The following is a 114,454-nucleotide window of genomic DNA, read 5'->3' as shown; positions in this document are numbered from 1 at the left end:
CTCAAAGGGTGAGATTAGAAAAAAAATAGAATCGATGAACAATCATAACACAAGAGGAAGGACAGTCTAAAAGATGACAGGAAGATTAAATTTTTAGCATCATTACTAAAAACTTGTCCTTGCTATTCTCAGCCTGAGTAGCCTGAGTGCTTAAGAATTTTTACATTTGTCATGTAAATCATGAATCATGTAAGTTCTATACGATTTATTTCTGTCTGCGTATGTGTGTCCGGTGTTAGTGTTGTAGGTAGGATAGCCTGAATAAAACTCATTATTACTGCATCCTACCTAAAATCAACAGCACACACACACACACACACACACACACACACACACACACACACACACACACAATGACAGGAAATAATAGCAGAAAGGAGTGTCTCAATCCACCAGGTCATTCAACATGCAACTCTGATAACTGGAATATTCCTGTTTGTCAGGGAGGATCAGGACATCCCAATGCACGGATACACCACACACACACAAACTGTTGTCTTTTTACCTGCTCTGTCAGTGCACATGCACAAACATGCCTAAGTATGATGAACTAGTTCATTTTCGCAGGAAAATCATTCACATTAATGCTGCATCGCACCCACACACTGAGGAGAGGGAAGACGAGCTGTTGGAGGATCTGCTGGAACAATAGGGCTCCACAGGCTGTCCTCTTATCAGTCTGAGGCCTTATCGAGGGCTGTCTCTGTTAGTCTAACCCCCCCTGCACCCCCGGCTCTGCCGGACCCCCTTATCATCTGCGCCTGACGTCAGGGCTCCTGGGCGGAATGCTGGAGACGGACCCTGATAGTGCCGCCACACAGCCGGACTGTGGGAAAAGCCGTGGAGACCCAAACACGGACCAAACAGCCAAGCACTATAACCACTTACAACTGTCCCTCCATAGAGCCACACAGAACCAAAGCAGACCCTAAAATGACCCAAACAGAATCAATATACAGACCTCATATAGAACCTCCTAGACAGAGGACCCAAAAGGAATCAAAAGAGAACCTCTTGCATTGACAGAAAAAGGGACCGTTACAGTTTTCATTCATCAAGGTACAAGCAATGGCACAACAATGGTTTTCTGGTATTGTTTAAAAAAAGAACAATCAAATAAAAAGGCAGGAAGTGTGGAGTCGATACAACTTTAAAAATATATATTATTTAAATGAATATGACACAATTATGATCCATAACTAAATCTCCTGAAGATGTACCTTTAATGGTAGCACCAGTGACTAGTACCTTTTTCTGAGTGTCTGAGTGTACACACAGAGACCTTTAATAGAAAACAAACAGAACCCTAATTGAACACAAACAGAATCTTTTACACAGTAACCAGAATAAACCCCAACAGAACCTCCTACAAAGAGACCATAAGTAGAACACAAACAGAAACTCCAATGCACAGAACACAACTGGAACACAGGCAGAATTTCCAGCACACTAAAACAGATCATCTTATACACAGAATCCAAATAGAACCCAAAAATGATATTTTATATACAGGACCTGCGGCACAAGAACCCAAATACAATCAAGCAGAACCTTCTATACACAGAACCTGAATATAACACAAATAGCAGCCAAACTGTAGAACCCAAACAAAATCTCCTATGCACAGAGCCCAAATAGAACCCAAACAGAGCATAAACACAAAACCCAAACAGAACATCCTACATAGAACTCAAACAAAATCTCCTACACACAAAACCAAAATACAAACCAAACAGAACCTTCTACACAAATGAAGCAAAACCTGCTACACACAGAACCTATATACAACCCAAACCAAACCTCCTACATGCAAAACTCAAATACAACCCAAACACAACTTCCAGTACACCATATGAAAATGTCCTGTCACCAAAATTATGACTTTTTGTTTTTCATGTTATTATTCACCTTTTAAACATTAAACATATTTCAACATTTAAACATATTAAATGTTGAAAATGAGAAACTGTTTTTTGAAATATATGCTCATTTCAGATTTGAATTTGACACATGTAAGAAACGTTGGGACAGTATCAACAAATGACTGGTAAAGTTGTGTACTGCTAAAAACCTGGTGGAACATCACACAACTAATTAAATTAATTGGCAACAGATCAGTAACATGACTGGGTCTAAAGAGTCTCTTAAAAGTGAAGATGAGGAGGAGTTCACCACTCTATGAAAGACTGCATGGGCAGATAGTGCAACAATTCAAGAATGATGCTTCTCAAAGTAAAATAGTCAAGAATTTGGGAATACGGTTCTGTAGTGTAGGAACACATCATCACTGCATCCAGAAATGTAAGTCAAATTACCATGCAAAGAAGTTCCTGTTCACAGCCAAAATAAATGCCTGCAAATTCCAAGAGCCCTATAAACATCTCAGAATATCTGTTCAACAAATTTTAGATATTATTCACTTTAGGCATTTTATGAAGCTAAAGAAACAACAGATTTCTCAAAATGTAGTGGAGTAAAAAGTCAGACATTTGACTTTGAAATGTAGTGGAGTGAAAATAGTCACCCAAAATGGAAATGCTTCAGTAAAGTACAGATACACAAAAAAACTATTTAAGTACAGTAACAAATTACATTTACTTAGTTACTGTCCACCACTGCATTAAAGACATATCTTGGGAACTGCATGCTGGAGACTTTCATTTTTTCCAAGAAGTGTACCATTGTGCTATTTCAGTGAGGGCTCCAGTGAGATCATATCTCTTTCATAAGCTTTAATCCAGTCTTGAACTGCACTGTCTTTTTGGAAACTTTGTGTCATTAATTCATAATGACAAATTCAACATGGTATGTCTTCTGTGATTATTTATCCATTTCTTTGTGTTGAGTTATTTTTATTGTTAGTGTGGCCGTATTGGCTATCTGGACACCAAGATCCAGACCCCCTGTAGTTTTACCAGGATTTCTTTTTTCAAGTTTCTGCATTCATGAGATTAAATGAGACAGTGCATTTATGATAATACAGTAGTCTAATAAGGGGTGCAGCCACAGTGTCATAGACTTACCCAAATAATATAAATATACAGCAACTTCCACAATTATTGACACCCCTCATTAAGATGTGTTAAAAGCCTTAAAATAAATTCAATTTTTATTTCAGAAGCATAATCTCACACTGAAAATTGTAAAATAATGTAACCTTTAACTCAAGTGAATTTAAAAAAAATCATTATTTTTCATAAAATCACCTGTTCCACAATTATTGGCACCCCTAACAATTCCTAGAAAATAAATGTAATTGAAGCATTTCTGTCATTTCTACTGTAGTTTATAAAGTTGATCAGAGTATCTAGGAACCTTTAATTAGTAATGCATCACTTCCTGCTTCCCTGGGGAATAAATATGACATGACACAGAGGCCTATTTCTCTTATCCACTCTTCAACATGGGAAAGACAAAAGAACACACCATTCAAGTAAGGCAGATGTGTGTAGACCTTCATAATTCAGGCAATGGCTACAAGAAGATAGCCACTCACCTACACCTGCCCATATCTACAGTCAGAGGAATCATCAAGAAGTTAAAAACAACTGGAACAGTGGCAAGCAAGCCTGAACGAGGACACAAGTTTATCTTGCCACCGCGCACAGTGAGGAGGATGGTAAGAGAAGTAAAAAGTTCGCCAAAGCTCACTGTTAGAGAATTGCATCAAAGAGTAGCATCTTGGGATCACAAAGTCTCCATAACAACCGTCAGGCGCTATTTACATGCCAACAAGCTGTTTGAGAGGCATGCACAGAAAAAGCCTTTTCTCACTTACAAGTATAACCGTAAATGTCTGGAGTTCGCTAAGCGGTGCTGGGACTTCAACTGGGACCGTGTGCTTTGGTCAGACAAGACCAAGATAGAGCTTTTTGGCAACAAACACTCTAAGTGGGTCTGGTGTAACTTAAAAGATGAGTATGCAGAAAAGCACCTCATGCCCACTGTGAAGTATGGGGGAGGATCGGTGATGCTGTGGCCCTGTTTCTCTTCCACAGACCCCGGGAACCTTGTTAGAGTGTATGGCATCATGAACTCTTTGACATATCAGGACATTTTAAATCAAAATCTGGTGGCCTCTGCCGAAAGCTGAAGATGGTTCGTCACTGGGTCTTTCAGTAAGATAATGACCCTAAACATGTGGCCAAATCTACACAAAAATGGTTCACCAGACACAAAATCAAGCTCCTCCCATGGCCATCTCAGTCCCCAGACCTCAACCCAATTGAAAACCTGTGGGATGAGCAGAAGAGGAGAGTGCATAGGAGAGGACCCAGGACTCTGGACGATTTAGAGAGATTGTGCAAAGAGGAATGGTCGAAGATCCCTCTCTCGGTATTCTCCCATCTTGTGAAATGTTATAGGAGAAGATTAAGTGCTGTCTTGTTGGGGGGGTTGTACAAAGTATTAACACCAGGGGTGCCAATAATTGTGGAGGGCGCTGTATATTTATTCGTTTTTTTATGATGTGAAATTTGATTTGTTTTCCCTATTTTCCTCAACTCCAAAAATTGCTGCTGTCTGCAACTGTTTCAGTAAACAGCCCCCATCATGTTCCTGTCCTCATAAGTTTCTGAAGGGTTTATGAGATTCAGTGTGGAAAAAAGCATAACTACCCCATGAGCAGTGACACGTTCTTAGGTGACCTCAGAACAGCTGTGGTTCGGCCACAGACTTAATTGCTTCCTCTGTATATCTCTGTAGGAGACGCGACACAGCCCTGAGTATGCCAGAGTAACTTTGACTTTTTGAGATGTTCAGGTATGCAGCATGCATACATAGAATGTAGCTAGTTACGGGTTTACGAGCGCAATTAACACATTAAGATTGTAAAATGCAAACCTTACATTTAATTTTTTTCTTTGGATTGCTCAAAATGTTGCTGGCTAAATCAGCATGCTTTATTCTAGCTCCAGTTGCTGCTCAGTTTAGGCTACAGGCTCTGTCGTTGGCTATATTAGTGATTATATAAATCACTATATTAGAGATTTGCTATATTAGTGATTGCATAATGTTACCTACATATAAAATACTACAACTGGCATGAGAAAAGTTCACCAGCATATTGATAGTATAGTATCTTGTAACATTATTAAGAAATCAGAAGGTCTTGTCTTATTAACTATATGAGTAGCTACCTTTCCAGCTAGCTGGGATTTGATACAGACTTTTATAATGCATGTTTACTGTGTGCTTTTCAGTAATCAGTAATGACAGAAGGACAGAGATGTAAAAGACACAAGCAGAGGGAGAGCGAGAGGGAGAGAGAGAGAGAGAGAGAGAGAGACAGAGAGAGACTGTGAGAGAGAGAGAGAGAGAGAGAGAGAGAGAGAGAAAGAGAGAGAGAGAGAGAGAGAGAGAGAGAGAGAGAGAGAAAGAGAGAGTTAGTTAAATCAGTCATTTAAGAGACATAGAGACTTAGACAAAGAGTTAAAGAAACCCAACAATGTTTAAAAAGTACTAATACACACTTAAATCTTTTCAGCCAAAGGTATTGTACTGATAGATATTTTATTGAATCTCTCATTTTCTTGTAACACTTAATATCAATTAACAAACTAAAAGTAAATTGAACTGAAATATGAATCATATAATAAGGGTGATTGTTGTTACAGATGCCTCATGTTTAACAGTGTAAGCTATAATGCTACAGCATGTATTTCATTCCCACTCCTCCAAAAAACTTTCACCAACACTGAACTCGCACTACCGCAAAGATGAGCCCACTCCCAAGGCATTATGGGGGAATAAGCCACTAGTTGTTTGCTGTAGAAGTGGCATACCAGGGAAAGCAAACTTTGTCGAACTAACAACTCTTAACCTCGCAACTCGGCCTAGTCTGCTTCATGATGAATAATTCTATCACATTTTATAATAATGAAAGCATTATACAGTATAACTTACAAATAATAATAGAGCAGGAATATTTGTGAACTGAAAGATTACAGGCTGTAAATCTTTGGCATGTTGTGTGAAACCAAGGTTGTTTCTCTCAAAAAGTAATACATTTCTGCAGTATGTGTGTGGGTGGGCAGTGGGTTAAGGGTATACGTAGCCTTCCTGGCCATCGTCATGTGGGCAAGTGAGTGTGTTTGTGTTTGTGGTGCCAACAGGTGTCAGATGGCAATGGGCACTCGCACTGGTTTGTGCAGGTGCACAATTCCCATAGTTCCAACAAGGTTCAAGATCTTGATTTGACCAAAATATTTTGCCATTGTTGGATCATATGAATCTCTTGACTCATCAAAACTCCCACGAAATCTCATCTGGAACATCTGATGTTGTTCAGGATGTTAACAGCAAACAATGAACATTTCTGTGGTTTATTACAAATCTCATTTGCATATTGCAGCTTTTTGTCATAACAGCATTGCAAAAGTAAATAATATGATGACTATTGGGAAACAATGATGATACAGTCCTATGTCACTGGGAATGTGCAATGCACTATAGCTATCATACTCTCTTAAAAATAAAGGTGCCAAGTAAGGGTTTTATGGAGCAATGGCATAGAAGAACCACTGGCTCCCAAAAGAACCTTATACTGGATGATTCTTTACAGAATAATTTGTGTAAATGAGATAACATAATGTAAAGGTTCTATGCCACTTAAAGAATTTACCTATAACTGTACCATTTAGGAGCCTTCTATTTTAATTTGCTGTGAAAAGGGGGTGGAGTGGGATGGAGAGGTTTAGAAAACTGACCGTTTTACCACCCAACCCAATCACACACACAGTTGCTCAGTGCATGACCTGTCCAAGGCGTGAGGAGGATGAGGGAGGAGGAGGAGAAACACGGCCTTGAAATGCAGGCAGAGAGAGGGGAGTTATGTCTCCCTCCTTTTCACATCCTTCTTGTTCTCTTTCTTTCTTTTTCTTCTCTCTCTTTCTCTCTCTTTCTCTCTCTGCCTCATTTTTTCATCAGGCACGCACTCCCTAAATTTCTCTCACAGCTGCTGTGGCCTTGAGTGTAAATAATAGTTGAAAAAAATTGTAGAAAGAGAAAAGCACACTAACAGTGAGAGAGATATAGACAGCAAAAAAGAGAGAAAGAGGGAGAAATAGGGGGAAAGAGGGAGACACAAAGAGAAAGAGAAGAGGAAGGGAGAAGTAGGAAGAGAGGCAGGAGGGATTGAGGGAGGGAGGGACTATGTGTCTGAAAGAATGTGTAGCTGTCAAGAAGCTGTTCCTCAGAGAAGGAAATGATAAAGAAGAACAGAAGAATAAAAAACAACTGCTGGTGTTCTTAGAACAGTGGGCTGACCACCCCAAAATCCAAATCTCTTTGAATGTGTTTGGGATTACTTGGATTGCAAGAAGCAGAAAATGCAAGCAACTAAGACTGAACTCTGGAGACTCTGCAGATTTCTTTGAAAAACTGAAAGCAAGTCTCCTGAAAAGAATGCAAGCGGTAATAAAGGCAACAAATGCACAGACTGAATAGATTGATATTATATTTAGGTACAGAGGCTTTATATTTTAAACAATTATTTCTGTAATGTTTTATTTAATTTACATTTTATTGTATTGTATTATTAATTTGTAATATAACTTTGTGATAGTCTTTTCTAAAATTACTCAAATGCTTTCAGTACAAATGCTGTCACATTATTAACATAAAGCCTTACTGTAGAATCTTATCTGAGGACGTAACATTTGTGGCTAAGAAAGTAGCTTTCATCTGCGCTGTGTCAGCATTCCTTCAAAGCAGCCCAAAAAAGTCACCAAAGTCATACAGTTCCTGGCAGTCTCTGTTTACATTCCTCCATGTGAATGAAGGAAAAGGTTAGTAGAGAGTTCCACATTCGTGTTCTACATATGTTTTAAGCTTGTGAGTGCAACATGTTTAATGATTAAGCAGTCATAAATGAGAGTGAAGCACAGCTTGGAGGGCTTCTTAACCCTCTCTTTCTGCTGTTCAGCCATCCCAACATTATAGTAGATGGCCATTAACCCTCCTCCATCTTTCGGTTAAAACAAAAAGGAATGAAACTTTGCTCTCCCTCTCAAAACCTCCAGCAGTGTCCAGATAAGAGTCCATTAGTCTTTATAATTAGTTTGGAATGGTTGGAGCTTGTTGTCTTGTGCGAGTTTAACTCCACCTTGGCTTAGTGCCAGAGAAGTGTAAACGGACAGCATGGAAACACTGAGCAGACACACACGTGTGCATGTGTGTGTGTGTGTGTGTGTGTGTATTTTAGAATTAATCATTATCAATCTACTTAAGTGAATGTACTAACTATTGTGTGTGGCGCTCCAGATCTGCCATGACAATGAAGAGGGCTTGAAGAATTAGGGGGTATCAATGGACTGAAATGAATGAAGAAATGTTATTGGAATGTCATCTGAAACCTGGTAACTTTATAATAGAAGGGAAATGTGCTAAATCTCTGTTTATTTAAAGAAATTTTAAGTCATTCTGTATGAAATATTCATATAATGTACAGCATAGCTAGGTTTTGCAAATGGTACAATAAAATCATATAACAAAAATCAGTATGGTTGCGCATTACAAACAAAATTGTTATCCGATTTATATTGTTCTTCTTCTTCCAGCTTATATTACTGTTATTTTTTGCTGTTTCTTTGCCGGTCAGATGCATGGTTTTCATGTAGCAATGGAATTTTGTGTAATTTATTCCCCATAGGAATGAACGGGGTGAAAGATTTTATGACAATCTACTGCGCTTCTGCTTGACCAAAAGACATTGTTTTGCATATACTGTCTCAGGGCAGGTCCCCAATCTCTAATCCACAGCCATGCTGACCCGCACTCCTCTATGTGTTATATTTTCAGCCCTCATTCCTCCCATAGAGTCCCATTCATTTGTGTCCCCGAAAACACCCTAATCTTTTTTTTCCCCGACAGCCTCCAAAATGCATGTCTTCACTCAAGGCAGATCCCCAAACTCTAATTCACACCCACACTGACCCGCACTCCACTGTGTGTCAGGTTTTCATCCTTTGTTCTTCACATAGACCCATTAATTTTCAACAAAACATAGCTAATATTTGGCAACTCCCTATGAACAACTGCCAACCAGTAATTTAGCAATGGCATGTCAACTGCTTAGCAACATCTTAGCAACCACCTGGGATATCGTACTAACTGCTTTGCAACCATTCTGCATTTTCCTCAGGAATCGCAGGTTTCTAGTACAATTTTTGGTCAGATGAAAGGAGAAAACAAACTTGTGGTGTTCTCAGAACAATGGACTGGCCACCATGGAGCCCAGATCTCAACATAACTGAATGTGTTTGGGATTAATCAGATCGTGAGAAGCTGAAAATGCAAGCAACTTCTGAGACTAAGTAGATATCTTTGAAAAACTGAAAGCAAGTCTCTTGAAAAGAATAGATGCTGTAATAAAGACAAAGGGCAGACACATTAAACACTGCAAAATGTAATATCAGACATAGTTATTGCAGCTTCTGTGTCATTTTCTGTTAAAATGACAATTCTGTTTCCTGCTGTCTAAAAAATAAAAGCCAAAAAAAAAGAAACAAGTATCAACATGAATGAATGAAAGAGAACCATTTGTTGCTGTGTTTGCATACTGTGAAATTAGACCTCTGCATTTAACCCATCTGTGCAGTGAAACCCCCACATACATGCACACTAGTGAACACACACATTTTTCTATGATTTATATCATTCATCATTTGAGCTCAGCCGCTGCCCTTTACTTTGGGTGAATTGATGAATCAATAAACATCATCCACATTTGCTTGCAATAAAATCTCTTTTCATTGCTTTATATTAAAAGTAAAGAATATTCTTGCCTTCTCCTGTGAACTCACTATGTTGGAGATTTTTCTTTGGACAGCAGTCACTTTTTTCACTGAAGCAAAATAACTTATTAGCCATTTTGAATGGAAATTTAACATATGAAGGATGCTCTGAGACTTTTGCAGAGTACTGTACATTTCTTCTTCATGGGTCAAAAAAGCAAGAACTGCATAGTATATGACTGAGCTAATGAGGAAGAGGAGGAGGTGGAGAGCAGCTCAGTGTTTACCTGCCCTGTCAGGACCTGCCTGTGAACCCACTGTGTCCACACAGGCAGGAGATACAATCAGATAGCTCCTGTTCATGTACACACACACACACGCACACACCTGCAAACACCCTTCAGCGTGCAGACGAGTCCTCTATCCTCCTGCTGCAGTGTTGGGAGTTGTAGTGAGCTATGAGGTGTTGTGCTGTTATCTTCTCTGATGCTGAAGTGGCCTAGTGGCTTGCTGGCAAAACAACATTGCTTATCATTTTAAGTAAACATTATGACTTCAAGCACAGCAATCCACGCAGGCCAAGCAAAAAAAGGCAGCCAAGCTATGAAGTTCAGCTATGCTGCTGTGTTATTCAAGACGTCAAAAGAACATACTTTGCAGGAACATGAATGGAGTTTTGATGAAGGAAATTCCTTGTTGGTTTACTCACCCTGTAAAAGAGATTTTCTTGAAAAAAGAGCAGTGCTTAAGGTTCAGCTAACATTTAACATCTCTCTTTGTCTGTAACACACATATGTATACACAGACAACACACAGACATACATGACATGCTCACAAATCTCTGCCCCTCCTAAAATCTTCTCTTAGAACACTCACAGAGACCTAATGCACTAATATTGCAACAACATAAAATAATTACTGCATCGCCATAAATCCAAAAGCGCCACTGCAACTCAAACCCAGTGGGACTTTATGGCCAGAATTTACAGAGGAAAGTGAGTCGAGAGCAAAGTTCAGACATGGGCTATTTTTACTCAAGGCCAAGGGATGTAAGGATGAGCCCTCATGACTATGAAGCTGTCAGAGGAAGGTAAGCTTTTGCTTTGTCTAGGTGCTAATTTCATTTTGTGCATTTCTGCTATAAATTATACTAAATTGTTCCAGGTTTAAGAGTTAAGTTTAACCAATTAAGTTTAGACTCAATTGTTGTAACCCTTTTAACTAGGCAGTGTGCTTAAGGGACATTCTGGCCTAAAACTAGCATGTAATATGTTATTTGTCATGTTGTGAAATATTCTGTTGTGCAGCATTGCATCGCTCAGCGTCATTGTTTTGCTGGAATTTGCGATTATATGTTCTTTTTGTCTCGTCATCAAAGTTCTTCAACTGAACTACAATACCCAGCATGCAGTCAGGAACTCCACTGATGTAGATACTACATTAACCAGCTATTGGGAAACCAAATTAAACAGCCAGTCCTCATGTATTGGCATCAGGTTTTCTAAGATTTCTCCCACCTTTAAGATACATTTCCTAGCCTTTAAACTGAGTAATCTTGCTTGATGGACTACTGTGGCACCACATAGAAAACCAACAGATGTAGGTACGGTTACTTTTTTTTTTTGTTTGTTTTGGTCAAAGTTCCTTTCTTAAAGGGACTCCAATTTTTCAAAATGTTTACATAATTCGGTCATCAAAATGCAAACAAAATCATTCAGAATGGTTTGATCTGAAGTGGTTCATGGTAAAGAGTCATAACAACTCAGATTTCTCTACAGTGGTGGTGATAGGGCATAACATAATCCTGGTAAAAGCTCTAAGGTCTGATTACTTAATTGTTCTATTTATTTATTGATTGATTTGTTATATTGCAGGACTGAAGTCTTAACATCCTCCACAGAAAACAATCAAAAGTTCTGCACGCTATTTCTATTTATTTTTTGAGGTTAATTATTTTTTCTTCCCACAACAGCATATATGAAGTGCCTTGTCCACAGTTAAATTCAACAAACAAAATGTAACTGTGCATTAAAATGTGTAGAAAATCAACAAATTGACAAACTTTGAGTGTTCAAACTTTTGCTCAAATGACTGTATGCACTGTTCGACATTGTGGTCAAAAATAAATGTGCTAGTTTTTGACTCAGTCTCTTTTCAACACTTACATTTATTAAGATTCTTACACTGATGAGCCAAAACATCATAACAATCTGCTTAATATGCTGTTGGTACTCTGCAAGACCTCTGAAGGTGTCCTGTAGTATCTGGCACCTAGATGTCCTGTAAGTTGTAAGGTGAATCCGCTGCAGATTAGCCTTCTCATTCCAGCACATCCCACAGATGCTCAAGTGCACAAAGATGTGGAGAATTTGGAGGACAGAGCAACACCCTGAACTTTTCATCATATTCACCAAACCACTCCTGAACTGTGTACTGTAGCAAGGCCCATTTTCTTACTGCCATTGGGGAATATCTTTGCAACAAAGGGGTGTACCTCATCTGCAACAATGCTTAGGCAGATGGCATGTCAAATTGTTGTCCACAAGAAAACCCAGACCCAGGGTTTACGAGTAGAACGTTGCCCAGATCATCACACACCCTCCACTAGCTTATCTTCCTCCCACACTGCATCCTGGTACCATCACCTCCCCAGGTAAATGATGCATGCTTACCCTGCTGTCCACATGAAGTAAAAGAAAATGGAGCTCATCGGACCAGGTGACCTTCTTCTGTTGCTCCGAGGTCCAGTTCCATTCCAATGTTTACATCAATGGTGGGTGTTTATGACGATGGACAGGAATTAACATGAGAACGATCTCTGGCTACTCAGCCCTATATGCAGCAGTGTGTGATGCATCAAATCGCATAGCCTTCATTGCCCTTGTGAGCCTTGGGCACCCAACACCCAGTTGCCAGTTCATGGTTCATCCCTCTTCAGACCAGTGTCAATGTCAACCAGGCCTTGTCAGATTTGGTCAGGTCTTTGTGCCCAGACCTTGACATGCACCATTGTTACAAGATATTTGCATCATTGGTGAGTTTTCATAATGTTTTGGCTCATCTGTGAATATTTTATGTGTTTGTGTTAAAAAGCTCATTAGCTTAGAATTAATCAGAATTAATTAATTATCAAACTTTTCAAGCCCCCTCATTGTTACTAATAATCCCATCCTTCAGGTCAACTGTAACATTTACACTCATGCTGCTTTCAGTTGAAATGAAACAATTCTCAAAACAAAGATGTTGCATGAAACAACAATTTCATTTATAGCAGAGATGTGTATGTTGCTTGTTTTAAAAAATGTTTAAAAAACATTTCTGGAGAAATACCATTATCACTGGCCCTTAGCCTGCAGACTGTAGACAAGTAGATTTTAAATTTAATTGCTGTTTACATTTGCGTAGACTTAGTGACACTTTCAAGACCATATCAAGATTTACAGTAAATGCAATCGCATTCTCATTTCAATGTATAACTTATTTTGCCACCACTTTTCTGACCACTGCTGTCACCTTCAACTTCCTTTGAACCTCTGTACTCCAACCAGAGCTTTCTCTGTGCAGGGTTCTGCTACATGCATGCTAGATTATACTGCATGCTAGATGGACTTACGTGCTCTTGGCCTATGTGAGGTTTTATATACTTCTCTTTATGGGGCTAGATGTGTTTTTTGAACTCTGCGGCTCTGAACAGAGTCACTGCTTTCTAAAGTCTGAGTCAGCTGCACCTTTTGGAGTTCTGGGGTAAGAGCGTTGTTACAACACTGTGATAAGCAGAGCAAACAGCTGGACACAACCAGCAAATACACACGGATAGAGTCTGATGAAGGATTATAGAGAGCAGGGCTCAAACTCTACTAAACTGTAACATTGTAACTTACTCTCTCTCGCCGTGTGTCTGTGGCTATATGTGTATCATCCTCTAAATATGGACTCTGGTTACAGTGATTTTATTTATATACACAAGCAAACAGTCCACATTTCTTCTTCCATTATTAAATGAATATTTCATTTATGACCTCATACATACCAATGAATAATTGTATTCCTTGATTGTGCCTGGAGCTTGTACTGAAGGGGCATTCCCACCTACAATCTAAATATATAATTTATACGAGTTCTGTAATAGAGTTCTGTAATAATGTTCTGCAATATTCTGCAGTTCATATTACATTCCTCAGCCTTCTTCAGTTTAAAAGAATTCACAATTTCACATCATTTTCAGTTTTTGTTCATGAAGGTTCACTTACCACAATAACCAGCATGCCTAAGACAAATATACATACAACAATAGGACCTTTTCACATTTCTGGGTTCTCACTTCTGTTGGTTTCTTTTAGCAGGTAATTTCGTTTAGTTTTAAGGCATTTTGCAGGGTGGGCAGCTAGTCCAAGGCAGGTGGTGGTAGCTGGGGAATGGGCAGCTGGTCTGAAGTGGGTAGCAGGAGGGCGCAACAGTCAGTCGTCCTTCAGCGTCCGGCCGGACATGTGGGCGATTGTATACTCGGAAAAAAAGCAGGGAATTAGTTTTATTCTATCTGTTTGTGCGTAAAACAGGGGATGTAAACATTTACAGAGTGTGGCTAATGACTCCAGCAGATCTGACTATGACAGCTTAGCTAAAAGGAGAAAACCAGAAGGAGACACAGACACGAGAGCACTCTGAAACAGAGCACTCCACCATCCACAAACCTGAGTGACCGCATGCGAGCAGCAGGACAACAGCACCAGCGTCTCAGTTTACTATAATTCCCTGTGTCCATGGACCCCTGGATCTGCTGCCTTTATCTAAGAGGGAACATAACCTACCAAAAGCTAAACTGAACAAGTGAGTTTTCAGCCTAGTTTTAAAGATTGAGGCTGTGTCTGAGTCCCGAACATTTTTTGGAAGATCATTCCAGAGTTTGGGGGCTTTATAAGAAAAAGCTCTTCCTCCAGCTGCAGCCTTATGAATTCTGGGAACCATTAATAAGCCAGCACTCTGGGATCTGAGTAGTCTGATGGCTCATAATGGGAAATAAGGTCTTGTAAGTACTCAGGAGCGAGCCCATGTTTATATGTCAATAAAATAATTTTATAATCAATACGGAATTTAACAGGCAGCCAATGAAGTGATGATAGCACTGGACTGATATGATCAAATTTTCTAGTTTTAGTGAGGACCCTGGCTGCGGCGTTTTGGACTAGTTGAAGTTTGCTTAAATTCCTGCTCGTACATCCTGACAGTAGTCATTCATGCTCAGTAGAGTCATGCTCAGATGTGGTGTTGTACCCCATCATTTTCTTTGAAATAACTTTTCTAAAGCCCTAGATTCGAGAATCTGTTTATTCAAGAGCATCTACACAGCTCAGAACAGATATTAACAGCCAAGATAAAGAGGAGCATGAAGTCAGCTTCTCGTTCAAATTTCCTTTCCACCTTAAACGATGCAGCAGCCACCTTAAATGGTGCTCAAGTGCCAGAATGTACCTGCAGCACTATTTAAGGTAGAATAGAATATCTGAATAAAAGAAGCTGACATTTAGCGGTTTATGAATTTTGCAAAAGCAGCCTTTACCCATCAAAGCATTGCAACTGCAGATTTAAACTAATTTAAATTAACTAGTTAATAACACTGCAGTCGCAGCTCCCTCTTCATTCCTAGCCATCTCTGTGTCAAACCTGTACTTTATGAGGTTTGCTGTTCTTCCTCACAATCTGTTCATTTTTATGCAAACCAGTACACTTAACTGTAGATATGTCACCATTTTAACTCGTGTGTGCTCGCTTTGTTGCATTTGTTTATGAATATATTTAAGTTTACAAAAAGTCAGACACATACACAGCGACCTCTGCAGATGTTCCTCCCAGAGTTGTTCAATGATTCATCCAATAGCACTGTGACTGGAAATCAGGGAACTACGATCAGGACGGGAGTGTGAGATTGGGCACCACACTGGCAGGCTAACTGGTTGTGTTTTAACCAGCTTCCTGGCTATTTTCTCTCATTAGTCATCAGAGTGTGAAAAGGTTCCACTGGGAATCCCTGTGGTATCCACCAATCCTGACTGTTAGTGTAGCCGCTGATCTATAGGCTAATAAATACAACCAAGCTAGCACTAGCGTAACTCTTACTTCGATTATCAAACAAAATTATTTTCAGCTTTTTGACCAGAGCAGAGATAAAAAAACTAAGGTGAGGTATCTTAATACCCAGGTAGCTACCTTGCAGTGTTTAGCTTAATTATTTCTGTCGTTTGAGAAATCCATTCCTTCTGTTGTAATTATAATCAATGACAGTTACTACAGTTATTAAGCTTCCTAGCAGTAACATTAGCCATCCGCCCTCCTTCTGCTGTTTTTTCACTTTCAAGATAAATCATCAGAAGTTCTTCTAGTCTTTAAACTGGAAAATCTCACTCTAGAAACTATTGTGGTATTGCTGGAGGACATGAGTGGGCATGGTGGGGATGCGATGGTTACATTTTAATTTTGGCTGAAATGTCTGATTACATTTTCTTAAGAACTTCGAAAGAATGAAGGAATGAAAGAACCTTTCATTTTGGATCACTGATGGTATATGCAGTTTTTCTGGGTTTCAGAATAAGGTGTTTACATGGGTAGAATTTTTGATTATTAGGTTTAAAGTACTTCAAATGATGCTAAGATCTGTTTAGTGTTTGAAGTTTACTTTAGTTTTGCATTGGAGCTGCAGGACTAACATAGCTAACAAGTAATGGGAGCTTCAAGCTGCATGTATGTTTCTTCATTGTGTGACTGATAACTGCACTGAGTTGTTAAGTAGCCTGAAATAGACTTTCTTATGTGATGTCCAACACTGTATGATACAGCGTTATCTATCAAAATGTCATGTAGCTTAAGGCAGAATTTTGGCCCAATCCCATTTCACCTCTCGACCCTACCACTTAGCCCTCACCCCTCTGTTTTGCGTGTTCACGACTAGGGGTGGGGTGTCCCGACATAAAAATTGCCAATAGTACGCTGATGTCTTGCTAGCTTGCCAGCTAATTTTACTGTTTCCCATTAAATAGTGTAGCAGTTACATTCTGCTGCCTCAGGCATCAGAACAGCTGCACTATTTAAGGTGGAATGGGAAAATTTGAACAAGAAGCTGGAGAATAGCTGACATAAAATTAGGCATAATAAATACTTGGTGCACCCCCCCCCCCACCCCCCTTTTGTCTTTTCTTTTTGAGGGTTGTCTCTTTTCATAGAGTTAAGATTTCAACCACTACAGCTTGTAACTTAGTTCCAAGGGGCAAGGTGACACTAGAAAACAAGGGGTATGGATAAAAATAGGAAATGAATTTTGGCCTTTGTCTAGGCTTTTGTGCAGTTTTTAGAGTATAGTTTCACACTAGGAAGGACAATTATCCATCCAACTCTTGTCTTCACTGCCTGTTTTTGTCTGGGTATCCTTGTCTGGGTATTCTTCGGTCTGTCTGTCCATGTGCCCATTAATGGTCAGTGGAAGTCTAAGATGATGGCTCCCACTCAAAACTCTGGGCATCCATGTTTATCTGTGTCTAAGACAAGATCGGACAGTATGACCCCAGACACACACAGTGTCTGTCTGTGCATTACCCTCTTTTTTATCTCTTTATCTATTTTTTTATATATATTTACTTTTGGAAGTAACAGTGTTGATGTTACATGTTTTATTCATGAGGAAATAATGTACATTTAATGCATCATTTTTTTCATTGTTTTCTAACTTGCCCACCATCCCTACATTACACTGTGGCAAATAACTTCTAAAATTGTCTCATATCTTGTCTGTTTTTTACTTAACAGTATAACTGTCACCTTGGCTTGTTTTGAATTGGTGCCTCTCCTGATGTCGCAATGTACTTGACATTATCTAAGAGAGTAGTCTAAGCTTTGCCTCAGTGACGTTGGCGTGAAATTATTTTGAAGCTACTTCAAGGTTAAGCTCCTTGTATCTGCTCAGTCAAACTCTGCTATCTAGCTCATAGATGCACTTAATGAGAAAGTAAGGCAGATAGGAATTTTCCACAGCTTTAAAATCTGCATCTTGAACTCTCTGTCTCTATCTCTTTTTCCTATCTATTTCCTATTTTTCCCTTATTTGTCATTTCACAGCAAATCTTTTTCTTGTTTGCCATCTTTCATCCCGTTTCTCCCTCCCAGTGCTGGACCCTTCAGCTCTAGGGGCATAAACTTCTTAGTGTGTCTCTCATATGAGGGCTTTGATCCTCCACTAATAATCCTGCTGTCCTTTACTTTTGATGGCAACACGCTGGGCCTGGTCTCTGATGGAGGGTTTGCAGTAAAAATCCTCATAGAATATTTGGCAACTGGAGCAGCTACATATGCTGCAGCAATGGCCTAGAACAAGGCTGAGCAGTCTGAAAGCTCGGCCTGAAAACAGGAACTGTTACAATATACAGTATGAGAGAAAACATCTTGAAGGCATTAAAGTCCAGAGAGTCAAAAGTTTAAATAGTACCAGGCTAAGGTTTTTAATACTGAACACAATGCATCTTCCCACTTACACACACACTCACTCCCTCTCTCCCCTTTCTTTGTTGCAAATGATGATGCATCCCTTCATCACTTTGTTGAAAGGAAGATTGTGGATTTTACAGATTGTTAGGCTACCTTTACTCAGTGAAACTTTGATGCACCTTTTGTTTAGACACCAACATGACAACTAAATTGCACTAAATTGGGTTTCACAATGTAAACTTTGCAACTAAGGTGCAACAGTTGCAAGCATTACAACTTTTATGAACTAATCAAAACATTGAAAATTCATTATGTAATCAGGTTGAGGTGAGGAATTTTAAATTGAATGTAGTATTTTATGGAGAGTGAATGGAGAGTTTGGAGAACTGGTGTAGTGAGTGGTAATGTGGCTGGATATGAGTGAGGAGACAAAAAGAGAGTTGCTAGAATTGAAAGCATGGATTAAAGTTTCATCAGCAGGCTGTGAAAGAGATGGATGGCTTTTAGCTGCATTGCGCATGTTAAAGAAAGAGGGTTTAACAAGGGAGTAGATATGATAATCAAGTGTAAGTGTAGTTCTAGGCTAACAAGAGATGTGTTACTAATGGAATTGGTTTGAAGATAAACAGAAAAAGTTGAGGCTAAAACAGCACATGATCTGACCAAGCAGGAGTATGTAGGTAATGAATAATAAAGGTCTAAGTACTAGGACCCCTTGAGTAAACGTATAAGTGGAGGAAATGTGTCCAGACAGGGTAACAAATTGCTGATGATTTGTGAGATAAAAATTGAACCAAGAGCAAGAGCTGAACCAACCACACCAAGCTCACTCAATCTTGAAAGAAGGATGAAATGGCTCACGAGGTTAAAGGCAGCAAAAATGTCAAGTAGTCACAGGCAGATTGTTGTGATCTTCCACAATTCTCTGTTTGGCTTATTTGCCAGTTTTTTTCTGTTCCACCTTAAAAGAGCTAGTGTTAGTGACATCGCGACCGGACATGGACAGAGGCTGTCGGGGGATGTGGACAGCCAATTACAAATATATTTTTTTTAAAGATGTAGATTAGCACAGAATGTAGGTTAATGAATCCCTTCCACACAAAACAACAGCTTGTTAACAATCGCTGACTATTTACAACAGGGGTGTTAAAGCAGGGAAAGTGTTCAAATGTGCAGGGTGACAGTCCTGAGAGCCTCTGCCTGAAGCAGTTACATCCTGGTGCCCTTTATTCCACCTTAAATGGTGTTGCAGTTACATTCTGGCCTCAGGTGCTAGAATGTAACTGCTGTGCCATGTAAGGTAGAATGGAAAAATAAGACCAAGAAGCTGGCGAATAAGAAGCTGTGAACAAACACACAACATTGTTACAACATTGTAATGTTGACATACAGTTTTATGTCCACCTGTTGGGAACTTAGCAAAATTCCATGGAGTTCCATGCACAGCATAATGGAATGAGGGTTCTAGGAGGTTGTGACAATGTACTGACACTGCGTTGTCACAGTGATGCCACATAATGTTGTCACAACTTTCTGAGGAATTACATTTCATGGCAGCTGCATTTTAGGCCACTGAAAATGAACCTTTTGCAAAACTCCATCCAGGATGATGATATTCAAAAACATTTAATTCATTTTCAATGCTGTAGACAGGAAAAACTGTTTTGTGCAGAAATGGACATATGTCCATCCAGAAATGGACATATGACATAAGTGTTTACACATATGTGTACAGTAAGTCTGACACTATGCTGCAAAACAGAGGCATCAGAATGCACTACAGATGTCACTTCTACATCTAGCAGTCTCATGACACAGAGCCCAATGTCGACGTCGCTGATTTTGGACAAGGCCTGGTGGGACAAGTTGGCGGGACAACTTCAAAAACTGAGTGACTGTTGCAGAAGAATGGTGAGATTTTTGTCTGTTAAGGACATCGCTGTTGTCATTGAGCAAGCTGCTGACAGCATTTTTTATTGTTTTTATGCAGACGAAGGAAGAAAACCCCTGTTTTAAAAAATACCCATGTGCATGTGGACTAGACCTTAGACTTGTCACTTCCTTTTAAAAACACCCTGCACTAAAAAGTCCCTCTTGATGTCCCACTCATAGCGTTTGATTGACAGTAAGCCAGTGATTGATAGTGAAACTGCAAACAAAATGAGCATTTTCAAATTTGCATTTGAATTTTAATTAAGGCCACAATATGCTGCCATAGCTGCATGTGCCAACATTTGTTCTTTTTTAGTTTGCTGTTATTGTGATCGAGACAGGAGATAAGCGAGACATCGAGTATAAGTTAGCTATAACTGCAAAGGCTGCTTAAACATTTATTTTCAAAGACTTATTGTACACAGTGCAGGTTAAAAAACTCAAAATACATAGTAAAGAGTAGGTAAATAAAATACAAATACATACTTAAAAAAAAGAACAACAATTTATACGAAAAAGATAAAATCGCTGAAAATAGGTTAATAACATCTTGCTGATGACTTGGTAGTGATAATGATACAGTGATATAAAAAATACAAGCTGCTATCTTAACTAGTGCAGTTGTCTGAATGTATTATGTGCAGTGTTGCATGTAACAACTGATTTTGTTTTTGAACTTATAACTGTCAAGTTACACAAATGATGTTGCAGGCAGCTCACAGCATGCAGCTAGTTGCAAAGACATTTCACTGTGTGAAGCTTAAGTTATAGACTGTGCTCTAGAAATTTAAGTATCTGTTTGTGTACATGATGGAACCTGAGGTGACAATGCATGACATTAAGAAAATGTGGGTCTATATCAATTTGATATGTGGGTCTTAAATTGAACCCTTTTCCCCCCTAAATTTTTCCCTGTGATTTGTTCAGGGATGGATCACAGCCACAGATTCCACTAGTAACATTATTTACATAAAAAAATAAAAAAGTAAACAGCAATCTTGAAAATGAATATGATTCCCATATTTTACATTTGTATATGTCCATTTTGAGCCCCACTGCAAATCTGTGTAAAATCTTTGTGTTTGTTTTGATAAGTAAAATAAGCCAACATTGTAACAGTTTGTGCTTTTTGTACAAGGGTTGAATTAAGATTTCTTCTCGTTTTCTTTCAAGCCAAACCAAATCATAATGCAAAATAGGAATAGTCTTTGAAGGGTAAATGCTAACACTACCATTTATAACATCCCATTTGAATGGCAACAACAAAATGCCATAAGTCTATGATAATATATAACTGAAAAGGCCTGAGAACAGACAACATGTCTTTTTTATTATTTCATTCATTTAGTCATTTTTACATATTTAGTGTCTATTTGTTCATGCAATGTTTACATCTGCAGTGGATTGTCAGAAGCATTTGAGCCATCTCAGGCCTTGTGGTCTGAGGCTCTCCTGGCCTGATCAGTAATCTATTACTAGATTTGATGCACATTATGTATGACCAGGACATCATTTGACTTTTCCATTCCATTCCACTCTATACTGACTCCTTTATACAACTGCATACAACGTACATGTATGAATGTTTAAAAAGCTGTAGAACACTTAAGTAGACCTTTATAAAAGAGAAAGGTGGAGTATTATAATCTGTGACAACTTTAGCTGCCAGTGCACTTAAATGAAGTGACATCAGAATAGCCAAAGAAGAGCATGAGGAAGTAAAGAAGGAAGAAAAATAAGTTTGGGGCTGGAGCTGAGGGAGGGGGAGAGAATGGGTGAGCCCAGTTAGGGTGTAGACAAGTTTGGGGGGTTTAAAAGAGAGAGAGTGCGATGCTTCCCAGAGCACTGGGGTCTTGCCAACACAAACCCTGCTCCCCGTGAGCCCCCTCTCCACTGCGGGATGCCTGTCTGACCCGGGGGAGGGACACGCCGGCGCCATGCCGATTCCTTAGACAGCTTATCTCCCCCACAGTGATAATACTGTCAAAATAACAGCCAAGATACATAGCGGTGAGGAACTGGTTAAAACCTGTGTCTAAGTAACAGCCTCTGTCTGGCCACCTCAGATGGCTCTAGTGATCCACAGAGTCTGTCTTTTACTCTGTTTCTCTCCCTCTCAATCTCCATCTCTCTCACAGATTAGTCACTCCTCAGACTTGAGTAATTGCAGGTGCTCTGTGAGTCAGTTTATCACCAGTGCTTTACTGTATACTGGCCATACAGGTGCCACTTACCCAGAACTAACCACAGCAAGCTAGAGATAGAGAAGGAAAGGAGCTCTCCCTAAAACTTAGATTATATTCTTGTGTGGTATCCTGACCTCCTAGGTCATCTGCTCATTAAAACTGGGCGTTAAAAACATGGTCTGTGCTGCCATTTAAGGTTAAGATGACTGAGACTACGAACAAGCACATCCGTTCATCGATGACTTCGTCAGCAGCGACATCTAGAGGCGGTGAAGATGAATAACAAAGGGATTTTCATAGAAGTGTCGAATCCGTTTATTTCAGCGTTTAGTTGCTGATATGTAAAAGACATCGGTGTTTTTGTTCAAATTAGTTCAGGAATTTTACCTCAATGAGTAATTTTTCAACATTTTCTGGGTTTGCTCTTCACAGGAAAAAAAACGAAGACAAAATAAGGCTTTATGGATGAATAAATACAGTGAAGTGAATAAAAACATAAACAAACAAACAAACTAACTAACTAACTAACTAACTAAAAGCTAAATATATTATTTAAACGTCTCAGTCACACACTCGCGCCTCCTTCACTTCAATTTTACTTTCGCCTTTGCCAATGCTTTTTGGCTCCACTGACTACTCGTATCAGCTGAAACTGTTGTCACCTGATGGGAAGCAGTGCATTTCGCAGCGTTTCAGAGGTTTAGTAAAGATTTCTAAATGGTTTGGGGCAAAATGGAGTAACAGAACCCACAATATGTAAGTCTTACATAATATTCATTGCCACTATCACGCCTCTTGTAATGACATTAAACAAATAAACCTAACCTACCTAAGTGTAAGACCACAGTTTCGTCGGTAGTGGTCTAGCGGTATCAAGTTAGCTAGCTAGCTGCTCTGCTGGTGTTAATCTGTAGGTACTTTTCTTTAAGCTGTAAAGCTGTCAGGAGTCGTTGAAGACCTTTGTGTATTCTTCAACTTAAAATAAGATGTGGGCTACACTTGTAGTAAAGCCCAGTAGCAGTAAAGTAGCTAGTTATCTAGTTAAAACGTGAATGCATACTTGTGTTTTGTACTGACTCAGTAGACCGAAGTCCGATTACGGCTCATTCTTATTCTTCTGTGCAGGACGAGTAACAATATAAACTGTTCTGTGGCAAGCCGTTTTTCTAAAAATGATATTTCATATAGAAATTCAAGTTGAACAAGTAATAATGTGAGAGCTGACGTGTTACATGCTGGCATATTTCTTACTTACAAAAGCTGAATTTTGACATGTTAGAATTCTAGTATTTACATCTCACTGGCATCAGGCAGATGTTTAGATTTGACAGATCATTTTAACCAGTATTTAGTGACACGTTTAGTGTATTCCAGAAGAGCTCAATGAGTAACTGGTGCTGGGTTACTGAGCTACATTTTTAAAATATATTTTATTCATTCTTCTGTATTTGTAACCCTATAGAAATGAGTTTTATATGTCTCTGCAATTCTGATTCAGGTAGATTTACTTCCAGTTTCTACAGTTTATGTGGTGGCACAAGCGTCAGCAGATATAGACATAGATCTAATTTATGTTATATTTATCAAAATTAAAGTTCTGATTTCAAGTTTGTGGATTAGAAGATAAAACTGTTTTTCATAACCTGTTTTTCTCTCATTAAAAAAACAAATGTATTTTTCTACTTACAGCAAGCTGCCTTGGGTGTGATTAGTGACTCTGCTTCACCACAATGCCTTTGACAGCATTTGTTGTCAGCGGGGTGCAGAAGCTGGTTCTGTATGAGACAAGGGCCGTACGTACTCTCATATTAATTAATAACTATGCTATGAATGAACAATAGATTTAATAATCTTCATATAGTTATTTTCCACACTTTAACCCAAACTGAGCCTAAGTGAGATTAAATACAACCTCTTTTGACTGTCGTACATTTTCTTTCTGTAGACTGCAATTGTGTGTTTTTGCATTTTGCATTGACTAGTAAGTAGAAGTTAGGGACTTCAGACCCCACTTGTATGCTCTGAATGTCAAAATTGGTTTGGTAAACTTAACTGAACCTTGAAGGCTCATGCTGCAGCCTGGGTAAATCTTTACTTGATGTACCACTAGTCATTTTACATCAAGAACACTGGATGGCAGTCTAGAGCTGCTTCGAGGTTGTGCTGAACATACAGTCCAGTCTTGGTCCCCAAGTATTCTTATAGTTTGGTATTGTGACCATTTGTCTTTGGTCCTCTCTGCGCTTTGTTCCCAAGTGTGGGTGACCATTTTTATTATTATTGCCCTTAGACTAGGGCTGAAAACTGTATCATTTTTATATTGAAATCGCAAAAGTGTGCAGTTTTCAAATTCCAAGAGCTGAATTTTTAACTTCATCCTACATTATTGAGCATTGTCTTAACAAGTGGGGAAAGTTAACATGATCAGAGGTTGTGAACTACCAGTCTGGCACTCTATATTTAGCATTTAAGCCTTAAGCCCCCCAAAAATGCATGCACTGCTCTTTTAAGGTAAAAAATAGGCCTGGACCTTACTTTATACAAAATAATCACATTTAGTGCTGTTCAAAAAAGTTGCAATTACATATATTTCCAAAATCGTTCAGCCCTAGTTGAGACATTTTGTGTCTTGGTGTTGGAGGGAAGCGGACAAAGCAGTACAGTGCTGAGGGAGCATTATTTGACTATTGTGTGAGTTTCAAATGGAGATGTGTTACAGGAAGTGTTTAGTAGGACAGTCTGTGCAGAACATATCAGCCAGTCAGTGCAGTACAATAATACTGTTATTCTCTGTCTTTTTTCAGCAGAACCTCACATTTATACAGAAATGATATAATGATGACAAAAAGGCAGTTTTTCTGGTATTTGACATTCTGTACAGTGGTGATAGGTTCAGTCACAAACACTGTGTTCCATTTTGAGCGTTATTATAGTGTCACCCCAAGCAGGCACACTGAAATCAAACGTGTGACGGCCTTGGTTTGACCAGAGACCCCTTTCGGAAGATTAAGCTGCAAAAAGCACACACTGCTGAACTTCAGTTGTTCTTCATCCATTCACATGTCACAGTCCACTTTTTTCTTCATCAAGCCCCTCATTTTCATAAGGTAACAATTTGATGGAAATAACATGCTTTCCCCTTTTTTCTTCTTAGAGATATTTTCTTGTGGGGAGTAATAATGCTCAAACCAAGCACCGTGTCTTAAAGATTGACCGCACTGAACCGCGGGACCTGGTTGTTATTGATGATAAGGTGAGTTTCTCCATACCAAATTGACTCATTTCTGTTATGTAACAGCACTTTCGAGGAATATTACACAATTACTCACCTCTGTTTTGCAAACACAGCCTAGTAGCTCAGCTGATTAGACACATATACACACAAATGCACTCTAATGCGTTTGGAGTGTTATTTGTGTTAATATGAGTGGGTAGTTGTGTGAGCAGTGGAGTGCTGGTAAAAAATGCATTACTCTGCCCAGCCTGATATTCTGAACTTTCAGCATCTATTGCGTTCATAAGATGGAGTTTCTGTGTACAATTATCACACCACAGTATGTAATCCTACTTGTATCTGTTTATTTTTTCACTGAAATACCTTCTCTCTAATTTCACATCTGCTCTCTAATTATTATAAATAATTGTGTTGAGTGGATGTTGATTTTCTCTGCGCTAGGCTAGCTAGATTTAATACAATAAAAGAATACAGATACAAGTGCATTTTTGTGCACATGTATCATGCAAAATTAAGTTTGATTTGCAGATTTCCACATTGTTTTGCATTATTAGTGCCTGAATATTGAGTCATGGGGCTCATATGTGGCTTATAATTGAGAGATTTGAGCAGTCACATGTATATGTAGCTATTTCCCAGTAAAGATGGAGGTCATGTTCAGTGCAGAGAGACAGGGCACTCATGCTGATAATGGGAATGAGACAGAGAGAAAGTGAGAAGATGTGCCTTTTTGGAATTAGTCATAGAGTTCCTTTGTAACCTGACTGGTGGCTGTGAACTGCCAGTCTTCCTCTCTACATTTAGCATTCAAACTTTAAGCCCTGAAAAATGTATGCACTGGCCTTCTTGAGGAACAGGAGGGCTGGATCTTACTTTATAAAACTATTTGCTTTTAAATTGTATTGTTCAAAAGTTGCAAATAGATATTTTCCCTAAATCATAAAGCCCTACTTGAAACATTCTCAGTCACAGAGTACTTTTCTATTGAGAGCTCTATTGACTTATCAGAATGTTCACATGTAGCTATTTCTTCTGTCTTGTTGTCAAATATTCTTCTGTATTTCTACATGCATGTAGAAATATGTACAGAATAATGAGGACTAAGCATTCAGCGGTTGTTTCAGACCAGTTATAGGATCTATGGCTGGCAAAACATTTGCAGAACTTCAGTATCAAGGTGAACATTATAAACCCTGTTCCATGACATTCTGTTTTAAATGAAGTCCAGACTGGTCTCCTGTCCTTCCGTCCCCTCTTCCCCTCCCCTCCTCAGCTACTAAAATATAGCCTAATTAACAGATTAGCTTGCTTCCTAGCTGTCAATACTTAGTAGCTCACAAGTAACGACTGACATCACTGCCCTCTAAGCGTGCTGTTGCAGAAGTCAGAAGTTAGAGCATTTACTGTCTAAATAATTTTTTTAAAAGCTTTTTTTTTTTATGAATATGTGTTTGCCTCCACCAAGCAGATTAAAACACACCCATTTCACATTGTTTTTGCATTATAAACATTATAAACATGGTTGTAAAATCTAACAATTATGGAAAATTATTGCAGTTACCTTAAATATCACATCAAAATGATTAGGACCAATTTTGTAATAATTATGACAAGCCAAGATTATTTCTCTGTGCTAAATCATCATCTCTTTTTTTGTTGTCTTTGGTGTATTTTAGCATGTATACAGTCAGCAGGAGTTGCGGGAGCTTCTGGGGAGGCTGGATCTGGGAAACCGTACAAAGATTGGACAGAAGGGCTCTTCTGGGCTTTCCAGAGCTGTGTCTGCTTTTGGCATTGTGGGTAAGGTGCTTTTCAAAATATTAAATAATTTAAATACATCATGAGTATGGTCTACCTACAATCCTGTTTAAAAAAAAAAACCAACCAAACAGAAATGCAATGATGTGCAACACGTTTAAACGCTGTATTAAAAGGGGACCCTATTTTAGTGTTTATAATTGTATTTTTGGTGATCTACTAGAATAAATTTCCATGCATCAGTGTTATTTTTCTCAGACTGTACATCTCTGTTCATCCTCTGTCTGAAATACTCTTTTGGAACTCCTGTGACTTTAAGCCCAGCCTCCTGATGATTGGCTCTGATTGGACTGCTCTCCCACTGTTCTGTTTGTCAACAACCACAGTGGTCCCTAAACATAATAGTTGGAAGTGATATATAGAAAACACATCAAATGTTGAAACTGAGAAATGTGTTTTTTTTTGGAAATATATTCCCATTTTCATGTTGATGCCAGCAACACATGAAAATGGCACAGGGCAAAACCTCTTCCTTAAACAACAGTTTGTAAGCATTTGGGAAATGAAGAGACTAGTTCCTGTAGTTTTGAAAGTGAAATGTTTTCCCATTGTTGCTTGATATATAATTTCAGCTACTCACGAGTTTGGGTCTCATTTGTGTGGACTGCAGACAGGGCAGTTTAGAACCCAGACTCTTTTGCTTCAGCTGTTGTAATATGTGCAGATTGTGGTTTGGCATTATCCTGCTGAATTAAGCAAGGCTGTCCCTGAAAAAGACATTTTCTGGATGGCAGCATATATTGTTCTAAAACCTGAATCATCCCGGATGCTGGCTTTTGAACTGTGCACTGATAACAAGCCAGATGGTCCCTCTCCTCTTTAGCCCAGAGGATGTGGTGTCCATGATTTCCAAAAAGATTTTCAGATTTTAATTTGTCAGACCACAGGACACTTTTCCACTTTGCCTCAGTCCATCTTAAAAGAGCTTAGGTGCAGAGGTCAGCATTTCTGGGTTCTGTTTACATAGTTTCTTTTTGGCATGGTCTAGTTTTAACTTACATTTATGAATGCAGCGACAATATGTATTTACAGATAGTTGGTTTTGCAAGTGTTCTTTCGGTCATGAGGTGATTTCCACTACTCAGTGCCACCTGAGGTCCCGAAAATCCCAGCCAGCCAATCCTGGTTTTCAGCGTTCTCGCTTGCATATTGTTTCAGAATTGAGTCAGCCTCTCTGGCATACTGTTTCTTTATACCCAGTCATGTTATTGACCTGTTGCCAGTTGTCCTAATGATTTTTTTTTTTTGTATTTTTGAGTTGCATAACTTTACCAGTGTGAAATATGTAGCTGTTGCATTGAAAATTAAATTACATTGAATATGTGCAAATATTTTTCAGTTTGATATTTTATATGTTGTCTTTTTACTGTTTGAAATGAAATATGTGTAAAATATGTAAATGTATTTTTACACATCGTCCCAACTTTTTTGAAAACAGGGTTATAGATCAGCTTGACCTAAAGTGCTCTGCCTGGTTTCACTGATTTCAGCCAGTGTTTGTTTTGGCTTCCTTGCTTCCATATGTCATGGTGACCTTTGGACCTATGGTGACCCAGATTTTACATAACTAATTTAACTATTAAACTTTAAAGTTTTTGACTCTTCATGACACCTACTAAGCACTAGATGTACTGTCATTTTATTGGCTACAGGCAATTAGAACAATATACTCCCTCTTTCTTATCTACCCTCACTTAACATTTTGTAGACCCCTGATAAATCTTTTGAGTCAGTTTAAATACTGCTTTAAGATGTATTTTGTTTATGCAATTTAGACTATGTCTAGTGCTCTTTCAACCTGTTGTATGTATTGAAAGGGGTTAGTAATTTCATGCATCCATCCTTTCTTCTCATCTCTGATTCATTTGCTTTCTCTTTTGGGTGTGTTTTGGGTGGAAATGTCAGACTGAACTTCGAAGGTCACTGCCAAGCAGACACATATAGATTAGAAATAGGAATGGAGGGAAGTGAAATGATGTTGTGAGGGCAGGGTCTGTGCAGTTTCAAAATGTTTGGGGTCTACTTTTTCCAGCAGTTTCTGAGTCATATTCATGTACTAAGGTAGAATCCACACCTTAGAGTGCGATCCACAAGAAGTGCTGAAGAGTTGCAAATACCAAAAAAATAGGTGGTCTGTGAGGTTGTCTGTCAAGTGCTACCTCTGTGATGTCTAACATGCTTTAGTAGCATGTAGGAATATCCTGTTAATTTCAGTAAATTTCTGCAATAAAATATGATTTGTAATGCATTGTAAGGCAGAATTAAGTTTCACTGGCAAATTTGCAAGATGCTCTACTGTCATGTGCAAAAGCCAGTAAAAACACTGTCAGCCAAATTACGTATTTGTTGATTTTCTTAATGGCCTATTCTCAACAGTGAACAAACTTAAATAAGATATTCAAATTGTAGTGCACAATATCTATTTATTATATGAGTTGCTTAGACATTTTCCAGAAATTTTTTTTATAACTTTTACACAGGTTATGTTATATATTTTATTTTTCTTCCAATATGTTAAATTAATCTAATAAACAGTAACTGTGCCTTAGAGAATGTATGCTTATTTTCACACACACACACACACACACACACACACACACACACACACACACACACACACACACACACACAAAATTTAATAAAACGTAATTTGACTAAGAGTACCCAAACTTTTACATATACAAATAATTTTAGTGGTTGATTATCATCGATAATTTAATTTATATCTTATTTAATTGGCTATATGTGATATGTTGCATACAAATAATTGGATTTGTAGTTTTTTTTTTTTTTTTATAGTATATTTAAATGTGGAACTTCGTTTTCTGTTGTCAGGGAAAAAAAAAATCTATATTGTGACATCACATATTGTGAAAAGTTCTTGATGTTTTGTAATATACATTTTTTGCCATATCACCCATATCTAATATTGAGGGCAAAAACTGCTCCAGTTTTTTGTCAAGTCTTCAGCTATGCAGTCGTGTATGTCGTTGTCACTGTTTTGCAAATATTTTCAATAGGAGTCAAGTCTGAACTGCATTTATACTCAATGATTATGTAGCCATGCTGTTTTAGCACATGCAGAATGGGCCTTGGTGTTGTCATGTGTTAACGTGGAGACTCACACCTGATGGAATTGAACCTTTCAGAAATAAATTAGGAATAAATTAATTGTCGTATAGAGATTTGTGTGTGTGTCCTTATTTATATTTGAAAAATGTTTGTAAAAGCAGAAAAGTTATGTTCAAACCAGAGAGAGCGAGAGAAACAGAGAGACAACATCAGCCGTTTGTGGATCAGCTTGGACACCCCTGTCATCAGGTGTGTGCGCATGTGCATATGATGGCAAAAAAGGTTTTTTAAGGTGGAGTGGAGAATGTGACAACCGTGTGATGCTGTAGGTCTTGACCTACATAGATTGCATTGTTGACTGTTGACACAAAAGATGTTGACTCACAGCCCAAACTATCATGTAGACAAACAGTGCTCCTGTCCTCTGCCTGCCTCACTTCGTAATTAAGCCTTACACAACCATGCTATGACATTGAACGGCTTTTCAGAGGGATTATGCTTAAAATGGTGCACGCATACATGCGTACATAACACAAGTGGAGCCTCTGAGTCTGATGTGTTCCATGAAACACTGCATTGACCTAGTAGTGACGGTCCAACTTCTGAGATTATCCATTTCTCTACAAATGATTTTTTATTTATTTTATATATTTTTGCTTATTGTCATGATGTATTTGGCCTGGAACATGGGGAAATATCTGAGAGCTTTTATTCTTTATTTATCCCATGAGCAGTAAACACTATAATGTGGCACTTTTATTAGTCATGACTAGCAAATCTGTGTCACAGCTTGCAAGTCAGACAGGAAATGAGCCATTGAGCTCTTCCACATGTAATTTAGGAGTGTTGAATAAAATAATGCTTCCTTAGAAAGGTACAGTGGTTGCAGATCTTATCTATTTTGTGTTAGGAGGATGTTTGATTGTGAAAGTAAAAACTGGGCTAGTGCTATAATGTGAAGACCATGTACTATGAGACAGCTAAAATAACATTATGTAAATAATATTCCAGGGTTGCTATTGTTTTGTACAGTCCTGTTTGTTTTTTTAAATAAACTTTAATTTAAATAGTCAAAGTAATGAAAAAAGTCACTGATGGATAATTATTTTTATAGAATGAAACATTAGAATGCTAAACTGGCACGTCTTAATCCACTTGCATTAGTAAAGTGAGGGACATGATCAAATTTTATAAGCCACTGAAGACCGCTTTCTGTTGCTGCATGCACTAAACTGGGCCATGTGGGATTTTTTGCTTGGTACAATCTAATTTATCATACAGCTAATTGGACAGCTAATTAGCCAGTGTATTATTCTTGGTAATACAGTGCCCTCCACAAATATTCACACCCCTATTAAACTTGAGCTACATGTTCTGAGAAAAACATTCTTTATTGCATAGAATTTTGATCTTTCATTCAAAATATTAACTCTAGCTTTTATGTGAAGTACAGTATTTAAAATAAAATAAAAAAAACTTACCATACTATATTTATTTAAAGGCACTTTATCCCCACTGTGAAGTATGGTGGTGTATCTGTGATATTGTTGGGCTGTTTTTCTTCCAAAGTCCCTGGACAACTTGTTAAGATGCATGACATTATGGGCTCCATCAAGTACCAGCAGATATCAATCCTAAACAGGGCCACTACTTGGATCTTCCTAAGAACACCAAAATCAGCGCTAAAATGGTTAATTGACAACAGAATAAAGTCTTTTTTCCAAGGCCATTCCAGTCTCCTGACCTAAACCTCATAACCTAGGGGATGAGCTAAGGGACAGGGTCCACAAACGTGGACCTCAGAATCTGAAGTATTTGGAGAGATTCAGTTTGGAGGAATGGTTTCAGATCCCTTACCATGTGTTCTCCAGTCTCATTAAGCCTTCTAGAGGAAGACCCAGAGCTCTTATCCTTGCCAGGGAGACTGTGCGAAGTATTAAATGAAGTGGAATCAAGAGAAAAATATTTATTTCCTGATGAGATTTATGGTTTTTCTTTCAGTCATTGTATAGTTGACAGTAGCATAGTGCTGGACGATTTTCACAATTAATTTGGTTAATTTGAATAAATGTTTTCACGCAGTGTTAGAAATGTGACAGTCAAAGTTGTACAAGTTTACATTGCTTATACTTTAATTAAAGTATCAACAAAAACTATTTAATTTTTGAAGACATACAAAAAATGCATCTGAAGTAAAATATGCCCCCTCTCACAGGTCTGTGCGCTGACTTCAGCCGTGTGCGTTAGGAAATAAAATACACAAACTATCTTCGCACTCCTCTGTCTAATTATATAGTAACATATTTCTCCGCTTTCTTGCAGGCTTTGTCCGTTTCCTAGAAGGTTACTACATCATTTTGATCACCAAACGTCGCAAAGTGGCAGACATCGGGGGTCACTCCATCTATAAGATAGAAGACACAAATATGATCTACATCCCTAATGACTCGGTGAGAGTTACACATCCAGATGAGGCCAGGTGAGTATGAGCTGGTTAGTTTGAGGATGTAAGGTTACAAGGTTATTTAAGTATTATCTCTCCCCTTCTCTTTCTCTGTGTCTCTTAATCCCTTTTGTCTTGATCGGTTTCACTGTACACTCTGTCTTTGTCTCTTGCTCACACATACACACTCTTTCATCACAAGTATAAGTCACACTAACCTCAAGTGGTAATTTGCACGTTTCTCACTCCCCCATTGTTTGTCACGGTGTATGGACATATTGATTGGTGACCTGATTTTAAGAAGCTGCCGTGGTCCATATGCTTCTTTGTGAGTAGTTCATTGGAGAGGTGGAGCAGAACACAAAGCTGTTCATTATGATCACATAAATGGCCAAAACACCATTGACTCTGACTAATGCTGAAACCATCTTGACTAATGCTGTCATTAAACTGCATAGGTGCACTTCAGTAAGAGGATAGTAATAAACTGAACAGATGATTTAAATTAATAATTGTTAATCATTATACAATGCAGATTGTGCAATAGTCTTGTGGTTTAATTGACACCAGACAAGGATAACTGTTTTATGAGGTTAATTTCACTTGCTTCATGTTTTTTTTCCATTTGAGTCTGTTTTGAATTTAACTGTTAATGTACTTACATTGTTTTATTGGTTAAAAAAACTAAAATATTTTAAAAAAAATTTATATTTAAAAAAATGTTTCTGTACCAAAATAATTAATATTACAAACAGAGATACACAATAGAAACCACAATAGAAACTGTGATTGCATATGTGAAAGCACTATATACAATACCTATACATATATATAGTGTGTATATATATATATATATATATATATATATATATATATATATATATATATATATATGTGTGTGTGTGTGTGTGTGTGTGTGTGTGTGTGTGTGTGTGTGTATATATACAACACAATACCTGTATTGAAGACTGCAGCATTTTTATGAATGGAGCTCATTATGTTCCTATTAAAATCGATTCATATAAAAAATTAGTTGTGAAGCCCCTCATTCGTTTGCCCCTAAAGGATTGTTTGGTTTCTGTGGCTGACACACTATCATTTCTGGCAGTGCTATATGTGTCATATTCTATGTGTATGACAGTATAAGTATCATGGACTGTGAGATTGTACTATGTCTATATGACCTTACTGTTTAAAATATCTTGTTTGTTGTTTGTGCTCTTAATTGAAGTACACTTGACTAAGATACAGTATTATTTATGGGGGAAGTGCAAATCAAACCCCATAGACATGGGTTTCTGTGAGCTTAAAGTGCCAGGGAGCACAGTGTAAAATGTTCAAGATGTCTTTATGATGCTAAATTATATTAAACATCCAGCAGCAGATTGCATATTACAGACATGCATTGTACATGTATATTGTATTCCTACAAGAGCCTACTTAAAAAGAAAATATCCAGGTCCCCTGGGACTTTATAGCATTTGACATTTGTGTTGTTTTTGAACACATCCAAAGAAACAAGAGCAGGCTTCATTTGGAGCTGGAATTTATATTCACATTGTTCTCAAGTGAAAAACTGCTGTTGGTTATCTTGGACACTATAAAAACAGAATTGAATGCGTAAATATTTTGTGGTGTATTAATGAAAGGCATAAACTATTTAATTTTGATGATGTAGGTTCATGTGCTGATGAATATTTCCTTTTAGCATTTTAACCATGTAGCTGTTTTTGTTTTATTCCGTGTCATCACTATGCTAGTTTTTCTCCACGTTAATGTGTTTAACGCTTATTGTGTCTCCACAGATACTTGAGGATGTTCCAAAATGTTGATCTGTCTAGTAATTTCTATTTCAGGTAAGTGCACTGTGGCGTTTGGCATGAAGCATTCAGGATGTCATGTGTCACGCCATGTGTGTATGTGCATGTGCACATGTGTGTATAAGTTTCAGGACGTCTTGTTCAGAACACAGAGTATGATTGAGTCTTAAATTAGCAGCACCTGATGTCGGAGTTATTTTGTCTGTGTAGCTGGATAAAAGCATGGAGTTGATACATATCACTGTTATGACACAGCTGATCCTTGATGATCTTAAGTTACCTTTGTGTCCGGCCTCTGCTCATGTGTACGACTGTGGACGTTTGTCCTTGTATCTGTTTTGTGTGAGTGTGTGCTTTGATTGGAGCACGTGTACTATATTTAAGTGTTGTGTGTTTGCTCACGTGTGTGTCCGTTTTTTTTTTTTCTTCCTTTTTTCTTTCTTTTCAGAGCTGTGCCCAGTGATGCTTAACTGAGGCTACTGTGGTAAAAATGCCAGTGATGGTTAAAACTCATGTACCATTACAAATGACATTCTTTCATTAATTTATTTCATGTGAACACATCAAGACACTACTACTAAATGAACATAATTGAACTTTCAATGTCATGCCAGGTGACAAAAACAAGGTTGTTCTGTAAATGCAGCTGTTGAGCTGCACTGGTTGAACAGCAGATATCGTGCCTATACAAAAAGCCTCCTAAAATAGTACAGGACATCCTCAGATCACAATGTCAGGTTTTCAGATAGAAAAACTGCATCTTGTATCAGGAAAAGCACTGTCTTGTCTCAACTCTCTTAGAAGCCTCTAAGTGCTAAGTGGCTACAAACACCATGGCATTGAAAGATAAGATTCATGTCATGTCATTCTACCATTCCGTTCTTTGTTAGATTAATTACAGTATCGTGACCAAATTAAAGATCAGAGATACTACAACCATGGCTTTCTCTGAACTGCACTATAATTAGTTTACTTTTTTGACAAAGATTAAGTTTCAACTCTGTCACTGTGTTTGCTTCATGTCGGCTTGATCAGTGATGTTTCAGCAGATCTTACAGAGATTTAAAAAAAAAAAGCAGCACTTTATTCTCAGTAACTTTAAGAAATCCAGGAATTCTTAGTCAGTCTGGGATTTGATCCCACAGCTTTCCAGTTGCTCACCTCAGTTACAACTAGGCTACACCTAAAATACCTGCCATGACTAAATTGAACAAGAATTGCTGCAGCCACAATGCAACTCTCCATTGCACTGTTTTAATAGTTGTACTAAAACATCATTCTCGGAGACATGACATGAATATGACAACTAGCTGTAGATGAAGGACACAGATATATATTTTATTTGTTGCAGGTTCAAGGCTGCCCCGATGCGTGTGTGTGTTAGGACTATGATATGTTGTTTGTTAATTGTTTTTGCGACTCCAACCTTCGCAATGCTAATATTACCAATCATATGTTCAGATGAATCCAGGCTTTTATAAATTGCTGTGTTTACTGTTTTCTCTAGTGCTCCCCAAAACCCCATGGTTGCATGCTGCAAAATATATAAAGCAGAAACAATAATTGTCCATATTGTCAGCCTTAATCAGAAACCTGAATTACTTTCTTAATTCTCTGCATAAGTGCACACTGTCCATTGCTAGAATGATATTTGATTCCTCTTTTGGTTTTTAAGCATCACAGTATTTATAGAAAAACTAAAATATTGCAGTAATACTTTTTACTCATATATTATTCAGCTGCAGTACATGTGTGACCGTGTCCCTGCTTTCTCTGCTCTCAACCTCAGAGGATCCTGGCTGGCCAGTGTGTGATGAAATATTCAGCAGATCATAGGATAAGTCCTGAAGATCAAACTGAAATTGAAATGCAAATGTCAGATAGGGCTGTGCAGGAGTTGCCTTTGCTTTTGTGTGTGTTAGCATGTGTTGTTGTGCATCAGTGAGATTGGCTAAATGTCAGGCACATCTGGTTTGTAGCATCGCTTGTTAAATGTGCAATGTCTCATCTCATTGGCATAAAGACACTTGGTGTTTACTGCTACTCCTTTCTTGATTCCCCTCCAAAGATTGGTTTCAGTGAACTATAAAATATAAATACTTAATAATAATTCACTTCTTTATACACTCTTCAATAATAAAGAGTGTTGGGCCAAAATAACTTCATGATGCTTGAAAATATTTTCATGATGCATAATATTTTGTTGTTATGAGAACAATAGTGATACATTACAAAAAATGCTTTCTGAAGTTATATATTCAATGATTTGTTAAAATCACTGTTTACTGTTCAAAACTCTTTAAGAAGGAAAAATGAATAAAACCATCGATATAAATATGTAATGATGGACTGACATCCTGTTAGATGCTTATTACAAAGCAGTTTATGCAAGTTTAACTGTGCTTTCTTTAAAGAGCTCTTTAAATACAAAATGTTCTTGTGCATGTTGCATGCAGTAGCACGTTACTGCCACTCATATGGTGATGGTAATTGTTTTGCTCAGATGTGCTATAACGAAATGCTTCTTCATGCAATAACTTTCAGGCTGAAGTTTTCTTAATCAGACGATCAATAAATCAGTTGGTTGATGACATTGGGTGATGCTAAAGCCCTATAGAATCGGTAGAAGTAAAAATCCTGCCACAAAACAATGGTATTAAATATATTGACTTATAGAACACCATTATGGTGGAAATAACCGAAATTTAAAAAATGCAAACGGGCAAAAATACATCCATGTGTGAGGTAACCAAAGGGTCTGCTTCAGATTGCAGAAGTTTCTTACAAGCCAGTACTCCAAAAGTGGACGCTCAGTAGCGCAGTAAGCTAATAATCACCTAATATGTTTATAAAGTAGTGAAAGTAATCTTAAACGTATAATAACAACAGGATGTCACTATTTTATACATTTGTCATTCTCAAAGATGCAGCTGAATAGGCCTGTGTAATTTTCTTGATATTTTGTCTACCCCAGGCCAAGAATTTCTCATTTGCAAATCAGCCTTAAAAGCACAACAACAAAAACAGCCTGTTTAATTCTGAGGGATAAGGTTTGGAAATGGACATAAAATTAATTGTGTCTGTTTGTGATACATAAAACCATGCAAGTGGTTATAAGTGGCCTATAATAATAATAATAATAATAATAATAATAATAATAAAACACATGTAGGATATGGGCTCTTGATAATTATTCAGAGTACAGGTGGATGTTGAAGATGCAACATTGGCTTACTTATTTTCTGTACACTGTAATGTATGGTTTAAAAAATATATTTAAGATCAGAATATATTTGAAAAGTTCACAGATCAGGGAAAAATTCTGATTCAGTCTGACACTCCTACTTCTGAGCATCCCTATACAGAGCAGCAACATGAAGGTTAAAGCACATCCATACACTCACACATTTTATTTAAAATGTCAGTGGTCTGTAAATTGCTTTTCACCTGACTAAAAAAAACAAATTAATCACAGGTGTCTGCAGACAAATATTGTGCCTTGTGGTTTGTGACCCTTAAAACAGTTTTTTTTTTCTCCTAGCAGTTTTTACTAGCAGTTCTGCTAGTTCCAATTTTATGTTGTGTTCATTGTAAAGTTGTTTACTTGCTAATTTTCAGATGACTGTTCTCTTTTGATCATGTGTCAATATGACCTGTAGTTACAGCTATGACCTGAGCCACTCACTGCAGTATAACCTGACGTTGCTGCGAATCCCTTGTGAACCAGCAGAAGTAGAGGGGCTCCACTCCAGCTGCAGTAAACAGGACAGCTTTGACATTTTTGAGGACGAGGGCCTCCCTACACAAGGTCTGTACCTGTTTCTTTGTTTGTCTGCCTGCGTAGTTATCTGTGTCTTTCTAAGTTTCTGCTTGTGTGTTTGTGCATCCATCCCTCTGTCTTTGTCTTTTACAAGTTCAATTCAAATTCCAATTACGTGCAAATTATCATTGCAAAAAAGTTGAGACTTTATGTGATTCAAAAAAAAGAAAGCAGTGATTTATAAATCTGTGTTTAGGTGAAAACTTCATTCCCCCCCCAATTATATGCTCATTCTGAATTGATGTCTGTACTGTCTTCCAAAAAAGTTGGAACTGGGGTAAGTTAATGCTAGGAATGTTGTCAAAAGGTTAACAAACCGTGTAAGCAGGGGATACAATAATGCTTGGGTATAAAAGTAAATATTCAGGAAAGGTCTTTATGAGCAAGGACGGGTCAAGGCTTGCCACTTTTAAAAAAGTAATACAACAGTTATAGAACAACATTCCTTATCGAGAGATTTCAAGGTCTTTCACCCTCTTCGGTGCATAATATCATTATATTAAAAAAAACATGGGGAATCTTGAGAAAAAAGTCAGGCCAAAAATAACCGAATGTCTGTGATATTTGGTTATCGTTGGTCATTTGTTTGTATGTCTGTCTGGCTTCCTGTCTTGAATTCAGTATAGTAAAGTACAGACTTTAAACTATGGCTGTATTCTAGTCATTTTACTTGACAATTTATATGTACATGTCACTGTACTTGCTATCTGAGAAATTATATATATATATTTGTCAGTAGGCACTGAGTGGTATGAGGTAAACCTAAAAAGCACATAATATAGACATAACTAACTTGGAGTTGCATCAATGTTATAGTGTAAAGTGCACAGTAAGTGTGATTACAGTAGTAGTTATGATACAAGTGAAGAGATGTAGTCTAGCAAAATGAAAACGACAAAAACTTAACATGCTGCTAAAGTCCATATATACCAATTTCACTCTGTTTGACAGAATAGAAATGTGAGGTACAAACATTAATGCACAGATTTTTTTTAAACCGTCTTTGTAAAATAGGCTGTAGAGATACCATAATGTCCTATTGTGAACATCAGTGGCTAGCTTTAGTAAAGCTGCTGTAGCTCAATTTATTTTGAATGAAAAGCTTTATTTGAGCTGTATGTAGAAGCTGTGTTTCACATAGCATGTCTGTTAGATCGAGCATTACACCAAGAGTTACTTAAGCATGTAATTCATTATGGCATCAGACTCAGTATCAGCAGGTACTAAAAACGTACTTGTGCAGTTAAATGTCAATATTCACCAGCATTAGCTTGGTTATTTCAACACCCTTTACAGTAAGAGCAGTCTTTAGACAACAACATCACTCCCCAGAAAATGACAGTTTCTTCACATAGGAGTAAATGACAGGGTAGAACACATCACACAGAGACTGAATTAAGCTGTTTTATGCTTTACACAGTTGTCTTTCATATTCGGACATGATTCGTTTTCCATGGGGAGGTGAGATAATGCCAGTTTACCACAGGATGTGGTGGGGATAGGAAGTCTCAGTGTAGATCATAGAGATAGAAGTGGCAGAAGTAGAATTTGATTTGCGCACCATTTTTACTTTTGTTTTTATTTTAAAACATTTATTTTAAGCTGTTATTTCATTTACCGTAACCATTTACCTTGCTGTCTTGAGTGAACACAGCACGTCATTAGCTTTGCTAGCAGCTTCGGAACTCACATACCAATATCCAACATCATTGCATTTTACATGCATAAACATTAAAATGAAAAATGCATTGACAAAATTATGAAAATTGAAAAATATTAACTAATTTCATCAACACTTGGTGTAAAAGTAGAGGAGGCAGATGATGCGCTGTGGCGACCCCTAAAGGGAGCAGCCGAAAGAAGAAGAAGAAGAACTAATTTCATCAACACAGACATGAGAAAAAAGTCAGACCTGATAATAAAAGAACTTGTGTGCCCACATGACCAACATTTAATACTAATTCAATATCAATCAGATTTAGGTTCCCCGGGGCTTGATAATGAGTTTCCATCTTTTTGTTCATAACAAAAATATGTTGAGAGGACTTTTTATCTGCAACCATGAAATAAATGTTTCTGTATGTTTGTGTTTCAGTGGTCCATGGCTTAAAGAACGAACCCTATGCTAAATATGTATGGAACAGTCGTCTGCTAGAGAGGATTAAGGATACAGTGCATCCAGACTGGCTCATGTACATCATTCACGGGTTCTGCGGACAGTCTAGTATCCTTGTATATGTGTATGTGTGTGTATGTGTGCACACGTGTATGTATTGTAGACATGTGCCAGTAAACTGTGATACTTTTTACATACAGTCATTGCAGTTTAGTCATACGAGTCACAGTTGCGTCAGTATTTGTAGCTCTTTTGAACCTTTGAAGACTTGTTGTCACTAGCACTATCCTTTTTTTTTTTTTACCTTTTTATAAACTATTTTATTTACTTATACACTTTGGGCCGCTTTGGGTCAGTTTTGGACAGAATTTTGTTAGACTGACTTTTGTTAGTCATTTTTGGACTCCCAATCATGGTGATGCTTCAAACAAAATTTACGATGATAAATTATAGATACTACTAGTTCTATGCTTTATTTTACATTGAAGCAGTTTCTTTATCTCGATAAAGGCCTCAGTGCTCTGTGGCAGGGTTCTCAAATTCAGTCCTAGCTGCAAATACTTTTGTATAACATCAGTTTCAGAATAATATTATAAACTGTGATAAACGTTCAAGCAGTTATCATGATAATAGTAATTATCAGCATTTGCATAGCTGTATGCTTCCAGACTTACCTGACCCACCAGTTCTGAACATGTATTAAAGATTTAAATTTTAAAGCATACAGTTGATTTTAGGGCATCACATTTTTTCATGTTTTTTTATGCTTGTTATCCACCAACTCCAGCACAAAAGTCCTTCTTCATAATTATGCCCTCTCTTGCTACTTTCCACCTCCTCATTTGTTTTATTCTGGCTTGTTTATGAACTGTGCCACTGCATTACATCTTTTTCTCTACCAGTCCTTCGTTTGTTTTTGTGCATGACCATCTTCTCAGTCTGTCTGACCCTCCTCCCTCCTACTTCTCTCTTCATCTCTGATGGTCCTGAGGGAGATGTGTTTAGCTCTCATAGACACGTGGGTTACAAAGTGAGCCTTCAAGCCTCAAAAAGCCAGTGTTCTCTTTTTCTCTGTGTGTGTATATAGTTTGTGTATAGGTATGTATTTTGTGTGCTGTTGATGTATAGCAAATTTACTATACATGTTTGCGCTGCATCTGCTACCAGTCAACAGTTTAGACAAACCTACACATAGAAGGGCTTTCATATTTTGAGAAACTTCCCAGCTCTTATTTTGCTACAGTGGTGGTGATAGAAACCATGGGTCATGAAGCAGCACAACTATAGCCATTTTATTTACTATCCAAAACTAACAGTGAACCTATATGTCTACCTACCTAGTGAACCTATATGTACTAAAAAAAAAAATAGTGGTAAATCTGAACAAAGGAACAAAATGTTTTCTTTGGTTTTACCTTAAACCTCTCTGCTCTAAATATGTTTTATTCTTTTTCCTTTGTTAATCAGAATTCAAAACATGATGTGTGGGGCGAGTATAAAGCTGGCTACCCACAGACCCATCTGTTTAGTGTGCTGTAGCGGTAATTATGTTGTCACTCCTCAGCAAGCAATGTCTATAAAACTGTGTGTAAGCTAATCTGCCATAAAAAAGTCACAAACAGCATATCAGTATGGTGACAACAGTGGCAGCAATACAAATATGTATATTGTCTTGCAGTAATTAGATACACTGTTCAGTCTAAGAGTTCATTTAGGTAAAATAAGCAGAATCAAGTGTTATTTCTGATGTGCTGCTTCCTCTTTAATTCAATTCTTAGAGGGAGCAGTGATGTGAATGGGTTTCTGTATTTCTGTGGCCCTCATTTACAAATATTTACATATCATTTCACAGCTCGCTCTCTCTCTCTCTCTCTCTCTCTCTCTCTCTCTCTCTCTCTCTCTCTCTCTCTCTCTCTCTCTCTCTCTCTCTCGTTCACTCGCTCTTTCTTGTTTGTTCTCTCTTGCTTGCTCGCTCGCTCGCTCACGCTCTCATATTTTCATGTGCTTGCCAGACTTATGAGCAGTGAATTGAGAGCTAAAATGAGCATTATGCATTTATTTGCCTTTTGTGCTTTGTACACTCCCTGAGAAGCAAACTTACACTTCAAATCTGCAAAGACTTAAAGCCTCATGTCTACCTGCACTGTTTGGAGCACAGAAGTGTTTGTGATAATACCCATATGAGAGTGGCTGTGTATTTATTTACCCCATTTCCCAAGTTAATGGTTATATATTTTCATGTTATTGTCATGACAAAACCTCTGTTGTTCTCTTGGTATAATTAGTTTTTTTTCCTGAGATAGGAAGCCATCATGCTTAGTTATCTGGAGGCACTGACCACAGTTTATCTGTGTGACTCACGTTTTTTTCCCTTTGTGACAGCTGTGAATGTATTAAATAGCACATATCACTATTGATCATTATATCCTTTTGACATATCAACGGCCCTACTATGATAGACTCTGTCAGAGCAGCCAGCGTCTGAAAATAAAACAAATCCCACAACTCACCCCTGTTCAAGGCAAATGAAGCATTCAGTGTTTAAGAAAATGTTTAATAAAAGCTGCAGCCCCATTTTCTGACAGTAATTACTGGTGTTAAAAAATAGTTTTTTTAAGATCACAACAAAATTATTTAGCTATCTATGACATAGATAGTCTTGAGATCTTGAGAAAACAACTTATCATCGGGAGAAATATGTGAATCCTTTTTTATGGGCTCCTTACAAAGGTGTCAGTGCTCCATACACAAGCATGCATGTGTGAATATGAGCAAACAAATGCGCTTCAGAGATTAGCACGGTTTTTAATGTGTGCATTCTTGTTTTTAATGCATTTGTATTCATGACTTTAGCACCTTGGATTAGAGCCTGTCTCGGCAGGCTAAAGGTGGGCAGTGCATCTCCAGGGATTTTGATGCATGTCTGTGTGTTATTTTTTTGTGATGTATGCACATACACTTGCAACCAGTGTAGAAAATGGCTACTGATTCCTAGAATTCAGCCCATCCTCCTGTAAAAAAATTCAGAGTAACAGGGAAAGGCAAGAATGGGAGAACTAGGTTAAGAGAGAGAGATGTACAGGTTGCACTTCTGAGCAAAGTTAATTTCTGCTGAGTATTGCTGAGTAATTGTTTACAGAGCATCATCCTTCCATTGGGTTTAGGCTTCTCTCCTGTGTGCTCAGGCCAGGGGAATTAGTAGTAGTCACTTATCACCTACTTCTGAATAGAAAATATTTCCAGAAATTTCCTCTTTGAAGGGATGGGAAGGTAGCATTTAACCTCTTAATATACAAAGGGCTGTGCATTAGCCCTTAGAGTTTCCCTGCCATTATAGCTATATAGCTATGAAACTCATGGTAGAAGAGGTGGGCAGTAACCAGTCACATTTACTGAATATGAACTTCAGTAACATTTTGATGGATTTGCTCTGTGCTGTGCTATCAAATGCTATTGCTACTTTTCCGTCTTTTTAAGGAAATCTATGAGAAAAGGAATCTTCAGTTGCATTATAGTCTTTAACATTTAGTTACTAGTTCCTTTTGTTCTTAGTTGGTGATCCAATAAGTCAGACGTTAATAAAACAACTATAACCAAAACACTAAATGTAAGCTATGTTGGAGATATTTAAACGGCTCACTAACAATAAACTAGTTGATAAAAAGCTAAACACGCAGGGGATGTGCCGGGTCGTAACACCACTGTATATCTTTTTCACAAACACCTAATGAGCATCTACTCCCAGCTGAGGACTCTCTCTCTCAGATGCTGACATCTTTTGAGGGAGAAAATGAACTGTTGCTGTAACAGCAACAATGAGTAGAACTTGTACAGCTTACTCAAGGGTTTGTTATTGTCATTATCATTGTTATTGTCAATGCTTTATTGGAAACAGCATTTCCCTGCAAAAAGTACTTCTAGCAGAAAAAATGCGGAAATATTAAAAGGGCCTATTAACCACCTTGTCACAGCAGAGATGAAAGTAGCTGATTTGTGTAGCTTCTCTCACATTTGTTTATATATTGCATTGGTGATCCATGCAACTGGTGGGACCATTCTAAGATTCTCTTAGAAATACAGCAAGAGACTGACTAACACTGACAGAATCCACCAAAACCAACCACATTAAACTCCTTTGTTTAAAAAATGTGAGAAAAAGTAGCTTTTCCATGATATGGGCTATTTAAAATGCCAGATAACTAGCTCCCAAGTGGCACATTGCCAAAGACACTCATAGCAATGTGGTGCTGAGCAATTTGCTGCATATCCACATTGTAGGGGTTGGATAGCAGACATAATGCTCTTCCTTCTGTGGTGTTTTGTGCTGATCTACTCAGGTGTCCATGCAGTCAGGCAGTAGGTCATATAGCCACATGTTGCACTGTACTGTAAGGGATTATGACTAAAGCATTACAAATGTTGGGAGCAGAAGAGACATAATTATTCTACAATTATAAGCACCACATTTATGTTTCAATCGGCTTTATCTGTTATGAACCAAATGTTCTTTTTCTGGAGAGCATTTACAGGTTGTGTTGTTTGATATTGTCAACGTTTGTTGGTGCCCTCCTTCGACAAACTTTCATATTAGCTATCAAATTGGCTCCTTCTAAGTTTTAGTTAGATGCCATTGCAAGCAGTAGTTGCTTAGTGACAGGTCTTCTTGTGCAGAGCGTGAGTCAGCTCCACAAACAGCTGCTTGAAATTCAGCCCTCAAGTGCTTTTTGCCTTGTGCAGACTGGACCAGTGAAGCTTCAATAAAGTGACAACAGCTATTCAAGTAGTGTGGGGTCTGGTCAAGCAAACAGTTCAAATTGTACTCAGAATTTCTGATATTTTCCTACGTATTTTGCATGAGCCTTATAATTCACAGATGTTTGTTTATTTTATAATTGCCTATTTCTGATGAAAGTTTTTATGAAGTGAAGTTGAACATTCTCTTACGTTCTTACGTTCTTTGAGTTTGCAAAGAGCAGAATGGGTAAACTTACAGAATTTAAAACAGATGTAAAAGTGCAGAATTAAACCAATTATAAAGTAATAAATTAAAGTTTATTTTTATTGTGTTCATGCAACAGAACAGGTAGAGAAATTAAATTGTATAGCATAGACCACAATCCAAGAAGATGTGCATGTCCTTAACTCCTTAAATCCCAGAGTTGCTTATCTACGGACGGCCGGTTTATGTCACCCTTATTGCTCGGCGCTCTAGCCGCTTTGCAGGAACACGCTTTCTCAAGAGAGGATCCAACTGTGAGGTGCATTATGTGTCCTGTTGCATTTTGTTAGATCTAACATACAAATAGAACCCCTTTTCTAAAAAAAAAAAAAAAAAGTTGTGATGCTGTACAAAATCTAAATAAAAACACTATGCGATGATGGGCAAATAATTTAAAATGTATATTTAATTTAAAGTAGTACCAAGACAACATATGAAATGTTGAAACTGAGAAATTTTATTGTTTTATGAAAAATATATGCCCATTTTGAATTTCATGCACACACATTCCAGAAAAAAAAACAAAAAAAAACACCTGATGGTTAATTGGAAAAAGGCCAGTAACATGACTGGGTATAAAAAAAAAACATCCCAGAGAGGCTGAGTCTTTCAGAAGTACAGATGAGAAGGGACAAGGCCAGAAAACAGTATTTCACTCAGCTTATTATCAGTGTACAGTTCAAAGCCAGTATTCATAATGGTTTAGGGGTGCATTAGTGCACATGACATGAGTGATGTGCACGTCTGTGAAAGCACCATTAATGCTGAATGATTATATACATGCTTTGGCAGCATGTACTGCCATCCAGATGACATCTTTTTCAGGAAACGTCTTGATTATTTCAGCAACACAATGACAAACCATATTCTGCATGCATTACAGCAGCATGGCTCCTGTCACCCACTGATAACATTTGGCACATTATGAAATGAAAAATATGACAAATGCAACCCTGCGCAGCTAAAATCCTGTATCAAGCTAGAATGGGAAATATTTCACTTTTAAAAGCTACAGCAGTTGGTCTCCTCAGTTCCCAAACATTTACAGAGTGTTGTTAAAAGTATAAGTGATGCAACAAGTTTCAACATTTCATATGTTCTCTGTAGTATTTTTCTTTAAAAATATGGTTTACGTTATTTGCATGTCTTTGCATTCTATTTTTATTTACATTCTGCACTGTGTCCCAACATTTTTGGAAGTAGGGTTATAAATATGTTCATCTCTTTTTGTGCTATGTGTCTGTGTGATGATGTGTTCATATATTGTCTGATTTGAACAAAAGACCAGAAGAATTTTTTTTTTTTTTGCATTAAATATAATTTGGAAGTCACTTAATATTGACCTGCAATGTTTTCAAATGTTTTAAGAAGTTAGTGTATGAACATATCAAATTTGGTATGTCCATCCAGGACAAAGTACTTACCATGTGATTTCCTTGTTATGATATCATAGCACACAACCTTTAGGGCAAAATATTTGATTTGACAAAGTATACCCAAAGTATTGGTGGTGAGCCATTTTCTATTTAGTGATGACTGAAATGCCCAAACCGAAAACCCAGGACACACTTTGTCAAAAATTTAAATGGAAACCCAAGAAAGCTGACAATAAATTTAAAAGTTACTAAGTGCTAATACACAATGATTACAAATGGTTTGTTCAATGTCCCTTATAGAATCTGTGTAGTGGGTCTACATGACTGACATTTTTACTGTTTTCCTGCTGCTGTTCAAACTGTTTGAACGTGTCAGTGCTGACCACTGCAGGACTTCTCACATTCATTAGGATTAGAATTGGTTGTAAAGTATGGGAGGGAAATAGTAAAGTCTTAGAATTTGACACTCATAGGCCTTTTAATATTTTTACCTTTGTCAAATTACATATTTTGTTCATTTTTTTTAAATCAAAAACAATATTCTTTACAGGGAATTTAAAATGTTTAAATTAATCTTACATTTTTAAATGAATCTTTTAAAAAAAGTTTTTTTTTTTTTCAAAAAAATTGATCAAATTCTGCATTAAAATGTGCAGAATTGTGTTTCCTTTAGAGGATATGTGCTTATTTAAATCAACAAAATATCAGTTTACCAGGGACACCCAAACTTTTGCAAATGACTATCTGCCTGTTGTGTGTGTGCTTAAAGGGTGACGTGGCGAACGAAGTGGAGACAGAGCAGATCATTCACGATGCCTCAGTGATGTCTTTCACGGCAGGCAGTTACTCCTCGTACGTGCAGGTGCGAGGCTCTGTACCTCTCTACTGGTCTCAGGACATATCCACCATGATGCCGAAACCGCCAATACGGTGTAAGCCCATGTTTTAAGAAAAATAACTCTTTATTTTTATATTTCATGTGTCATGTTCCTTTTTTAAAGATATGTCACAGGGTAAAATGCTTTTTGACGTAATACCCTAGGTCGGTGCGGTAATAAATCAAAGTTTGATGGTTTCTCTGCTCTAACACATCTACTAAATCTGGTAACTTCCTGCTGAGTTGGTGTGTTTGAGCAGGGAATCACTAAACTGTGCAGGAATCTGACCCTCCAGGATGGGAGTTCCCCATCCCTACCCTATAGAACAGGTGTCACCAACATGGTGCCCGCGGGTGCCAGGTCGCCCGCAAGGACCATATGAGTCGCCCGCAGATCTGTTCTACAAATAGCACAACTCACTAGTGAGCTGAATCTAAAATCTAATTTGATTCTGTTGCTATTCGTTTTAACCACACTTGTGGTGTGATCCGATATATATATATATATATATATATCGTATCGTATCGTAAAATATCTTAAAATTATGTTCATTATACATGAAGTTTAGATAAGAGGTTAACTCTTAGTTTTTGTCTAGAGTAGTTCAAAGGTCAGTATTCTGCGCACAGACAAAACCAGTGATCGCGGAGAGTAAACTACATGGCAGAAAAAAAGAGAAAAAACGTATCACTTTCATAACGAATGGGAGGTAGAGTTAGTCTTTACGACTGTTAAAGAAACCTGCGTGTGTCTCATTTGCGGGGCGGCTGTGGCGATACCAAAGCGACACAATGTCGAGAGACACTTCACTACCTGTCACTAAAGCTACAATGCTATCTATCCACCTGGAAGCGCACTAAGGGCAGAGAAAGTCTGTGAGCTAAAGGCAGCTTTGGTTACACAACAGTCTTTTTTCACGAGGCCGGAAAAAAAAAATCACAAAAAGCAACCGAAGCCTTGTTCAGAGCTCCACATTTTCTGGTCAAGAAGAAGACGGCATTTTCAGATGTAGAAGTCGTCAAAGAAGTAGCATTAATAATTGCTAACACTGTATTGAAAGATGAGAAAAATGGAACCGATCTAATCTCCACTATCTCTGACGTCTAACTGGGGGTGATGACACGTAGTGATGTAAGTGATCATCAGAAAATGTAAAAATGGCTGAGATTAATAGAGATAAAGTGCTGAATATTGATATCTGTTTTCCACCTTGTTGTCATTGTTGATAATTATTGTGAGAAATCATTAATTAATCTGATCAGTGTCTTCACATAGATGAGTATCATTAAACATTATTAATAATATATAACTAAAGGCAAACTGAGCAATTTTTTTTAAGAAGAGCACATCAAACTGGTAGCCCTTCGTATAACTCGGTAACCATAAAGTAGCTCTCAGTTTCAAAAAGGTTGGTGACCCCTGCTATAGAATATGCCCTAATACAGTGGACACTGGCCCTCCTGAAGGTGTACGTTCCTGCAGAGTTTAGATCTAACCTTCTTCTAACACACCGTGCTGTCCTTAGCTAACACTTACGCAGTGTCTGGTCAAGCCAATCAGAGACATTTGAAAAAGTTATTAAGCTGTAATAGCTGTGTCTGGTTGTGGTTGAACCTAGACTCAACAGGAAAGTGTATCTCCAGGACCAGAATTGGTATTCAGTGCAGGAATATTTCTGACATACAGTGTGCATTGCTAGTAATTCTACCGTTTGAACATTAGTTTGTATGAATGCTTTGTACACAAAGCATTGGCACAACTCATAGACTGATAAAATTGGTTTTTCCGTAGTAATATTTTTTACTTCTTCAGACATGCCTTTGTGGCATAGTCACCAGCATCTGCATAAGAAAAGGTTATGTTCCAATGGTTGTGACCATGCTTTGATAAACTTATGCAACATGTAATAAGGAAGCAACAATGTAACATTGTAACTGTACATTGTAAGCAATGTAACTGCTTTACAGCGGTTAAAATGAGATTTTACAGATTTCACTTTTTTCATACTTTAGTGGTTGAGACATAAAGTCTTTCAGAAATTATACAGAGACTTACCAACTCACATTTATTTGCAGTGGTGGTCATAGGAACCAGGGATCATAAATCAAAGTCTCAGGGATCATAAAACAAAGTCTCAGATATCAGACAACTTACTTGTGACCATTTAATGCAATAACATGGCAGGTAAGCTCTTCAGAAGTCTGGTTCCCGTCACCACCACTGTAAAAAAAAAAAAGATATAGACACACACACACACACTAATATATAATATCAAAGTCATTTTCTTTTCATTACAAGCAGTTATGATGACAGCATTTAGAGATAACGTAAGAAAAATTCTTATTCTTGCATCATTTTTTCATTAGTCAGAATATTATTGGTTTGGATGTTTTGGGATTCGGCATCAGTAATCCACTTATTCTTTCTTTTGTTATCGCCATCTTTTCTCGAGAGCAGAGTGACATTTTGTATGCATTTACACACTCATGCACAGCGTGTTTCCTAACCTGCTGCTCTAGCTGCTTGCTTACCAGTGCCTCCTTGCCTCAGGTGACAGCAGAAAGGGACTTATTGTGTATGCAGAAGTTGCTGTACTGCTTCCATTTCTCATTCTCCTCTACTTCTGCACCTTTCCCACCCAGTATGTGTTCTGTCTACTGTCATCATCCAAATGGAGATTGACATGAACATTTTGAACCACTGTCCATGAAAATACTGCAGTTCGGGATCCAGTATATTTGCATCAGAAATATAGTATGTGATCCTGCATTTTGACATGTGCTGTCAGATTACTCCACAACAGGCTGTCTTCATAATCTGTAACTTGAACATGATGCAGATGTGTTCAGAGACTGATGTGGTTAATCTTTGAATGAATACTTTTCTCTTACATAAATAGTTAAAGGCACAAAAATGTCCTATTTAAATGGTTAACTCTTCTTGGATAGCTTATTATGATTATATAGAGTGCTGTTTGTATCAAATGTGCTGTCACAGAGTGGAGTTCACACTTTTCTGTTGAAAAGATTTTGCCAGTACATCTGAAAAAAGCGATTAGTGGGGTGCTGCATAGTAGTGTAGTTTTGCATGTCACAAATGAGCTTAAACCTGTCACAGTCCAACTTTCTATATATATATATATATATATATATATATATATATATATATATATATGCACCAAAAAAATATACTAATGAGAGGATTATGATGGTGGTGACAGGAAACTTGCCTTTAGCCACTTAGCATGTCTGTGTTAACCTAGCTCCCTGCGTTAACATATCTACCAAAAGGCATAGATATAAATGTGCTTGTATTTTGTTAACCCACATATATTTGTAAGTAAATGTAAAACTAGCACACAGCTCAGATGTGACAGGGATGTGATAATGGACTTCACGCTGGCTCATTGAAATTGCACTAATGCAAGTCTTGAGGATAAAGCCTCAACTCTGTGCGGGTAAACATTCCTATTCTCGTTGACACCAGAGGCTAATGTTAGCTTAACGAGACGGCTAAAAAATCATCAATTCTGACTTACTTACGCTGCACTGAGGCAAATGTAGAGAATAGGGACTCAAATCTGAGTGAGTGATTGATGGAGTGGCAGAAAGACACTCTGAAAGTTTTAGTGGGAGGCAGTAATGGTGAGTTGTTTCCAACAATCGATTCTTCCACTTTAGTATGTCGGTGAGTAGGGGTCAACTCTTTACCAATTTCTCCAATAGTCTAAATGAGTCTACTCTTAAAGTCTGATGAGTCAGTTAAATGGAGGTGTGTGTAATACAGGAAAGTTAGTAGGTTAATGTTTTTTCACGTTTTTGTGTTAAATTTGTCCTGACATCATTCATACCGCATATTTCACAAGCTACATTCCAAGCGTTATAGCAAGAGGGTGCTATAGTGAAACCCAACCCTATATAAGCAGTCTTGTATCATATGCGATCATATGCTTGATTATATGTCAACACTCTGCAGGTGCTGTAAGCAGAAACTTTGATTACAAAAATGTAGATACACCCTAACTATGTTTTGTGGAAAACCAACATTTTCTTCATGTTTGCAATAAACAACTGTTAGAAATAGTAAGAAACAAAAACCAGCCTCATTCACCAGCCTCTTGTTAGTATTTTCTGTTCCACCTTAAATGGTGCTGAAGCTTTATCGTGGTGCTTGCACAGCTGCTGCATCGTTTAAGGTGGAGTGGAACATTTGGATAAGCAGCCAACTTTAGGCTTTTGAAAAGAGCTGCTCTAGTGTTTACTTTAAATCTGGTTAACTTGTTCATTTTCAAAGAACTTCAGTGACCGTAATGTTTCCTGTGCAAACTCAAGCTCCTCTCAGGAGCCTGATATACACTATATTTCCAAAAGTATTCGGTTGTCTGCCTTCACATGTATATGAACTTGAGAGACATCCCATTCTTAATCCACAGGGTTTAATATGATGTTGGCCCACCTTTTGGAGCTATAACAGCTTCAGCTTTTCAGGGAAGGCTTTCCACAAGGGTTAGGAGTGTGTTTATGGGAATTTTTTTCTAATTCATCCCAAAGAAGATGTATCGGGTTCAGGTCAGGACCCTGTGCAGGCCAGTCAAGTTCTTCCGCACCAAACACGCTCATCCATGTCTTTTATGGACCTTGCTTTGTGCACTGGTCTGCAGTCATGTTGGAACAGGAAGGGGCCATCCCCAAACTGTTCCCACAAATTTGAGAGCATGAAATTGTCCAAAATCTCTTGGTCTGCTGAAGCATTTAAGAGTTCCTTTCACTGGAACTAAGGGGCTGAGCCGAGCTCCTGAAAAACAACCCCCCACCATAATCCCCCTCCACCAAACTTTACACTTGGCACAATGCAGTAAGACAATTAACGTTCTCCTGGCAACCGCCAAACCCAGAGTCATCCATTGGATTGCCAGATGGGGAAGCATGATTTTCACTCCAGAGAACATGTCTCCACTGCTCTAGAGTCCGGTGGTGGCGCTTTACACCACTGCATTCCACGCTTTGCATTGCGTTGTGATGTAAGACTTGGATGCAGCTGCTCGGCCATGGACACCCATTCCATGAAACTCTCTAGGCACTGTTCTTCAGCTAATCTGAAGGCTACATGAAGTTTGGAAGTCTGTAGCGATCGACTCTGCAGGAAGTTGGCAACCTCTGTGCGCACTATGCGCCTCAGTATCCACTCAACCTGCCATGTCATTTTACATGGCCTACCACTTCATGGCTGAGTTGCTGTCATTCCTAATCGCTTCCACTTTGTTATAATACCACTGACAGTTGACTGGAATTTTTAGTAGCGAGGAAATTTCAAGAGTGAAGCATCCGTACGATGCTAGGAACTCACTGAGCTTCTGAGAGCGACCCATCCTTTCATAGATGTTTGTAGAAGCAGTCTGCATGCCTAGGTGCTTGGATTTATACACCTGTGGCCATGGAAATCATTGGAACACCTGAATTCAATGATTTGGATGGGTGAATACTATTGGCAATATACTGTATGTACTATAGATACTCTATGTAATCAGTGATCTGTACGTAGCTGCTGAAAAGCCTGATACACTATGTTTACGATTGTTAAATCTCTTTTATATGCCTTTAATTTCATCTCTGGTGCTGTCTTGGTGAAAATTAAGTGTAGTCCACTCTATCGATTCTAGGGGCAGGAGTCGAGAGTTGGACACACTAGAAAACCTGGATTTATCATCTCTGGTGGGAGCTTTGTTTCTGCTCTTCCTCGCAGATAGGGTAGTGGGAGGAAGGACCTATTGCATAGTTGATTGGTGATAGGTTAATATTATTTTTTCCCAGGAGAACATGATGATGTAATCAAAACTCAGATGTTGTTCCTTTTGCACAGTTTTGATTTCTAGAACTTGTGATATTTAGCATTAAAAACAACACATACAAACACAAGGGCACACTGGAAGTTACACAAGCTTGTCATCCAGACAGATTTCCATCGATTGTTTGACATGCTGTGAGCTAATAAGGAGCTACTGAAAGAAGATGCTCTTGATTGTTCAGTCCTTACCTGCTTCTGAACAATCACCTCCTCCGCTACCCTCTTCTGAAGAGGTTCACAAATGATTGCTTAGCTTTTTCATGAAGGATTAATCATTGACCAAGTGCTATTGAACAGAATTTGAATGAGCTAGGTATCAGTTCAATGAAACATCTCAATAGAGAGGAAATTTGCGTAAGGAGCATACCTCAAAAGCATGGCCCCCTGACCTAAATTTGTTTTTGTTTTTTGTTTTTTTTTTGAGTGCTCAGCTTCTTGCCTTCTTTTCGAATTCTGTCATTTTATTAATCATTTTGGCTCATGCAGGGTGCACTGAGTAACAGACATTTCTCCCTCAAGACCTTAGTGTTAATATCCTGCTTGCTTTCTCAAGAGCTGTTCCATATTTTATGTTTGTTTGGGCTGAAGGCAGTTGGTAAATTTGTTTGGGCTGAAGGCAGGCTTCCTCCTTACACCTGATTTCAGACAAATAAGGCTGGTCCTCATTAAACAGGCACAACAACATGCCTGTTTTATCATTACTATACACTAGATTTCATATCTGTATCTGCATGCAAAATTATTGGGTAAATTGGCATAGAAATAGAAGTATAATTAGGATCTTTTCAGTCAGTTATGTTACTTATCCTTTATTGGAAAATGCCTCAAAGGTAGGCTTGTCAGTTTTTACATAATCGCCTGATGGCAGTTATTTTATCTGTTTGCAGTTATTTAAACTGACCATCATTATTTTCCTCAGTTGTAGATTTCACAGTCTGTATTTATGTTGCAATAAATTATATTTAGGTGCATCTTATCATTTAGATTCAGGCAAGTCATGTAAATTAAAAAAAATGCTTTAACTGTGCTAAAACAGCTTTAGAGGGCAGTGATGAGCAATGTTTGGCTAATTGAGCTTGTGCAATTTCAGGTGGTGACTAGTATGTGTAGGATTAGAGGAACAAACTGGCTGATTTACATTATATATATTATTATATTATATATTTACATTTTTATTCATTCTGCCATCTATTTTCAAATTTGGATCATTCACATGAAACTGACTCAAAACATGTCCATACATTTTTGAGTATTATAAGCATAAAAAATTCATAAAATTTAGTAGATCGACTGAAGCATTATATGGTACAACGATATTCAAATTGATTTCTGTGATTGTTCTTCAGGTTTGTGTAGCTGCTTTTGTTGTATATGTTTCCTTGATTTGTTTTTCTTTGTAAACTCTAAGGATGTGAAACAAAACAGGGAAATTTTGTGTGACACAAGTAAGTAAAAAAAAAAACAACCTCAATGGCTGACTTTGTATTGCAGTAATAAGATAACATTGCAAAACTCAACAGTATACAGATTGTGAAGAAAAAAAAACTTGAATTTGGTCATTTGAATAGGAATTAAATTGAGTTATTAACTATTTAGTAATTAGATTACCTATTAATTAGTTCGAATTGTTATAGTAATGATTTTTCAATCAGGAATCATTATTCATATATACAAAAAAAGAGTTTTACCCATGTTAACATTTTCAAGTGTGGTCCCAGTATTCTCTTTGTGAGAATTATTTGTTCCATGATCTGAAATGCTGCAGGCTTGTGGAATTGTGAAATTGGTAAAAATCTATTATTTTCCTCTGTTCTTTCACGCTTCCCACTTTTTCTGTTTCAGTGGACCAGGCTGACCCATATGCGCATGTTGCTGCACTTCACTTTGACCAGATGCTGCAGCGGTTTGGCTCTCCAATTATAATCCTCAACCTTGTAAAGGTGGGCAAACCTTTTTTGTTTGTTTTAAACCTGCTTCTTTATATGCTTGTGTTCATACCTGTTTGCATGTGCTTTGTTCTTTCTTTTATGTGAGCTACATGAAGCTGAAGAAAGTTTTTCAATCAAAAATGGTTAAAGATTTTTTTATTGATGGCTTACATAATATGGAATTGATTATCCCCCACTGGTGTAACTGCTGTAGATGCTGTAGAGTGAGTATAATTGAGACAGGTGCTGCTGGACAGACACACATTTGTTTATGGGATCAGCCTTCCAGGCACACAGATATTCACACTTCGGTGTGAAACTGCAGTCTGAATTTGTGGTATCTCACGTTGAAACCCACGAGATGGAGAGAACAGAGGGATAATCACTGCTGTCAACACACACAAGCACTCACACGAGCATTCACAAGCTGGCCATGTGCTGCTGTTGAGTACTCCCTTTTGGTCAGTCTTCTTTTACCTCTGACTGTCTGCATGACTAAAACATAGGGGGGCGGGGTGGGGGGGACATAGAACACAAAGGCTTGTGGCAAAGGCAGGAGATGGAGCATGTGATCCTTCCAACGTGTATGTGAGCAAGTGTGAGTGTATGCAGGTGTATTTCTGTATGTACTGTGCAAAAGTTTTAGTCACCTGAGAAAATTTGATTTAAACAGCGATGTCTCAGGGGGCGATTTCTCAGAGTTAGAAAAATGACAACATTTATATGATCAGAAGCAATTTTAAGTGTCAGTGTCTGTTTAACTGTTTCCAAACTCCTTTTTGTAGCAGCCCAATATTATTTGTTGCTATCATCCAGTACCTTGTCTAATCAGTACCTCATTATGTTACATTAAGTGTGCTGCTTATTGAATTTAACAAATTGCTGTTGTCAGAAGAAAACCTTGTATCTCCAAAATGGAAAATCTATAATAGAAATAGAAAAAACAACGCTTTACTTTTAATGTAATTCAGTGGAAACAGACTTTTTTCCTTTTCATTTTGCATCGTTTCTGTTGGTCCATTCTTCATGAAATTTATACATAATGTAAAGGGCAAGAGGCATTTTCACATTAAGTCAGGATGACCTCTTGTAAGATAATCCTTTATTAGTGCCACAGCGGGGAAATTCACAGTCAAAAACTAATGACAAAAATAGAGATAAAAGGTTTTCTTCTGACAGCAGCGAAATGTATATGATGGTTGGGGCATTGAGGAGAAATCTGCAGCCAAACATTTGTTCTTTAAGCTAGTTCACAACATCTTGCTACTTTACTTTTCGCTCTATTTGTTTATTTGCATTTTAATTATATATTGTAGTTTTATAAGCAAAAAACACTTATTGCCAAGATAAATGATTTTAAATAATGTTCTTAGTCTTGTGCACAGTAATAGATACTTAATTTACACAGAAGCACATGGCTAGACATGTCTTAGTCAGGGTTATGAGGTTTTTGTTTGTGGTTGACAAAATGGTCATGTTTACAAACTCTGTGCGCACTGTGAAGGTTTTAGACTTTTTTTCCTCCTCCTTTTTCATTGATCATAGTTTATTTTACTAGTTAGATCACTCTATTATACATGTTCTTGTGTTTTATCTTTAAACTATATCTATTTGAAGCTAAGCTGCACCATGTCATATTCATTTAAATAAAAAGCTGTTTTTTAATGGTGGTTTACAGAGCATTGAGAATGTTTCGCAGATGTCTACTTCATGCAAGCCAACCACTGCTTTGGGTTTAACCAGTCAGGCAAGAGTAGACTGGTCTTCATCTCAGTTAGCTATTAGGGCTGTATGATTAAGTTGTATTTTTTTATCATTATTGTGATTTTCCACGATATACAGATAGTTAAAATGTCAATGACATAGCAGATCAAATGACCTCATGCATGAAGTGCCAGAAAGATGCCATATCATTGCAGGCACAAACTGGGATTGAACTCAAATATATTAACCATAAGGCTAAAGCTCAAGAACTCTTCTATCTTCTATAAACTTTAGGATTGCTTTCACACTCAGTATTGTGTTTTAAGTGTGTGAGGGAGTAATAACTAAACAAAATAAATACATTTTTAAAATCTGTGCATTTTTAAAATCTAATTCTTGTGTGCCTATATAAAAATAAACTTTGTAGCCATTGTAGAAAAAGATGCTGAGTCAATGCACATAAATGTGCTTGCAGTTCTGATGTAAGTAGCTGCTAGTGTTTCATTTCTTAGTTTGTGGTGACCAGTGGCTATGTTTCTCCTCAGTGACTATGTTTCTCCCCAGTGAATCCCTGATTCCCTTTTAATTTTGAAAAAAATCTTGTTTTGCACTTCACTGTTAACAGTGATGTTTTGAAGGTTATGCATTGTGATTGCATGTCTTTGTAATTATTTTTCATCCTTTAGGTATCAAAGGTATCTGAGCTCTTTGTAAACTTAGGGACCATCAGGAGTGGAGCTAAAGAACAGGAGTGGAGATATGTATATATGCTATATCAAGATAAAAGCAGACAAACAAAGAAATATTCACTTTTTTTTGTTTGTTGTTTTCATAGCTTAGGTAGCTGAAAAAAAAAAAACTAAAAAATATTTAACAGGTCATTCAGAAGGCTCTCATTTTCAGATACACATGTTCTGTTTTATTTTCTTGTCTGCTGATCTGGTCAAATCAGCCCTTCAATATAGTGCTGTTCAACATGATCACATGATGCATTGTTGCCATTTTGTTTGGCTGTTTCATTGCACTTGTTAAGGTGAGCCACTTGTAGATGTTGTGGCTGAGTTTCAAAAGTGCTAAAGCATGCTGTACATTGTGCGGCTCTAATGAAATTTAGTTTCATGTGGCTTTGAAGCAACTAAATTTGCTAGAATGTGTGATTAATTATAAACTCCCATTAAGATAGTAAATCCATTGTGATGTTGTGTGTGTGTGAACATTTGTTTGCATGTTTTAAATCAGTGTTTTGATATCTGTGGAGCACTGGTGATCATCAGAGCCACCTTTTTAATAAAGCATGAATGTGAAGGCAAGGGTAGCTTGGTGAGGAGTTGTGGGCTACTGCAGGAGGCACAGCTAGCTTCAAACAGAATGCAAAGAGTGATTTAGCAGTCTGACAGCACGTGTGCTAGCCTTGAATGCTAGCTGTGTAAGTGCAGGAGGACTCACGTGGATCTCCACAGGTCAGCTTGTAAGGCTAGCAGCTGGAAAGCTGCAAAAAGATCTTTGAGGGAAGCTTGGCATTTTACAACAACTGCTAACTGCGAGTCACATCAAGCACAGAGGGAATGAGCTAGAAGGGACCATCAAATATGACTCATGTTTTGTGAGTTTGAAATAGATTTGCTTCTGCTGCACTACACAGCTGTTTTCCCTTCTGCCATATGGACATAAAGAGGTAATATCAGCAGATCAAAACTAAGAATGTCCATGGGTACTGTAGTACTCTGTCAACCATATGAGGTGCCAGTAGTTAAATAAATCACTATTTGGGTATTTTCATTCATAGCGTTTACTTCTCCTACAGCTCTGCTTAAGCATGAATATTTGAAGCATCTGGAGCTTGTAACAGACAGACAGGTGGCATATTTCTTTACCTTGTATATTTCAGTTTAACAGTGTGTCAGTAAAGCCTAACTTAAAATATTGAAGTAGTCAGTTAGCCTGTTAACTGTCTGCCAAGCTATTCAGGCTAGACCTAGCTTAACAAAATCCTTTCATGATATATATGTAATCCATAACATCAAATATTTAATATTACTTAATGAACATGAAATTTGAAACTACAAACATGCGTGTATTCATAAGATCTTGCTGGTATGGGTTCGTCTTTTTCAATAATGCACACAACATTGACATACCTGCTTGTAGCTCCCCCCTTTATGAGAATCTGCTAAACATAGATTTATAAAGACCTCCAGAGAGCATGATTGTTATTCAAATTGTGAACTAAAAACTAAGCAGTGAAAGCCAAGTATTATTTATGCAGTAATCAAGACAGTCCTATGCCTATACTTAATACTTTTATTTAAACAGAAACGAGAGAAGAGGAAACATGAGAAGATCCTGAGTGAGGAGCTCTACCGAGCCATCATCAACCTCAATCAGTTTCTGTCTCCTGAGCACTGCATTGACTACATCGCCTGGGACATGGCTCGTTACACTAAGAGGTGTGTGTACATGACTCTATTTGGATCTCATGAACATGCATTCAGATCCGAAAGAATGCGTTTATTTATGTATTTATTTATTTATTTTGGGAACAACATAATGCAAAAAACATAATCCATACTAGCCTCTTTAGTGGACCTTATGTTTGAAAGAAAGGAATGAGAAATAAAGTAACAAGAAAACCAGAGTAGGAGTAACTGCATACAGGCCAAAATCTTTGTTTTTGTGTGTTGAAAATGTGAAACTGTTCAAAGCTGTGTTTTTTTGTTTAGTCATACTGGCTAGCATTTTTGAGTTCTGCTCAAAATTATCTAAAATTTTCACTAACAAAACAGTACAGGAAAATTTTGGCAGTGTCATGTTTTAGTAGTGACAAAATGGAGTGTTCAGTCATTTGTTTTAATAAAATAAACATATTTAAGGTATAGGGTCCAAGCCAAAATGTGTTTTGAACTCTGACTTAAACCAGTTCAGTAGAATGATCTAACCCAAGTAACAGGATTCTTATCAAGCCAGTAACTGTAATGTGATTGCAAGAATGTGAACTGTAATATGTTAACCTGATTTGTTACAGCAAAAAAAATATATATATCGCATTAATGTAACACATTAATTTGTACTAATTCTCCCAAACAGTGTCAGTAATATGCAACATTCACCTCTTCTTATACAGTAAACTCTGTAACGTGTTGGACCGGTTAGGGATGATTGCTGAGAATGTAGTGAAGCGGACTGGATTCTACATCAACCGATCCGATTTCCACTGTCACACGTTACGGCCAGATGAAAGGTGAGCACGCATACACTGTACACCTTAACAGACATCTTGTTTTTCTGGAACGTGGGGTTGGTGAAGTTTTAATCAAATTGCAGGTGATGTAAAGTAAAAGAAAGAATAGTGTTTGTTTATTTATCAATCGATAGTGCCTCCTTTTTTCCTCACTGTGGCAGCTGGGCACACGGCCTTTCTTGTGAATGCATAGAGTGCTCCACAGCAGCAAGGCCACAGGTCTCAAAGAGCTTTGAAAGAAATGAATGAAAGAGAATGACAAATAAAAGAGAGCTCTTGGCTTTTGCCTTGCATGAAATTATCATTCCCAGGACAAGGATAGTAAAGGAAAGCAGTCTGAATGATATTGGCCTGTTTAGTTGTTTAAACTGTGGATTAGTTCCATGTAAGGGTGGGTGATATGGCAAAAATGTGCAATGATATTTGAAGACATTTTCATGATAGATGATATGTAGCTTGATATTTAGTTTAGCAAAAGTCAGTGTTGAAATAAACAGAATGCACCAACAAAAAGTGTGCCACATTTAAAAAAAAAAAAAAAAAAAAAAGGCTATGAAAAGCTGGAAGTACATTTTTTGTGTTCAACATTTGCAAAAATCTGCAAACAATTTAAGAAGGAAGAGAATGAAAATCAATTGATAATATAAATTAATAAAATAAGATAATAGCATAATGGACTGACATCCAATTATTAGTTGTGCAATGTAGTAGTAGTATTTGTGGTTCTTGTTGTTGTTGTGTTTGTTTTTGTAGTTGTTGTTTCCAGGTTGGTTTAGTGTTCTACAAGTACGATGATACCCATGATATACTTGGACATATTTTGACAATTTATCACAATAACCATATTTTCATTTTGCCCATTCCTAGTTTTACACACCTCTAGTCAATGCAGCAGTGTTAGCCTTTTTGTTTTTTTTTTTTTTTTTTTTTTCTGTTAGTTTGCATTTCCCATATGGTTCTTTTGTGCGCATCAGGAGTATTTTGGGAAACTGATGAAAGGGCACGTGCAAAAGAAGCCTTTGTCTCTTGCGTTTCTGTTCCCATAAAGAAACAATGAGCTTAAAAGAACAAAAATGAAAGAAGTGCAAATGATTGGAAAAAACTTATTCTACCCTCTGTGTGTAGATGGGGTGATTTAGGAGGACTGGTGGTTGCTCATGGCAGACTACAGGTAAGCTTCTGAAAGAGTACATGTAACCTCTCCTTATTGTAAATATGTGTAGGCATGTACATCAACATGTCTTCATTTTATTAACAGTGGTGGGCTTGAAGTATTTACACTGTATTTCTCCCCATTGAGTGTTTTGTGTTTCCTTTTGCAGACTGGAGTTTTAAGGACTAATTGTGTGGACTGCCTTGACCGCACAAACACTGCTCAATTTATGGTGGGCAAATGTGCCCTGGCATATCAGCTTTATGCTCTCGGGATGATTGATAAGCCAAAACTACAGTTTGACACAGACTGTGTCAGGTACAATCTAAAATCTTAAACCTAATTCGTTTTTCTTATGGTCAAATTTGAAGACGAGCTGTGTACACATAAAAAAAAGAACACCTTATATTTACTCAAAATTAAGGCAACAGATTACACAAAATATCAAGTAAACATTACTTAGGTTGGTTTTGAGTAAATACAACACTTAATTGTAAAAGTAATGCATTGAAGGTGAGAAGAAGTAAATACAAAACATGAAACAATGAAATGTTATTCAATAAATGAATTAATAATTGAGGTCATTTAAAGGCCAGAAAATGAATAATTATCTTTTTGACCGGAAAATTGTTTACAACTCACATGTTGGAAATAAACATGTAATATGTTTCTTATATGATAGTTCTGTGGAATTGAATAAGTTTCAGATAATATCTAGAAAGCTATGAAGTTATTCTAAAACACCTCTAAATTGAAGATGTATAATACTAAGAATTAAGTTATAGTAAAAAAAAAAAAAATGCAGAATGCTTTGTATTTCAAAAGTGCTGATAAGCTACAGCAAAAATTGATGAATAATTTATTCCAAAAACACTTAAATAAAACATTTTAAATACTTTTTCGTGTCTAGTTTATAGAATTTAATTAGTTACATATAAGACACCAAAAATGATTAGAAGTGTGTAATAAAAGTTCTGTGGGGAGCACCAGATTGTTCAGAGGTGGAGTAACCTGAATTTTTCATAGATTTTTGTTTTTAAACTGTGCGCAGGTTGTTTGAGGAGCTGTATGAGGATCATGGGGACACATTGTCTCTGCAATATGGAGGCTCTCAGCTGGTTCACAGAGTGAAAACATACCGCAAGATAGCCCCATGGACACAACACTCCAAAGATATCATGCAGACACTTTCTCGTTACTACAGCAATGCCTTCTCAGGTACCACACAGTAACTCACTAAATTATGTCTACTGTTGTCTATTCATATGCAAACATTCACCTACTTCTAGTTCTGTATCTGTAATAATTTAGTTTGAAATAATCTTAAAATGATGCCATAAGGCTGATGATGTAATACTGCTAAAGCAAGTTCTGCTTTCCTGCATTACAAAATCATTATATACAACACAGCAAGCCTTTGTGCGTTAATGGGAAAAATGACACACTGTGTATGATTTAGAAGCTATGCAGTATATAAATTAGAATGTCAAGCATGTGACATTTTTCCCTTTTACCAAGTAAGCACTGCCTATTGTGAAAATACATCAAAACATATCAGTGAACCAAATGAGGGTTCTAGAGTTTTAGGGAGAGAGTGGCAAGAGTAATCAGTTACTTGCTTTTCATTCTCATTTTTCATCCTTATTAATTATTCATATTGGTTTGTGTTATTCATTGTGGTTATTGTGGAGATTTAATAGAAATGCATACTGTAAATACAGTTAAACCCTTTAAAATGTGGATGTCGACAAAGTTGTTATTTTAGCTAGGGGTGTATTTATTTCTTAATGGGGGTAAACGGTGGGGTAAAAGAATTAAAACCAATTTTATACTTTCAGGCTTTTTTTCTGAGGCTCAAAAGTAATTATGCAGTTGGTTAAAAAGCTGTTCCCAGGCAAGGCTTGTTATTCCCTTATTATTTTACTTAAGTAAGAAGATAAATGGTCTGCGCTTCACAGTACAGATTGAGACTGAGCCAAAAATTACTGTGTAAGCAATTTAAGATTTTTAAGGTAAAGAAATAGAATGCTCTGCAATGGACAAGTCAGTCACCTGACTTCAATATGGTCAATCATGCATTTCGCCTACTGAAGCCAAAACAAGCAGGAACTGAAGACACCTACTGTAATTGCGTGGCAGAGCATTAGTAAAGGAACTCATTGTCTGGTGTTGTCTGTGGGCTCCATTCTCAGGTAAAAGCAAAGAATTCAAGAAATAAAAATGCCAATTTATGATAATCTTAGTTTGTTCATTTACTTTTGATCCCCTAAAAATGAATGATTATGTATGAATTATGTATGCTGGAAGTCATCATTATTTATTTTTAACTCCAATATGCTCTGGTAGACCTAAAATAACAATTACCTTGTCAAAATAATTGATAGTAAATATTTATAGACTTAATTGATGCAAGCAGACTTGCAGCTTTATCCTATATATTTTCTTGCAAGTGTGTTCATGGCATTAAATGTTCCAGTTGGGTCTTTATAGAACCCCAAAATCTGCCACAGCCCTAAATCTGTTGTAAATCTATGCAGTGTCATAACTCAACATTTAGTATATACATATCTGGATCGGTGAAGCATGAAACTGAATTCTCAGCCTTGGCTACATGACACAATTGAGGCTATAATTGTGCCCCATTTTACTGAACTTACTAAATCATTAGTGGGTAATATTCTGCCTAACGTGATTGGCCCTTTACTGCGGCCTCTTGTGGTTATTGTGCATCCTGCTAGTTTCCCATGGCAACAAACCAATGTCTGTCGTCCATGGTAACCCAGCTCTTGGATGCTCTTCTAAAACTTCATATTAAAACTAGCTCTGCCCTCGAGCCCAATCAAGAAAGCAATAAGAGTCTTCACTGTACAGTTTCCAAAGATACAAAGTCATATCTGTCTTCCTGTGCTTTTCTGTGGAGAATTGGAGCTTTGAAGCAAATCTCTTTTGTTATTTCATACCTCATTTTTGGAAGGAAGGACTGCTGCAAACATTTGTTTTCTAGCAATAATTAGTAGACTGGGTGTTGAAAATGTCCCCTTCCCCCTTTCAGTGACTCATTTGTTCCATTTAATGAGATGATGATAGCAGAAGAATATGAGAGAAATGCAGTCTCAAGGGCAGAGCTGAGATGAGTACAATTATTGCCGTTTCGCCTCAAAGTCCCTACAACTGACCTTTATAATATTATCCCTGTGTGTAAGATTTGGATGCTAGAAACGCTGCTTGTGCGTAAATAAATATACTCTAAAAGTCTCAGAAAGTAGTTGTACAGACACATATATGAATACGAAGGTGGATATGGAATTATATGGAATTATCCTCAGAAGATGGGAATTTTTTTCTTCATTCATAAGTACTTTCCATACTCAGAGATTAAATCTTCTGTCTTTGAGGATACTGGGCATAATTAGCACATCTTATGTGAAAAATTAGTACCTATTCTACGAAAGTATGAAGTGACATTACTAGGAACTAATAGAATGGTTCTGTGATATGTAAATAGTGGCTACAGAATATATGGACACCAAAATATGTGGACACCTGACCATCACACAGATATGAGCTTGATAGACATTGCATTCCAAAACCATGGACATTAATATGGAGTTCACAATATTTCGCAATGATAGCACTTACAGTTGACCAGGGCTGAAAGCCCTGCAAGATAGCATGTGTGACTGTAAACCCCAAACTCGACAATTAAGAAGGCTGTCCAGATGCTTTTGGCCGTGTAGTGTAGCTGATATGACTGATTCTGCTTTCGGGGCAGAATTTAAGCAAGTTCATCACACCAAAATTGTCATTTTATTAATACTACCATATTAAATTTGACCTCTATGGTGTTTTTCATGAGTGGTCTCCAGTAACACTTATGCTGTGTAGCTGTGTGTTTTGATTAAAGCTGTTGAGTCAAAGGCAAGTGAGACTTGGTTTAATACAGTATCATTAATTTTATCCATTTAGGAGGCACTGCAATTTAACTGATCTCACAGTAAGATCTTTTTTAAATCCATTACGAATCTGCAGTGTCTGTAAGTCTGAGAAGTAATCATTCCAGAGTATATTACATTTCTGTATTTTGCACCTGGAGCTCCCTCAGTGATGTTAGTCCTGCTGAGATCAACCTTTGATAAAACCTGTTAGACAGCTTTACTTATTTTATTCAACCAGAGGAAAAGGCATGACTTGATGCAGGTCCTTCAAGCTGCAACATTATTTGCGAAGGCCTGTTCAATGAGAAAAAAAAAAGTTTATCATTCTGTTTATGAAGAAAAAAAAAATATAACAGCAGAAGAGCTGATTGAACCTCCCAGGCTACTTGGCCTGTCTTCTGTCACTGTAACCTGGACATCTTCTCCTACTTTACCCCTGTTACTTTTTCTAGCTGTGCTTGTCTGCTAATTCAGCCTTTTTCCCGCCATCCCACTTCACTTTTCTCCTCATAAATGGAAGACACAGTGTTGCCATATTCTCTTGTGACTCAGCTTATTCATATCTATTTATGTGCAGTCTTCGTAATCTAGGACCTTTTAAGGAGCCCACTAGCTATCTAAATCTAGCCACATTAAAAGGTCCAATAATTGTTAAAATTAGCAAGTATTTGAGTTTGCAGAAAAGTCAGAAACATTAAGAAGAAATGGAAATATCTTCCCTGAACAAAGCTTAATAGGCAGTTGCTTTCTCCTTGAGGTTTAATGTTGGCGCTTAGAAGAATGATCTACCACTTTTAGTCCTTTTCATTCTCTGTAATTATGTGATAGAGTGGAGCTGTTTTTGTACGGAGGATGGTAACAAGCAAATGGCTGCCAAAAAAATAGGTTTCCAGTGAAAAAGAGCTTTAATGTTAAACTAAAAGCACTGTGCTAAGTGCAACACATTTGATGCCTTTGCTTTTGATTCCAGTAGCTTACATTTCTATAGCAGACTATCTTTACCCATACGTGGACATTTACAAGGGGGTACAACTCATATCTGTCCGTTTTTTTTATCTATATATATAAAAGCTTATGGATGTGTCATATTTGTACTGCAAGTAATTTCAAATACATGTATACAAGTATTTTATGTAAGTCTTTTGAATTTCAACTTATTTTTATTAATATAGTATTATATCGCACTTCCCCGTTTTCTCTTAAAATGGACTGTTCTCTATTTTGGGGGGGGGTATGAGTATACACATCTGTTAGCTGTTTTTAGCAGTGTTTTATTTACTATTAAAAACAATAATTTAAAATAAATTATTAGCGAAAAACAGATTGGGTGGGTCCCTCTTTGCAACAAAAGCATGTTGTGCCACTGGTTAGGGCAGTTTGTCTGTAGCTCATTCAATGTGATGATTCAGGTAAAACATACAAGGGGCACAGGTAGTACACATTGGCTATGCAGTTCCTCTCATTTCATCTTTCCTCCAAGCATATGCTCTGGGCTTTTAATTTCATGATTTCATTTTAATTTCTCTCTCTCTCTCTCTTTGTATTTCATTTTGGTTAGCTTGAATACAAAGCTATCGGACATATTTATACAATTTCAGAGGCTCTTGTCCTCGTCTTGTATCACCTAAACATGCTATCCTCTGTATCATTATACGCTACTTGTAAGATACACAGTGTAGATTAATAGTAATATCCTATATTTGTCTATTTATCATATTCTCAGGGGATGGGTCTTAAGTCTTTAGTAGAGAATTTCAGTCTTGTTATTAGCTGCACCTGTTTGACTTTATTATGAGGAGAACAACATTACAGTAATTGCAGATGTTTATCTTTCCTAATTTGTGCCTCCAGGTCCTGGTTATGGGGACTCAGGGGAGCTTTTGTCACACATAGCTCAAGGCCCCGAGTAGGTTGAACTTTGTCGCTCTGAGATTATATGCACGTTTTGACACTTTGCATTTTCCAAAAGGATAAGATTGATATGTTGAAGATTATAATGGTATGTTGGCATTTATAACAGATCATTCAATTATTAAACAAAACAGAAACTGACAGTGCCAACGAGAAAAGAAACCAACAAACAAAAAAAGTATTTTTCATTGCGGCGGTGACTACAGTTATCCAGGTCATAATGTAAATTCACTACAGTGTTCTTAATGCAGTGTTCAAACCCCAATAGTGCGCATGAGCATAGTAAAACTGAATGCTTAAGGTTTCCTGCATCAAAGTTGTTTTTCTTTTGCTGAAATTTCACAGATCGAAAGTCTAAAGTCAAGGCAAGTCAGATTCGAGCGTGAGTCTGAGTCAAGTCAGGTCAGCATGCTATCCAAGTGCAACTCAAGTCTGAGTCACTCACTCGAGTCCTGGTCTCTGCTATATATAGTAATTTATAGAGACCAATCTATCAGTTCAAACTGTGGTCTGAACTGTTTAAACCTAAGGCATTAATTGAGGTAGTAATAAGCTAATAATAAATACTGTAAGGTGCACCATATGGACAAAGGTATTGAGACATCTACACATTACACCTACAAGAGCTTTTTTGACTATTGGGAGGTGATTTTCCCAAAGCCTAACCCTTAAATTTGAACTTGTGAGAATAATACTTTTTAAAGATGTTCTTGATTTCTTAAAAGATTTAGATTTATTGTGTTTAATTTGTATTAAAAGAACTTCACAAATGCTGCAACTTTGAGAATGGTCACTTTTAATGGATGATTTTATGTTACATTTTTGAGTTGTGCTTAAAATCTGCTAAATTGTGACCATTGCAACAGTCATTACTGCAAAATTTGGTAAGGTTTTCTGTAGTGATATAATTGTTTTGGTAGTGACAAAATGGAATATTCCATCATATTTTTTAATAAAATAATGATAAATAAAATTCTAAATTTGTTTTGAAATCTGACTTGGAACCAGTTTGGTGGAATGATCTATATCGTATCACTTCAGTGTCATTCAAAATAGTTTTATCAACAATGCACAACAGAGCAGCCCCAAAGTAGTCTGATAAATCTTGCATTTTCATTACTATTTTCCTAATATTTCTTTTCTCATGGATATCCAGGATCACATGGCTTGGATAAGGTCTCATCTGTGCATTTGTGCTCCTCTTCTTCGTCTATTCAATTGTATCACCACACATTCATGTCCAAAGTTAATTTGTGGGCGTGTGCGTGTGTTTGTTGTTCTTGCTTAGACTGTGTGTGTGCACATGTGTTAGCGGCTTTAGTGTTAATACAAATTTCAGCTTTCTTCAATAAATAAGATGCCAGACTTGCCTATAGGGATTTCAGAGAAAGACAGAAAGAGGGAGAGAGAGTAATGTGCTCCCAGACCCCCTCATTTAACTCTTAATTATAGGCTGCAGCAGTTAGTACTGCACGTGGCTCTACAGATATGAGAGAGAGGGGGAGAGAGAGCAAGAGAGACGGCTTGAATGATAAACTGTCATCCATATCCACTGTGGCAGATCCAGACACGTGTTACTGCTCTACCGCCCTTCAAAGTCCTGTTGCCATTCTTGTCTTCTACAGTCTGCAGTCATCTCTGTTTCTCATAGTATTTGTTGTTTTCATCCATTGGAATTCCTTTGGAAGTGGCTTGTATTGCTGCTCCATGTTTCCAATGCATTAACGTTGTTTATTGAACCTGTTTTTTCTTCCTATTTCTGTCTGACAAGTCAACTCACCATGATGGTTGTCTCATTTGTTTTTCTCTTTTTAAGAGGAATGCTTCCCTGGAAAGTCAAATACATATGGTCTAATGAGTGTCGCTTAAAACTTTTTGAAAGACATAAACATCTGTCGTCTTAGTCATTTAACTATAATCAAAGAGGTCATCTTCAAACACCATTTGTCAGTGAACCATTTATTCAAATTCTTTGTTCTCACTCTATCCCATCCACATTCTTTCAGTTCCTTTCAGTTTCCTCAGTTAGTCAGTCAGCTAGTTCTAAACTCTCTAGGTTCATCTCTGTTCCCATGGAAACTACATTACATGTCCTAAACCATGTAGACACCCAAACACTATATTTGCATATATGTACTTGTTGAGCATCTCATTCCGAAAACCATGGGCATTACTATGGAGCTTGTTCACCCTTTGCTATATTAACAGCCCACACATTTAGAAGAAAGCTAGATTTTGAAACATGACTACAGGGATTCGCTTCCATTCAATCATCAGAGCATTTGTAAGGTCAAGCACTGATCATGGACATTGTTTGGTTTGCAGAGTTCCAATGCATTCTAAAGGTGTGATGGGGTTTGAGTTAAGAGCACTGCAGGTCAGTCAAGTTCCTCCACACCAAACTCTGTAGTAAACCATTTCTTTATTGACCTCCTCACTTTGTGCACACAGTCATTGACATACATTAAGATTATCCTTATGTGATGTGGCTCAAGCCATGAAGAACAGCCCCAGACCTTTATTTCTGCTCCACCAAACTTTAAAGTTGGTGCTATGCATTCAAGTAGATAGCATTCTCCTGGCCTTGTCTCTCAGGCTACCAGATGGTGAAATGTAATTTGTCACTCCAGCGAACATACGTCCACTGCTCCAGAGTCCAGTGTCAGTGTGCTTTACACCATTTCTGCCAATACTTGGCATTGCACATGGAGATCTTAGGCGTCTTCAGTTTAGAAATTGGTAGAGAGCATTGCAACCGAGGTTTGATTGTTTTCAAGTTATGTGCTTTAGGGCTTAGCAGTGCCGCTCATGCATGTTCTAGTACTTTGTGGCTGAGCTCTTTTTGCTTTTAGATTTTTCCTCTTCAATAGCTGCACTTAGAGTTGGCCAGGGCAGTTGGCCAGATTTGACAAACTGACTTGGCATTCTCTGGCAGTGCCCGTCCTTCAGAGTTCTTCAGTACAATTAATTCTACGGTCAGTATTTGTTCTAAGGAGATGGCATAGCCTGTTAGCAGTGGGTGGCTGAAATAGCTGAACCCACTGCTTAGACGTTAGTATGGCCACATACTATTTCCTTTTTACCAAATATCTCTCTCTCTCTCTCTCTCTCTCTCTCTCTCTCTCTCTCTCTCTCTCTCTCTCTCTCTCTCTCTCTCTGTCTGTCTCTCTCTTGCTTCCTCTCTCTCTATCAGATGCAGACAGGCAAGATGCCATAAACCTCTTCCTACAGGTGTACCAGCCTTCTGAGTCCAAGCCTCATCTTTGGGAACTGCCTACAGACTTCTATCTCCACCAGAGCAACACCATGGCTCTACCCCAAGAAAGACGCAGGTGTGTGTACATGTATGTATGTGTGTCTGTTCAATTGCATCAGCACACATGCACGAAGTTGATTTGTGTGTGTGTTTGTGTTTGTGTTTGTTCTGGCTTTGGCTGTGTAGACAGACATAGTAAATTTAAGCAGCTATGTACAGAGTAGGAGGCAGGTAGAATGAATGGCTGGAGTAAGGAGGACAGAACTTACAAGGAACATCAGTATCCCAAAACTGTGTTGAAAAGAACAGTTTTAGTATAAAATAAATAGACCATTGGTTTAAATGTTGGTTATAGTGTTATTCTTTCACTACACCTGTGTCCCATTTCATACCCACCTTTTCTGCATTGTACACAACTTTGTGCACATATTTGCAAGAGCAAACATTCTTAGATTTTTCCCCTGCCTCTCCTGTTACTTGATTTTTGTTTTTAATTAATTATTTTTTCATTCCTGGGGCTGTGTGGTGCATATAGAGAGGGGAGGCCCCTGACTTTATGATCTGACCCACTTTCACTTCTCTATACTGGACCATGCTTGGCTGCTTAGGGCACTTTTTTTTGAGAAACTTGCATAATAGAGACTCCAGATTATTCTGTGGCCCAAGAATCAGATTGTTAAAGGCCCGAGTTGATGGGTCAGCTATTATCATGGAAAATGGAACGGATGGAATCTAGCCTATTTTTCTTGGCACAAACCATGCTACGGTAGACATGCAGTGAAATGATTACTCTGAATTCAGGGCAAATTGAATAAAATACATTTTTTTTGTTCAGGTGAAATTACCAGCGACTGAGGAGGGCATTATGCTGGCCTATGTGGGTTATTGGGTACAAGGCTTGTTTCAATGCTGGAAATGCATATGCAGAGAAAACTCAATATTACACTAATATTCCTGTTGTAAATTTTATGTTACGTCTTTGTTCCATCCACACAGTTACACATATTGGTGGTCAGATGGTGTGCTATCCTACCTGCCGTTACCGTATGATGAAGGTATTTATATTTTTGCATAACATTGTTTTTGTGTGTTTACCAGTGGTTTGGGATAGAATAAAAGACTGAGGAGAAAATAACAACAGTGGTGAAAAACAATTCTAAGTATGATCTTGTTAAACTCATCGTTTTTGATAGTTGATTAGTTAAACGGGACTTCCAGCATTTTATTTCAAACACATTGTCTAATTCAGTGATTGACAATGTCAAACTACATCTAAGGCATCAGGCAACACGGGCTTAGGTAGCTTTCAGAAGCATTAATCTCTTCAGATGGCCAATTCCAATCACCACTACCGTGAACAATTCTGACACAGTAAGTTTATCTGGAATAGAGCAATCCATGTAAGACTTCTCTAAATGACTTTGTTTACATCTTAATGTTGTAATTATGCAGACGTTTAGAAAAATCATTGCTTTAACAGCACCGACCATCTAGCCCTTATTCCTCACAAATTGTTAAATGAAGTAAAATGCATGTAGATCACAACACTTAATTCATAGGAACAGGTATTGTGGGGTGTGATAAAGGGCCAATGTACCAAATAATTTTCACATTTTATGTGAAAGATTTCCAAGTAATATGTAGTATTGTTTTGTGATGTCACGAAAACAAATTCATTCATGTGTATTCACTCATTCAGCCTAGACTAGTTTAGCTCTACCCATTCACACTGAAGTTATAAGAAATCCCAGAATAGTTTTTAAATGAAGCATAATATAGGGCATGCAATCAGAATAGAGGTAATTTACATTTATCAGTATCACACTGGAAGCACTGCATTGTGTCACACAGTGTGCAAAAATTCAAAGCCATTGTTTTTAATAAAATGAGCACACGTGGTGACTTCCAGCACTACTCAGGATTTTGCCTTTACTATGTTAAATTAAAGCCATATTAAGACCACAGAAAGCCACAGTAGAAGACAAGGCTTGGAATTTACACACACAAATACATGATAAATGAAGTTGAATTTTAATTTATATGAGCGTGAAAATTAACGTCATTTTTATCGGTACGCTCACTGCAAACCATTGTACATACAGTTAGGCAAAATACTTTGGAAAAAGTAATGATTCCTGTATACAGAATACACTGTCCTAAGTGTATTCAGTAACATAGTCCATCACAATATATAAAATGTGTATGTATATATATATATATATATATATATATATATATATATATATATTTACAGTTACATCTTGGTGTACTTGGGGAAAATTTGAGAGTTTTTGGAACATTTTCTTTCTCTCTCATTGCCTGCTTCAGTGCACTACTGCCCTGAGCAGAAGTCCAGTACAACACTGATGCTAAACTTATCATTCACAAGCATGTCCACTATCAACTACACAGTTTGATCATTCCTCAAATGTGCTGAGTAATGCTGAAGTTAATAACTGGCTTATCACATTGATTTATCAGTCTACTCGGGCTACTTTTTTACAAACTTTAGTGTTTGTGAAAAAAGCTGTTATTTAAGGTCCTCTTCTCAATTCATATTCTGATGTTCCTTAAGGCTTTCATTACTTGGATCAGGTGTGTTTGGTAAGGGTTTGGAACTAAACTTCTCAAGGTAATAGGTCTCCAAGACCAGGATTAATCCTTGATGTAATATATTTATGTGTGTGGTGGGTAACTGTTTATTCACCATGTATAACCCAATCATGAATTCACTTTTCTATGTAGTTCCATGTGAGAAGAACAAGAAGAAGGTTTTGGTGAAACGAGTGAACCGGTATGAGGAGAGCACAGACATGTACACAGAATTCTTCAAGCCCTATGAGCTCACCTCATTTGATGATACGTTCTGTATCGCCATGACCAACTCTGCAAGGTCAGTTCCACTCCATTCCATTAAACTTTTATTCTTGGTCGCCAGCTTCATTTTGTATATATAATTAAAAGTGTAAAAATATTCAGCATTCAAGTCCATCTCTTAAAAGAATTAGATTTAATCAGTATAGTTCTGAAACAGTGAAAACATACATTAAATATTTCATCTGGAATATTATGCATCTTTATTTACTTTAATAGAGATGAGTTTTATGTTTCATCTTACTCGCCTCTTCAGCAATTACCTTCTTCTGATTGTTCCCTTTCTCAATCTCTTTTTTCGTCTTTTTTGTCTCTCTATTCATATGTTTTTGGTAAGAAAGGTATCAGCTAGTTCAGTTTGTATAGGCCTCTTTTTGTAGGTCATTTTGTGACTTTACAACTGTCTGAAAAATACCATATCTAAATCCATAGCTGGGTGCAGGTATTGATTGTTATTGTTAGTTGATTGTTTTTAGTTAAATGTTCTTACTTTTTGTGTGATATTGTTTCAACATTTATTTGCATTATGTATGTTTTGTGAAGTATTTTTTTTATTGTCTTTATTTTAGGGAGTTCATGCCAAAGAGTGTTGGACTTGATCCCAGCCCATTCACAGTGCGCAAGCCAGAAGAGACTGGGAAGTCAGTCTTAGGGTGAGTATGGACTTTACTGCAATGCTAAACAGCTTGTCTACAGCCTTGCAGAAACAGGCTCAGACGTTTCAGTAGAAACATATTTATTAGAAAAACTGGCAGACATTCAGAGTGAAAGCTACATGTCAGATTGGTGTCTATCATGGAAGCTGAAGGATTTAGAACAAATCATTGAATAGAATTGTATGCGTCTGTAATAGGAGCATGAAAAATGTGAAGGGAAAAAAAGAGAGTGTAGAAAGATGTAATCAAGAATTGTTTTGCCTGTTGTTCTGATACCGTGCACAATTACTTGCACTCATACTCATACTAACATCAGATACAATGTAATACAATAGCTGCTATGCTAATGAACAAACGAATCAAGCTGGCAGAGAACAAGGTTCTGCTCACATACAGAAGTGTTGCTGATGTCAAATGAAAATCGAATGGTGATATAAACAGTTGTTTGTTTTGTTTAATAGTTGTGTGCTTCTGTTATAAACAGCATTTTTAATATTATAAAGCAACATTCTAAGAAAGAAGCTATGTTGATAGTCAAAGGTGCCTTTCAATTAATTGCTAAGCCTTTTTGCCCCATTATGTTTGTATTTCCTCTGTTTACCTTTCCTCTGTTTTGGGTTAGACTGTTGGAGTGTTTCTTGCCCTCTTAAATTGTGTCAGTCTGTTAATACATTGTGATACGGGCAATTCTGCCAAAGCTGTACTAACAGAACAAGCATTTCTTCCACTTTAGTTCACATACGCATGAGCTTACTGAACGTAGTGTTTCCTTCCATATGATCAGTCAGTTTCTCTTGACCATTTAACCTTACATTTAGAGCCAGAGTCCCTATTCTGAGGGTTCTTTGAGCTACGAACCTAACCTAGCACCACAGGTGACACAAGAGGGCCTCTGCTATCAGTAGTCAATCCTGTAAGTACTGCTAATGCAATGGCAGCCAAGGAAAACATGAGTGATGTGGCAGCTAAAAAATTAGACTAGATACACAGAGCAGAGCTTACAATGTTTGTGATTGACAGAGATTGATTACAGGCTGCTTATTTGCCATGGCCATGTCATTTTCAGAATTTACAAGTATTACTAAAATGTGTATCAGAACCAAATTTGTGGAATTTACCCAGGTCTGCAGATGTCTATGGGATGCCAGTGAAAGAACTCTTTATTAAACCCATACCTGGTACAGAAGTCATATGTCATTTTTAATTGTGATCTGTTTATAATCAGCATATTGTATTGAGTGCAATGCAGTGTGAGCTGTTTTGTAAAGTAAGTGGTGTAGTAAAGGGCATCCCACCTAATTCATTTGTGTCTTCACCAATTATTAACATTAACATCATTCAGATGACTCCAATAAGGCTGTTAAACCTGAGTGCTGACCAAAACTGGTCTAAATATGAATATTAAGGGCTTTAGAATTAATCATGCAGGCAATCACGTGTTGCCAGGCTTTCATTACCTGCAGTGTGTAAATAATAAAGACTAGGTTGGCATTGAGTCACCTCTCTGAGGAGATTTTGGTTTCATATATGAATACAGTTCTCCTGGTCTGGTGCTGAAATGATATTAATGCTAAGGTTAAAAGAGTAGTACAAGATAGTTTTCATCTTCAATCCACGACCACAGTTATGTAGCCAGTGTTTTGTCCTGATCTAACACACTCATCAGCTTTTTCACAGGATTCAGATACTTTACTAGGGCTGTATAAAGCTGGAGCTGAAAAACCCTGGTGTATTGTATGACAGTGCATAAGTTCTATATATTAAATAAGATTCTTGTTTCTCCCTGCGTTGTTGACAGTCACTTGTGTGCTGTTCAAGCTTCTCTGAAAAACTATCCCAACAAATGTTTTTGCGGAGGTTCTGTAGACCAACTGCAACTCTACATTGATTAAATGTTCAAGTAAAATAAATGAGGTTAAGTATTTTTGGTCCTCTGAGTGGACTCATCCTCCGTTTTTCGACACTGGATAGCAAACAGCATTGTTATAAAATATAGTACAAAATGGGGAAACCAGGCGGAGCAGTGGTTAATTAGATTTAGTTTTAGTTTATGCAGCAGCAGCAGCATCAGGAGGCTCAGTTCATGAGGGTGAGGTTTGCACAGCATTGTACTGCATGAAGCTCAATGGTGGTCAAACCCATCCAGAAGGCTGGTGAGCAGTGAGCACCCGATCAAGGCAGAAGAAGCAACAGCATCATGCGACACAGGGTGGGCTGCTGTTCAACTCGGCAAAGAAAAGAAAAACACAGAGTTAATTCACAGATTGCAGTATTAACAGAGTGTAGCACGGACTCCAGCAGGTCTAGTTATTACAGCCTAACTAAAAGGGAGAAACCAGAAAGGTAACAGAGACATGAGGGCTCCCTGAGGTGTTCAGTGGCCCTCTGCTCACCTGTCAACAAACCTGAGTGAATGTGTGAGAGCATCGGGATGACAGCACCAACACTCCCAGTTTACCATAATACTCTCCCTGAGCCCCCAGATCTGCACCTTTAATCTAACAGGGAAAACTGATTACCGAAGGCTTGACTCAACAAGTAAGTTTTTAGCCTAGACTTGAAGACCGAGGCTGTGTCTTGAGTCCCAAACACTGACTGGAAGATTGTTCCAAAGTTGGGGGGCTTTGTATGTTAAGGTTCTCCCCCCGATGTAACTCTAATTCTAGTACTAATAGTAAGCCAGCAACTTGTGATCTAAGCACCTTGTGATCAAATTTGGCACAAGATAAACTGCAACATTTAAATACGAATTCCGGCCACTTTTCAAAATTTTTGCATATTTAATATGTTGAGCTGTAAACAAAAGTCTTTCACTTTGAAATAGTCCATTGTTTCTGACACAGAGTTCTTTACAGTGGTGGGTATAGGAAGAAGGGCTTGTGATGTCCACAACATTAATGCAGCCATTTTATTTACTTAAAATGACTAGTGAACCTACATATGTCTTCTGAGTTTTTGTAATTATATTATGTTATTTTAATGTTGATGGTAAAATGGAGGAAAATCTGAAAAGTTTTCTTTGAGTATGCCCTGTATCTTTGCACCATGAAGGATTAAAAAAAATACAATGTAGCCTAAAAGTTCAAGTCAAATCTATTGGGGAAAACAATGCCTCAGGCATCAGGCAGCACAGTCATAACCATTTCCTGTAATCATTTTCTGTGATCTGGCTTTTAGAGACATACGACACTTCAGATGTCTGGTTCTGTTTAGCTGTTCAAAGAACTGACATAACTGTTTGTGAATAATTAAACCGAAAGTGTTGTGTTAGCATACAACATAGGCAGCAACAATTGTGGCAGACTGAGGGACTAGTTGTAACATTCGCGAAAAGTCTTTAATGTAAACAAAATTATTTCAACACAAATCTATGTTGTTTGAACCAAATGAGCTTCCCAACTTCAAAATGTAGATACATGTGTCAAAATAAATATGACAGAAGCAGTCTCAAATATGGGCTATATATTTTTGACCACAAAGTACAAGAGCTGGGATTAACACACTTAAACAGAAATTAATTTAATTTACATCACATCTGTAATGCTCTTTTGATGAGTACATTAAAGCTTTCAAAAAATCTGCTGTTTTGAATTCAAATTGGGGATATAGAATTCTCTGATTGTTTCTTTTGCATTAAAACTAACTGTAGAGGGTGATTAAAATAATAGGTGCAACAAGGGGCACTGATTACATCCTAAAAACATTTTCTTTGTATAATAAAAAAATAATTTAAATTATATTATTATATTATATTACTATTATATTATTATTATTATATATTAGTATATTATTATTATATTATATAATTATAATTTATAATAAATAATAGGTGTCAATTCTGCAAATATTACGCAACGCAGCAGTCAAACACATGTTTAAACAAAAGTTACTTTTATGGCACAAAACATGACCTTCAACAGTAGATCTGTCTGAGAATATATTAGAATACTGTGAAAATTTGCAGTGTTGCTGTAGAAATACGAGCACATAACCAAAAGCATGCTCTACTTGAACTACACAAAAAAAATTCATCTTTTTACCCCATGTTAGGTTGTGCCCCATGCCATATATTCTGAAATCAGTGTTTGAACAAGTATTTGCCCAAGATTATCAGAAAGTCTCTTATAAAGCAATGAGTCATGGTTACCTGTAGCTTCATATTTAATTACAACATGAACTGAAACATTTTAATAGTTCAGGAAATGGAGGAAAATTATCAAAAGGAATTGGCCATGTTAAGGCCATGGCAGGACCTGTGGCTTAATTCCACTTCCAATCAGACACTAGCTGTTTTCCAATTTGTCTTTGTGCCATTGAGTGCACTTGTAGAGACGGGGACATTTTAATATGAGTGCGGTGTCATTTATTTTTATGCACTAACAAAAGAGTCTATTATCGATTTTTTTTTTTTCTAATTTAGCCCCAGTTCACCCAGTAAACAAGCAAAGATAATGTTACGCAAAAGGCAAGCAAGCAAAATTTATTTATATAGAGCTTTTTACAACAGGTGTTGTCACAAAGCAGCTTTACAGGACAATCAGTATTACAGAGAGAAGAGAAAAGAAAAGAAAATCCAGGTCCAAGCCCCCATGAGCAAGCCAGCGGCGACGGTGGCAAGGAAAAACTCCCTAAAAGAGGAAGAAACCTTGAGAGGAACCAAGACTCAGAAGGGGAACCCATTCTCCTACGGTCAACACCGGATAGCAAACATTATTAGTATGAAGTATTATAGTAAAGTGGGAAAAGAAAAGATCTGAGGGTGAGGACTGCACAGCGTTGTAAAGCAAGAACCTCATTGGTGGTCAAGCCGGTCCAGAAGGCTGGTGAGCAGCGGCACTCGATCAAGGCAGAAGAGGCAACAGCATCAGATGCACAGGATGGGCAGCTGATCAACTCGGCAGAGAAAGGAAAGAAAAACACAGTCAGTTCTGTGGCTGACCACAGATTACAATATAGCAGTATAGCAGAGCAGCAGAGACTCCAGCAGGTCTAGATCTTGACAGGGAAGACTAATCACCAAAGGCTTGACTATACAAGTAAGTTTTTAACCTAGACTTAAAAACTGAGGCTGTGTCTGATTCCCGAACATTAACAGGAAGATTATTCCAGAGCTGGGGGGCTTTGTATGAGAAGGCTCTCCCCCCTGATGTAACTTTATTAATTCTAGGTACCAGTAGTAAGCCAGCAGCTTGTGATCTAAGTAGGCGTGATGGTTCATAGTAGGAGAGAAGTTCGCTCAGGTACTGAGGGATGACTCCGTTTAGAGCTTTATAGGTCAGTAATAGAATTTTATAATCAATGCGAAATTTAACTGGTAACCAGTGTAGGGTTGATAAAACTGGGCTGATATGGTCGAACTTTCTGGTTCTTTTGAGGACTCTGGCTGCAGCATTCTGGACCAGCTGAAGCTTGTTGAGGCTTTTGCTGGGACATCCCGACAGCAGGGCATTACAGAAATCTAGCCTTGAGGTAATAAATGCATGAACTAATTTTTCTGCGTCTTGTAGAGATAATGCATTTCTTAATTTAGCGATATTGCGGACATGCAGGAAGGCTGTTCTAGTGATATTAGTTATATGTGCATCGAAGGACAGATCAGCATCTATCACGACACCAAGATTTTTAACAGATGAGCTTGATGCAGCTGAGAGATTGTTAAGTGTTAAGTTAGACAGTTTGTTTCTAGCTGCTTTTGGACCTAGGAGGAGGACTTCAGTTTTATGTGAGTTAAGTAGCAGAAAGTTACTTGACATCCAATCTTTTATGTCTTTTATACAGTCCTCAATCTTGCTAAGTTTAATTTTATCATCCGGTTTGCTTGATATATATAACTGAGTGTCATCGCATAGCAGTGGAAATTTATGCCGTGTTTACTGATAATGGTGCCTTATCAATGAATCAGAAATCAGAGATGGCTTTTAGTGACTTTAGAACTAATGAGAGTGAAGCTACACTGTTAGAAATAAAGGTACTGTGCAGGTACATTTTTCGTTAAACAATGTAAGTGTACCCTCAAAGGTACAACAGTGGTTTTAAGGTCCAATTGTGTACTTTAAATTTATGAAAAGTACAAATTCTACCTTTGTACCCTGACTAAAGGTACTAAGATGTATCCTTAAGGCTACCACTTGGCACTCTTTTATTTGACATCAAGTCAAGCAGCCATAGAGTAGGTTTTAGATGTCATTCTTATGCATTATAACTCCCATTTTTCTGCCTTCTCATATCATGATTCTGGAAAGACGAGATGGAGGCACTGAGCTATGATTTTACTTAATTTCCCTGGAGCTTTAAATTCTTCCTCTGCAGCATTTTTGCCACATTCAGCAAGCACAGTAACTGCCTTGTCATGCTTCATGGCTTTACATGTGGTGCCAGCTTTGGCTGCATCAGTCAGACTTCTTTTTCACCTTTTTAAGTTTAATTTTAATTTAATGTTATATGTACTTTCCTCCTTCAATTTTAACACAGACTTAACTGCTTCTTCACTTTGTAAGCAATGGGAGGAGTTTCAGCTCATACCAGTATAAAGTGCTAACTCTGAAGGCAACATTTGGAATGTGTTTGGCACTGATGGCTCCTCCAATCACCAAATGAATTTTTGTCCAGCAACTGTTAAACTGAAATTACGTTGAGATTAGTGTTGTGCCATAGCTTTTTTGTGTCTTTTAGAAATTATGTATTAGGGCATCTGCCTTATTTGCTCAAATGATTTACTCAAAAAGAAAGATTTGTTCCATTTAGAAACTATGGGCCTCACTTACCAACCGTTCTTAAGAAGAAACGTCTTCTTAAAACCCACAGTTTTTACAAAGATTCTGACATTTAACAATGTTTTTTTATTTGGGATTTGTTCTATGCACACTGAAGAACACAAAGGTGTGAACAATTCTGTGGTTTAAGGAATCATGAATCTGGCTTAGACTTTTGCTTCTCAAGAACAAATCTAAGAAAAAAAAAGGAAGGCATTTCTTACACTTTTAGGATGTGCTTTTGATGGGAAGACAGCTTTAACTTAAAAAGAAGGATTAAAGAGTTGATGTGACAGTAAAATGCACAAATGTCAAGAATAGACAAATGAAATACTAATAGATTTAATGTTATACATAGTGTGTTGATGGATTCTGTTAAATATATGTTTCTTGCTTTTTTCTGGCAATAATCTTTCATAATGACCGTTTTTACTGGAAATTAGATTAGCAAAAGAGTGGTGTCTGACTTTTGGACTTTTTACTGTTTCTTTTTATGAATCGTTTATGTTCTATGAACTTTTACTACCAAGTCTATGTCCTACAAAAACACCAGCCAATGTGTGATTTCATACACAAGCTCTCTCAAAACACAGTCGCATAGTCAGTGACCTTCACTGCCAGGAAACCAGTTTTTACACACACAGCAGGCCTTGTACTCATGTTTTGAAGTGTGTGAATATTTAACCTGTGGTACTGCACCTGACTGTTGTTTTTCAGGTGTGAAACAGCAACACATGGCCTGCGCTCATTATTAACTCTAGGTTCACTGACTCAGGAGTGTGTAGGATAGCATGCCAGATTGAGCCACCATGATTGTAAACATGTGGAATCACTGCAGCACTCTGTCTATTTAGTGAACCTCAAGCAGGCCTGTATGTTACCTGAACCATTTCCGTATCTTGACTTTTTGCCAGGTAATGGTAACCCTGGTTTCTGTAAAGGACTACAGGGAAGCATTTCATATCAAAGTTATTTTATGTACACGCAGCATCTTAAGACATAATGGGTCAGCAGTAACAGCCTTGCAATATGTACCGCACACTAAAATAAAGTTGGGCCAAAAAAAAAAACAACATACACTAATTATTTGCAGGTTGGTCTGGACCTGTATTCAATTGACAACAGGATAAAGGCACAATATTTAATTACACATTATGTAATCTTTATTGTGTTTTTGTATACACTTAGTCTGAATTTGATGCTTCCAACGTGTTCCAAAAAAGTGGACAGGGACATGTTTACCACTGTTTTCCATCATCTTGCCTTTAAACAATGCTCAGGAATTGTTTGGCAACTGTGGAGATCAATTGTTGTAGTTATGAAAGTTCTGAACATTTTTCAGACTTTTTTTGTATTATTTTAAATCATTTATTTCATGCAAACCAGTGAGACAGCTGTATTCCCACACATAAACATAACTGACCTTTAAATGGTTGGGTGATGTGATATCCTTCATTAATACACATTTGTTGTGCTTAACCTCAATGAGATTGTAATTTGACATATCATTTGACCAAGACTGTTCAGATTTTTGCATATGATTTTCATTATTCTCTTTAGTCATGCACATGTCTGAAACAGTGCCTTATTAGTGCATTATGAAAGCTTAATTTTAAAAATTATTTTTATTGCATCGTTTAGATAGCAGTATGCATTTGATACTTAGAATTTTAAAAATAGTGCGTTATCCATAGTAGTGTAACAATCAATTAAAATCATTACTGCCATTCAATGTAGTTGAATCGCCACCTTGATGCATTTTTACTTCCCCGATTTTCTTTCCACATTGTGCGTTGCTCTTTTTTTTTCCTCTGCAGTAATAAGTCTAATAAGGAGGAGGCGGTACTGCAACGCAAGACAGCAGCTAGTGCTCCTCCTCCACCCAGTGAAGAACAGATTTCCAGCAGCTCTGAGGATGACTCTGAGGAAGATCGCGAAGATGACGCCACTGCCTCCCAGCGCTCCACACCAATCAAAATCGGCGAGTCAGGCGACAACGTCCGTACACAGGAGGTAGGAACGTACCCTCGTTAGGTAGCCACCACACAAATAAGTGTCAGGCAGCATTACTGAGCTGCCTGCTCAGCTCTCTGTTCGAAATCTATGAGTGACCATTTACACAATTACATGACGCCTTTTATAACTGTTTCCGCTGATGTGATCTGAAGTAAGCTGTGATCAGAGCATCAGTCACCCAATCCTAAACTCTCTAGAAGGTTCATCTCTGTTCCCACGCAACCTCTTTCTCCACCACCCAAGACTAGGAAGTAAGGTTTCTAGCTGTCACAAATATAGAATAGATATCACTTGCACACTTTTCTCTGTGAAACCCAAGCCGATACAAGGGCTAAGGTGATTTAATGAAGTTTAAACATATAAAATACAGGTGTTATGCACAGTAAGGCAAAACAGTTTGAAGGCAAAAAAAAGTGGGGTTCTATCTCTGCGTGTGCCTGAGTAACACTTTAATTATATCATCTGCTAGTTCTGCTACCAATGTATTGATGCCGTAGTCTGGCGTAATCCTACCTACAGACACCTAGACCTACTTGTAGCATAATGATATTGACCAGTTGGGAAAATACTTAATCCAGAATTTATTAATTAATAAAATAACAATTTAATAATATATAAATCTGATCGCCATTTTTGTGATTTATCCAATATTACTCACATGAACAGAGACACAGCTCACACATCACACAAAGATACTGTGACCAAAACGTTCTCTTTCTCCCTCTGTCTCTCTATCTCACTTTCTCTTTGAAGGCGCACATCCCACATGTGTGACTCAAGGTTTTTGTCATGTTGCCATGCCAACAAGGCTGTCTGGTTTTGTTTTCTAAGAGAGACAGCAAGGCAGGAATGGAATGGAAGGAGAAAGAGAAGATATTCAGTGAATGATGCATACACATTTACTGTCTGCCTCTTCTGTTCTGTTCTCTTCTCTTCTCCTCTACTGCTCTTCTCTTCTGTTCTCTTCTCTTCTCCTCTACTGCTCTTCTCTTCTGTTCTCTTCTCCTCTACTGCTCTTCACTTCTGTTCTCTTCTCTTCTCGGCTACCCCTCTTCTCTTTTCTTCTCTTCTGTTCTCTTCTCTTCTCGGCTACCCCTCTTCTCTTCCCAGCTACCCCTCTTCTCTTCTCTTCTTTTCTCTTCTCAGCTACCCCTCTTCTCTTTTCTTCTCTTCTGTTCTCTTCTCTTCTCCTCTACTGCTCTTCTCTTCTCGGCTACCCCTCTTCTCTTTTGTCCTCTTCTCTTCCCAGCTACCCCTCTTCTCTTCTCTTCTGTTCTCTTCTCTTCTCCTCTACTGCTCTTCTCTTCTCGGCTACCCCTCTTCTCTTTTCTTCTCTTCTCTTCCCAGCTACCCCTCTTCTCTTCTCTTCTGTTCTCTTCTCTTCTCCTCTACTGCTCTTCTCTTCTCGGCTACCCCTCTTCTCTTTTCTTCTCTTCTCGGCTACCCCTCTTCTCTTCCCAGCTACCCCTCTTCTCTTCCCAGCTACCCCTCTTCTCTTCTCTTCTCTTCTCTTCTCTTCTCTTCTCTTCTCAGCTACCCCTCTTCTCTTTTCTTCTCTTCTCTTCCCAGCTACCCCTCTTCTCTTCTCTTCTTTTCTCTTCTCAGCTACCCCTCTTCTCTTTTCTTCTCTTCTGTTCTCTTCTCTTCTCCTCTACTGCTCTTCTCTTCTCGGCTACCCCTCTTCTCTTTTCTTCTCTTCTGTTCTCTTCCCAGCTACCCCTCTTCTCTTCCCAGCTACCCCTCTTCTCTTCCCAGCTACCCCTCTTCTCTTCTCTTCTCTTCTCTTCTCAGCTACCCTTCTTCTCTTTTCTCTTCTCTTCTCTTTTCTTCTCTTGCAAACTCTTGTTTGCAAAGATCTTGTCTTCTTTTCTCTTATCTACTCTTTTCTTGTTCTTCGCATCATACAAAAGCAGTCTGGACAATATGGCAATGACATCATTAGTGCACTGTGTGTGTTTATGTGGGCACGTGCAAATGTGTGTAGTTGAATGTGTTTTTCTGTGTTTGCACAGTAGCTGTAGTGTAGTGTAGTGTAGTGTAGTGTAGTGTAGTGTAGTGTGTGTGTGTGTGTGTGTGTGTGTGTGTGTGTGTGTGTGTGTGTGTGTGTGTTGTATGCTTTCCCACGTGCATTTGTTTGTCTGCTGGGCTGAATGCTGGCCCGTGCTGAGCCACAGCTCTTCAGCATCTGTCTGTTTCTGCTAGAGCTGTAGCCTCAGGGCTCGGTTTATACAGAGATGGAGCTGGTGACACACTCATTACCGTCCCTGCGGTGCTGCTGAACCCACTCAACCCCTCTCTCCATGTCCTCACAAACCTATTAGCCCTGCCAAGACAGCTCACCTGCAAGACTTCATCTAGTAAATGCCACGCATGTGAGGTATATTAGGGATTGCCCCCTTAGGGCAAAGGCAGAGGTCATGGGAAAGTGCATGTGCACACATGCTCATGTACACAGTGGCAGACATTTACACAAACGCGCACACACACACCCACTAAAAAAACTTTTAACACTTAAGCTAGTTGGTAATTAGGAGTTAATTGAGGCCAAAGCACTGGTTAGATTGCACAGTGATGATGTAAACAGGATTTCCTTTTGATAGAGAGTTTTCTGTCGATTTCTTTTTGAAAATATGTATAACAAATTATAGAAAAGCATGCATAGAAAACCGAACTTAAGAAAAAATGCTATAAAAATGTTTTTGAGGTTGGATGAGGTGCAAAGGTTGTTTCATCGAAAAAAGTAATATTGTGAAAAGATGGTGAGGGGAAACTGATCAAAAAAATAATGTGAAAAAAATGATGAGGGGGAAACGCTCTCAAATGAGTGTTAATGCAGTAGGAATGAAAGCTGCTTAATAACAAATGTAGCATCAGATCAGAATGATCAGCACTGACAATCTTAGGCCCTCAGTAAGTGGGTGACTCCCTGTACCATTCGGCATCTCGGAACTGTTAGGGATACAGCTAAATACAGTTGACAGAGGGCTGCTGTACCGAGAGTTCATATCCTGTTTGCATCCTGTTTGAACATTTTGTTTGAGCAACCTTGCAGAAATTCACTTCAAATTTGCAAAATGTTTGAATAAAAATCCTGTCAGTGTGTTGCATTGGATGTTTGTGTATAGATACAACCAAATCTCGGTGATTAATTGTTCTTGCTTGCGTTTATTATTATGATTAAAATTAAGTGACCCTGTGAAATTTCACCTCTGCATTTAACCCATCCGTTAAACACCACATACACACACTAGTGAGCACACACACCCAGGGGGCAGTGAGCACACTTGCCTGGAACAGTGGGCAGCCTTATACGCAGCACCTGGGGAGCAGTTGGGGGTTAGGTGTCTTGCTCAAGGACACCTGAGTCACGTACTGACGACTCTGGGGATCGAACCAGTGACCTTCCAATCACAGGACCGGTTCCCTAACCTCTAGCCCTCTAGACTGCCCCCATTTATTCATTGAACATTGCTTTTGAAGTACTGTGCTGCAGTTTATTGTAGTTGTCCTAATCTATCTCCAGGCTACAGGCTATTAGTCAGTCTAATTAGCATCGGTAAGGGAATAAGCATGCTTATTCCAAAATCTTTACTGCTGATTAGCTGTCTAAATGGGCACATCTTGGTACCTTTAGTCAGGGGACATAATTGTACCATTATCTATTGAAATTATATTTTCTAACTCCTCAATATTGACTCCTCGCACCCCATCTTGTCTCCAGGCTTGTATTTTATTGTTTTGATTTAAATTATTAGTTTATGAAAAGGTATAAATATGCACTTGTCCACTGGGAAAAACTTATTTACGGTACACAATTAGACTTTAAAATCATTGTTGTACTTTTGAGAGTACATTTACATTGTTTATTAATTAATTAACGAAAAACATGCCTGCACAGTACTTTTATTTCTAACAGTGTATATACATGCTTTAAATATCAGCACTTTTTCATTTGTCTGCAGTCTTTTGCTTCTAAGTTTAGAGTAACGTTTAGGCTTAAGGTTCAGGAAATGGTCTGATAAATTACACTTGCACTGGCAGCATGCTATATCAATATTATTATTGCATTAAAACCCCAAACCAAGTAAATTGTAAAAGTAAAGAGAGTTATTTTTGGATTTTTGAAGTTCATGAAATGAAAGTGAAGTGACAAATGCTTTTTTACTTGTACATACTCCAACACGGCCCTTATCTATTAGTTTAACTAAGAAATTTGTTTTGAATGGTTAATATTATTAATGTCATTTAGCTTTTAATAAAATCATTGACTCTGCGGGTTTAGCTTTTAGACAAAGTCTGTCAAGTTAGACTGGCAATCTGACAAAGTAATGTAGAGTCCAGAGAAAAGTTTAGACATTCTGGCCTAAAACTAACATTTAATATGTTATTTGTCAAGTTATGTAATATTAGGTCATACAACATTATACTTAGCCTCAATGGTTTGACAGAATTCATGATTGTGTGTCCTTTGTCTATTTTCATCTATTAGTGTTCTCTCACTACTATCCCCAGCATGCATTATGCAAATACATCATCCAACTGCTGGGAATTCCCTTTATGGCAATAAGAAATTCCTTTTTGTTAACATACCTACTGATAATAATAACACATGATATTCAATATATGATAAGACATGATATTGGGCTTCATTGGCAGTAACCCTCCCACCTTCAAGATACATCATCAGAAGGGGGTTTACTTAGTGTTTAAATCTTACTCTAGAGACTAATATGGTACTGTTGTAGTAGGCGAGTAGGCATGTTTACAACAGATGTAGTAATGGTTATATTTTAACGTCATTATTAAAGTCAACATGCAACTAAACAGGTAAATATTTAAGGAAACAAAAGTTCAGTTGAATGCTAGTTGAAGGTTTACAAACCATTAACCGTCCTCATGCAAGGATGTTGTTGCTGTATTTTGACTTGAGACCTATTTGTGAAGCTGATTTAGATTACATTTAATATAATGTATTTTATATCAGTGGTGTTTTTTAGAATGACTCATTTTGTCCTACTTTTAAGGATTGTAGTCATTGTATATGTCTTATCAGTAAGCTCAATGATTTTTGAAGATGATAAAAATTTCCCAAAATAGAATAGAAGCATACCTTACCCTAATCTGAAAAGGTTTTGATTACTTTTCAAACAACAGAAGGCAAAAACAAATGCATTTTAGGTTTAAAATCTGTGTGTTGTTTTTTTACAGTTAGAGCTTCAGGATGAATGCCTTCTTTCCTTTTAGGACATTCCGTGTTAGGGATTTGACAGTGTTGGTTTGTGATCATGGCTTTAATGATGGCTGAAATGAGATGGCAGTGTGTGTACTGCCCACTCATTGACACTGCAGATGCACATGCGTGACCCTTTCAATATAGACCAAGAGACCATGAACTCAGTTAACTCTTTAGCTCCATTCACCACCATTTCTTTGCTTTCTCACTGTGCTGTGCATTTTTTCTTTGTTCTGAGTGATAATAGAGGACAGCTACTGTTTGATGCTGATTGTTGATGTCTTGTCTGGGTGTAATTTTGAGTGTGCACAGACAGACCGAGAGAGGAAGAGAGATCAAAGGCTGATAATGCATCTGCCAAACCTTGGCATCTCCAACACCACCGCTGACGCAAACCAAACCCAATAAAAGCGTCAGACACCATCTCCCATTGAAAGAGCCCTGATTGTTTTTCGCCCTGACCTGTTGCCATGGAGAGCAGGAATATGTGCCACAGTTGCCGTTGCCCAGGTGCCGGGCAGTTATCAAAGCCCTGGCTTGCTAGTGGCCATCTCACCACATTTGCATACACATATATGCACATCAGCTGTGCCCTCTGAGGCTGACAGGAGTCCCCAGGAATTTTGCAGAAAATATTGTGATTAGCTTTTTTAACTTGTTTTTTTTTAATTTGTACTTTATAGAGATTCATATTTTCACTGCTTGGCAGTAATCAAATAAGTGACTTGAGTATTTCCTCAGATTCGCAACAAAATATCCAGCTTTAAAGCAAAAGGAAAAAAACATTTAACTCTTGAGTGTAGGTCAGGTTCAGACTAAATCACAATGACATAAGCCTTTAATGACAATTGACATAAACCTTCATAAACATGTACAAAGGCTTGTTCCAATAAGTGACAGTTGTTTGTCATTTATTTATTTTATTATTTTTTTCAGAACTCAGATTTTTGTTTGTTTTTTAGGGAAAACATACATAAAAAAGACAATCAACAAACATATTATGAAGCCCTTGATAAAAGCAAAGTCTTCACATCTTCAGTTCTATACAACCTTATCCTCAATGTAGATGTACCCTATTCAGTCTAGCTGAAAATAATTCTAAATAAAGGATATCTAAATGGATTGGAGCAAGTGTGTAATTATAAGAGAGTGAGGCAGTGCTGAATTTTTTTTTTCCCAGGTATCAAGCCTGCCAACCATAGTTTGCATTTTCTCTTTGCAATAGGAAAATTGTAGTTGTCAAGCAAAAGATGCAGAGACGGGCTTATTTGGAAATCCATGTCAGTTAATGGAGAGATAATTCCAAAAAAAAAAAACTCCCCAGGACAAAAATATGTACTGTATGACTATGTATATATGTATGTCTCAAAATATATGTACATCAATGTCCATGAGGTATTATTATTACAGAATGTACTGGAAGGGCGGGAAAGCAGTGTTATATAAATTCTATGACACATTTTGGAATATGTGAACTGATGCTTTGGATTATTACAGAGATCAACTACATTTTTTTCATATAACGTCCCAATCTAACTTTGTGACTCTGTGAGAAAGATCTGCTTCCCAGGCTTTCCTATTATGTGTTTTCAAAAGTGAAAGTGAACATGAATATATGAAAACAAAGCCTTTCTGGGGGTTTTACGAATCCATTTTTTCTACTGGATATCTTAACTGTGTGCCCCAAGAAATGTATTTCTCAAGGTAGATCTCAGCGTAAGATAATGGAAACAATAGTTGACAACATCAGTTGTAAAAAGCGCTATACAAATAAATTTGACTTGGAAAAAATTGTATATTATATTGAGAAATTAGATCTTGAAAGCTTAATAAAGAGTCATCACCATTAGTATATTCCAATATAAATATGTCTTTGTGAGCAACCAGTTTATTTATGGTGCCAGTTTAACCATAGACACACAGCCAGCCTTTGACAACTGGTGCTTATTGGAATAAGTCTTTATAATTGTTTATGTAGGTATGTGTTAGCTGTCATGAAAGGCATATGAAATTGTCATGTAGCCTTATAAATTTGACCTACAGTAAAGTGTTACCAAATGCTCTTCACTTTGAATGGAAATTAACAGTAAAAAGCAATTTTTGATTGTCATGAAATTACAATTTTCATGTTCTAAAATTTTTTAAAGTGGAAATACAAGGTTTTGTTAAGACAGCGATGATTTTAGAAATTGTTTGTTCTCTCAGTGCACCCATTACTAGGACATGAAAATATGTAAACAGTATTTCAGGCTGTCACAAAAAAAAATAAGTTGCAAATACTCTCACACTACATTTTGCTGGCAGTCATGTTTTTATTGAATGCCAGGGGTGGAAAAAGTACAGAGGAATTGTAGTCTGAGTATTATGTCTGTATCTTAAATATAGTGAAAAATAAATGATTTGATGCAAATTTGGGAATTAGAGCATCCATTTTTTGTGACAGCGTATCATAATGCTGGGCACAAACGATCAACTTCCACATAACCCAGACTAGCAAATCCATCTCAATGCATTTAAACAAGCCATATGGGGTGCAGTGACTAATAGTCAGTTTTGGTTCTTGCACAAAGATGAATTATATCATAGTTGTGGACAAAAGCATTAAAGTGCATGAGTAAAACATAAAACATCAAACATAATGCTTATTAGAAAATATATTTACTTAAGTCCTTTCTACTGTTGTCGAATGCAACATTACTTGATGCTCTAGGACTGTGACCTTCTACTCCACTCAAAATTCGCTGCTGTATAAACGTCATTGCGCAGTGATGTTTATTGCACATATAAAAATTCAAGCAAGAGGCTCTGTTAACAGTAATAGATGCTGTACCATACTGCAAGTCAGTTCACATACAGCGCTGTGCAAAAAATTTAAAAAGCTGTGAACGTAGTCAGGATTTGTGCAGAAAAAAAAACACTTTTTACAACAAATACAAATAACATTAATATAATACGTAGTACAGATGTCAGTGTCTTTATTTAATCCTTTCCAAAGCTCTTTTTGTGGCAGCCTGTTATTGCCCTAGTGCTGCTGATGGAGTTTAACAAATTCATTCAATAGGTGGTGAGACTGTTGAGAAGAAATCTGGAGCCAAACATTGATCTAGCTCACAAGATGTCAACCACATTTATTTTGGAAAAAAAATCTTGCTACTGTTTATATTTTTTTGCATCTGTTCTAATGATAGATAATGATTTCATTAGCAAAATTACACTTACTGCCGTAATAAATGTGCTTAGTTGACATTTCCACAGTAGAATATCTTAGGGAAGTAAGACTGCTAAATCTTTTGTAACTTGTTATTTGCAAGAACTTATGAGGTAATGTTCTTATATATGTGTTTCAGTTCCAAAATCCGCCTGTATCATTCCTCATACAGTGTTATTCTCCCCCATAATGTCATTCCTTGGGGTCTTATTGTTAACAGCAGACCATAAGTGCCTTAATATCAAGATTAATATCTTTGACTCCATCAGTATGTCTAATTAATGCATCCATCTTTTGTAGATTTCTGCCTTTCTGGAGTAGCATGGCCTCATTTTTCATGTTTAAGATTTTGGAGCCCGGAGCAAAGTGTTAGAATGCGTAGTGTGGGCTCACGTGTTGTGCACACATGCAACCGCATGCGTCTCGTGCTTCATCTGGAAGCCCATATGCTACGATGGATCACCTCGGCAATGGCGTTGAAAGAAAAACTGATAAAATATTTAAACATCAAACTCATTACTTGCCTTATACAGTAATTATACACCCTTTTGGTTCCTTTTCATAGTGCAGGAGTGGATACACACACATTATTGTCCAGTAATGTACGTGTATCTGTTGATACAGACTTGCTTCCAAAATCCTATGTGTTGGTATGTTGAAATATGGATAAGCTCTTGCAGGTGGAGGCTGAAAATGTAACTGCTGCCTTAATGCTTTGTGAGTGCTGGATCAATATGACTTCAGTGAAAGTAAAACAGTTTGTGTTTAGCAGATTGCTACTGTGCATTTCGCTGCCTTCAGAGAAAATACTGAAGTGATAATTGCTCTCCTTCTGCTCAGCTGTGTTGCGTAACATCATCTTCAAGTGCACATGGCAAAGTTCCCCCTTTAGGTTGTGCTTTGTTTTTTATGTATTTTACTATTATGATTCTATTTATGCACATGCAGTACAATTTGCACTTAATTATAGGTCATGCAGTTTCATGAATGAAGTTATAAAAGAAAGTGTTATAGAACTCTTGTTCTTGTGGACCTCTGTGTAAAAGGCAATGCATGAAATGTGTCGTGTGTGGCTTCTTTAGCCCCTGTGTGCATATATACTCACCATCCACTTTATTAGAAATACTTTCATTGGTTACTATTTTGGATAAAACATGTTTTTATAAACAATAACAGCTGACGTAAAATAGAAAACATAACTTTAATTTCTCTAAAGGTGGCATTAATCATAATATAGTAGTGATATGTGAAAAGCTCACTTCCAAAAGTTTATATCATGAACTTATCTTGAAAGCGGTCTATAGTGTGTTTTGGAGCAAAGCCCTTCAGATAAGGACCATTTAGCCCATTTGTTGTCAAGTGACATTTGTCTGTCACTCTCTGCCTCATGGGTGCTCAGTCCAAGTCCTGGAGATCTGCTACCCTGCAGAGTTTAGCTCTAGCTGTAATCTAACAAACCTGGTGCAGGTCAGGAAGGCTTTCTGGAGCATCTTAATATTAAAGCCATGTGTGCAGGGTCTGAACTCTCCAGGGTGGTTGATCTCCAGGACTAGAACTGAGCACCCCTGCTCTACCTCATTTATTCTTGGCCAGTTTCTGTTGCTGTTGACAGTAATGACACAGTAATGACACTAGTCTTACAAGGCCAGATGTAATCTTGTAATGGGAACTTCTGTGAATAACTGTGGGAAATTTGGGGTATGTGTAGGTAGGAATGTAGACTTATTAGGATGGGAACAAATTAAATGTAAAATTTATGGATCAGTGGATGTACTTAAACTTATCACTGAAAACTCTTTTTAAAATAAAAAAAAATCAGTTGAGTAAGTCAACAGTATTTGTTGTGTGTGCGGACAGCACATTGAATGCAGAAATGTTACTTCTTGTGTGTAGAAATGTATTGCTCTGTGATGTGTTTAGTGTTGTGTTGCATGTCATTATATTCAGTATTGTGTGTGCTTGTACTGTGACTGTATGTAGAACATTCTTCTGTCTATTCTTGTTTATCCCTACATGGTCATGTCTGTCACACCTGTCACTTGTCATGTATAGGCTGAGCCTAAACTTGGCATCAGTCCACCTATAAAACTGCATCAGCCCACTGTCTTTCGGGCTGGCAAGGTGTCTGGTACCTGCACAAAATTAATAAACTTCTTTTATAGACATCAGGCTGGTCCCCTGGTACAGGTAGGGTTTGGATTCTTCATGTGAAAGAAAAAAGTTCCATTAGTTAATGGGGACAAGGTACTTACTAGCATGTTTGGCTTGTATTATTATTGTATTCCAGACATTAAATGTGCGTTGACTAGTGGAATTTGGCGCTGGGTTTTTAAAGGTGGCGTACTCCTGTTAGCAGCACAATCCAGCCATAATCCAGCATCAAAAGTTTAACAGGTTGTCTGCAGACTACAGCAGGGGTGTCCAATCTTAATCACAAAGGGCCAGTGTGGCCGCAAGTTTCCATTCCAACAATTAGCTCACATGACTTGTTTCTAGACTGATTAAACAAATGGAATAAGGTGTGTTTCTGCTTATTTGAAATGAAAGCCTGCAGCCACACCAGCCCTTTGCAGATAAGATTGGACACAGCTGCTAATATGATTAACATATTTTATTAATTTACAGTCAAAATTGCAATTTTTTCTCTGCATTTGGCACTTTTGCTGTACTCAAGACTGTCAGGTTTACATTTCCTATGATGTAATGTTTAATACATCATCATTTGGAAAATAGTGTATGTCTATAGTAAAAATTCTAGTGGGATTAATTTTAAATGGAAAGATGAAGTAATGTAATAATTATTAATGTGTTCAGTGATTGCTCAGATTACATGTACCCACATCAGTAAAGATTCTAGCAAATTTCACCTGCTATAAAATGAACTGTAGAAAAAATAGCTTATGGAAATCCCATGCAAGTCATCATGTTAGTAAATATTCCATCATGTCCTGTAGAAAATAGGTTTCAGCATTTTTTAAGAATGGAGGCACATTTACTTGTATTATGTGTGGTGCAGATCAAGGTGAATGCCAAAATTGACAAAGTTTTTTTGCAACAATATTGACTGCTGTAAATACCCAAGCTAACCAAGTCAGCCAAGTGGAGGGTTTGAGTCAACAAGAATCTCTATTATATAAACATTTTACATGCCCTGTGGTAAAATAACATTACCTAACCTCATCGTTTAAATTGAATCCCATTCAAATAATACTTATGTCTCTTTTGTTTGCTAGGCACAGTTTATTTGTCTTTCACCATCTTAAACAACATAAGCTGTTTATTTTGTCCTGGTCGCTGGACCTGACCTACAAGCATGCAATATACCAAGGTCCAAGTATGATACTATCAGCTATGGGCCTGGAATTTACATGATCTTTGGCCTCTGCCCCTCAGGAGCATCAGCAGCAGCCAGCCAGAGAGACATATGGACTGAATCTGTCTGCTTTACCCCGAGATGAGGACTTTTTCATATACCACAGGTCAGTTTGTCTAGAATGCCTTCATTTATACTGATCATGCTTAGCATCAGGTACCACTGATGCTCTTCTTCATAAATTTATATGTCTAAATAATGTAACTTGAAGTTTAATTAAGTTAGCAATCTGATGTATCTTTAAAATATTTTTTATTTATAAGGTTTATAAAACATAAAGGATTTGTATTAATGCCAGGGGGGAGACTTGAATAGTTTTTAGTGTGTCGCAAAACTGGACCTTTATAAGTAGCTCTAATATTTTCTGTACTATTGCCCTAAAAGCTATCTGTCATCTAACATCTTCAAGTAGCATTAAAGAATCAAAAAATATCAATGAAAAAGAATAACAAGGAATGAAAACTTCAGCCTCTGGGTTCTTGTGGAAGGAAGGAAAAGACCTTCGTCTTATTGAGCATCAAATGGCAAAATGGTTCCCAGTCAACTAGAATGCGAATATCATCTCAAAACATCCCTTTTTATTCCCCTCTGGGGTGATGAGGTAATCTCCCCATCCCTTTTACACAATTCCATACCATTTTAGTCCCCACCATATCTAAACCTTACACCTTTTTTGGTAAGCCTTAAAATTAAACGCATATGATGTCTTTTTTAAAAACCCACTCTGGTCTAACTCTTACCAGGCTGCTCCCTGCTTACAGGGCCCTCTTGTGCAACTCTCCATCTACGTTTAAAGTTTACCCCAGCTATAACTTAAACTGTCATCTAGTACAACTTTCTTCTGTGAGTTCATCCCCCGTCAGAAAGTGCAATGCATACAGTCCTTAGTCTGCTCCCCTATATTACCTTTTTAGGAGGGCTCCAAGCTCTCTAGTCAGCCAATGTTTTATTCAGTCTTTTTCATCATGTGCATTAGTCAAGATTTAATATAGTTAACCTCTCTTGGTTGAGTAGGTGAATTAAAACAACACTGAAAGATTTCTTGTACTCTTTGGATCTGACTCCCATTCCTGTGCATCAACACAAAGTATGCCGCTAGAATTGACAGGCCCCATTGAAGTTCATTTAGAGTTTGATAGCAGTACCAAACACTGTCATTGTTCTAGCAGTGAGACTTACTTTACTTACTTTATTATTATAGATGATAAAAATATAGCATTATGCTAACCTTGTTAGAGAGGAGATCAGAATACTCAAAACATCCTACAATTCAGTGGAGCATCTAGAGTGCTGCCCTTTTTCATATCTATCTGTGTTAGCTATTTAGCATTATTACCTGCATGGGAGCTGGGTGCAGTTGAAATAGCATTACATACATCTCTATAAAGGTGGTTCATCCAAAGCATTACTTTACCTGGCTCTCTGAGTGATAGATTTAGCTGCTTGAATTGTTATATACAGTCAGCAATTCAAACAGTTCAGCACTTCCTTTCCATGATGAACATGAGCAATTCTTCCCTTTCACATTATAATTCTCTTCATCTTGAAAAAGCACATCCAGTGTTGATTCTTCTTGTACATCTCTTCTCAGGTTTTTTGTCAGCACAGCATTGTTTTCTCTCCAGAACTAGTATGTGGTGGCGCAAGTTACTTACTAGATTCTCCCATGTTTTCTTGCTTCCATATGAAAGGACGTAGTCTCCATGTACATGTGAGCTCAGCATCCTAGGCTGAGACTAGTCCTAGTTCAACTCCACCCTACTTAAGGACATTTTGCTGTACCTTATCTGTACCTAACGATTGTCTGTAATTCTTGGAAGAAGGCCTGTTCCCACGCTGAAGGTTTTTCTCTTATATACACATGTGCACACATTCACATATGCACAAGTACTGTTATCACAGCTCCTCTTTTAAAATGCAGATGAGACCAGAGCTTTGTTCTTTGGTGGACAGTGCATAATTTGCATAGTGACCTCGTCAATATTGAGGGCATGCTCAAAAGGCATTTAAATACAAAATATTATTTGCAAAAATAATCGTCATGCATTATATATTTTTAAAGCAGATTGATTTTTGAAAACACTATTTCTGTGTGCTTACAGAAAGGAAGCACATGTAGATTAGAACGAACCATTGTCTACAATATTCAAATGGATACTAAACAAAAATGAAAATCCACTGTACCTTGCAAAAGTGCAGAGAGACTGCCCTTTCATTTATTTAATTTCCAAAACAGGCCTTAAGTAGTAGTTATCAATTTTTTCGTGTCAGAAAAAAATCAGAACCTCTAACATGTAGTATAACATGAAATCTGTTGCTATAAAATTGGGACACGCCTTACTTCTGTGCACCCTGCTACTTTAACTCTTCTACCTTTACAATCTAAAAACCTAGAAGCTGTGTCCTCCTAACAAGCAACTACCCAAACTCACCTTAGCCACCTTGAAAATGTCTTTCTCATGCGCATCTAAAAAGGCACCTCACGATTCAATTCAATTACGTTCAGAGGGCTGCGATGCGATTATAAAATGATTATCGATGCATCTTGATGCATCTTTTTTTTTTTTTTTCCTCTACAGGATTTCTTTTTTCTTATTATATGAGGCCTCTGCAGTTTTAAAGCAAAGTATTTGTAATGATCAATACTGAGTACCAATACCTTTTATTAGTAAATCAAATGGTAGTGATGTGGCAAGTGAACTAAAAGGCTTTCATTCACTGCTATTGCTTGGAGCACACGAGACACTGCTGCCACTCATCTGCAATAAAATGCGCTGTTAAGGCGAAATAAGATACTGTGGCAATGGATGTCCACGCAGCATGTTTTATATATATTTATACACTGTTTAAAAAAAATAAAGGGAACACTCAAATAACACATCCTAGATCTGAATGAATGAAATATTCTCATTGAATACTTTGTTCTGTACAAAGTTGAATGTGCTGACAACAAAATCACACAAAAATCATCAATGGAAATCAAATTTATTAACCAATGGAGGCCTGGATTTGGAGTCACACACAAAATTAAAGTGGAAAAACTACAGGCTGATCCAACTTTGATGTCCTTAAAACAAGTTAAAATGAGCCTCAGTATTGTGTGTGGCCTCCATGTGCCTGTATGACCTCCCTACAATGCCTGGGCATGCTCCTGATGAGGTGGCGGATGGTCTCCTGAGGGATCTCCTCCCACACCTGGACTAAAGCATCCGCCAACTCCTGGATAGTCTATGGTGCAACGTGGCGTTGGTGGATGGAGCGAGACATGATGTCCAAGATGTGCTCAATCGGATTCAGGTCTGGGGAACGGGCGGGCCAGTCCATAGCTTCAATGCCTTCATCTTGCAGGAACTGCTGACACACTCCAGCCACATGAGGTCTAGCATTGTCCTGCATTAGGAAGAACCCAGGGCCAACCGCACCGGCATATGGTCTCATAAGGGATCTGAGGATCTCATTAATGGCAGTCAGGCTACCTCTGGCGAGCGCATGGAGGGCTGTGCGGCCCTCCAAAGAAATGCCACCCCACACCATTACTGACCCACAGCCAAACCGGTCATACTGAGAGATGTTGCAGGCAGCAGATCACTTTCCATGGCGTCTCCAGACTCTGTCACGTCTTTCACATGTGCTCAGTATGAACCTGCTTTCATCTGTGAAGAGCACAGGGCGCCAGTGGTCAATTTGCCAATCCTGTTGTTCTCTGACAAATGCCAAGCGTCCTGCATGGTGTTGGGCTGTGTGCACAACCCCCATCTGTGGACGTCAGGCCCTCATACCATCCTCATGGAGTCGGTTTCTAACCGCTTGTGCAGACACATACACAATTGTTGACAGACACAGCAAACCTTCTTGCCACAGCTCACATTGATGTACCATCCTGGATGTGCTGCACTACCTGAGCCACTTGTGTGGGTTGTAGAGTCCGTCTCATGCTACCACGAGTGTGAAAGCACCACCAACATTCAAAAGTGACCAAAACATCAGCCAGAAAGCATAGGTACTGAGAAAGTGGTCTGTGGTCCCCACCTGCAAAACCACTCCTTTATTGAGTGTGTCTTGCTAATTGCCAATAATTTCCACCTGTTGTCTATTCCATTTGCACAACAGCATGTGAAATTGATTGTCAACATGTATGAGGATATTGAGACAGTGGTGAGGTGTGCAGTTGGAGTGACAAATGGTTTCAAGGTGAAGGTAGGGTTACATAAGGGATCAGCTTTGAAGCCCTTCTTGTTTGCAATGGTGATGGACAGGTTGACAGATGAGGTCAGGCAGGAGGCTCCATGGACCATGATGTTTGCAGATGACATTGTAATCTGGGGTGAGAGTAGAGAGCAGGTGGAAGAGAATCTGGAGTGGTGGAGGTTTGCACTGGAGAGGAGAGGAATGAAGGTCAGTAGAGATGAGACGGAATACATGTGTGTGAATGAGAGAGAGGCAGGCGGAAAGGCTAAGATGCAAGGAGTAGAGGTCGTAAAGGTGGATGACTTCAAATATCTTGGGTCAACCATCCAGAGCAATGGACAGTGTAGAAAGGTGAAGAAGAGGGTGCAGGCAGGATGGAGTGGGTGGAGACGGGTGTCAGGGCTAATGTGTGACAGAAGGATAGCAGTAAGAGTGAAAGGGAAGGTTTACAAGACAGTAGTGCGTCCTGCTATGCTGTATGGTTTGGAGACTGTGGCTCTGTCTAAAAGACAGGAGGCTGAGCTGGAGGTGGCGGAGATGAAGATGCTGAGATTTTCGTTGGGAGTGACAAGGCTGGACAAGATTAGAAATGAGCAGATCAGAGGGACAGTGAAGGTGGAGAAGTTTGGAGATAAAGCCAGAGAGGCCAGGTTGAGATGGTTTGGACATGTGTTGAGGAGGAATAGTGGATATATTGGGCAAAGAATGTTGGAGATGGAGCTGGTGGGTAGAAGGAGAAGAGGTAGACCTCAGAGAAGGTTTATGGATGTAGTGAAGGTGGACATGGAGATGGTTGGTGTGAAAGTAGAGGAGGCAATGAAAAGGGCAAGATGGAGGCAGATGATCTGCTGTGGCGACCCCTAAAGGGAGCAGCCAAAAGAAGAAGAAGATGTGAAATTGATTGTCAATCAGTGTTGCTTCCTAAGTGGACAGTTTGATTTCACAGAAGTTTGATTTACTTGGAATTATATTGTGTTGTTTAAGTGTTCCCTTTATCTTTTTTGAGTAGTGTGTGTGTGTATGTATATATATATATATATATATATATATATATATATATATATATATATATATATATATATATATAGAGATAGAGAGAGAGAGAGAGAGAGAGAGAGAGAATTTATTAAGAGTATGTATTACTCTTGTATTATGTAATACTACCTATTCCAGAATGCTACCACATTTTACCTTCCAATTTTTTGTAATGGGAATCGCATTTTAGAATGTCAAGTTATTGGTGATAAGTCCATAGTCACCATACCTCAGAAACCTCAGCCACCTCATATGAACCCAGCAAGCATCTTTTCCAGTTAAAAAAATTACTAGAAATTGATTTTAGACTTTCTAATTAAATAATTATAGATTGGTTATGGAGTAAATTTAAATGATTATAGAATAGGACTGAAAGTGAGTAATAGAAGGAATGGAAAAAAAGAAAGAAAGAAAAAGGATAATGTAAATGACAAAGAATGTGTTGATTATGATTTTATTGTACATTCTGTTATTGCTGTAATATAGTGGGTGGGGTTGTACTGTCAATATACATGCATATAATGACATTACAGTGTATAATGTACAGTTTGTCTTTTTTTCCTTTTTTCTCATTTCTTCCTTTTGTTTATTTCTTTTTCTGTTCGTCTTAATGTATTTTTGCTCTTATTTTCTGGCCGAAGCAGCAGGTGTCTAGTTTTCTGCTTGACTTTCACAGAATGCTCTGATTAGTGTGGTCACAGTCTGCCCTCACTGTCCCTCCCCCAGCCTTCCCTTGAACACATCCTGTGTGTTATCAAAGCCATCAGTGACTGATCACGGCCTGACAACCACCTCCTTTGTGCACACATACACATATATGCAACTTCTCTTGCAGGGTGCAACTGAGTTCACTTCCAGAAGAAGAGTTCATTCTGGAACCTACAGCAACCCCTCATTTCTCTCATAATGCCTTATCCTTTTCACACCTCTACCACTCCAAGAGCCTCTTTGAAGCCACTGGTGGTTCATGACTTTCCTTATCCTGTCACACGTCCCTGAAAAGAGATCATGTAAACCAGAGATTAATCCTGCTGTAAAGCATAATACCATCAGCTATATTCTATACATATATGCTCAAGTAATAACACAGATACATCAGATCAGCTCTTTTCTCATGTGCTCTGCCTGGAGACCTGTGCTGCAGTAAGTCTGTTTGAAAGCTTGTACTTCTGTCACATGTGTGTAAGACTTGCTTCATTTAAGCATTAACAGGACAAAGTGAATAAGAGAAGAAATGGAAAAAAGAAAGGATGAATGATATGAAGAAAGAGGGATAAGGTATATGACAGAGAATTTGTACATTATAATGGTATCTGGTTAGTTCTATTTTTTTTCCTTCATATGCTGTTTGTGTTTCTCTGGCTGTTAGGGAACATTAGTCAGACACATTATTACATGTATTATTAATGTAATTGTCTGCATTCTGTGCATGTGCTACATGTGTGAAATACTGTATGACTTATTTGTTGCTAATTTTAGATCTGCCATTATGTAACAATGTGTGTTTTGTTATGCTGTGTCTGGTCAGGTTTGCCCACCTCGGCCAAAACCAGCACAAAGTAGAGAGAAAAGACCAATCAACGGACCTCCAAAAGACTCTGGAAAATGTGATTAGTCTGTGAGTATCACACACACACACACACATTGTTACTGTCAGAACAAAACCTGGTATCTACAAAATATTAACTCATCAGTAGAAGGAAAAAGCAGGAAGGAATATATATATATATATATATATATATATATATATATAAAACCATGGATCACAAGGGGTCATTAGTACAAACATTCCCATTTTTTTACCATCCTAATCAACCACTGAAGCTGCACGTCTTCTGAGTTTATAAAGTGTTGATAATGGTAAAATAGTGGTCAATTTGAAAAAATAAGTTTTCTTTAGGGACTATTTTGCCTTACTACACCCTGTATGTGCCTTTCTGCCATAATACTTCAAGTCTTTAAGTCAGCATATTCATAGCCATTTCATGCAAGAGAGCTTTTAGAGGCATTAACACTTGAGATGTCTGGTTCCTATCACTGCCAGTGTTTCTCCGCATCAGAACATTCTGAACGACTTGGCATCTTAACCATTTAATTATGCAGAATATTTGCCTGAATTCACCAGGTAATGTAACATGAAAGCTGTTTTGAATCATTTCTATTCATCCATTCACTATTTTCTAATAATGTAAAGGGAAGCAGGCAACAAATGATATAAAAAAGGACAAGAAACGATGTTTGAAAAATATTATTAAAAAACAAAACAACATGGCGACACAAGCTTATAATACAAGGCACCGAGAATATTCACGAATTGCCACTTGTTTTATTGTGCACTCACACGTTTTATTGTGCATACACATTCTTATATAGTAGAATATGCTCAAATACTCTTGTGTTCATGTCACTCTTCTGGATTAAAACTTGAAAAGTGAGTCTCTAACAAAGGCTTTTTAGCTTCATGTTGCTCACCAGCAGATTTTATATGTGAGCTCTGTTAATTAAAATGAAATTTTATGGTCCATGTGAGTGCCTTAGGTCAGTATTTTTTTCATTCCTATTGTTCAGCTAGCACCAGCTACACACACAAAAAGCACCTGCTGGCCTTTTGTTAATACCTCTCTCTCTCTCTCTCTCTCTCTCTCTCTCTCTCTCTCTCTCTCTCTCTCTCTCTCTACTTCTCTACTTCTCTCTACCTCTCTACTTCTCTCTACCTCTATAAATAAAGAAATGCCTTCAAACTTGAAATATGGAATTTGTATTACATATTATACTCTAAACAGTCTCTGTTATTAGTTTGAGGAAAAATGTGTGCGCTAAATGATCTTGCATGTGAAAGGTTGTGTTGGCTCGCCAACTTCAAGCAAAGGTAAACAAGGTGATAGATGACACTGAAATCCCATTATACACATGAATAGGTCACAAAATGGAGGAGTCAAGCGAGAAGGAGAGGGACTTCACAGTTGCAGCCCAGAAGCATATGTGTTGCTTATTGACCGAGCAGAACAGCAGACAAAAACACACCGTCCAAAAACCACCCCATTCTTTAAAGCAGGTTCTGCTCCTCTGCCACCACTTTCTGTTCACGTGCCCTGAGACAAAGCCACTATTTGACGTTTTTGTGATCCTATATTGTGATGTAATGATGTATTACAGTGCCCCACTGAGAACACCTGATGACCTGGATCTGCCTCACATGGCTTAACCTAGCCTTCTAAGGGCTCCTAGGACTGCTTGAATAAGCAGTGCACTGAGCCGTGTTTTTCGTTGAAATGTAAGTAATTTTGGTACCTACTGTAAGCATGTGACAGTCTTAACCCTCAGTCGCACTAGACATTGGCATTTCACATCACCCTGCAAACTGTGTGTGATCGAGTCTGGTCTGGAAGATTGGCAATGAAAAATGTCCCCCATGTTAGTTCACCTACCAAATACAGTAAAAGCACAAAAGTGAACATTATATTAACTACATACCACAACATTGTGCTGCAGAGGTCAACACAGCCAAAGCGGTATCTCTGTTGGTAGAGGGTGCAGATCCACATCATAGATTACCAGAGTTGAACTTGACACACAATTTCACACACGCAGTTCTTTCACCCCAGAAGGCTGCATGTTAAATTTGCTCATCTCTTGATCGATAGCTGCATTACGCGTGTTGGGTTAGCTTTCGATTAGGCATTAGCTTTCATTTGCTAAGTTTACTTTTTAGGTGTACTTGCACAAAATTAACTTTTTCTGTTTCTGATGGCTTTAAATGTGTTATAAAGAGTGCTGCACCATTGTATTCATTTCACAAATGGGATAGTTTGGGGAAAGTATGGCCAAAGTGTAGGCAAAGCCATAAACCTATTATAAGGTGATGTGTTACTGTGATTTTACCACAGTTAAGATACGCATCACTTTTAAAAATGGTGACAAAATATAGTATGGTACTGTACAGAAACATTCAGTAAATAATTTAATGTATTAGTAGTAATTATCTCAGTTAACAATTCTTACTCCAGGCTGTGTAGTTTAAAAGTAGATTGCACAATAATGCAAAATTTATTTTTAGGTGTGTTCAGTAATGTGTGTGTGTGTGTGTATATACCTAATTTAGACTGCATGATTTTTAGCTTAGTTTTAACCTTGGTTGACCCTTTCTGACAAATTTTCACAGTAATCAAAAGAGCTTGATGGTGATCTAGTTGCATGAGAGAGGAAATGAGTCAATCTTTGACTTTCTGAGGTAACACTGATAAACACTCTTTAGGGGTCTAATCTGTGTTTGACTCATTGTCATAGCTGGAAGTAGGAGAAATCTGCATAACAATGAACTGGTCTCCAGTTACTGGCACGTGAGTAGTGTGTGTTTTGGCAGATAAAACTGTTGACCAAGCTGTTGTGTTTGATGTAGATAGAGAAGGCAGGGTGGGTTTTTGATAGACACATTGCATTTATGGGAAGTTGTTTTCTTTCTACATGCTTTCTCTTCTGTAAATGGTCAGGTGAACACTGTATATTCGCTGTATACCTAATATTTGATTCATGTCATTTTTACTGGAAAGCCTGCAGAGTAACTAACATGGCTGTGTAGAATATCAAATAAGAAAATCAAACAGAACGAATGAGTGTTTTTATTGTAAATGTACACACACATAAGTGTGTGTCTGGCTGGATTGATCACAGTTCTCAGTATCTCTCTGGAAGTGGATTATGCTTTTTTACCCCCCATTTCTGAGGACCATGTGCAATAGAGTGTTCAGGAAGCAATGAGAGCACTCAGGTGGTTAGTGAATGAAAGAAAAGGCCTGTTTTTGTGAACTCTCAGAGGGAAGAAGGGGTGGACAGAACTCCATGATAGGCCAAACAGAGTTACACAGGAACAATTCAGAGGCGAGTGCGATTCAGCTCATACATTTATTATTCAGTATACAGACTTCAGACTGAGTTGACAGTTTACTAGTTTCACCTAAAGGGCTGAAAGATAAATAATTTTCATATTGGTATCACAATTTAAAAACATGCAGTTTTCTAAGCATGATAATTGGTAGTTCAGTGTTCAAGCCTCCAATAAAAGTGGATCGCTGAACTTCTAGGCAGAAAATGACCTGGAGCTAAAAAAAAAAATTGTATTTTAATCTCAATAGAAAAAATTGAACCCACACTCACTGGCCATTTTATCAGAAACACATGTCATATACTGTGTAGTGAAAAATTGTTTGACTTTTAATTATTTATATTTTGTATTTTAATGCATATTTAGCACAGTGAATGGTTTAATTATATTTTTGAAGGAGCTATGTGAAAATGTAATTGCCCTTAACATTAATAACTTGTTTCATGATCTTTAGCAGCAATAACTGCTTGCAACATTTCATATAATTTAATATCACCCTTTCACGTTATGGAGGAATTTGAGCCCACATCTCTATTAGGCTTGAGTCAGGACTTTGACAGGACATCTACAAAATATTAATACTGTTCCTTTAGTCATTCAGATACAGATTTGATTTTCTGTTTTGGATCATTGTATTGCTGCTCAACCTATGGACAAATGAATAGGCACTCTCCCCTTCAGAATTCTCTGAACAGAATACAGAACAGAATTCATGGCTTCTTCATTAATAGCAAGTTGTTCAGGTCCTGAGGCAGCAAAACATCTTCACACCTTCCCACTACCACCACCATGTTTGAATGTTGCCATGATGTTCTTATTGTGAAATGCTGAACTTGTTTTACAGCAGATATTGAAAGTTGGAAAGGGTTATGGAAAAAAGTTACATTTCGGGCTGATCTGTCTAAAAAATTCAATTTTTTTGAAAATTGGACACAAGCCTTCAAGTTTCTTTTGGTTAACAGTGTTTTCTATTTTGCTGTTTGTCTATGAATGCTGCTTTTACCTTGCTCTTTCACAGTGTAGAGTCATTTTTTGGTCCACTGCAAACTGGCCTCTTTTTCATCTGGTGGCGCAGGGCAGACTTCATAATTCTGCAGGCAAAGTCTTCCGTGAACAGTCAGGTGTTTACACCCTACAGGTTTTTGGTGATCATTATTGAAGTTCTTTTTTCAAGGTAATTTTTTCTCTCCAGCACATTTGTTCTTTTCAGTTGACTGTTATTGCAGATTGCTAGGCTCTTTTTTCCCCTTGGGGAATTCTAAATTGCTGATTTTATTGGGCCCAGTGGCCTCCTGTGTGTGTGTGTGTGTGGCTGTGCATTGTACATTAAGCATTTGATGCTCATAACACGTTTAATGTTTCGCAGTGGTGGTCTTCAGTACCTCTCTTCCACATCCGTTTATCTATGTGTAATCCGACACACACATGTCAAGACCATAGTTTGGTTTCAGCAGGTGTGCTGAGTTTTTTCCTGCAGTTATGTAACTCCTTGAATACTTTACATTAGCACTTGAAACGTGTCTCTCCTTTTTTCCAGTCTCTCTTGGACTCTTGGATTCATGTCAAGCCATGCTTTATTGGTCCAGAGTGTGCTAGAACAAAAGCATTATGAATTGGAGGTTGAGCTGTGAGCAGTGATTTGCCAGCAGGTTTATGGCCGGTTGGCTTGTTCGGTGTTGGCTTACACCTATTTAGGGGATTTTAAAATGTCACGACTGTGTTGGACATGTGAGAGTCTGTCTCTGTGTGTGTGTGTTTGTGTATCCAGATTCAACTTGGAATTCTTGATGTTTTTAATTACTTTCTTGCAGTACTTTTAATATCTTGAAGAATAAAGAAATGGTTTCGTAAAAAAAATAAACAAAAACAAACACCATTTTCCACTTACCCCAGATGTAGTCCATCAAATGTTTGGTGTCTTAATTTTGCTTCTTTAGTTTAAGGGTAATGTTCAGAGTAATGTTCCTAACAAAGACTTGGTACCAAAGCTTTGCGCAAAGGTTCTGAGCACCTAAGCACATAACTAACCTTTTTTTTGCCAATAAAAACACCATATATAAACACAAAGTAATTCATATTTTCAATAAAGAAGTTGATATCTTGTGTGCTAGATTGATGAACAAAATTGGTTTTAGATTTCTCCTCATTCACATTTATCACCATGCACCTGCAGGCGTGCAAAAAACTGAATGCTGATTTTAAGTGAAAGTTGGGCAGTAGGTTCTCCGACAAGGAACTTGCTTGTCCGAAGTCTGTTCATGTGGTGAGGTAAACAAAACATAGAGGATGTAAAGTGGTTGTTGCAGTCTGCTAGCCAGTCAGTTTGGGCCCATTTTATGGATGTCTTTGAACACAAAGCTGATATAAAATGTGGGTTAATACTGCATGTTGAAGGATCCATGTTCTGTGTTTTTCTTGCATTTATTTTTTTTTAAAGGTCCACCTATAACATTTATGTGGTTTTATTTACAAAAAAATTTAAATTTCAAGGCTTGCACATGCTTTACCTTATACTGATTATATTAATGTTATATATTAATGTTATGTTTTACAAAAAACATCAATTCAGAACAGGCTGTTAAAACTGTACATACATTTTATATCAAAAAAGTGAGGAATATCGTTTTGGCCCTCTAAAATGTACTTTTCCTTTACGCTGTGTTATATTTGTACAATGTTGTTTGGTAAATTTACTTTGATGGACTGTTCACTTCCTTGTGGGAAACTCGTTCTTCCAGTAAAACCAAGGTCACTTGAAAGCAGTGTTACCAATGTTTCACCTCCCCCTCCTATCATCAAATTAAAAGGCTCTGAGACTCTGTGATACCATGTTTCACTCAGCAATCCATCTCAGTTCTTAAAACAAATCACATTTACTTTAAAGGGAACCCACCACTTTCTCAAAGTTTCTGCATAATTAAAGGGTTAAAATATGTTTAAATTCATACAAAATGATTTTGAATGCTCCATCCTAGAGATGCATACCAAGTCAGAATTGTTCACAATGGTGGTGAGGGGAACCAGACATATGAAGAGTCTAAAGTTAATACATGAAATGAATATGAATAATTTTTTTGAAAATCATGGATACTGTCTCCAAAAATAAAACTGTCTAAGCATTGGTCGTATCATCAGGAGATCGCAAGTTCGATCCCTGGAGATGCTACAGCCATCCGTGGCCAGGTGTCCAAGAGAGCACAATTGGCCTCTCTCTCTCTGGGTGGGTAGGATGCCCCCCCCCCCCCCTTCTCCCCCATCACTCAATGTGATGCTAGTTAGTGCAGGTGTCTGTTAGCTGTCATAACAGATCTGGTGGCCGGCGCTTTCCTCTGAGCACGGTCAGCTGTCCAGTGATGTTGCGTGAGCGGCAGTTCTCGGAGGAAGCCTGTGTTAGCCTTCACCCTCCTAGCATTGGTAGTATCATGTGACTGGGGGAGTCGTAACTAGTGGTGGAATGAGAGATGATTAAATGGGGAGAAAACTGGGTAAAAATCAAAAATAAAAAATGTACTTTTTGTGTGAGTATTTCACATTTGTTAACTGTCACTTCGGCAGTAAAGCTGATAGTTTCATTAATTTCTCTGTAATTAATTGTTGTCTTTGTATTTGTGGTTACTATAGAGTTCCGGTGTCATCGTTTGACGGAGACAGTATTTACGAGATGTTGCCTCCTCGAGTTGACCTGGAGAGCCGGAACTTGTTCGAGAACCACATTCATGCAGGCCAAGGGCTAATAAGACCACTGTGCAGAGAAGATCTCCTCCTTTATCGCGAGTATCTCAAAAACAGATACATGTGATTGTTAGTCACATGTTCCTTCATTGTCATTTCAACAGACAGTGGGTGGAAGGCTTTGTGTGATAGCACCTATTAATGTCTACACTGTAATTTAAATTTAGAGTTTCTTGATTTACTTCAGCTAGACCCTGGAAGGTCTTGGCAGAAATAGCATTTTTCACTAACGTTCCTTATTAAAAAAAATAGAATAACAATGGTTTCCCAGCACCCAAGGGCAAGTTTCCCAAATCCATTGAAGCTCAATGAATCATTGGTAAGTGGGCGAGTGACTGTCAGTCTGAATGCTCTCTCTACTGTCTTGTGATTATTATGCCATGTACCGTGATTGTACAAGTACAAATAGATCCCATAATAGTTTAGCAAGACAGTCTGGAGTTTAATTTTTAGATTAATTCTCTTTTTACTTCATCACATTCATTTTTTTTTTTTATATTGAAAGTGTTGATTTGTATAGCAGCACATAAATGGATATCGGACTTCATATCATGCTAGTCTATTTTGCATACCAGCTGTTCCTGATTCTTCAAATCATGCTGTTTTTTTCTTCTTTTTTAATATGTTGATTAAATTAATTAATAAGGCTACATGACCTTTACATTAGCCTTTCATAAAGTTGCTCAGTTCAGGGAGCTGCTTTTGTCCATTTTTTGTCCAAGTCATTTCACAACCGGTGTTAAGACAATTGACCCTTATTGGAATAAGCCTTTAAACTTGTCTATATGGGTTTATGTCAGTTGTCATGAAAAGTTTGTAAGTGTCATGTAGCCTAATGAAAGCAAATGAAAGCTTTCAATAATTTGTTCCCACTTAAATATAATGACTGTCTGGTCTTAGTTATACAGGCTGATGTATAGACCATTGCACCTCTTAACTTTTGTATTTTTAATTTGCCTTAATTATTTATTTTGTGTTGTTTATATTGTCTTCTGTTCACAATGCTTGTGTCTGATGTGTTTGTGTAAGTTGTCTTGGCTGAATGACCTCCTGTAAGTTCTGTGAAAACATTGCATTTATGTGTTTATTAAACACTTCTCTGAGAAATTTGAGTTTTGTGTTTAGTTAGTTTACGGTGACAAAGTTTTGGCTTGTTGTTACAGAGATGAGACTGACAGCTTGCTCTGTCTTGCTGTTTGCCCTTTCTCTCTCTCACACACCTTCATTATCCATCTATTGATCTTTCTGTTTGTCCCCCTTTGCCTATTATCATCTCTCTGCTCTCTGTTTTTCCTCCATCACAATCTCAGCAGTCCCCTTTATGTGCTTCTTCTATTTTTTCTTTCTCTATTGCTCTGTCTATTCCGTTCCTATTCTTGCTCTTTTCATCTTTCTTTCATCATCTTTTTCTCTCACTTTTCTCACACTCTCCGTCCCTTTTTCTTATCTGCATTTCTCTTGCTATCCTTTTTTCTTTCTTTTTACTATTCTTTCTTGCTCCCTTTTTCACTTGCTCTATTCCTTTCTTATTCTTTCTTCCTGTCTGTCTCTTTCTGTGTCTTTTTCATCTCTCTGTGTTGCTTTCTCTTCCTCTGCATCTCTCATTTCTCTCTCTGCATCTTTTATTTTTCTTGTTATTTTTCTTATTTCTTGCTTTCTCTATTCCTTCTGTTCTATCTTTTTTTCTGTTTTCACTGTTTTGCCGTGTCCATGTCTTTCTTACTTTCTCTGTCTCACTTTCTGCATCTCTCTCTCTTTCATTTTTCTTCTATCTGCATCTCTTCCTTTCTCGTTTCTCTCCCGTTCTCTCTGCATCTATCTGTCTGCCTCTCTCTGTTTTGCTTTCTCTCATTGGTCTCTCTTGTTTTCTCTCACCTGTCTCTCTTTTTTGCTTTCTCTCATATTTTTCTTTTGCTTTCTCTTGTCTCTCTCTTTTGCTTTCATCTTTCTCTTTTGCTTTCTCTCCTCCGTCCCTCTTTTGCTTTCTATCTTCTGACTCTTGTTTTCTGTCTCTTTTACTTATTCTCATGCCTCTCTTTTGCTTTCTCTGTCTGCTCTCATTCTCTCTGTTTTTGCATCCGGTTTATTCTCACACGTTTTTCTGTATCTCTCCTCTTGCCCTCTATTGTTTGCTGTGTCTCTTTGTGCTTCTGTGTTTTTCTCTCTCTTTCTCTTTTTCCATCTTTCTTTCTCTTTCTGTGTTACTCACCGTCTCTTTCTTTGTCTCTTTTTGCATCTCTGTGCCTCCCATTTAATGTTCTGCATCTTTCTTCCCCTCTGTTTCTCTCTCTCTCACACACACTCACACACACACACTCACTATCTCTCTCTCTCTCTCTCTCTCTCTCTCTGTGCTAACAGGCATTGAAGGTGAGGGTAGTGTAGTTGGCCTTATCTCTTTTTCAATCCCTGATTTCTTTGGCCATGTGCCTCGTGAGTGTGGGCGCAGAAGCCTCAGCACGCCGCGGAAACGAGAGCACAGGAGGATCACATGGCTCTCCATAGCAGAAAACGCTTTCTCACAAAAATTAACAGGTGAACACACACTCACCTTCAGTCAAACCGAGACACACAAAGACACACAGCCTTAACACTTAGACACTGGTACAGCACTACACACAGCTGCTTTCTCCTGCTCTGTGGTCATCACACATGACACTGCTATTAGCAGTTATTAGGCATACATTAAACCCCAGGAAATAATGACCTGTGAGACAGAAAGGGAAAAAATAGACAAAAACCTGTTTTCAGCCATGCACATTTTCTAAGAGACAGAAAACGTGTGTCCATTTATGTGTGTGCACGTGTTGGTCTTGTACATAGTGTGAGTGATATGGTGACTCAGGGGAGAATAGCATGTCTTAAAACAGCAAAAATAGTAATTTGAGCTGAAGTAGGTCTGAATCTTTAGTGCTGTTTTCTGAGGTGGCCAGTGTGAAAGAAAGCACTTCTCTAACTTGGGCTTTGCACAAAAGTGTCTGTAACTCTGACCATTGCTCAGTCTCAGCTTCATAACCTGCGAGTTCAGTTCAGTGGGCTGCGCCAATAACAGTTCAGTCTCACGGCAAGAAGCACCAGTTTCAGATTGTCATTCTCTATTCTGTTCACTGATGAAGGTGTTTCCTGGTGTTTATGGAGCTGGAATAAAGCAAAAGGGATTGATGGTCCTGAGATTGGTCTCTCCAGTGGCTTCTACTGCCTTCACTTACAAATGCATAAGACTTGACTGACACTATTTTCTTTCTCAATGTTAGCTCCTTCTTTTTGACCCCATTGCCCCCCTTACCTTTTTTCCCTCTTTTCTTGAATGTATTGTACCAAAACCGCTCAGTTTAAGCTCTGAATCACCTGTTTGTGTATGTATTTGAGAGAGGAAGAGGAAGGAGGCAGGACTTGCATAAGCACATGTTTTTGTTGTTTTGCCTCTTTTCCACAGGTGTCATAACAGGAAGAGCACGGAACTCCTAGGTGTCAGCATTAATCACATGATCCTATTTTTTTGTTTTCTTACTTTCCTTCTTTCTTTCATTACTTCTTGTTTACTTCACTTTCTTTCTTTCTTTCTTTCTTTCTTTCTTTCTTTCTTTCTTTCTTTCTTTCTTTCTTTCTTTCTTTCTTTCTTTCTATACTTTCTTTCTTTCTTTCTTTCTTTCTTTCTTTCTTTCTTTCTTTCACCCACCTCAGACCCGGACTTGCCCTTCACTTTCTCCTTTTATTCTCTGTCTGTTTACTTCTTGATCTCATTTGTTTACCTAGAACCCTTCTTTTTAAGCACCCTGATCCCTGGAGTAAGTGAATGAAACTCCTGTGGTTGCCAGGATACAAAGAGATGGAGTTGCTCAGGTTAACTAGCTCTTTGACACGTGGGAGGAGTCAAATATTAACTCATTCATATTCACATACTCATGTACAGTTGTGAACAAAAATTGCAAACTCTTAATAATTAAATGGGTTTCTGTATATCAAGTTTCAAAGATGTGACCTACATACAGAATTATTTAAAATAAACATTTTTCATGTCATGTGCAGTATGATATGAAAGTCTTGACATTGAGTATTCAGTTGCTCAAAAACACCAACAAATAAACAATCCTTTGAGCTTAACCATCTCCAAATGTTCCATTTCTAAAAAAAAACAAGTATTTACAGTTTTGTTTTACATCGAAAAATCAGGAACCAACCTTGTATTATTGTAACTGTACTGTCCAATCTGACCCCAGAATTAGGATCAGATTGTGCAATCATAGGAGTTTTAGATTGAGTCATAGTGAAGATTTCCAGGAGAATTTAGTGCCTTACTTCCTAGGCAAATGAACAGAATATGGAAAAAGGCCATTTTCAAGCTGTTGGGCATAGCTGCCAATTTGAAGTTTTGATAATTGAATTGATTATAAATCAATGTACTACTAAGTAATCTATTATATTCCTGCTCATAATAAATAAATGAATAAACAAAACTATTAATCACATAATTTGGCAAAGAACACTAAATGTCCATTGCTGATCCAGTGTTTCTTCTGAAATCAATGGTATCGATAGAGTTTTCCTCTACTTCTCTGAAAAGGCCTTACCTTAGATGCTGTAAGAATGTACTGGTATCATCCACAAGAGCATTAGTGAGGTCAGCTACTGATGTTGGATAATTGGTTCTGAATCCAGGATGCTCTCCAACTCATCCCAAAGGTGCTCAATCACTCCAGAGAACACAGTTTCACACCTCCATACCCTAGTGCTGGTAGGCGTTGTATGCCTCTAGTCTTGGGCATATATTCAGCTGCTCCAGAATGTCACCTTATATGGCAGTGATCTCTATGAAGACTATTCAAGCTGGGTGTGCACAATTTAACATTAAAATAGCTGAATTAATTTACTAAAAGGGATGTTTAGATACTTCTTAAAATATAGTGTACATAACTAACTAGTCTATTTTGTTTGTGTATGGGACAAACTTCGCAGGTTTTATTATGCTGTTCTCATTTAAGTTAATGAAGTGTCCGATAAAGTCCAAATTGACCCTGCTTGAATGCCTTTTGATGGGAATTGCCTTAAAATTGCCTGACCAAGACAATGGCTCCTACGTTCTTTCCAGAGAAGGGAGAAAGCATTAGAGACCTAAGAAGATGGAAAGAGCGTAGGAGAAAAACAGGCAGGGAAAGAGATGACTTCCGCTACCAGAATCTCCTTCGGAAGAGAGAAAAGTCTGAAGCATGGTGAACTGATATTATGAAGAGTGCTCTGATACTCTACCAACAGTAAGAACTGCATTGTTCGAAAGAAATAAAAAGCTCTATTCACTTATACTGTGGAACCAAGAGAAGAGATTGTCAATGCTAGATAGGGGAATTTAGGTTCATTTTGCTGATAAACCTCAACTTTGTGATGTCCATTGGTATCATTACTAGGTTGGCAACCAGTCAGATTTTTTTTAAAGATTGAATTAAATCTTGTTAGGAGATTTCATTTTCCTTATTTGAGGTTGGATTTCTCTCTGTGATGCTCTTATCAGCTGTAAAATGATCACTAACACGTGCCTAGGTGCTCTTTTTCCTTCGTTTTGTGTGCTCAAAGCCTGTCTTTTTAAAATGAGACCTTACGTTTAGCTTGTGGACACAAAAAAATCATGTGACTGACAAAGGAA

General features: G+C 37.8%; 1 protein-coding gene across 1 annotated transcript; it reads left to right on the top strand.

The window, feature by feature from the left end:
• Window positions 1–22,963: 22,963 nt before the first annotated feature.
• On the top strand, window positions 22,964–109,923 carry fig4a (FIG4 phosphoinositide 5-phosphatase a). Its single transcript, XM_017723833.2, has 24 exons — window positions 22,964–23,077; window positions 24,011–24,114; window positions 25,476–25,574; window positions 27,233–27,356; window positions 32,769–32,925; window positions 34,695–34,745; window positions 38,369–38,517; window positions 40,625–40,753; window positions 45,803–45,903; window positions 47,790–47,952; window positions 55,585–55,682; window positions 59,688–59,821; window positions 60,496–60,612; window positions 61,738–61,783; window positions 61,935–62,083; window positions 62,817–62,983; window positions 70,805–70,943; window positions 71,864–71,922; window positions 73,613–73,760; window positions 74,311–74,394; window positions 82,967–83,162; window positions 95,000–95,085; window positions 101,731–101,820; window positions 108,706–109,923. The coding sequence occupies exons 2-24, from the start codon at window positions 24,052–24,054 to the stop codon at window positions 108,881–108,883; spliced, it is 2,727 nt and encodes a 908-aa protein (XP_017579322.1). The 5' UTR covers window positions 22,964–23,077; window positions 24,011–24,051; the 3' UTR covers window positions 108,884–109,923.
• Window positions 109,924–114,454: the final 4,531 nt, after the last annotated feature.

Source organism: Pygocentrus nattereri, chromosome 4 (assembly GCF_015220715.1).
Source record: "Pygocentrus nattereri isolate fPygNat1 chromosome 4, fPygNat1.pri, whole genome shotgun sequence".
Lineage (NCBI taxonomy): Eukaryota > Metazoa > Chordata > Actinopteri > Characiformes > Serrasalmidae > Pygocentrus > Pygocentrus nattereri.
Note: the sequence above shows the minus strand (reverse complement) of the source record. Positions and strands in the feature narration are given on the sequence as shown.

What these genes read in the sequence shown, in the direction of transcription:
- fig4a (XM_017723833.2), top strand. Translation starts at nt 24,052, where the DNA reads ATGCCTTTGACAGCATTTGTTGTCAGCGGGGTGCAGAAGCTGGTTCTG. An exon ending in TTGCTCATGGCAGACTACAG is followed by an intron (nt 61,784 to 61,934) that starts GTAAGCTTCTGA and finishes TTCCTTTTGCAG; the next exon opens with ACTGGAGTTTTAAGGACTAA. An exon ending in GCCGTTACCGTATGATGAAG is followed by an intron (nt 71,923 to 73,612) that starts GTATTTATATTT and finishes TTTTCTATGTAG; the next exon opens with TTCCATGTGAGAAGAACAAG.